The sequence below is a fragment of the Cornus florida genome, unplaced genomic scaffold (assembly GCF_030987335.1).
Source record: "Cornus florida cultivar Cherokee Brave unplaced genomic scaffold, ASM3098733v1 CherokeeBrave_3.0.0_Hap2_Chr08, whole genome shotgun sequence".
In the NCBI taxonomy this organism is placed as follows: Eukaryota; Viridiplantae; Streptophyta; class Magnoliopsida; order Cornales; family Cornaceae; genus Cornus; species Cornus florida.
Genome location: NW_026775578.1, coordinates 75,334,350 through 75,478,528, shown reverse-complemented (window position 1 = coordinate 75,478,528; position 144,179 = coordinate 75,334,350). Strand labels below are relative to the sequence as shown.

The following is a 144,179-nucleotide window of genomic DNA, read 5'->3' as shown; positions in this document are numbered from 1 at the left end:
GCCGGAGATGAATTCGAGTCCTCTTTGGCTAAAATCGGCTGGAGGTGATGAGTATGATGTAATCTGAAGGAGAAAAGAGAGATTGAAGAGAAAAATCTTGGCTGAATGGCTAAAAACTTTGCCGGCGGCTATGGAGGTTCGGCGGCAAATTCACCGCTTAGGTTTTACTCCCCGAGACTGAGAAATGGAGAAGGTGGTGGTGTGTGGTTAAGAGAATGAGAGAGATGTTGAGGGAGATTGAGAAAAGGAGAGTGATTCGGGAAGAGAGATGAGAGAAATGGGGGCTAGGGAATAGGGAGGAGGAAAAGAAAAATAAAAGGAAAAGAAAAGAAAAAGAAAAGAAAAATAAGGAAGAAAGAAGAAAAAGAAAAAGAAAAGGAAAAATAAAATAAAACTTGGGAAGCTGAACAGCCAAAGGGATTTTCGAAAAATTTCAAATGACGCATTTTCGATTGATCGAATAAGTTCGATCAATCGAACCCTAAACTTCGATCGATCCAAAATGGATTTCGATCGATTGAACTTAACCTTAATCGATCGAAATGGAAATTGAAAGGTCCTCATCCTAGGTGATTCGGTCGATCGAAGTGGGACTTCAATCAATCGAACTTGAGTTTGATCGATCGAAATCTCCCTGGCAGTACTCAAAATGCAGAAAATGGCTCTTAAGCTAGATTTTTCAATGCAACTCATATCTAGACGACCCAGAAACATATAAAAATAGAAATGAGGGAGGAATAGGGTTATCAAACCCTACGAAAATGCACTAGTCTTTAACGTTTCTAGCAAGACGTTGGGCTCTTTTAGCCCGGATTAAAAATCTTATGATGCATCCCGACTTTGACAGGGTGAATGACATTTTGAATCCCACCCAACAAATTGTTCTCTAAAGAACTTGTTGGATTTGATTCAAAGGAGATTGATGGTCCTTTGTCAATGTAACTTTTAGGTTTCCATGCCCTTTCAAATTTTATTTTTAAAACAACATCCTTTGAAATCAAATTTAAAGATAGACATTTTAAAATTCCATTTTCAAGCAAAGACTCAACTTTTTCAAATTCATTGTCAAGACATTTTTCCACAACACACACATCTTCATGCTTATCCATTGAATTCAAGGTTGGATTGAATATATCCAACTTCACCTTCATATACCCAAATAAAATTTTCATTATCCCTGTCCTACAATTTATGTTGGCATTAGCGGTTGCCAAGAATGAATGGCCAAGGATAACGGGAATTTGACTCTTGGGATTTGGGACCGGTTCCGTGTCAATGACAATGAAATCAACCGAGAAGAAGAATTTATCAATTTTAATCAATACATCCTCAATAATACCCCAGGGCTTTTTGATGGATCGGTCGGCAAGTTGTAAAACTACCGACGCCAGTTTTAAATCTCCTAAGCCCAATTGAACATACACCGAATATGGAAGAAGGTTAACACTTGCTCCTAAATCAAGAAGAGCCCAGTTAATGACATGGTCACCAATGATACAAGAAGTAGTAGGTGAACCGAGGTCCTTAAATTTTGGAATAGTGTTGTGTTGCAAAATGGAGCTTACTTGTTCGGTCAAGACCACTTTCTTTGGTGCTTGGCTTTTGTTCTTTCTCTTTTGGGTGCAAAGGTTCTTCAAGAATTTGGCATAAGCCGGAATTTGTTTAATTGCATCCAAGAGGGGAAGATTAATCTTCACTTGCCTAAATACTTCAATGATTTCATTGACTTTGGTCTTTTGCTTTTCAAGAGAATTTGAACCTTTTAAGACATCCGGAAATGGAGCCTGTGGCTCAAAACTTTTTCAAAGTCCTTTTTAGAATCACTTTCAACATAAGAATTTTTCAAATCATTGTTTAAATCATTTTTCACAATTTTCTCAATAAGATGATCATGTACATGCAATGAAGGAGGAATAAAATGTGAAACGGAACGGGTGTCAACTTTTGGTTGCACCGGTTCACTCACTTTATTTTGGACACCAACTTGATTATCAACAATTTTTCCACTTCTCAAGGTTGTCACCGCATTAACATGTTCAATTGTGTGACCTTCCGATGAGGAATTGGTCTCCACAACAAATTATTGCTTTGGTGGGGTATTTAAAGGTATTTTCCCTTTTCCTCTAGCTTTCAAAGTACTAGCTATTTGCACAACTTGGGTTTCTAGTTTAGCAATGGATTGGGATTGAGAATGAAGCAATTGAGTGTTTGCCTCTAAAGTACCTAAAGCAGTCAAAACTTTTTCGGCAAAAGTAGGTTTCCTAGAATTTCCTTGAGAGTAAGAAGATTGATTAGGAAAATGGGAGTTTGAGAATTGGTTTCCATGTGATGATTGAAAAGATGATCTATAACCTTGGGAACCTTGTCTTTGCATTGGAGGTGGAACATACTTTCCTTGAAAACCACCTTGGGGAAAGTTTGAGCCTTCCCCTTCCCCTTGGCTTTTCCAAGAGAAGTTTGGATGGTTCATCCACCTGGGATTGTAATGTATGCCATAGGGATTATTCCCTTGGTGAACAAAAGTGGCATTCACTGGTTCATGGTGCTCACTTTGCATATGTCCATGGGGATAATTGGAAGTAGAATGTAAGACACTAGAACAAGTCATGCAAGCTTCATTAGATGGATGATGAACATGATTAAGGGAGGAAGACACTTGATTCACCGAATTTTGGTTGATCAAAAGTTGATCAAACCTTTGAGATAAAGACTTGACTTTGGCGGCTATGTCATTGGAATTGTCAACTTGATATAAGCCAACATTCTTCCTTCCACCTAAATTTTTACCATTTTTGGAAAAGAAGGATCAATGCATTGATTTCTCACTCATACTTTCATAAAGACGCCAAACATCATTTTCATGCTTATCAAGATAAGAACCACCCATAGATGCATCAACCATACCCTTGTGATTATCTGGCAAACTTTCAAAGAAGTATTGAACTAATTGCCTCTTAGGCATGTCATGATGTGGACACTTCCTAAGAAAGTCATTAAATTTTTCGCATGCCTCATGAAACAATTCCCCATCCCCTTGAAAAAAATTCACGAATGGAAGTTCTCATAGCATTGGTCTTTGAAACTGGATAGTACTTTTTCAAGAACTCTTGTTGCATTTCCGCCCAAGAAGTTATCGAAAAAGGCCTAAGATTGTTGAACCAATATTTTGCTTTGTCTTTAATGGTAAAAGGAAAGAGTTTTAATCTCAAAATATCTTTTGGCATGTTCGTGTATTTCACGGTGAAGCATACTTCAAGAAACTCATCCAAATGCTTGTAAGGTTCTTCACTTGGAAGTTGTGATACCCCCGGATCTCCGGATGCGGGTTGGCCAGGCCCACACCCGATTACGCGAGGATATTAAACCAACTATCAATTAACGAACACAGAATACAATTAAGAAAGCAGGAATAAATAAATTGCGGAAAAGAAACTACAATGATAATCCAAAAACTGAAACCTCAGAATAAAATTTTATTGATAAATAAAACTATTCTGTTACAACTGACCCTTCATGAATACAAATCGTTCTCCAAATTATACAACTCGAGAATCCATCTAGTGGACCCCTAAAATATCCCACTGAACTCAAATGACTGGAAAAAAACCAAAGCCTAAAACATGAAACAAAATCCTACAGCATCGGTGGAGTGAATGACTGTATCTGCTCAGCACGATCCAGCTCTAAGACTGGAACTAACGAACACCTGTAAAAATAAGAGTGGGTCAAGCCCACATGCAAATTCTTCTCTAACTGCAATCCAAACAGTGACCCGATACGCAGATACACCCTAGATATCTCAACAATAGCTATCTAGTCCATACATATATATATATATATATATATATATATATATATATATCCACACTAAGGGACATTCACTGAACTACAATAAGGGTCTCAACCTGAATAGAAGGTAACATGCGAAAACGCACCCAAAGGTGGGCATGAGTACCTAGACCTAACAGGGTACACCTCAACCTACTATAGCCAGCTACGCATCCACTGCATATACGCACCCTAACCGACGAATCTGAGACTCAAGCTCATCTCGTGGTACCATAACCATATATTTAAAATCCGTTCATATCCATCCATAAGAAATCCATTAAGTCGTTCAGCTTGTTTAGCCGCACAGACTTATATAAGAGATCCAGTAAGTCGTTCATCTTATTCAACTGTACAGACTTAAATATAAGGAGAATCATGTTTTTTATAATTCGTACCTTTATTCCAAAATAGGTAGGACTGAGTATTTTGAATCAGTCTGTCTCTAGTATGACACCGTCCCATACCGGTGTATACAATCCACAAAATCTATATAATTGTTAAAAAAGATAAAACTGTTTACCAATTAAAATCCATAAGGTAGGAATCAGCGTTTTGAGCTAAACCATACCTAGTATGCCACTGTCCCATACCGGTGCATACAATCCTCCATATCCATATAAATTACAACATATAAATACTAAGCACGTAATTTACAGTCCAAAACCAAATATCCATATCCTTGCAGAAAAGTGTTTTAAGTTTCAGCACTTTAAAATCCAAAACCATGTAAATTACAACGTATAAATACATGTTAGTAATTTACAATCCGAAACCATTCCAAACAATTGCAAAAGAATATTTATTATTTCAGCAATTTAAATCCAAGAGTTAAACCATGTGTTATTTAACGGTTCATCAACAAGCACCCAAAGCATGAATAAATTAGTTTTAATAAATCAACTATTCTATCATGCATTCAAATAAGATTTAAAATCATAATATTATTCAAGAATTTGCTAAAAATTAATTCTAGAAATTCAGTTCCTTTTATCCGTCAATAGCAAGCTAGGTTGCATACTTGTATATTGTTTTGTTGTTTAAGCACCCCGCCACAAACTATGCTACGAGTCCAATTTATTAATTAAAAGACTCCCTCATGCATCTAAAATTTAATTTAGAAACATATATAACACCTTAAATTGTCAAATTAAAATTAAACAATTTATTTCCATCCAGCCGTTAACCGTACGTAAAATTGTTAAATAGCGCACTGTTAATTCCATTATTACAACGAGGGTAATTTAAGCAATTTAAGATCTTAATTACATGTTAAATTAATTATTTAAACCCCCATTAAAGTTTTAGAATTTTTTCAAGAACCCCAAGTGCCCAAACAGTAACAAAAAGTTCGTAAAAACATTAACTGAATGTGCAAAATGAAGGGAGCCTGCTCTAATCCTAAAAGAGCAGGCTCTTTTAGAGGTAGAGTAGCCTCTTTTAAAGGTAAAGCCTGCTCTACTTCCTCTAGAGCAGGCTCTACTCATGGGAGAGGCGGCTCCTCCCTCCATGGAGCCATCTCTCTTCCCCTATGAGCCTCAGTTCAATTACTTCTCCGTTTCCAACCGTTCTGCTTCTTCTCCAGCCTTTTTCCACCATTCAATTGATTTCAAAAATTGATCCTAAAGGTATTATTAATACCAAAGAGCATCCCAATGATTTGAAAACAATAATTAAAATCAACTACAAAAATTAAAGTCGCTACCGAATTAATATGTGTTAAAAACAAACTAAAACTATTTTTCAACAACAATTCTACTGAACTTAGGAGCCTTATCAAATTTAATTAATTCAAGGTCTTAATAACACCCAAAATCAACCTTCTAATCCTTCTGTGAAACCCCAGAATCAACAGAAACATTCCCATGCTCCAAAGTAACAAACAGTTCGTAGAAAAGTTTACAGAACATTCACTATTGAAGAGAGCCTGCTCTAAGTTTTAAAGAGCAGGCTCTTTTGAGCCTGGAGCCAGCTCTATAGGTTTTAGAGACGGCACTTTAAGCGTGGGAGCCGGCTCCCACATCCATGGAGCCGGCTCTCACCTCCTTTGAAAGCCTCCGTCCCCGTTCTGCTCCGTTTCAGCCTATCTGCTCCACCTCCGGTCATTCCAGTTCCTCTGTTTCTCTTAAATACTGAACTTACTAGTCTTATAAATACCTAGTATCATTCCAATGGCCTATCTACAGTGGTTGGAAACAATTACAGAGGCTAAAATTGCAACTAACTTAACACACTTTAAGAACAGAATGCCGAAACGAAAGCATGCATAAATTTTGTTTTACAGAATTGATATCAACACCAACAGATCATTGATATAACATGTACTAAACATATAATTTCCAATTAATGTTCAATTAAACCCTAGAGACTATCTAGGTGCACAGAACACAAGCCAAAGGGAAGGAGAAAGAGAAGAACTTGCCTACAGTTTTGGTCTCAAAACTTTGTCGCCGTCTTCCTAATTTCTGGCAAACACTGACCACCTTCAAGCCTCCCATGGTTTTGTTTTAATCCACCATAACTCTCCCTTGGTCCTCTCTGATTTCATCCTTGACAATCCTTACAATGCTCTGTTCCTCTACCCTCTGTTTTTACAGAACAACTCTACGTGTATGCTATGTGATATATCGTAAGCCCTAAGCTTAAGCATAATGGTATATTTATAGGCTTAATACCAAAACCCTAATCCTTGTCATAATAGAGACAAAGCCCTAAACTTAATCCTAGTCGGCCCATAATAAAGCCTATGATTAAATTCTATGTCGGCTACACCAGATGACGTCCCAAAACTTGTACGTAAAAATAACTTAATATATTTAAAAACTCACGCAGTTTAATTCACATAAGAATTCCAATAAGTCAATAAATGCAAACAAACAATTTCAATTAAATCACTATAATGCAATTAATTCAATTAATGCAAATAATTCAAATAAATCAAATAATAACACAAATAAATAATTTGACACATGAGCACTTAGCCACAAAATAAATAAATAAAATAAAATAAAAATGCACATAAAATAACATTTAAATTCTAATTTTTATCCCTTTTAAATTAGGGGTATTACAGAAGTCGATGATAATTAGGAAGCAGTTGAATAGTTTGCGGTTTAATTTCATAATGATGTGCTCTAAATGGGGGCAATTAATTGCATGTAGGTGCATTATATTCATTTGGCACATAATGATCACGCAAAGCAAGAGGAGGATTCACAACCGGTGGTGCTACATAAGCACCTTGATTGCCTTGAATAATGGGAGGTTGTGGAGCAAAAATTGGCCAAAGCATTCCCAATGGAACTTGGCCTAGTTGTTGTAGTAGAATGAAAGGTCTTGGCATGCCTAATGGTACTTGAATATTGTCATGATGCACATTAGGGTGGAGGATGCCTTGTTGGTCTATGTGACCAAGGTCCTCCACATGGTCCTCTTTGATGTCTTCCATTGATGAAATAGAATGACTAGAATTACCTCTTCCCTTAGAATTATGAACAATGGATTCAAGATTCAAATTAAGTGGGACAAGAGTATGATTTAATGACCTATGACCATGCATGCACAAACAAAATAAAAATAAGCAACAAACAAATAGCAATCACTTCTCCTCCGCAACAAATCAACAATCAACAATCCTCCACATACGATGATCCCATACTTCCATGTTTTAAACAATATGCAAGAAAAATTAAATTACCTCCACGTGGGCTCACGATTTATCTAAGAGATTAAAGACTTGCCTCCACGCGAGCTCACGATTTAACTAGAGATTGAGTTAGAAAAACTCACAAAGGGTCCTTAAGCAACTTCAAATTATTTTTTCAATTTTTTTTTTCTTTGCCTTGCTTTGCTTTGCAATGTTTTTATTTTTGAGCTTTTTATGCTCTTGCTTAGCATTGCTTGGCTTACTTGCTTCTTTTGCTTTTCAATTTCCCTTTGCTTTACTCTCTTAGCTCAATTCACCTAGCCAATCAAGAACAAACACAATAAGTAACCAAAATAAAATAAAAATAAAAACAAGATCAAAAGAGTACTAATTCCTAATTAACTTCCAAATATAACGGTGCCAATCCCCGGCAACGGCGCCAAAACTTAGTGGTGCTTTTAAGCTGTGTACACCTAAAGTTAAGAAAGTGTGCAATGTGATATGGCCAAGTTTAAATTTAGAAAATGCCACTACCACTTCCAACTAAAAATATAGCTAGAGTGAGAAGGGATCGTCCCAAGGGAAAGAAGGTATATTTGTGATGGAAACTAATGTCATATTAGCAAGTCGAATGATCAAAGATGGTTGGTGATTGTTTAATTAAACTACAAAGCAATTAAGACTAATGCAAGTAAATAGCAATCTAGAAAGTAGGGAAAAGATATAATAGAGAGGTCTTGGGGCTTTGCTGCTCTTCCTCCATTTGCTGATGCCGTAGGAGATATTGTTGCCTACGTGCCGCTCTCCTTTCCTTCCTAGTTCCTTGCATATTCTGTCCGTTTCTAGCGTTAACCATTTGTTAACACGAAAAGACAGACATCAGTACCAATTCTATACGAACCGTAAGGAATACAATAAATCCTAAACTTAAGCTCTAATCAAGAGAAAACGCTACGCGGAAGACTTAGTACGAAACATCCTAGAGACACTTGAACCTTGAGTACTCTGATACCAACTGTGATACCCCTCGGATCCGAGACACGGGTTAATCAGGCCCAGGCCCAAACCCGAGGGATATCAAACAATTAATATGTTATAACGAACACAGATTACTAAATGAAATAAGAATTAAAATTTAAGAATTGAAAGAAAACTAAAAGATAATCCTTAATAATTTAAATACTTAAAATTCGATAATTCAAAACTCCATAAGTTAAACAACTCGGGAATCCATCTCCAGTGGACCCTTAATAAAATCCCAAACTGAATGAAAGTAAAGCTGAAGATAAAATCCAAATCTATTATCTGGAAAGACGTCCTACATCATCGATAGAGTGGAAAATCGTCTCTACTCAGCATGAACAAGCTCAAGCCTGGAACTGACGTACACCTGAAAAAGAGGAGTGGATCAGGCCCACGAACAAGTTCTATCCTACTACAATCCAAACAGAGACCGATACGCATTTACATACTAAATAGTTCAACAATAACTAATAATCCACACATAAATATATCCACACTAATGGACTCTCGCTAGACCATGAAGAGGGTCTCAACCTGAATAGAAGGCATCACACAAAATGCACCTGAGTGGGCATGAGTACCTAAACCTAAACAGGGTATACCTCAACCCTCACGGCCAGCTACGCATCCTATTGCATATATGCACCCTAACCGTTAACGTTGAGACTCAAGCTTACATCGCGGTATCATAAAACTATATTTAAACTCCGTTCCTAACCATCTACAATAAATCCAGTAAGTCATTCGGCGTATTCAACCCCACCGACTCATAAACATAAGGAGGATTTTATTTAATAACCTGTACCCTTATTCCAAAATAGGTAGGACTTAGCAATTTGAGCTAATCCAAACCTAGTATGACACCGTCCCATACCGGTGCATACAATCTCATCCATCCAATAGTTGATAAAGTATTTACAATTAAATAACAATATCAATAATTCCATACCAAGCATACTAGAATATATTAGGAACCATTCTTAAATAATACCAATAAATAATTAGCATTGAAAATATAAATATTAGTATCAACTACTCCATACTAAGCATATCAAAGCAAATTATCAAACATGCTTAATTAAACTAACAATCGATAAAATACTGACCATCCAAATGTCAATACCAAGAATTCCAGACTAAGCATGTTAGAGCAGATTAACAAACATGCTTAATTAAACCAATACAGAAACCATAACTTGATCACACAGGACTGTATCTGTATTATAACTCTATTCCCAGTTTCCATATAATTAACAGAGCCTAAATAAATATTGTCTTATTCAATTCCATGGCATGTAACATAAATATAAGTAAATTATCATACTCATAATTTTCTGCTCAACAGATTAATGCACCGCATTTTAGAAATTTAATCACCAATTTATCTTAAAAAAATATAGATTCCTAGCAACTATTTCTATTCTTTGAATATGAAATTAGCAGTGAACAACTCTCACAGAAACTTTTAAAATAATTAAGAAATAAACTATCCAAAATCCAACAGGTCTACCAAGCACATACAAATTCCATACAGTTTCAACGGTCAAACTCAGTGTCTAAATCTATGTTCTTCTGTTCCTTTAGACTTTAATCTTTCTCTGGACAGTCTCTAAACATCCACTACAATATCTATTCTTCTCAGAATAATTTAGAAAATCAACCACCAAAAACCTTCCTTACTGAAAACTGAAAAGAAAAGAAACAAAACGTGAAAAACTGAAGGAACCAAAAATGGAGCAGGCTCCAAAAAAACTTGGAGCAGCCTCCAAGTGCCTTGGAACCGCCTCTAAAGGCCTTGGAGCCGCCTCCAATCCAAAAAGAGCCGGCTCTCTCCCTCTTCTTCTCCGTGTTCTCTTTTCCGGCAACGTCTACTCCTCCGACACTTCAGTACTTTGTTTCCCAGACTTTATAACTTAATTCTAGTATATTCCAACCCTTGGTTAAGTCCTCAATACACTACTAACATGGATTAAACAAAGAACTATGCAAGAAAGTTTACAATTTAACCAGTTAAACAAGTATAACGCGTGCTGCTACAATTTAAATTTTAAAGATGTAAACAGACAACGTTTTTGTTTTAAAACATGTAACTCAATCCTGGAACTATTTACGTATGCAAAGAACATGAAGCCTAAGGGAGAGAGTTAAGGATAAAACTTGCCTTTAAGACTTTTGTTCAAAATTTCTACGTCGTCTTCAAAGGTTCCCGGCAATTCCTACTAAAAAGTTCCTTTGTTCCTCCTCTGCCTCCACAAACGTGTATAAGTTTATTTTTCTTTTCCTAAAACCCTAAACAGAGGTAACCTATATATTTATAGAGTTGTACCAAACCCTAAATTAATTCCAAGCCCCAAGCTAAATCCTAATCTGCCCAAAGATACTTAATTAAAAACCTACGTCGGCTACAACCGTGACTTCTAAAAACAAAACCCAAATTAAAAATAATTAAATCAAGACAGTAAACAATTAAATGAAAACAAGTCATAATAAATTTACTAACTACAAATAATGCTAGCAAATCAAATAATAAGACATCGAAACACGCCATGAAACTTAAACACCAATTTAAACAAGTAACAAGTATGTAAAATAAACAATTAAATAAATTAAAATTCAATTAAAAGAATAAACTAAATACCAGGACTATTCTTTTGAAATTAGAGGTATTACATAGGTCTTCTGGCCCATCTGGAGTAAAATACGACTTGAAAAGGAATAATCCCGTAACTTGAAATCTAATCTGTCATGGAAAGCTTGAGCTTTCGGAAGTAGAGCTTGAGCTTTAAGATTCGGGCTCGAGCTTTAGGAACAAGGCTCGAGCTTCATTGGATTAATGCTCGAGCTTCAAAAAATGGTGCTCGATCTTCACTTTGACACTTAGCCAAATTTCTTCAACTATTTTCTGAAGCGTCTTTTCTTTCAACACTTAGAATATTTTTGGGATTCATCTCTTTTAACATTGTTCGATCCTAGCTTCATGGGCTCGAGCACTAGATACTGAGCTTGAGCTTTGAATAATGGTGCTCGATCCTTAAGGTCTGGCACGAGGCCCTGGGAGCTTGGTTCTTCTATTAAATCAACTCTTTAAATTCTAACGCCTTCTGCTAGAGCTTAAGGGTCAAGGCTCGAGCACCCTAAGGTAAGGCTCGAGCATCCTTGGTTAGGGCTCGAGCTCTGAAAGTACAAAGCTCGAGCTTTAATGCCTTGTTGATTTTTCTTCTTTTTTCTTGCAGGGCTTGAGCCTCAAATCTTGGGCTCGAGCTTTGGTTCTTGAATTCTTCCAAACTTAACCATTTAAGCTCTCAGCTTGCTATGAATGATCGGCAACAACTCTGTAAGCTTTGATTTCATCATAAAGTCTCGGTTTTAATCATTTCTCTGGGAAAGTACCTATAAACACACATTAAACATAAATCAGCCTAATTAATAGAAGTATCACTTTAGACCTTAACATACGTATATTTAGAGGCTCGAATATACAATATTCAGCACTTATCACACTTTCAAAGTTATATATTGCTAGTCTCTTAGCAATACAGAACTAAAAAATCGCTTTCGTGGGAATCACAGTTGCATTTAGCCTATGCAACAAGCCTTTAAACCCCTAGGTTACCCCTAGTGGACGAGTTGTAATCTCGTGAGAGTTTCCACTGATAGTACCCACAAAGATCTCAAACAGTGCCTTAATTACACAACAAGCTCATTCAAGCCTGTTTTCAAATCATATTATCCCTGCAATTCCTTAATCAGTCAAATATAACAAGTACAACCAATCATATAATCAGAAAAACTTTCAACTTCCAATTTCAATTTAGCAGCCATGGTCCCCATTTGTCAATTTAATCATTCATTCAACAATTTTAATCTCCAAAACACTTTAATAATGAACTTGAAATTAAACGTGTGGCTTACTATCCATGCTTGCATTTATTCCTTGCTATTCCTCAATTCACAGGTAAACTTTTCAAATTCTAGCTCCCAAGGCATTATTATTTTTTCTACAGGAATGCATTTTTTAAAAAAGGATACTGTGCAATATTCAGCTCTTTTAAGCTTTCTAAATCACTCATGTAACAAACTTTCAGCCAATGACTCCCAGACCAGATGGTCTTAGGGCATTAAGTGATAAAGAACCCCTCCGGACTTAATTGTTTAAGTAATCTAGGTAACCTAAACCCCTTATGAAATAAGCTTTCAGCCAACGACTCCTAGACCAGATGGTCTTAAGGCATTAGGTGTCAGAACACACCCCTAAGGACTTAATTGCTCAAGCAATCTAGGTACAGACTTGAACTTGACCCTTTTTTACTTATTTTCTTCACTTTTTTTTTTCTTTCTTTCATTCACATTGATGAAGAATTTTTTCTTTTATTGCATTGCATACATACCAACTTTCTTTTTTCTTTTATTCTATTTTCTTTATGCCTTGGTTATTAAAATTATTAAATCTTCTTACTCATCTCAATCTAACTCAAAACAAAACAAGACTTCTAGTTTTTACCCTATAGAATTCATGCAAGTGTGAATATGTGCAGAGTATAGCATCTCAGATATCAATTTTATTAAACAATAATCATCCTAACAGAGTGGACCATAGGCCACCAACTGATTTCAAAAAAATTTAAGAATCCTTTTTCACAATATTTTGGCATACAAACCATTTCTAACTAATATTAGATTGCAAATAGAGTATATGACAATCAACAGACTCGAACTCATGCTTATAACATCAAAAATCATGACCTTGTGTTATCAAAATTTTAAATTCCCAAGTACCTTACTCCCAAACTTAGTATGCACATTGTCCTCAATGTGTGAGAACAAAAGAGAGTGAGAAAGATATTACCATACAAGCAGACCAGCAAAGATAGATCAAAATGAAGCACAGAAGGGTAAAAATAGAGAATTCACCCCCAAACTTAATCTGTAGTATCTGGCAAAATCAACAAACTCCAATATACATCAGAGTATCAAGTATATGGAGTAATAACAGAGAAATAACATATGGAACTCATGACACAAGTATAAGACAGGCAAAAAGCACATATATATATATGATCAATATTAATAAAATATTTTTTAAAGAACAGACTTAGGGCAAAAATACAGCATAAAGAAATAAATATATCAAAAATATTGCCCTAGTCAATAAAAGTGGTTGTTTATCAAAAGAAAATATATAAAAGCCCTAGACAGCTAATCTATATGAGGTGGAGGAACATTAGTAGAAGTAGAAGGGGCAAACGGAGTGCAGCATAATAGCTCCTCCAGAATGCTCTGCTACGCAGTTAGCATCTATCTCAGCACCATTTGTTCATCTTGCAGCTCGGCCACCTGGGCTGTAAAGCTCTAATCTCAGCCTAAGAAGAACTCTCAGGCTATACTGTAGGAGCTGGCCTCCTCCTCGGTAGGGCCTAGCCATCAGAGGTATTTATCTCATCTTCTGTGGCCTCGTAATCATCTGGCAGTCTTACAGGAACTGTTATATAACCCTCGTCGCCAAACTCCACTGAACTGCGGCAATGTGTCGGTATATGTGTCCATACCATATTCCATTCCTTAATTCCAAAAATAGGAGATTCATCACAAGACTCCTCTTTCTTATCTACCACAAAACCCTGTAGCTTTAATAGCCTAGTAATCATATATGGAATAGGTAGCTTATGGGTAGGAACATTCTTATGTGGTCCAATCTCTGACCAAAACTCCAGTAGTTGGCAGAAAATCATCCTCAGTATTTTGAATATTCTTATGCCCAAGAGGATAGACATTAGCAAAGATAATATAATCCAGAATCCATAACCTTTTTATAATCTTAGCCTTGGTAGTACTGCTCCTCTTCCTCCTGGCAAATCTACCTTCACACAACTTTTGAATCAAATTCTTTGCAATTGGTACCCTAGGGAAAAGTGTAAAAGTAGGACAACTATGCCTCTCATCTACCACCTCAGGAAATGTATGATAACATTTTAAAGCTACAGCAATAGTACAAGGATTAATAATCAACTCATGCCCATCAATCATAATCCTAAGCTCCCAAGGGTCATCCTCACTATAAATAAGATTGAGATAAAACAAACGAACAAAATGAGGATAAGCAATCTTAGTAACAGGGACCGTAAGATGCAGAAGATGCTTATAACTGAAAGACTTCTAGCCCATCTAATGCAAGGATCAGTGATGAACACCAGATAATCAAAGGTCATCTCATAAGAAATTGGAATTGACTTCCAAGCATTTAACAAAACATCTTTAGTCACCCTAGCATGCTTAGAATGAGTAGGACGAACCATCTCTACTTTCAATTAATATTACCCTCCAAGAAAATCCCTAAAATTAGAAAAATTCTCCAATTTCTGTAATCTGGAAACTGAGGCTTGAGCTTAACCTTCTAGGGCTCGAGCTTCAACCAATGCTCGAGCTTTAAGTTGCAAAGCTCGAGCTCTACCTGGAACTGCACCAAAACAAATCCCAGAAATCAATACACAAATCAACTGAATAGCCTTTTTAGACAACTATTGTATGTAGATGATGTATAAAGATCCAAATAATCACTCATCCAAGAAGAAACTCATATGCTCGTACTCCAGATCTATAAATTGCATCAACTAAGGAAGAAGCAATGGAAAGAAGATGATTAAAAAGGTTTTTACCTGAATAGTGCCTGGAAATCTGGAAGGAGAATGTCAAATATCATGGGGAATCAGTATGGAGAGAAAATTGGGAGAGAAACTTTTTAAAAGAGATGTATGATATAATAAAAGAAGGAGAACTTAGGTTTTTAAAGACTTTCAGAACCCAAGGCTTGAGCTTTAGAATCTGAGAGCTCGAGCCTGCCGCCAAAAACCTTAATTTTAGCTATGATGGAGAGCTCGAGCTTAGCATAGGCAAGTTCGACCTTTTGATAGCCAATGCTCGAGCTTTAAAACAAATTTTTGGATTTTTTTCTATTTTTTCAATTTTTATTTTCTTTTTCGTATTTAAACCAAACCTAACCTAACCTAATAATAAAATAACAATAAAAAATAACTAAAACCTAAAAATTAAAGCAAAAATAAAAATAAAAAATATGAATAAAAAATAAATAATAATAAACTACGGTACAACATACAAATGCTAAGTTTAACGTCGATAACTCGACGAAAACTGACCTCTCTAGTCTAAGTAAATAGGATCATGAAGTTCTACTACCTCCACTGTGCCTCTCTGCACACTACCCTCAATGTAGGGTTTAAGTCTCTGTCCATTGACTTTGGACAATTGTCCAGTCTTGCAATCCTGTATCTCTATTGCACCATAGGGTGTAACAGAAATAACCATGTATGGACCTTCCTAATATGACTTCAGCTTTCCAGGAAAAAGTTTCAGCCGTGTATTAAACAACCAAACCTTCTTCCTAGGCTCAAAAGTCTTACGTAAGATATGCTTGTCATGAAATGCCTTAGTCTTGGATTTATATACGTTAGCACTCTCATAAGCATTATTACGTAATTCTTCGAGCTCTGTTAGTTGAAGCTTCCTGTTAGAACCAGCAGAGTTCATACCAAAATTGAGCTTTTTTATGGCCCAGAAAGCTCTATGTTCTAACTCTACAGGAAGATGGCATCCTTTACCATAGACGAGACGGTAAGGTGACTTACCAATCGGAGTCTTAAAAGCTGTACGGTAAGCCCATAAAGCATCATTTAGTCTAAAAGACCAATCTTTACGATCTAGCTTAACCGTTTTTTCAAGAATTCTCTTAATCTCACAATTGGATATTTTAACTTAGCCACTTATTTGGGAATGATAGGGAGTAACAACTTTATGAGTGATGGAGTATTTTTGTACCAAAGTACGAAAATACCTATTATAGAAGTGAGCACCCCCATTACTAATAATAGCTCGTGGCATACCAAACTAACAAAAAATGTTCGTTTGAATGAACTCAACCATGACTGTGTGATCGGCAATTTTAGTAACCGCTACTTCAACCCATTTAGACACATAATCAACAGTCACAAGAATATATTCATTATGATTTAACTGAACAAAAGGACCCATGAAATAAATACCCTATATATCAAAAACCTCAATGACTAAGATTGGAGTTAAGAGCATCATGTTTCTTCTGGAAATTGATCCTAACTGCTGACATCGAAGGCATAACCTACAAACAAGTATGCATCTCGAAAGAGTGAAGGCCAAAAGAAACCATACTGAAGAATTTTAGCTGCAGTTTTCTTTGCACTGAAATGACCTCCATAAGCTAAACTGTGACAGAAGGTCAGAATACTATGAAACTCACTCTCAGGAACACATCTATGAATGATTTGATCAGCACAATACTTAAAGAGCTGGGGATCTTCCCAATAGTACATCTTAATCTAAGAGAATAATCGATCTTTTTCCTACTTTGACCAAGACAAAGGAATTTTGCCTATTGTGAGGTAATTCACAATATCAGCAAACCAAGGCAAATCTGTATAAGAAACCCCAAACAGCTATTCATCCAGAAAGGAATCACAAACTGGAAGTGAAGTTGAGGTATCCTTAATCAGAATTCTAGAAAGATGGTTAGTTACCACATTCTCTGACCCTTTCTTATCCTGGATTTTGTAATCAAACTCTTGAAGCAAGAGGATCCATCAAATCAAACAGGGTTCGGTTTCCTTTTTGGAAAGAAGATGTCTCAAAACAGAATGATCAGAATAGACTACTACTTTGGAACCCAATAGATAAGATTTAAATTTGTCCAAAGCAAAAACAATTGCAAGCAACTCTTTTTCAGTAGTGGTATAATTTAATTGTGCTTCTAAAAGAGTTTTGCTCGCATAGTAGATAACATGAGGAAGTTTACCTACTTGTTGTCCAAAGACAATACCCATAATATAATCAGATGCATCACACATAAGCTCAAATGGAAGAGCCCAATCTGGAGGATTCATGATAAGAGCTGAAGAAAGAATAGAACAAAGCTTATGGAAAGCTACTAGGCATGATTCATCAAAGATAAAAGGAGTATCCTTTGCAAGTAGATTACACAAAGGCCGAGAAATTTTACTGAAAGCTTTAATGAAACGTCGATAAAACCCGGCGTGCAAAAGAAATGATCGTACTCCCATTATAGAGGTAGAATAAGGCAATTTAGAGATCAAATCTACTTTGGCTCTATAAACTTCAATACCTCTCTCTAAAATGATATGTCCTAAGACTATCCCCTTTTGAACCATAAAATGGCTCTTCTCCCAACTAAGAATAAGATTTGTTTCCCTACAATGTTGAAGTACTAGGGACAGATGGTGGAGACAGTTTTCGAATGTGGACCCGAAAACAAAGAAGTCACCCATAAAAACCTCAAGAAACTTTTCAACTATGTCCGAAAAGATAGACATCATACACCTCTGGAATGTTGCTGGCGCATTACACAATCCGAAAGGCATCTGTCTATATTCAAAAGTACCGAATGGACAAGTGAAAGTAGTTTTCTCTTGATCCTTAGGATTAATGGCCACTTGATTATAGCTGGAATATCTGTCTAAAAAGCAATAATAGCTCTGGCCAGCCAATCGCCCTAGAATCTGATCAATGAATCGAAGAGGAAAATGATCTTTTCTAGTAGTGGAGTTGAGTTTTCAGTAATCAATACACACACGTCATCCAGTGGTGGTATGTTGTGGAAATAATTTTCCCTCAGAATTCTCAACTACTGTAATACCTCTCTTTTTAGGTACTACCTGAGTAGAACTCACCCACTTGCTATCTGAGATGGGGTAGATTATTCCCGCATTTAGCAACTTCACAACTTCCTTTAAAACCACCTCCTTTATATTATGAGTCAATCTTCGTTGGACTTCCCGAGATGTTCGAGAATCCTCCTCCTAATGAATCTGATGTATGTAAATTGTCGGACTAATTCTTTCAAATCAGCCACACTCCACCCAATAGCCTCTTTATTTTGCTCAAGAACTTTTAGGAGACTACTTTCTTGGGAACTTGTAAGATTGGAAGCAATGATTACCGAGAGGGTGTCATTTAAACCCAAGAAAGCATACTTGAGCTTGTCCGAAAGTAGCTTAAGCTCAAGCTTAGGTGGAGACTCTAAGGAAGGAATAGGCGGAGTACTAGAAAGTGGAGGAAGAGGCTCAAGTCTAGATTTTCATGGGGGAAAATCTGTGATAGGAGTGGAGTTGAGCAATGAATTCACTTCAGCTATTGAAAATTCGATATCGAAGTCTTCATAATTGAAGTGATTCAGACAAGCTTCTAGAGGATCCTTAGATAAAATAGTTGGGAGTGATTCCTCAACCAACTCATCAATAACATCAAGGAAGAAGCATTTACTGTCATCGTGGGGATGATAAATAACATTGAAGATGTTCAGCTTGACTTTCATATTTTCAAAAGATAAATCCATGGCTCCAGTCCTACAGTTAATGCAAGCATTCGTTGTGGCTAGAAAAGGACCCCCACGAATGACTGGAATATACTTTTTGGAATCGTGGACCGGTTCTATATCAAGAACTAAGAAATCGACGGGAAAATAGAACTTGTCCACTTTTATGAGTACATCTTCAACAATACCTCATGGTTGTCTGACAGAACGGTCAGCAAGCTGTATAAGAACCGATGTATGTTTTAATTCTCCCAAACCTAACTTCTCATACACCGAGTAAGGAATAAGATTCATACCTGCTCCAAGATCAAGAAGTGCTCGTTCTATCATATTGTTTCCAATGATGCAAGAAATTATAAGAGCACCAGGATCTTTAACCTTTAGAGGAATGTTATTCTTAAGAATAGCACTGACTTGCTCGGTGAGACAAATTTTCTTAGGAACTTGGCTTTTAGACTTTCTCTTAAAAGTGCACAAGTCTTTTAAAAATTTGGAGTAGGTCAGAATTTGGTTTATAGTATCAAGCAGAGGAAGATTGATTTTGACTTGTTTAAAGACCTCCATCATATCTTGAATCTTCTCCCTTTGTTTACTAAAGTGGGAGGGTTCCTTGAGACGTTCAGGATAAGGTGCTCTTGGCTCATAAGTTGTCTCAAGGTTAGAAGCAAATGAAAAAGTGACTCCACCTTCAACTCCTGTGGCGGATTGTGGAATAAAACTTGAGGAAACATCCCTGGGATGTGAATTATGAATGATAGGAACAATGGGAACCCTAAGCCTTTCTTTTTCTTCCTGCCCTTTTTCAACTTGATTATCAACCACTTTACCACTCCTCAATGTAGTGATAGCCTGAACTTGCTCATGATGAATACCTGAGGAATTGGTTTCATCAATATGTAAGTTTGCCCTTTCGGGTTGGCTACTGGCTGACTGGGCAATTTTTCATCCTTTATTTGAGATAGAGTACTTGTTATTTGCCCAACTTATGCCTCTAGCTTTACTATGGCCTGAGAATAAGAATTAAGAAGTTGGGTATTAGCTTTAAGATCAACAAGAGCATTAAGTACTTGATCCTCAAAAGCAGAATTTCTAGGAGGATATAGAAGATTAGGAGTTTGAGTAGGTTGATTCCTGAACTGAGGTGGATGGTAAATACCAAATTGATCGAAAGAATTATTTTGTGGCATAGGATTGGATGAATTTTGGTATTGTCCCTGTGATTAAGGAACAATGGTTCCTTGACTTTGATTATACCATGATAGATTATGATGATCTCTCCAACCCGGATTATATGTAGAAGCATATAGATTATAAGCTGGTCTGAAGAATGCAGCATTCACTTACTCCTGTGGGATCTCAAATGATTATCCTATCATACAGCAAGTGTCAGCAAAATGGGAAGGATTAGCACTGATTGAACAAACTTCCTTTAGCATGGAAGTTTGTGGATTAGCAACAAGAGCAAAGCCAGATGATAAGATTTGATCAAACCTACAGTTTAATACTTCTATTTGAGCGGCTAACTTACTAGATTTGTCTACCTCATAGAGTTTTTCAACCTTATGCATTCCAAGTGAAGACCTAGACCTAGAGGAAGAAGCATGTTGCACATAATTTTTACTTAGGGCCTCAAATAGTTCCCAAGCGTCAATCGGACTCTTACGCAGAAAAGCTCCATTACTAGATGCATCAACCATGTTTCTGTAAGAAATTGAAAGACTATCATAGAAAATCTGTATTAAGTGCCATTTAGCAATATCATGGTGTAGACACTTTCTTAGAAGATCATTATATCTTTCCTATGAATCTTGGAGCTGTTCTCCCGGGATTTAGGAAAATGCAATGATTTCTCTTCTCATTTGACAGGTTTTACCCATTATGTAGTACTTTTTAAGAACTCTTGTTCCAATATATCCCATTTAGATATGGAATTTGTTGGAAGAGACTGCAACCAAGTTCTTGTTTTGTCCTTAAGAGAGAATTGGAAAAGTCGCATCCTGAATGAATCATTGGTAAGAGTGGTCAACTTGGTAGTTGAATAGAATTCCAAAAATACATCCAAGTGCGTATAAGGATCCTCTGTTGTAAACCCATGGAAGGTAGGAAGCATTTGGATCATAGCAGGCTTGATCTCAAAATAGGTTGCATCAGTATCCGGAAATACAAAGCATGAAGGGGAAGTATATGTGGTTGGAATAAAATGATCCCTCAATTGTGGTTGTGGAGGAACAGGAGGAACTCGTTCCCCATTACCATTGCCATTACCCGATGCATCACGCTGATCAGTCATGTTATCAGAGGAACTTCTTATTAAATTTAAATATTCTTTAAGTTTTCTTAATTGACTAAGAGTTCTCTCTATTTCAGGATCATACACTAAAGGTTTTAACTGAGTATGGTGAGTTAACATGCACTAAATCCACTAATCTTAATAGTAACAAAAAAAAAATTCCAAGTAAAAGAAAACAGTAAAAACTCACAAAAGGTTTAATAAACAGAAGCTTTTTATCCCTTAAGCGTCTTTGTTCTCACTGCCAATTACCTGCACCTGAAAAGAAAAGAATTAAGGTAAGATATCATAAAGTCCGAAGACTGGTAAACTAAAAGTAGAACTAATTAAAAACTAAACTAATAACAAATCTCCCCGGCAATGGTGCCAAAAATTATTGTGTGTCAGTTACTTCAATTATAAATTAACCACTCGCAATAGTACGAATCTTTATAGGATAGCACTATAGAGAGGATGTCGAACCACAGGGAGATGAGTTATTATGTTCTGCTTTTAACTAATCTTTATTGGTTTACAGGTAACTGGTTGAATTGATTGATTGGTTGTCACGATTATAAACTAAAATTAAACTAGAGTAATCAGAGAGAGAAAGGTCTTAGGGCTTTAACTTCCCCAAAACCTTCATACTATGGTTAACTATTTTAACTCTGGGGATTTAATCAAATTATATTTTAAATCAATTGAACTCAATAACATTCATTCAATTCCGGTTTTAAAGAAAGATGTTTTATAAAATGCAGTTAACTATAACCTATATGCGGTTAGCATGGACTATCCTACCTACTTCTAACTACTTTAACTAATTTGTAAACAATCCATATTTCCCAAGCATAGCCTATGAAAACATTCTTTTATAAAAACGTTGGAATACCATTACATGACCTCCATTCTTATGTCCAGCAGGGCTCCGCTAGATACCGTCCAACAAGAATAGGTTGAGAATAGAAAACGAATAGTTATATCTAAGACAAGGTAATAACGATTCGAAAACTATTTAAAACATTAAATCCAATTGAGTTGTCTTAATTTCTCATAGTCATGTAATAAAAATATAATATACACTAAAAATATCCCAGAGTTAAAACAATCAAACTATAGTATTAGATTGGGATACATCAGTGCCCTAAAAGAGGAATTAGCTACTCAGGACGATGCCGAATATCATCTGTGTTGTAGTCGTCTCCATCATCACGGACGGCATTTCTCTTCTCAGGATCTTCACCTTCTAAGGTTATGGAAACCCTAAAAGCCACCACCACCGTATCAGCCTTCTAAATAATATGAGAAAAAGGAACTTGGAACCTCTTCTATCAAGGCCTGTGCCTTCGTTTATAGAAGAAAGTAAAGGTTTGGTGTGCTTTTAGGTCTTCTGGCCCATCTGGAGTAAAATACGACTTGAAAAAGAATAATCCCGTAACTTGAAATCTAATTTGTCATAGAAAGCTCGAGCTTTAAGAAGTAGAGCTCTAGTTTTAATGTAATGACCCGGTCATTTTCTTCCTTTCCTTTTTCCTCAAATGTTGCGGATAAATTTTTTCCGTTGTCTTTTTCTATTCTATGTTTGGTTTTTCATCACTTAGTGTCTTCTTGAGTGCTCGAAAATGGTTTCTGAGACTCTTTCCTTTGGATTGACAACTTCCTTTAAGGACCGAGTCATTTTCACATTTTTCGTTTTTTGACACTATTCACTTTTCGTCTTTTTCCCTATTTTGTCTTTTCCCCGTTTGTCACTTTTTGGCACAACCTCACTTTCCATGCTTAGAGTTGGTTTTTGACTTCACGTATCTTCATTCTAAGTGGTTTCCATGAAATACGTATCTTTACTTTTGCAGTAAAGTACTATGGTTACTCCCGGTGTCCATAGGGGTATGGATGCATAGTTTTTCAGAATCTTTTTCTTTTTTTGGGGTGTTTTTCATAAATATCTTTTGAAGATATTTTATTTCAGGGATTTTTAAGAAAATATTTTTGGAAGATATTTTCATTCTGGGTCATTAGTGCAGTTTTCACTTTTTGGAGGGGCCATTGTGCAATTAATGAAAGTTATTGCAAAAATGCCTCTTTTTGAGCCTGGATCCTCATACAGGATTCATTTTCACATTTCGTAGAGTTGTGTGCTCTTAGAATTTCCTTCTGGTCGTTTTTCTCCAGTTTCAGGGTTTCTGGCCCCGGTTGCCGCCGAACTTATTCGGGTATATCTCTCTGCTCGGGACTCGATTTTTTACGCCATTTTATTCGTTATTCATATTTTCTCATTTTGGTTCTTTTTTGTTCATGAAGTTTTGCCGTTTGAGCTCGTCTGCTCAAATTCCACTTTTCTAGACCCGGCGGGGCACTTTTAGGGTTTTCCTATAAATAGGGGGTTATAAAATTAAAAAGTCATCTTCCCCTCTCTTCATGCACAACCAGAAGCTTCTATGGCAGCCTAAGGGGGGCTGCCATCCTTCTTCTCTCAATTAAACCTTCTTCCCTTTGTTAAAAAGTCATAGTGCCTTTGTGTTTTGTGTTTGTCTTGACTATACGCATCTTTCCCCATTATTAGAACCTGTTTTTGGCCAATTTTTGAGTTTGGGTTTGAGGTCAAGTTAGGATTTTGGTAGGTCCTCTTTGGAGTTTAATGTTCACGACGTTGTCTGTAATACCCCTAATTTTGAAAATGATAGTCTCGGTAGTTTATTTTACGGTTTTATTGTAATTTTTGCATTCTTATGTGTTTTTTGGCTGTTTGCTTGGTTGTTTTAAATTATGGTTATAATTAATTATTTTAAATTGCAGTATTTGTTTTATTTTAAATTGCAGTATTTGTTTTATTTAATTATTTGATTTAATTGTTCTTTACTAGCAGTTATTGTTTTTTAGTTGAATTTATTAGTAACTGGTTTAATTAAGTATTAATTGATTTATTGTAATTTTTTAATTATGTAAAATAAGTTAAATGAGTTTTTTCTAAAATACGTTAATTAACTAGGGTTCTCTAAGAAGTCAGTATGTGTAGCCGACATAGATTAACTTGGGTTTTGTTTTATGGGTCGACTCGGATGTAATTGGGGTTCTATCTCTAATCATACAGGGAATAGGATTTTATTTAAGTCTATATATAGAGAGAGCAACACGTCTGCTAGGGTTAGAGAAAAACTCTATTCACGTACCTAGCATATTGAGAGAAAATAGAGTAAGGTTGTGAGGAAAAATAGAGAGTTTACAGTCGGGGTTTCGGCTGAGGATTAAGGGGCGGACGTAGAAGAAGGGAAGGTTGAGCAATAGGAGATTGACAGTGGAATGAACGTTGTCGGAAAGTTTTGGAAGACAGCGACAAAGTTTTGAGTCCAAAACTGCAAAGGCAAGTTCTTTTCTTCCTCTTTCCTGTTGGCTTGTGTTCTGTGCACCTAGACAGTCTCTAGGGTTTAATTGATTATTAACTGAAACTTACATGTTTATTATGTGTTATATTGATGGTCTGTATATGTTGAAATCAACTCTGTTATAGTTCGTGCATGCTTGGTTCAGTTTTGTTTCTTTAAGCATGTTAAGTCTGTAATAATTCTTAGGCCTGATCACGGTTCGGATCGGTTCGGTTTGGGGATAAAGATCAAGCCGAACCGGTCTCCACGGATTAGCAAAAATTGAAACCAAACCGATCCGTGGGAGCCTTCAATCCAAACCAAACCGATCCGTAAAGTAACGGATAGGATTGATTCGGTTTATGCGGATTGGACTGTGTCAATCTTGTTCATTTTTTTTAAAAAAAAATATGAATACAAAATCAATAAGAGTCCATGGCAGCAAGGAAACCTTAAATGAAAAAAAAAAAAAAAAAAAAAAAAAAAAAAAAAAAAAGAAAAAAACACAAAGAATCAAAATTTCAGAAAAAGCAAAACACTTCCTCAATTCGAGATAGAGTTTCATATGAGTCTATTTTCCAATGAAAAACTTTAACTTTACATCTTAGGAAGGGTTAGGGCAATGGATTCCCTATCTTGACAAAGGAAAATAAATTGAAGGTCTACTAGCACTGGCCTGAATCGCACTCCAGCGACCTGAGAGATCGGCGGCGTTCACCGAACAGATACAAGAACCCTCTATGATGGCATACACAGTAGAGCCTGAAGCCACACAATTACAGTTCAGCCACGGATGGCCGTCAGTGGCGTCGTCTTCCAGAATAAGAAGATCCATCACTGTGTTATAGTGATTAACAGAAAATATTGATGTTATTTACAAAAAATGTTTAGAGAAGAGGAGAATAAGAAGATCTATACAAAAAATTTGTGAACTCACCAGAAAAGAGGTAGATCCACTCGAAGAGGTCACCGTTGCTTCGAATCTAGTGAACAATGGATTGAGAGGTGATGGATTGAGAAGCGAGAGATTGTGAGGTGAAGAGTGAACAAAAACAGAGGTGAAGGGTGAATATTGTAACAGAGGTGAAGATAAGATAGTCTAGAGAAGAGGGTGAAGAGAGAAGAAGGTGGAGAGAAGAGGCGAGAGAGGCGCGGCTGTGATAACTACTAAGATGCCAGATAAGAGTAATGACTTATTTGGGAGCTAGGGTTAGAATAATGAATAAAAAAAATAAAAATAAAAAAAGAAATACGGTAATAAGGATACTTATATTCAATATTGTGTGTATGTATATATATATATATAATATATTATTCACGGTTCGGTTCGGATTGACTAACGGTTTGGCAACGGTTCGGTTTAGATCGGTTAACGGTTCGGATCGGTTTTTATAGGGGCCAATCCGTTAACCAAACCGCAAATACCGGATTAAAAATTTTCCAAACCATCACCGAACCATGAGATCTGAAAACCGAACCGAAGCACACGGATCAGATTGGTTCGGACCGGATTGACGGATTATTTGCTCACTCCTAGCAATTCTAACCTTTGTAATTGATTCCATCTACTGTAAACAAACCATTAGGATGCTACTGGGTATTAATAGGACTCTTAAGTTCAGTATTAAAGAGAAACAAAGGAGTTGGAATGGCCAGAGTTGGAGCAGACGAGCTGAAACGGACTGAAACTAGAATGGAGGCTCTCAGAGGAGCATAAAGCCGGCTTCATGGAAGTGGGATCCGGCTCCCACACTCTTAGAGCCAACTCCAAGGTGTATGGAGCCGGCTCCAAGCACCCAAAAGCCTGCTCCCAAAGTTATGGAGCAGGTGATGGTAAATATATATGCTTCACGTGACATTTAAGATATAACTAACCCTATACTAATATGATATGAGATATTTGTAATATGCTAAAAATAATTAATTAAATATTCAACTAGATATTTAATTAAACATGCAAATTAAAATAATAATAATAAATAAAGAACCTGGACCGAGGCTAGTATTGGATACTATGTCCTTAAGACAGATTCGCCCCACTATGGTGCTAATGGACTCAGTGGCGTCTATCTTCCAGGATACAACGGTCTACATCCACCAGTAGCAGCACTACAAACTCGTTGATACGGCGAACCTTCTCCGTGTAATACTCTCTCTGACTCAAAAATGCATCTATACTATATAAATGCTGAATTGGATGCAATCCGAATCAAATGGTTCGGACCAATCTTAATATGGCTTGATGAAATTGGATTAGGGTCGAAGTGGTTCGGACCACTTAACCTATGGTTTGAACCCACTTGGGTTGGGTTCAAGTCTAGAGAGGGAGATAGATGAAAATGAAAAAAAAAAAAATGAACCACTTGCAAATGCTCCAAAGGGGGGTATTTATAGAAACAGAAATGCCTTTTCAGATTGGGTGTATCTTTTCATTATTGGACACAACCATTGCAATAGATTACAATGGTTCACATAGTGTCTGTTCACCACTAGACACATCTATTCCAATAGGTTGTAATGGTTCACATGGTGTCTGTTCACCAATAGACACATCCATTCCAATAGGTTGCAATGTGTCTTTTCGAGTGGGTGCAACCATGGGTTATGATGCTTCGGAAAAAGGTGTAACCCTTTGAAAAAACTAAAAAGTGGTTTTTTAATTTAAAAGGTGTAACCCTTTAGAAAAACTAAAATATGGTTTTTTTATTTAAAAGATGTAACCTTTTAGAAAAACTAAAAAGTAGTTTTTTTAATTCAAAAAACCAACCACCCAAAAAACCCACCCATTTGTGAAACCCATTAAATAAGCCCAGCCTAAAATTAAACCTAATCCAAAATTCCAAAAAAGAATAATCTGGACTTTACAATTAGGCCCAAGACCAAGCCCAAATCCTAAACTCAGCTTATTTAAATTTCAATTTGTTTCAACATTTTTTTCATGTGGGACAAACACTTCCCACATTTTGCATACCCATTTAAGTTTATCAAAACACCACACTTTGGAGCTAATTTCTCATTCACCCGGAAATGGATTTGAGAAAGTAAATATACCACGTTCATCTCCTTACGGAGAGAAATGCGCTCTTCTAGAGATCCGCAAAAAATTATTAGAGGAATCTATTCCAAATCTCATCCAAAGTTTATGTTTTTAACGCCCCTATTTCCAACAATCCCCCACATGAATGGAAATTTGCGTAAAATGTAAAAGATGATCATGCAGACACTAGATAGAGTATAATCGGAAAGTTACTGCATCAAGATAGGTAGCTTTTGGCTTTGAACCTTCCCTAGTGTATTGCTATCGGATTTACTTGCTAACCAGTGAACGCAATGTCTTGAACTGTTCAACCGTTTGTGTAAACCAAGACAATAACAAACACACAGTACCTTTCCTCACAAAGTTGGTTCTTATTGTTGTGTTCATTTTGGCCCTAAACAACTCCTGGTATTCAATGAGTGCTCCATAAAACTTAGCCTTTATAGTTTTCATAGAAGCGGCCCCACTTCACACTCATATAGGTGACTTCTTATTAAGAGTATCCTACCATACCCCACTTGAATTTTTAAGGTATAAGAGTCATTAAAAGCGTAGCTTATCCTAATCCTCGCTGTAGGTAGCACTGTCTCATCATAGAAATGGGCAGCAGATTTATATCTTCCCAGTGCTTCTGGTGAGTCACTCAGAATTTCTGTTGTCCCTTTGAACCTAGATCGTGGGATCTCTAGTCAACTAGGTTGGGTTTCTATTAAGGTGACTCGTTAGCTTTTGGCTTTTAATCCCATTCCCCTCGATGATCTGTACAATTGCTCTCTAGTACAACCCTCAATTTTATATGTGGCCACAAGGTTGTGTTTAGAAATATTACACTCTGCAGAGATTTCTCCAAGTGAGAGCAACTGTATACTTTGTGCCCTCAAATTATTTTCTTTAGTGGCACAGGTGTAGACTTACTTTGAAATATCCTCTAGGTGAAGTCTATTGACTTTCCTATTTGATTTATTCAAAGTTTCTAACTTTGAGTTATATTAAGAACATACAACTACACCTTTAATATAAAAGACATATCCACTTTTGGATTTGAAGTCTTTAATATCCAGATTTTATCACTGTTACACCTCCAATTTAGTTAGATACCTCGATCTATGTAATATTGAATTTAGGGTGTATCTCAACTACCCAATTTATTGTGTTTCAGTGATCCGATCCTGGATTAAAAATGTGTAATTAAACACAGTTATTAAGATGCCTTGTAATCTTAACCAATGATATACTTTCACTAATATTTATATTTGAAATTCACATCTACAAAAGTTAGCTAGGCTTTTGTTATCATAACTAGTATTATCTCAATCTCATTCTATTGAGAATATACTATGTTATCAGATGTTAAATCTTTCATATAGAATATACTAATTAGTATATCACTAATTTTTGTAAGGCATACAATGACTTATACATTACATTTATGTCATTGTCTTGGTACCAGCTTTAATCCACTCAAGGGCTTATAAGCTTGCACACTTTACTCTTCAATTAGAACAAATAACTCAGCTCTTCCGCAGGAAAAAGAACTCTTCTAGTTGTTCCATAATATTTTTCTCATAGGAAACAACATGCATTATTCTTATAATACTATAAATGATTTTTGGTTCTATCCAAAATCTCTTAGGATTAAGAACCCTACATTTATAAGTATTTCTTATCTGGTGAGGTAACTCATAGCAAATTTCATCTATGGACAATATCCCCCCACAACTTTGGGATAATCTTGAAATTTTATATATGATATATTTCTTATGATTTTCCAACTTTTGAAATACCATATATTATATATTTCACCTCATCTACCTTTCCAAGGTTCTATATTCGCTTCTCAACAAGCATGCATAACAGTCTCTAGTGCATATATATTCACTTTATCTCTAGCTTATTCTTATAAAATGTCATTGACGTTACTGTGAATTAATGCTAAAGATATTAATTACAATGGGCTCTAATTAATATTTGCTTTTACATCTTTTATATTTATAAATTGAGTTATTCATGTTTAGGTTCATGTTAAGTCAGTCATATTAACATGTTATAACCTTTCATGTGTCACACATCACATAACTCAATCATTTAAGTAAATAATTATCTTATTATTTAAGCTTTGGATACAATCACCACAGAGTGAGCACTCACTTCTCAACTATCATTACTAGTTAAAAGTGAGTTCTTAACTATCATTACTAGCTTAGATTAAGTACACTCTTCTTATATCTCACTACTAGGTTATGATGAGCACCCACTTTTCAGCTATTACCACTAGCTTGAAGTTAAGTTTGTTTAGCTATCAATTCTAGTAGTTCATAACTTTAGTACACACTTATCTAAGTAATCTACCTTGCAGTAGAGTAATTTATTTTGAAGAATTGATCGGTTGATCAACTAACATCAACCTTCGCAATAGCACGAATCATTGTAAAATAGGGCTATTGATCGGGTAAGTCGAACCACTGGGACTACGCTAATCTATGGCAACCTAAGTGTCTAGAGTCATTTTAGAGTGATAAGGGGTGTTCATAGAGGGTTTGTTTTGTTTGTCACTAAACTACAAATTCAGAATGCATAAAACAATAAATTGAAGGAGATTAAAAGAGAAGATATAGAGAAGGAAGTCTAGGGAAGTGAGTTCACTCCAAACCTCTACACTAGCTAATTATATGATTGATTTGGGGAATTAATGTAGAAATGACCTTGATATATAATAATACATGACTACTATAATATCTTTAAGAAATTCAATTAATTAAAGAGTAAGAACAACCTATCAAAGCTTCACATGGTTGAGTTACCTAAACTAAGATGCAACCCTAGACATGCTCACTAAGCTAGAGATTGTCAAACAATTAATCAATTGGTGGAAGCACATGATATCAAGTCACAAGATTAACTCATCAAAAGAAATTCTTAAGCTATGGATTAACAAACTACTCAAAACCATGCCATTAAAACCGTTCCATAATCTTAGTTCCATTGTCACTATGAAACTATAAGCCATACAACTATGATATTAAATAATCTAAGACAAGAGTATGTAAATCAACATAGTCATTCAAACATTCAAAATCTTCATTACAATTTGTAACATGCTCTAGACCATGGAACTAGCCAAATATACATTTCATTCCCCAAAATAAATCAAAAACTAGACATGCTTACAAGGTAGAGCTTCATCACCTCCCTAGATGGAGGTTTAGTTACCCATTAATGCACTAGAGGAAGGAGGAAGCAAAGCCTTGACCTCCATTTTCGAGCTCCCCTCTTCTAGCTCCAAGAACACACCTTTTTTGCTCTCTTCTCTCTCCTCTATCTTCCCAAAATGAAGCTTAATGTATTGTGTGGCTTCCCTCTCTTATCTTCTAGAGATAAGGCTCAAAAAAATCCCCACCAACCAACATCTCCAACCAACCATTAAAGAGGGAAATTAGAATTGAGGAACCCAAGATGCAAGTGGCTGAAAATGGGCCATTTCCGGATGCAATTCTGCCCTAATTTCGAGCACTCGAAATAAGGGCTCGAGCACTCGAAATTGGGGCAGAATGCTCCATTCTTGCCTTGCTCCGCCCAGACCTACTTCGGTTAAATAGCCATAACTTTGCGCTTCGAACTCCGAATGACGAACCGTTTAAAGATTTGGAGATCTGATTCAGAGCTTTAAAAACTTCATGTTTTGATGAAGACCCAAATCTCAAGTCTGGTTGGTTGAAAATGGGGAGAAAGGCAGTACTTCAGTGCTGCCAGGTAGTTCTGCGCACCTCTGGTAACAAGGCCATAACTCTCTACTCCGAGCTCCGAATGATGAACCGTTTGAAGATTTAGAAAGCTAATTCAGAGCTCTAAATCTTTCATGTTATGATGGAAGTCCAGTTCTCGAGATTTCTGGGTCAAAATGGTAAGCAAAGTCCTGACTCCACTGCTGATCTCGTGAAGCAATCTGTCCTAATTTCGAGCACTCGAAATAAGGCCTCGAGCACTCGAAAATTGGCCAGAATGCCCTATGCTTGGTTTGCTCCGCCCGGACCTACTTTGGTAAAACGGCTATAACTTTGCGCTCTGAACTCCAAATGATGAACCATTTGAAGATTTGGAAAGCTAATTCAGAGCTCTAAAAACTTCATGTTTTGGTGGAGATCCAATTCTAAAGGATGGTTGGTCGAAAATGAAGACCAAGGCAGAATTTCATTGCTACCAGGCAGTTCTGCGCACCTCTGGTAACAAGGCCATAACTCTCTACTCCGAGCTCCGAATGATGAACCGCTTGAAGATTTGGAAAGCTAATTCAGAGATCTAAATATGCCATTTTATAATGGAAGTTCAGTTCTCGAGTTTGCAAGGTCAAAATGGTGAACAAAGTTCGGGCTTCACTGCTGCCAGAATTTCAGAATTGGCACCTTTGATGTTCAAAACTCCACAAAGCATCCTTCTTGCTTCTTTTTGGCCAATGGACCTGAAAATGTGCAAAAACATACAATTGGAGATAATCTATATAAAATACACAAATAAAGAACTTAACTAATGCAATTTAGGGCGCTTGAATATCACTTATCAAGAATATTCTTCAAAAACTACTACTTTACAAGTAGTATTATTCCCTCCTACATGAGTAGATATGATGAATAGCTCAAATAGCATATGGCTAAAATAGTTACTCATCACCCTCGTGTTTTTTACTACCAAGTTGAGAGCTAGAACTAACTAACAGATTTTCCATCTTCCTCTTAGGTTCTGTGCACCTCATTAATCATTTTAGCTTATAGCTAAGCTACCTTGTTTGCAACTCAGTAACATTTTAGCTTTCAGCTAAATTGTACATTAGAGCTAACTAGTTTGATTTAGCTTGTCTCAGTGTACTAGCTTAGTGTATCCATAACATTTTTCATTAAACTCTTTAGAGTTATCAGAAAATCTTTTCTTATTTAGCCCATTCACAGCTATACGTGTCTTAGACACTAGTATAGATCTTTCTCCCTTGACTATTAGAAGAATTGACATACTTGGACTAATCAATTTTTGTCTGTTGTATTAAATACACAAACCAGTCATGAACTCATACAAAATTAATAATATCACACATTAAATAAGCTATATTGTAAAATTAAATTACTACGTACACTAAGTAATTCAACTACATATCTCAATATTATAATCTCAAATAATAAACTTTTGTAAAAATAATATTGAACTTGCAGAACAATATAGTTTCATATTATATCACATGATTAATTATATCACATAATTAATTTAAGAAAAAAAATTTGTGGCTCATTCTCCAATAAACAAACTAGAAAATTAGGACCAAAAGATGTAGACGTTCTAGCCTACAAGAAAATGATATGCACTGATGTTATAACCTATCAAAGGTTTTATGTAACGATCCACTCCATCACATAGTATAGTATTGTCTACTTTGGGATCAAGCCTGCACGATTTTGTTATTGAGTTTTATCTTAAAAGGCCTTGTACCAATTGGAGATAACACCACTACATAAAATCACTTTACCTTTCCCTTACGTAGGTGGTGTGGAACTGTGCACCTGTAACTTGCTCAATGTGATAACATGTCAGTGCCTCTTGCACCCGCCCACGGCACACCCACCCACAAGGTTGCCACTTTATAGGTCTCACTTTAACTTTCATAAGAGAAAGTACAACCTTAGTTAGACACCCCTACATTTTAAAGAATTTATTGAAAGGTTTTCGACTTTTCCATAATTCATATGGTGTCACATTCGTTTTCTTTAGAGGTATTTTATTGAGTAAAATAATTTGCAGCAAGCAGAACTTCCCTCTACAAATTCTGAGTTAAACCAGAACTTATCAATATAGCATTCATCATTTCTTCGTGAATGATACCATATTCTAAACAAATATCAGCACATGATGTTTTGTATTCACAAATTCTCAACCTCACTTTTGTAATGTTTAAACATTTATAAGGTTTATCTTTGCTTCGTAGCAAATATACATAACAGTATTTTGTGCAACTATTGAAAAAAGTAACGAAGTACCTTTTTTCACCTCTAGTTGGCACATGTTTAAGGTAATGTCATATACTTCATAATATCATATTACAAAATGAAAATAATTCAACCAATATTGAATTATATATATATAAATAATTCAATAGTCTACTTATATAACATGCTTCAATTTTATATAATATTGAACACATCAATATTTACCATATTATCATATAATAATGTATAAAACATTATTTTATTATATCTCAACTATTAGTATGATATCTACTTATTTATATCTTAAATAGAAGCATACAATAAAATCTACCCAAGGAACGAGTCTGTCTTAAGATTGATGGTAAATATATATGCTTCACGTGACATTTAAGATATAACTAACCCTATACTAATTTGATATGAGATATTTGTAATATGCTAAAAATAATTAATTAAATATTCAACTAGATATTTAATTAAACATGCAAATTAAAACAATAAAATAATAATAAAAAATAAAGAACCTGGACCGAGGCTAGTATTGGATACTATGTCCTTAAGACAGATTCGCCTCGCTATGGTGCTAACGGACTCAGTGGCGTCTATCTCCCAGGATACAACGGTCTACATCCACCAGTAGCAGCACTGCAAACTCGTGGATATGGCAAACATTCTCCGTGTAATACTCTCTCTGACTCAAAACTGCATCTATACTATATAAATGCTGAATTGGATGCAATCCAAATCAAATGGTTCGGACCAATCTTAATATGGTTCGATGAAATTGGATTAGGATCGAAGTGGTTCGAACCACTTAACCTATGGTTTGAACCCACTTGGGTTGGGTTCAAGTCTAGAGAGGGAGATAGAAGAAAATGAAAAAAAAAAAAAAAAAAAATGAACCACTTGCAAATGATCCAAAGGGGGGTATTTATAGAAACAGAAATGCCTTTTCGGATTGGGTGTATCTCTTCATTATTGGACACAACCATTGCAATAGGTTGCAATGGTTCACATGGTGTCTGTTCACCACTAGACACATCTATTCCAATAGGTTGTAATGGTTCACATGGTGTCTGTTCACCAATAGACACATCCATTCCAATAGGTTGCAATGTGTCTTTTCGAGTGGGTGCAACCATGGGTTATGATGGTTCGGAAAAAGGTGTAACCCTTTGAAAAAACTAAAAAGTGGTTTTTTAATTTAAAAGGTGTAACCCTTTAGAAAAACTAAAATATGGTTTTTTTATTTAAAAGGTGTAACCTTTTAGAAAAACTAAAAAGTAGTTTTTTTAATTCAAAAAACCAACCACCCAAAAAAACCCACCCATTTGTGAAACCCATTAAATAAACCCAGCCTAAAATTAGGCCCAATCCAAAATTCCAAAAAAGAATAATCTGGACTTTACAATTAGGCCCAAATCCTAAACTCAACTTATTTAAATTTCAATTTGTTTCAACATTTTTTTCATGTGGGACAAACACTTCCCACATTTTGCATATCCATTTAAGCTTATCAAAACACCACACTTTGGAGCTAATTTCTCATTCACCCGGAAACGGATTTGAGAAAGTAAATATACCACGTTCATCTCCTTATGGAGAGAAATGCGCTTGTCTAGAGATCCGTAAAAAATTATTAGCGGAATCTATTCCAAATCTTATCCAAAGTTTATGTTTTAATGCCCCAGTTTCCAACAGCAGGCTCTCTCAATTTTTGCCTTTTCTGAATTGTTTTAACGCACTGTTTTGAGACTGTTGGGGGTTGGAACTGTACTGATTAATTCTAGGACTTCACAAAGGGGTTAATTAGTAAATCTTGGGTGTTATTAAGGCCTCTAATTGATTAAAGTTTACCTCTAAATTAATGGGACGAACAATATAAAATTAATTCATTTTTTATGCTGTTAACGGATGGAAAGGAATTAATTATTTGGCTTAATTTTAGCAAATTAATGGGATATAGTATGATTATAAAAACTCATTTTAAATTCATGATACGGTCATTTATGTATTAGTTGTGATCTATGCATGCTCTGGGTGCTAATTGTTGAAATATTAAACCTTTTCTACAATTACATGGATTAACGCTTTGATTTTAGTTGCTGAAATATTAAATACTCTTCTGCAATTATTTGGATAATGGTTTTGGACTATAAATTTCTAAACTAATATTTATGTGTTGTAATTTACATGGATATTGAGGTTAGTATGCACCGGTATGGGACGGTGGCATACTAGAGATGGTTTAGCTCAAAACGCTAAGACCTAACCTATCGAATTAAAGGAATGGATTGTAAAATATTGAATCCTAAATTGTGTTTAAGTCAGATCAACTGACTAAGTTGAATGACTTCCTAGATTAGTTGGTTGTAGTTAAGTCATATCAACTGAACAAGTTGAGTGACTAACTGGATTGTATATTATATGTCAGCTCAATGAATAATTGAATGACATACTCTGGTTTTGGACGGACTTTAGATATATGGTTGTGGAACCACGAGATGAGCTTGAGTCTCAGGCTCATTGGTTAGGTTGCGTATATACAATGGATGCGTAGCTAGCTATGGTAGGTTGAGGTGTACCCTGTTAGGTTTAGGTACTCATACCCAACTTTAGGTGCGTTTTCGCATGTTGCCTTCTATTCAGGTTGAGACTCTATTGTAGTCCAGTGAATGTCCCTTAGTGTGGATATATATACTTATGGACTAGATAGATATTGTGAGGTATCTGGGGTGCATCTGTGTATCGGGTCATTGTATGGATTGCAGTTAGATTAGAACTTGTTCATGGGCTTAACCCACTCTTTTATTCTTTTCAGGTACAGGACAGTTCCAGCCTTAGAGCTTGATCGTGCTTGTTGAGGACAGTCCCTCACTCATCTGCTTATGTAGGATTTCTCTCATTATTCTAGTTTGATTTATTTTCAGTTATTTAGTTCAGTTGGGATGTTTATTTAGGGGTCCACTAGATGGATTCCCAAGTTGTAATCTTGGAGGTTTTGGAGAATTGGAGTATTATTATTTAGTATCTTTTGGAGGATTTTATATTTCATAATTCTTTCAGTTTTGTTATTTAAATTCTTACATCTTTATATTCTGTGTTCGTTTTAAAATACTTTAATTGTTTGATATTCCCTCGAGTTTGGGCCTGGCCTGATCAATCTGTGTCTCGGATCTAAGGGGTATCACATGGTCCCCAACAAAACCCCGAAGTATTATCGGATTTGGAGCCGTTTCATTTTTGTGGCTTTTGAGATTTTCATCTCAAATTGAGGTAGGGGATGTCTTAGGCTTTTATTTATGTTGTATTGATGATTTTATAAGCTTATACCACTTGTATGCATATTTTGTATTAATCCTAGAATTTAATTTAATTATTTTCCTTGTATAGGATTTAATTATCAATGCTGTGTATAACTTAGAATTAAACTATAGCATACTAGTAAATTTGGCCTTGGTATGGTTGTTGACATATATTAAATTTGAGTCATTTGAATAAGAATTGTAACTTTTATTTAATATTTTTCTTTTGTAAAAGATTAATTCCCATGGCCGTACCTTGTATGAAATTAACTTGTGATAGGCTATTAAATTAAGTCTTGGCATGCTCTTTAACATACTTTAATTTTGGAGCATTTGGATGAGTATGAAAATTTATAGATTTTAATTAAATGAATTAATTAAAATCGGTTTAAGGGTTCCATTGGCTTAATTGAGTTTTAAACTTGATATTTGAAATGACTAGGACTTGTTTACTAGTATATATTAATTTAGGACCATTTGAAGTTGCTTTAGAAGTTAGAGATTTAATTATCATGATTTAATTAAATTCTACTTTGTTATTCCATTGGCTTAATTAAAATTTTGAATGGATGTATGTAATGGCCATGCAATGTTGTTTAACATGTGTTAATTGGGGATCATTTGATTGAGATTTGAAACTTAAAGAAATTAATTAGTTTATTTAATTAATTTTCGTTTCTATAGCATTAATGATTTAATCATGTGTTTTACATTGGTTATATGTTTAAATCATGATTTTAAACTTGTATTAGATTCATGAGTTTATGATTTCAATGTTAAGATATATTGTTATAGCATGTAACGAATCGCACACTGAAGATTCGACATTTGTCATGCCTTAGTAGTTGTGGACTTAGAGCATGTATTATATGTATTTCCAAATTCGGTTGTGCATGGTAGATAGTTGATTATCTTGTATATACATGTTGATATATACGTTGTTGCATAACTTGTTGATTTTAGAAACTTGGGGATGTCGTTGTTTGACTACGGCTAGGACATGGTTCTAGTACGGGGGATTGTCCCTTTACAGTCTAATGCGCACATAAGGAGGTTACCTATAGGCTAGTAACCCTAAAGTAACTATGGTATCGGTCTGATCCGGCGTGATGTCCAAGTATCCACTTTGTTTGATTTCGCATTTCATTTCAAGTTGATAACTAGATGATATCGTAACTTATTGTTCTTTAATTGGTTTCCCATTTTGAGTTTCAAGATGTTAACTTAGAGAAATCATGTTTTATGCGTTGTATTGGAAGTTCCAATGTTAGTTAAATTGCATCGATATTGTGATTTGTGTTTTGATGTTCAAATGTAACTTAGGAACGATCCTATAGATTTATTTAGAACATAGACGTTAGGTGGCACGATCCATTTTAGTTGTTTTCGTGTTTTAGATTTTAAGTTGAGGACTTTGAGAATCTATATCTTGTTGCTTTGTATAACATGATTCTATATTGTTTAAATTGCATGAATGATGTGATTTATGCTAGAAATGATCTAAGGTAGCTTAGGATGCTCCCTAAGTCTCATCTTAACATAGACGTTAGGTGGCATGAGCCCCTTTAACATGTTTCACCTTAAAGTGATAATTTTGTAAAATGCCAGGTCGATGCATGCTCATTTCCTACGAGAAGCTTTATGTTACTCACCCCAAAGTTACTAGAGATTTGTTTCAAGTACGAAGGCTTGGTTCGTGATGCTCATCATTCCTTGGATGACTTGTACCTTTTAAATTTCCATTTCGTGCAAATGTTAGCATGAAATGTCATTTTGTAGCTTATATGTCAAAACTTGTATCCTTAATTTCATATATGTAATGTGTACATAAGTACACCTTTTACGATATATTTGACATACATGAGATGAGGCCGGAGTCCAATGACATTTATTTTGTATCCTATGTAATTTTTTGTCTTCATGAAATATTATGAAAATATCGAAAAATGTTGAGTTATTGTTTCACCATGGTTGCATCAGGTGTGGAAATTCCATTTTCATTCTTTCATAGGATCTCATTAATCATGTTTGAAGTGTGGCCAAGGGCCAAACGATAATTTGAATCATTTGTTAATTTTGGTTTTCAAATTTCCCATTTCGTGTTCATTTTCACCTTTTTGGCCGTTGGAGGATCGAATTTTGTATCGGCGGTATTTTTAAGCCATGTACCATTGTAGCACGTCCAATAGGTAAGTTACGTTTGCGTGCATAATCATTTTCAAGAAAAACCTCATCCTTGGTGATTTGAGCCTCCTATGGACTCATTTTGCATTTTTATTGCATATTATGATTTTAGGGCATTTTGAGATTTTTCTTTGAGAAATAAATTATAGTCTTCACATGGTCACCTAGAAAATGTGATTTTAGGGGGGGTTTCTTCTTTGTGTTTTTCCAGAAAATGTCATCTTGGTACCGGAAATCCCTCGCAAAGTTCAGCTTTCAGTTTTGTATTTTAGCAGCTTTCTAACCCTCATGACCAGATTTCATGGAGGGACATTTTGGGCATTTTACAGCAAGTTTTTTTCATTTTCTCTGACATAACCAAGTAGCAAATATGATTTCAGGAGGGGTTTCTCTTTCGTATTTTTCCAGAAAAATTCGTTTGATAGCCCGTTTCTGCTCTCAAATCAGGACAATTACTGTAGCATCTTTTTGCCCTCTTGTGCAGTTCTAATCTAGGGGCATTCTGGGAATTTTGCATTATGTCTTTTTCATTTCTTTTCACGTAGTTGGGTAGAAAACTCGATTTTAGGGGGGGGTTTCTTCTTTGTATTTTTTCAGAAAAATTCGTTTCGGACCTCGTTTCGGCTCTCAGTTCTAGCTGAATTGTTTTCTTTCCCAGCATGTTATGGTGCTTGTCGGTGTGCTCGTGGGGTGCTCGTCTCGACGTCGTGACGTCAAAACTCGATTTTAAGGGGGGGGGGGGTTTATTCTTTGTGTTTTTCCACAAAAATTCATTTTGGACCTCATTTCGGCTCTCAGTTCTGGCTGAATTGTTTTCTTTCCTAGCATGTCATGGTGCTTGTTGGTGTGCTGTGGGGTGCTAATCTCGACGTCGTGACGTCGACTTTTGTTTTGGCTCGTTCTCCTTCGTCTGGACTCCAAATCGAGTGAACTTTTTCTTAAAATTGACTAATTTTTCGCTGTCTTTCCAACGGTGTGCTCGGTTACACCCGAATCTTCCTGAAGAATTACCAGTTTACCCTTTTTTGCCTTAAGTGCTTGTTTTTCTTCGTCATGTCGTTTCTCCTTCGTCCAGACTCCGAATCATACGATTCTTGAGTCCATCTTGATTAGTTTTTTGTTGTCTTTCCAGCGGTATACTCGGTGGCACCCGAATCCATTATTTTAGAAAATTACCATTTTACCCCTGGGGACTTATTTGTCATATTTTTGAGCTTTTACTTCCGCATCAGTTCTCATTGAGTTCCACGACCTCATGGAAGGTCACTTTGACTTCTTAGATTCTTGTTTTTTGTTTTAGCTTCCGCATTCGGATCCGTTATCGGGTTAATCTTTGGTTCATCATAAGACGCACTGACTTGAAAAACTAGGGCCGTCACATTTAAGGTTCTGGCTCGAGCTTCATTAGATTAATGCTCGAGCTTCAAGGAATGGTGCTCGATCTTCACTTTGACACTTAGCTAAATTTCTTCAACTATTTTTCGAAGCGTCTTTTTCTTCAACACTTAGAATATTTTTGGGATTCATCTCTTTTAACATTGCTCGATCCAAGCTTTATGGGCTCGAGCACTAGATACTGAGCTCGAGCTTTAGGTACTCACAGCTCAAGCTTTGAATGATGGTGCTCAATCCTTGAGGTTTGGTACGAGGCTTTGGGAGCTTGGTTCTTCCATCAAATCAACTCTTTAAATTCCGACGCCTTGTGCTCGAGCTTGAGGGTTAAGGCTCAAGCACGCTGAGGTAATGCTCGAGCATCCTTGGTTAGGGCTCGAGCTCTGAAGGTACAAGGCTCGAGCTTCAATGCTTTGTTGAGTTTTCTTCTTTTTTCTTGCAAGGCTCGAGCCTCAGATCTTGGGCTCAAGCTTTGGTTCTTGAATTCTTCCAAACTTCACCATTTAAGCTCTCGGCTTGCTCTGAATGACCGGCAACGACTCTGTAAGCTTTGATATCATCATAAAGTCCCGGTTTTAACCGTTTCTCTGGGAAAGTACCTATAAACACACATTAAATATAAATCAGTCTAACTATGGATAGAAGTATCACTTTAGGCCTTAACATACGTATATTTAGGGGGTCGAATATGCAATATTCAGTGCTCATCAAATGCCACCGTCTCATACCTGTGCATTAAATCATACAATCCAATCAATGACGTATAAATATAAAGTTGTACATCAAATAATCCAGAATATCATGATTTATATCATATATTCAAATATTGCATTTAATCTAAGCAATAAAAAACAGTTCTAAGTAGTGTGCATTTAATTACAGAATAAGAAATTAACATGCACATCAAATAAACTGATTAAATCTCCACAACATGGTTAAACTATTTTATTCCAGTATTTAATTAAACCAGTTTAACACCACATATACAGTCCATTAATTAACTCTTAAGTTAATTACATTCAAAATTTAGCATACAGTTGATTATTATGCATTCTAGTTATTGTTGAGTCAATTTAAAATCCTTTAAATCACAACTACAGACCCGATTAACCCTAGGCACGAACCCCATGCCTAAAACCCACACTGAACCAAACATTCGACTGGTTCAATAACCGGTCGACGTGTTTCCTCTAGGTGTCGACCGGTTTCAGCAAACCGGTCAATCGAATCACCAAGGCGTCGACCGGTTCTTCCAATCCAGTTGATGTTTTTCCTTAGGCGTCGACCAGTTCATGCAAACTGGTCGACGTATGCCCTAAACCGGTCGACGTGAACTGCAACAGTTCATCTTCTACAGTTCCAATGACTATGTCTTCCTTTGTTAGGGGTCCTAAAGGCTACTGGTTTAAGTCTCCATCGTCCCCACACATTATTCTAGTCCTTTATGCATAATCTCAACAAGTTATAATTAAGAATCATGCAATATAATTCAACAAAATTCAAACATATACACATAGAATTGCATATTGTAATTTAACTTTTTAACATGTATACGTGGTTGATTTTTATGATTTAAAGTTCCTGGAATTTTCCTAGGCATGCATAGAACACAGATCAAAGGGAGAGAGATAGAAATAAAACTCGCCTTTGAGATTTCGAATTAAAATCTCAACTTTGTCTTCCTAGATTTTTCGGCAACCATTGACTGCTTTCTACTCCTCTATTGCCCTTGGTTCAACTCACGAACAACACCCCTTTTTCCTCTCCTTGGTTCGGCCTTGGTTCTTGACCAAATCCTTTCCTTCCTCCTTTCTCCGTTCACTCACAAACTCTCTGTTCTTTCTCTCTGCCTCCATTGTTATGTGAATAGGGTTCTAAAACCTTTGGCAGACACAACCTTATATATATATATATATTAAAAGCTAACCCTAATCCCAATCAAATACTAAGTCGGCTATCTTAAGGGAAAAGAAAAGAATTAAAACTACAAAATATATATAAGATTTATTCATATTACGCTACCTCTAACGTGATATTGATATATATAAATAAACATTATAAATATTGATATATATACCAAAATATCGACTTTAGTTAAAATAATATTAACTATCAGTAATAACTAATAAATATTATAACTATATATATATACATATATACGTATATATATGTATATATATATATGTATAACAAGCCATGGGTTAAATCTGTACCCATTAAGCCTCTTATCCAAGTAGTCCATGTGGATCAAATGGATGGTCCATTCCTATCATCCAAAACCATTAAAATAAAATAGAATTAAATAAAAACAACCATTTAATTCTTAACAAATAAATTACAAGTAAGCACTTAACATTTAACCAATTTAAAACACATCATTTAGTACTCAATTTAATCTAAGCAAATATTGCAAATAAACATACAAACAATTTAAATCATTTAAACAAATAAACGATTAACCATATAAACAAATAAATCAAATAAAATGCAATTAAAACAATGAAATAAAATACTGAGACTTTCCTTTTAAAATTAGGGATATTACAAAAGACTTTGGCACGCCCCTAAATAATAATAATAATAAGCCACGCACTCCTCCATTGGTTTTTTAAAACTAAACATCGATGCCTCCTTCATTACGGAGAAAAAGGAAAGTAGAGGGCTCATGGTTCTCAGAGGCTGTGAAGGTGTTTTGTTGAAAATTGCTTCAGTTTCTTTCTCTCATGCCCCTTCAGCTTTTGTGGCCGAATGTATAATTCTTAGATAAGTTTTTAAAGCTTGTTTGGAGTGTAATTTTCAGAACACCATTATTAAAGAAGACTGTAAATAAGTCATGCTTTCTTAATTCTTCCGAGGAAGCCTTGGTTAGAATTTTGGATGTTTTCAAGTTCTTTCTGGGCGATAATCAAAATTTCACCTTGAACTGGATTCATTTAGAGGGAAATCATTCAGCTATTGCTCCTTGTTCAATTGGTCATCTTCTGATTTGGAATTCGTTTGCACAAAATGTTTTGAAGGCTCTGTTGTTAGATGCCTCTTTAGCTCTTTAGCTCTGTTTTCTCTTTAATGTCAAAAAAACTATATTATAAATATAAATATAATTCGGGAGCTCACCCCTCTTGAGCGCCTTTTATCAATTATTACTTAACAAAAAAAAAAAAAAAAAAGAGAGGGTAAATTGCATCGACACCCCCTAAGGTTTTGGTCAACGTTACTCAGCGGACTGTCAATGACTTTTTTTATATTGACATCCGTTGAGATTTCAAAAATGTGCATTGACACCCTCTCTAGACCTCTTAAATCATATAAAATTATTTTTTAATCCTTTAACTTGTCAATAACTCAATTTAAATAATAAAATTACAAATTTAACATCCTAACTAAATTTAATGGACCAAACTAACCTTTTCATCTCTTCTATACATATAGATATCGTTCATATTTAACAATACTTATACCGCCATAACCACCACCACAACATAAAAATAAAAATAAAATTAATTTTTTTTAAATAGCCAGATAATTGTACAACACCACCACCATACCCAAACACAACAATAGAAGAAAAAAAAATTGAAAACAACCATGACCAACCCATACTTATACGTCCAAAACGTTATCAAAACCACCACCACACCAAGACAACACTACCAATACAACCAGATGCTACCAAACCCACAACCACCACCATAATAGAAAAATAAAATTTTGGAAAAACCCTGATAACCAAGACACCACCATAACCACCACAAACACACCCAAACAACACCACAACAACCACTACCATAGTAGAAAAAAAAATTAAAAACATCCCAGACCCACCACAAGAAGCAGAAAAAAAAAAAAAATACAGCTATGTCCAACCCAGACACCACTACCACAATAGAACGGAAAAAAATAAAAATAAAAACAGTGATGGCTGTTTTTATCTCACCATTCCCACCAATTCTTTTCTCTCCCATCATACCCACTTTCCTTCCCTCACTCATTTCAATCACAAATCTAACACCACCACAACCACCACACCGCAACATTTTTTAACCAAATTTTGCGAATTAACTTGCCCTAGTCGCTATCTCCTCCACCGCCAGTTAAGTTTCCCTTTATTAGCCACGGGTAGCCGGTAGCTCCTTGACCGATAAGAAGAATGACGAGGGGTGCAATTTATTAAAAAAAATAAATAACGTAGTAAGAAAGAGGGGAATGAGAGAAATTGGGAAGAAAGAGAGGGAGTGTCGGTGACTAAGTATTAAAATGAACCAAAAAAAAAAAAAAAAAATTTAAAGATTAGGGTAGAGAAAGAGGCTTAATGATAAGGGTAATTTCGTAAATTAATTGAGTTGATATTTTGTAAATTAATTGAATTAAATAATCAGGAGCAAATATGACATTTGAAACCACATGGGGTGTCATTGTTTAAAAAGGGGTTGACCCGCATTTGAGTGACATTGACTGAAACCTCGGGAGATGTCAATGCAATTTCCTCGAAATACAAAAATATCATTCATGGGCAAAACGGTAAATTCACTTCCTATTGTGGCCAGGTCCTGTAATGTTGATGAAACCATAGGGTATGATATATATATATATATATATATATCGTATATAGTGTATCATCAAGTTCAGTCTTCTCTCCACACAGCAAGCTTACAAAAGGGCATCAATGGCGCCCAAAGCCGTCTGTTTATCCTCTCTCTCCTGTCTCTCTCCACTCTTTCTCTCCCACCAATTCACAAACCCCAACCTTAATTTTCTCACTCTCCACCCTTCAAAAGCCACCGTCATCATTTGTAAATCCATGCAATCTCACACCCGCAACATAACACCAATCTCTGCAACCCATTCCTCAGCCTCCGAGCCTGAACTCGAAGGATCAGGAGCAGCCGCCCCGACTCGAGGGGAGATCTTCCTCGAACGCCAACAATCCATGGCGGCTTCAGCTATGGTGCTCGCGTTTAGTAGGAAGAAGAAGAAGAAAAGAGAGAAACTAAGTGGGTCTCTGAAGGTCTCCGCAGTAGCTCATAGCTGTTATGGTTGTGGAGCTCCGTTACAGACGTTGGAAGCGGATGCTCCGGGTTATGTGGATCCTGATACCTACGAACTGGTATGAACTCTTTCCGAGCTCAGAAACCAAATTTGTCTGTGTCTATGCATGCCAATGAGTATAATGGGGGTGCTAGTTTTTTTATGCCGTGTGTGAATCGATTAATTTAAAGAATTATAGATTGAGTGAAAATGGCAATGCATACTAATTTTTGTGAAAATTTGGTTATGGGTGAATTGAACTGTTGGAAATTGAGCTTGGTTTTGTTATCCAACTGGTGGGTTACTGAGAAATTTGAGCTTTGGAACTTTGAATAGGTTGGATATATGATTTTTGCATTAAATTGTGCGAAATGCCAGTGCTTTTTAAATGTTGTAATCTGCTGGTGAGGGATTTAGAATTGAATTTGTTTAACATGATTTGCTATGCGAACTCCCAGAATTAGATTGAGTGATATAGAAGGCAACACATAATTCGAATTGAGTTATTTTTCATGAATTAGTGTGAGAAATCTGTTTGAAGATTGAGTGAAATGACAATGTTACCAATATGTGTATGTATTTCTATTTATTTATTTTATTTCCTTTAATTGTAGAAAAAGAAACACCGTCAACTTAGAAGAGTACTTTGTGGAAGATGCCGACTATTGTCTCATGGGCACATGATTACTGCTGTTGGTGGAAATGGAGGTTACTCTGGTGGGAAGCAGTTTGTTTCAGCCGAAGCACTTCGGGAGAAGCTATCTCACTTGCGCCATGAGAAAGCTTTGATTGTTAAATTGGTAAATGCTAACTTATAATTCATATGAATTCAAGAAATTATTGTAATGATTTCGAGGATGTGAAGATGAGCCTCTGCAACTGTATTTGCTATGTAACTAGAATATTGAAATATGCATTAGCTTTTGTTTGTTTCAGTAGACTAGCTTGTGAAAATCTGCATATTTGTAAGAGTGGCATTCTAATAGGCAAGTGGTCTAGTTTTAGAAAAGTTGTCTCGCTGCGGTCTTTTGTGACCTTGAGATATCACTTGTAAATCTGTGAATTTGTGAACCATACTTGAATGTGGCAGTCCAGGGGAATCTTACTCAATAGTTCTTTCAGTTCTTATTGTCCATGTATATCTCATGTTTCTCACGACAAACATCTTTTAAGGAAGAGAATGTAAAAGAAGTCATTTCTTTAGAGATATCTGATAATGTTGGAATGATTTTAAACAAAGAAAAGAGTGAACTGGGTTATGGAGATGGTAAAGTTTGGGGAAACCTTATCTTCCATTAAGGAAGAACGTATGTGACAAATCTTCCATGAACTTAACTGGTACGGGGTGGGCCACACTAGATGAGTGGCGCACTGAAAGTGAAAACCAAGAAAGCCATTAAGCAAACATGTTCAGGAATTTCAATAAATGATATTAGTATCTTAGTTCATATGTTCATCACCTGTTTCTCTAATATTTAAGCCTTTAATAAAGGCAATGGTTTGTTTATCATGATATTGAAGCCTCTTTTGCTCAGCAAACTGATGCACGAACTGTTATATTCGTTTGCGTGTGTGTGTGTGTTTTTTTTGGTGAATTAAATTAACCTATTTGTTGTTAATCTTGAGGCTGCTTTAATCCCAAATGATTCTGAGTCAAAACATATTTTTAGCTTTTTGTGGAAGCTGTGGCTTTTTTTTTTTTTGATAGATAATGGAAGCTGTGGCTTTTTATCTGCAAGTATTGTTAGATCTCTGCTTTGCAATAAATCCTCAAATATTAAGGGCTTTTGAAATCACAATTGTATTTTTGAAACTTGTTATATATTCATAATCAAGTCCTATATACAAAATTTAAGGAGCGGGCTTGTCTTATCTGGTATGGGGTTTGGATTATTCTGCACTTTGTCAAGGGCTTTTGTTTAAGAGGGGGTTATTGTATTATGGCAACAAAGTCAATGAAGATCTTACAAGGAGCAAAACTTTCTGGCTACTGTTGCTTCTAGGTGAGACTTACCTTAGCCCTTGGAATGTGGATGTCTCCTTTTACATTAGATACGTTGTTGGGGATGGGTTCGTGATTCACTTCTGGGAAGATTTGTTATCGAGGGATGTGGGGGGTTGGGTGTTTGGGGAGAGTAATCTGTTCAGTTTCCTTTTCCAAATACCCTGCCTTTTGTGTGTGTTGATTTTTCTTCACTGGAACTCATTTTGACAATTTCAGTTCTTAGAAATTCAAGTTTTCAGGAAAAAAAAGGCCTACCTGTTTGAAATTGATGACCTCATTTCCCTTATCCCTTTTTATCATCTCAAAGATGTTTACTTCCTGATGTAGTCTGGATTCTTGACGTGGAGTTTCAAGAATGCTGTGTCCTTTACTTCAAAATCATACTTCGGTAATGTGTCTAAAAATCTTTCCATTTTCTTCCAGGGAGATATGATATGGAAGACTAAAGATTCATATAAAGTTAAGGCTTTGCTGTTTTGGTGTGGTTAGGGATTGCAATGGTTTAATACTAATGGCAATTTGCATATTACAAGTCTCTAAATGTTTTTAATGTGTTATAATAGTCATTTTTTTATGCAATGCCCCTTCTCTGATGCTTGTGTTAGAGGTTTCTTCGGTCAGCAAGGATGTGTTAGGTTTCTCCACAGAGGTATGGTTTTCTTTAAAGATTCCATTTAGATTGGTTGAGGAAGGAAGATATAGGAAAATTCTTTGAAATCATGCATGTTACTTTGGTTTAGAGGAATGTTAGACTTCTTTTGGTACGTAAATTTCTCAATGGAACTATGGAAGAGTAGAGTAGGGGTTGTTATTGACTTCTCTGAGTTGTTATTAATAAATAGTTCAACATAGTGCTTTGATTGTGGTTACGAGTTAGGTTGCAATGTCTTAATACTGGTTGCATGACAAAGCAATTACTTGTTTGATGTAGAATAGAATGTCCAGTCCTTGTGTATCTAGAATTGTTGAAGTGAGATTAGTATCGTAGCATTCAATGAGCATCTTGCATTTCATAAAAATTAAGGGTAATTGTTAGCAGATATGGTAGCCACGATTTATGGAATAACTTACCGTATTAGTAGAGATTTGATTATGCTATAGAATATGCTGTGATTTGATTTAGATTTGATTTTATTTCCTTTATTATAATATGAGCATGTGCTCTTTTTTATCTATAAATACTAGAGTTGTGAATGAGTGATTCATCTCATTCAAGCCTTTATACAATTATCTCCTTTTTCTTCTTTTTATATTTATTCTTACTATCAGAGCCAACACCTTTCCACACCTTTCAGCAGCCTTGATACTTGTGTGACAACCATCTTAGGTTGTCTGTGACATCGTGTGACGTTGCCTACACATGTTTTTCTGTATTGCTGTTTTGTGATCGAAAATAGGTATTTTTAAGTTTTACAATTTCTTTTTTATTCTTCTGGGGTTGGGTAAGTTGGGATCGTTGGTCTCCAACACCTATAAGGGCTTGGGTAAAATTTTTTTAGTTTACAGAGAGGTTCTAGATATTAAGTCCGGCTATATGTAAGCGGGCAACGCTCCTTAAAAAAGTCTGTATTTGGACCTTTCGGGAATGGTCTGAGGAGGTATTGTTATTGTTTATGGTCTGAGGAGACCTTTTGATTTGTTAACAAAATTAGTGGTGTTTTTGGAGTTGTTTATTGTCGTGTGAAAGATTATGACAGATTTAGGGTCCTCGACTGTTAATTCTTTTGGCTCAAGTTCTGTTGGTGGTGGTTTCATTTTTCCCACCAACTCATCAAAAAATCCAGGACTTCAAATCACCACAGTGAAATTGAATGGCTCCAACTATTTGATTTGGGCATAGTCTGCGAAGATGTTAATTGGTGGCAAAGGTAAGATTGGCTATATTACTGGTTTTGAGAAAGAGCTGGCTGACTCAGAGAAGACGTATCCACAGTGATTTGCAGATAATGCTATGGTTATGTCTTGGCTAGTCAATTCAATGCAGCCAAACATAGCCGTTCATTATATGTTTATGAAGACTGTTAACTTATCAAAAAAAAAAAAAAAAAAGTTTATGAAGACTGCTAAACAGATTTGGGATTCAGTTTAACGCACTTATTCTTAGAGGTAGAATAATGCACGGATTTTCAGTTGGGGCAAGACATCCCCATGATTTCTCAGGTGATTTGATAGTTTCAAGTTACATCGCCAAGCTTCGTGCTATTTGGGAGGAGATGTCATAATATGATTCCTTCCACTCTTGGAAGGATCCAGATGATGCAGTTTTATATGCAGGGATTATGGAGAAGAATCGAGTGTTTCAGTTTCTTGCCGGGTTTAACGACGAGTTTGAGTATGCCCGTGTTCATTTATTGCGCTTATCTTCATTCCCCACTCTTGAGGATGCATACTCCTGTTTTGTCAGATGAGAGCCGTCGGACTTATCCATTAGGTGTTGCTTATGTTGATCATTCTGCTATGGTAGTTTGGGTTTCCAACCTTTTAGGAACTGCACCATTTCAGTCAGTTTAGAGTTCTACCACCGGTCCTCTTTTGGGACGACAATGTGGGAGATGTGATCGTTGTGGAAAACTTAGTCACATTAAATCTCGTTGTTATGTACTACATGGACGCCCATCGCAACAGAAACAACAATTTCGATCCTTTGCACATTCTGTTACACAACCAGTTTCGTTGTCAACTCCTGACAACTCTGCCTATACATCTTCTGCCATAGTTAGCTTGACTAAAGCTGATTTGGGCAAGTTCAAACAATTCTTCAATCAAATGAAGGCATCATCTCATCCAACCTCCACTTATGCCCACTCTGGTACTATTGCATCTGCACATAGCGTATCTACATCTTCGACACCATGGATCATTGATTCTGGTACTTTAAACAATATGACTGGTATGCCCTCATTTTTCCAATCTTACAGTATCTGGTCACAAAATATGCCTTGCGAATGGCTCTCCATCTTCCATTGCTGGGAATGGTCAGTTACTCATTCATTAACTTTGTCAGATACACTTCATGTTCCATAGTTGACTACAAATCTTATTTCTGTTAGTAGCGTTACTAAACAATTAAATTGTAGTGTAACGCTTTTTCCCTCTCATTGTATTTTTGAGGATCTGGTATTGAAACGGACGATTTGCATTGGGCATGAAGTGGATGGCCTATACCTGTTGGATGCTCCTTTGTCACCTCAAACACATTCGGTTTCATTATCTAATTATGTTTTATCTAATAAAGCTCAGCTTATGCTTTGGCACATGGGTTTAGGGCATATTTCTTTCGGTTATTTAAAACATTTGTTTCCTTCCTTATTTTATAACGTGGCAAACTTAGATTTATCTTGTGAGACGTGTCACCTGGCTAAACATGTTCGTTCCAAGTATCCTGTTAGTAGTAATAAATCTGTTTTAATACCTTTTGATCTTGTTCATTCAGATGTGTGGGGTCCTTGCCCAGTTACTTCTAGCCTTGGATTTCGATATTTTGTGTTGTTCATTGATGATCATAGTCGTGTTACATGGGTTTATCTTATGAAAACCAAAAATGAGGTGTACACCATTTTAAAAAATTTCATAACAATGGTTCAGACTCAATATGGTCGTACCATTAAAAAATTCAGATCTGACCAGGGTATGGAGTACACTTATAGGGAGGTACAGCGGTTATGTACAAAATTGGGATTGAGCATTAGATGTCTAATGTTAAAACCCCTCAACAGTTAACACAATGGCCGTTCGGAGAGAAAGAGCCACATCCTTGACCTAGCCAGAGCAATCTGCATTGGCATGAATGTTCCCCATTCATTTTGAGGAGATGCAGTTCTTACAGTTGTGTACATCATTAATAGAACTCCTTCTAGGGTTCTTAACTTTGCAGCACCACTCTCAATCTTACAACCCAATTCATTTCTTTTTTTGATTCCTCTGCGAGTCTTCGGGTGTGTGTGCTTTGTTCAGCAGTTCGAGCAGACTCGTACAATGCTTGACCCCAAGGCTTTGAAGTGTGTGTTTTTGGGTTATTCTCACTCTCAAAAAGGTTATAGGTGTTACCATCCTCCAGTCATCGGCAGTTTATATCCATGGATGTTTCTTTCTTTGAGCATACACCATACTATAGTGGTTCAGTTGGTTCTCAAAGTGAATGGTTCCCATTGAATACAATTGATGATCACATTTTTCCGTGTTCAACTCATTTACCTTTACCTATTTCGTCTTCTATAATTCCTTCTCGTGATACCCCTCCAGCACGGGGAATTGTTCCTGTTCCACAAGTTTATAGTCGGAGACAACAGGTACAAGGTTCTACTCCCACGATCTGACTGTCTTGTTCCTTCGGCACCAGCTTCGCCTTCTCAAGCTATTGTTTCGCTTGATGATCGCCCCATTGCTCTTCGGAAGGGTAAACTTTCTTGTACGTACCCTATTTCTAATTTTGTTTCTGATTGTGCTCTCCCACCCTCCTATCGGAGTTTTCTTGTTTCTGTTGCCTCGGTTCCTCTTCCTTCTAGTGTTGCAGATGCACTAGCACAACCTCTATGGCGTGATGCTATGACAGAAGAACTACAAGCACTTGAGAAAAATCATACTTGGGACATGGTTCCGCTTCCTATTGGACGAAAGGGTGTGGGTTGTCGTTGGGTTTTTACCGTTAAGCATAATCCAGATGGGTCAGTTGCCTGTTACAAGGCCTGGTTGGTTGCCAAGGGTTATGCTCAGACTTATGGCATAGATTATCAAGAAACTTTTGCCCCTATTGCCAAGATGAATATCATCCATGTATTATTTTCCGTTGCTACGACTCGATCTTGGCCTCTATTTCAATTAGATGTCAAGAAAGCCTTTCTAAATGGTTATTTGCAGGAGGAGGTGTATATGGTTCCCCCTTTGGGCTTTCGTTCTCCTTCTCATTCCGGTATGGTCTATTGTCTTCGTCGCTCAGCAGTCTCCTCGAGCTTGGTCTGATCGCTTTGGCACTGTCATGCTCAAGTTTGGTTTCCATCAGAGTGCAGCTGATCACACCTTGTTCTTACGTCATTCAGGTGGTAAGACAGTTGCTCTTATTGTATATGTTGATGATATTGTTCTTACCGGAGATGATACTGTTGGAATTATTGAGGTTAAAAGTTGTCTTGGCCGTCAGTTTGAGATTAAGGATCTTGGTCCCCTTCGGTACTTCTTGGGCATTGAGGTGGCTCGCTGCAAGTTTGGTATTTTCATCTCTCAACGCAAGTATGTTATTGATTTGCTCTCTGTTTCTGGTCAGTTTGGCGCTCGTCCTGTTGGTGTTTCGATTGAGCAGAATCATCGGTTGGTTGATTCTGAGGGGGAGTTGTCGTTGGATGTTGGTCAGTATCAACGACTCGTTTGGAAACTCATCTATTTATCTATGACTTGACCTGACATTGCTTATGTCGTGAGTGTTGTGAGTCAATTCATGCTCTCTCCTCGTTCCCCTCACCTTGATGCATAGTTGTCAAAGGCGCCAAAGGCGTGCGCCTGAGGCGCAAGGCGCCTCCAGGCGCCATCTCATCGCCTGTATTGACTTAAGGCGCATGGTTGAAAGAAGGCGTACGCCTTTTGTACACAGGCGCGAGGCTACAGGCGCGCTAAACGCGCGCTTGCTTGAAAATGTATTTTTAAATGGTTTTGTTTGTTTATTGTTTATGTATTGTTTATATCATTATCATATTATTTTATTAGTTACTAGTTAAAAGAAAAGCTACAAGTTGCAACATAAAAAAAAAAAAAGAGAAGCAAAAAGGAAAGGAAAGAAGACAGACTGATAGACGCAGCGAGACGAGTGACGACTTGGACTCCGACTCTCGGTCTCGGATCTGCATCATCTGCCGGATCTAAGGTTAGTTCTTCTTCTCTTCTTCTTCTCTCCTCTTAGACTCCTTCTCTTCTCGGATCTGCCAGATCGATGACCGGTCTCAGATTTTTTTTTCTTCTTCTTTTCTTCTCTCGGCTCTCTCGGCCGAGTCTTTGGCAGATTTATTTTTATTTTTATTTTTCTTCTTTTTTTATTTTATTTTTTATTTTTTTATTTTTCTTTTCTTCTCTGGAGTCTGGACTCTGGACTCACTGTGACGACTGTTGATCACTATTTTTCCATTCTAAGTTTCTAACTGTCTAACATGTTAATATGTTGTTCACTTCATATTGTATTTTTGTCGGATGGACCACCATCATATTGTCTATGATCAAGTTTTCACCAAGTAATTACTTGTCTTACAACACAAGTGTTGTTATTACATGTATAAAAAGTAAAAAAATAAAAAGAAATCCAATTTTGTAGTTTTCTTTTCTTTATTATTTGCCATCCATAATTTTCTAAGTACTGATGATATTCTTTTGGTTTTGAAACATACTAAATGAGTCATGCTTGGATGGTTCTTTCTTTCCATTTTGTTTCAATCAATGTTGATGGATTTTGGTGAGAATTAAGCTTATGAAACATGGGGAATTCTTAACAAACTTCGAACAAAAATAAATTGGCTGATCCTGGGCTCCCGATTATAAGACACCCATCTCACGAACCCTACTGCAAATTATCATTGATTTTTTTTGTATTTGAGAGTTTTGTATGTTTAATTTAGACCCATAATTGATCCTTTGATTCGGAAATCAGCCACCAATAATCTTTTGAATTGAAGATTAACCAAAAAAAATGAGATTGATTTGATTTGAAAATATATCACATCCTTGGGTAGGTTTTGTTTGTTTTTTTTTTCAACGTGCGCCTTGCTTTAGTCGGGCGCGCGCCTCGCCTTGCGCCTTTCGCCTCAGGCTCCCGGAGTCATTAGCGCTTTTGTGCGCCTTGAGCGTTTAACAACTATGCCTTGATGCAGCTATTCGGATCCTTCGCTACTTAAAAGGGTGTCCGGGCCGTGGTATTTTGTTTGCCCATCATGGTCACTTACGTGTTGAGGCTTGGACAAATGCTAATTATGCAGGATCAACTTCAGATAGGAGGTAAACTTCGGGTTATTGTACCATTATTGGTGGTAACTTGGTTATTTGGCGCAATAAGAAGCAGGATGTTGTCTCTCGATTTAGTGCAGAGGCATAGGGCTATGGCTCTTGGGGTATGTGAGTTGCTATGGCTGAAAACCTTGATGACAGACTTGTGCCTTCCAGTGTCGCTTCCATTCTCACTTTGCTATGACAACAAGTCTGCCATTAACATAGCAGCAAATCCTGTTTAGCATGACAGGACTAAGCATATAGAGGTGGGCTGTCACTTCTTTCGTAAGAAGATCATCTCTGGTCAAATTTGCACTCCATTTGTCACAAGTTCCCAGCAGCTTGCAGACGTTCTTACAAAGGGCGTCAACAAGATTGTGTTTGAGAATGAATTGTCCAAGTTGGGCGCTTCAGATATCCACGCACCAACTTGAGGGGGAGTGTTAGCAGATATGATAGCCACGATTTATGGAATGACTTACCGTATTAGTAGAAATTTGACTATTCTATAGAATATGCCATATGCTATAGAATATGCTGTGATTAGATTTAGGTTTGATTTTATTTCCTTTCTTGTAATATGAGCATGTGCTCTTTTTTTATCTATAAATACTAGAGCTGTGAATGAGTAATTCATCTCATTCAAGCCTTTACACAATTCTCTCATTTTTCTTCTTTTTATGTTTCTTCTGTAATAATCCTTCCTTATGAATGGAGGCTTCCGTTAAGAGGGGAATTTATATGTTAACCTTGATTTTAGCTTTTGAGCCTTGAGATGCTTGTAGAATTTGTGCAGGCTTAAAACTTTCAAGTTGGGAAGCTGGTTAAACCATTGAGGTTTGGATCCTATTTTTTGTTTGTAAGGCTTGAGTGAAGCTCATTATTTGGGTTTGTTTGAGTGCTTAAAGACGGCAATATTTATTGTGCATTTTGTGGGAATATTTTTGAATAATATCTTTTATTTATTTATTTTTAATTTTTATTTTTTATGAGTAAGATTTCAATTTTTTTTTGAATAATATCCTAATGTGCAATATGTGATCATGATCAAATTTGGATTAGTTCGAACAATTATTCTTTCCTTTATATGTTTATACTACTAATTCCCATAGGAAGTTGTGATTTGAATTGGTGGTGTTCCTGCATAGATTTGTGATGGAGCACTGAGTGCTCCAAAAGTTTAAGTTGTTTCGAAATAAGGCAAACACTGATATCAAGTTCTCACACCTTTCCTCATATCTGATCCCGGGGACGCAAGACCTCCCAAAACTGAGACTCCGGTATCAGATTAGAGTCCTACTTAGAAGCTTAAGCTATTAAGGAATGGGCTCAACAATGTGTATCAAGCTCTCAAAATTTGCCATAAGTTTTGATAATCCGTTTCAAGTTTGTATTATATAGCTATGCATGCATTATATTTTATATCACAAAATTTGTTGCATCTCTACGCTACATCCAACTGCTATGTTCAAGATTAAAATGGGAGAAAGGCAACTTGAAGTTCATAGAATGGGGTTTTAGCCATATGGCCTGAGTTGCAGTGGGGGTAGGCAACTTGAAGTCCATATAATGGGGTTTTTCTTTGTATTCTTGATTCAGATGAGCTCGTTGTTGCAAAATGGTTATCAATGTCCTATATGAGTCACCAATCACAAGAAGAAATTCTCAAGGCCGTTTTATATTTACCATGCCGTTTAATAATTCAATTAAATATAGGAATGTAGCTGTTCTTCTCGAGCAGTTTTCTTCTATATTTCATTTTGGTTGTTTTTCTATCTTTTTGTATACACTCTGTTACCTTTTGCTTTCTCGATTGTAGGTTGACATAGTGGACTTCAGTGGCAGTTTTTTGGTTCGTGTGCGTGATCTTGTTGGTGCAAATCCAATTATATTAGTTGTGACTAAGGTAATAATTAGTATTTAAGTACTTATAAAAAAACATAATTAGCATTTAAGTAAAATTTCTAAATTTTATAGTTTGATTCTGTGGGTTTTCTAATTTAGCTGCAAATATAATTTGTACTTTCCTTTTTTGATTCAAGATTGATCTCCTTCCTAAAGGGACTGATCTTAATTGTGTTGGCGATTGGGTTGTGGAGGCTACCACCAAAAAGAAGCTCAAGTAAGTTTTGGACTGTTCTCGCTTGCTTTTCGCTGGTTGTATGTTACAGTGATATGCGATCAGTAGGATTTTTCAGAAACTAATCCAGATATATATTTTTTAAACCTTCGCTAGAAGGATTGTAGGTGATCTGAACTAAACGTAATAGCTTGGATTTGTATCTCACAATGTTACTGTTTTACTCTGTGGAACAAGTTTATTACTTTTAAATTGCATGCATAGGGATCTCCATATCAGGTTTTTGGTTTTATAAAATTAAGTTGGCCAGGTAACAAATTCGAGACTTAGAAATTAAAGTGGGACACATGGTTAAATTGGAAACAATAATGATTAGGGGATGGCCTTGAGGATTTCCAATAGTAAATTTCTCATAATCTCATCATGGACTTCTGATTCGAGATTGGAATTGCAACAATTAAATATATGGGACAGCTAATAAATATATTTTTTTTGATAAGTAATAATGAAATAAAAAAGCGTTCAAAAGGGGAACGCGTCCCTTAAACAATAGTGGAACCGGGGTTAAGGCCCCAAAGAATCCAAGAAAGTAATTAAATCATTAGAAGAGAAGCAAAAACTCCTCTTCACATAATTGAAGAGAGAACGAATAATAATAAGTTTCAACGTCGCCGTAGACGACTCCTTCCCTTCGAACATTCTGTTATTTCTTTCATACGCGATGTGGAATAACTCTCCAATAATCGCGTACATCTCTTCTCACACAACATCCTCTCCAAGCCTGAATCAGCTCTTTAGAAGAACGTGGCATTACCCAACGCATGCCAAACAACCCAAGAATAAGATTCCAACAGTCGTACGCCACAGGGCAATGCATGAGGATATGATCAATTGACTCACCGACTTACTTGCATAGGTAGCACCAATTGACAAAACAATTCCCTCTTTTCCTCAAATTATCAATCGTCAATATCTTACCCCAAACAGCGGTCTATACAAAAAAATGCTACCTTAGTTGGAGCCATAGAACGCCAAATGGTCTTCCATGGAAAGTAAGGCGATCAAAATTAGATAGACAAAGGAATAAAGATCGCACTTCAAAGCGACCATGGGAAGAGGGAATCCATGTAAGATCGTCACTTCCTCTGCCAACTCCTTCCTGCCAATACAATTGATCCAGGAAGACACAAACCTCGTTCAATTCCCAATCCTAAAAGGGACGTCGAAAGTGCACATTCCACGTAATCCCACTGCTATCAAGTCAATAAAAGTTAGCTACGTAGGCGTGCCTATCAACTGCAATACTATATAGTCTGGGAAATGTATGAGCTAATGGGTGATCACCACACCAAATATCTTCCCAAAAACGAACACATTTGCCATCACGCACGTTGAATCTAATATGAGAAGAGAAGACGTCCCATCCCTTCCGAATGGATTTCCACATGCCAACTTCTCCCGTAAGGGTAACTGGACTTGTAGACCAGCCACCAATCTCTTCCCCAAACCGACATGAGACTAACCTTCACCAAGGACGATGTCTTTCCCTCCCAAATCTCCGTAACCATTTGCCCAAGAGAGCATGGTTAAAAGGAACCAGTCTTCTGATACCAAGACCCCCTAACTTTATAGGCTTGCAAACTTGCTCCCATCTGACAAGGTGATACTTAAATTCTTCTCCTCTTCCGCCCCAAAGGAAGTCCCTTTGAATTTTTTCAATCCTATCAGCAACGGAGCATGGGATTTGGAACATGGATAAAAAATATATGGGTAGGCTTGATAAAGTGCTCTTTATAAGAGTTACTTTACCCCCCTTAGACAAGTATTGCTTCTTCTAACCTGCTAATCTCTTCGCACACTTGTCAATCGCAGGGTCCCAACTGCCCACTCTCCTGGAAGAAACCCCTAGAGGCAAACCCAAATAAGGAATGGGAAAAGAACTCACCCTACAACCAAGAACTGCAGCTAAAGAAGAAATATCTTGAACATTCCCTACCGGGACAAGCACGCTCTTTGCCACGTTAACCTTCAACTCGGAAATTGCTGAAAACAAGCTAGGATACACCTCAAATATCTAAGTTGAGACGCATCAGCGTCGCAAAAAACCAGGGTGTCGTCCACAAAGAGTAAATGAGAAATCTCCACCTGATGGACTAAATCTCGTCCCACCTTGAAGCCCTTAACAAGACCAAGATCCTCAACCCTTAGCATAAGTCTGTTTAAGCCCTCCATAACAATAAGAAAAAGGAAAGACGACAAAGAATCTCCTTGTCTTAAACCCCGAGAACACCCAAAAGAAACCTGCGGGAGATCCATTCACAAGAACTGAGAACTTAACTGATGAGAGGTAAGTCTCAATCCATTTCCTCCATCTACTTCCAAACCCCATTCTTTGCAGCAAATAAAGAAGGAAATTCTAGTTCATATGATCATATGCTTTCTCAATATCAAGTTTGCATAAAACTCCAGGAACGCCACTACACGACCTAGAATCCACACATTCTCCTGCAATAAGAACATAATCAAGAATTTGCCGGTCTCCAACAAAAGCATTTTGGGAATCTAAAATAATCCCATCCATTACTTCCCTCATCGTCAGAGCAAGCACCTTAGCCATGAGCTTGTAAATACAACCCACTAAGCTAATTGGTTTAAAATCCTTAATATCAGAGGCGCCTCCCTTCTTAGGGATAACTTAATATCAGAGGCGCCTCCCTTCTTAGGGATAAGGGCAATAAATGAGGCATTTAGCGACTTTTCAAAGACGCTAGTAACATGAAACTCCTGAAATTTACCCATAACCTCGTTTTTCACTACCGCCCAACTTTCCAAGAGAAAACGCATGGTAAACCCATCAGGTCCTGGAGCTTTGTCCCCATTACAACTAGATAAGGATTTTAGAACTTCGTCTTCAGTAAAAGGAATCTCAAGCCCGTCTCTATTCAACTCAGAATTGGACTCAAAATGGAGACCATCAAGTTTGGGTCTCCAAGCAAGCGGCTCAGTGTAAAGCTTCTGATAAAAAGAGACAATCCCATTACGTACCTCTTCCTCCATCCACAACTCCGCCCCTTCCACCCAGATTCGACCTATGTGATTACTCCTTCTGTTAGCATTAGCTAGCCTGTGAAAAAATTTTGTTTTACAATTTCCCTCTTTTAGCCAAAGAGCCCGGGATTTTTGTTGCCACAAAATCTCCTCCATACTAGCATCTCAGCAAAAGCAGCCTGACAGGAAGCTCTCCTAGAGCGTAGAGAGTCCACATCCCCACCCGCCTTCTCAAGACGATTAATTTCGGAAAATTCAGCAAGGACTCTATTCTTCCTCCATTCAAGATTCCCAAAAACATCCTTATTCCACTTTTTAAGATCGAATTTGAGAGCTTTTAACTTCTTTGTTAACGTTAAACTGGGCGAACCTATAACAATAACTCCCTCCCACCAAGAACGAATATTCCTTTGGAAGCCTTCCACTCTCAGCCACGTATTCTCAAATCGAAACGGGGATTTTCGAAAACACAAACCCCCACAATCCAGAACCAAAGGAACATGATTAGAGGTAATCCTTGCTAAAACCGCCTGAACGACATCCGAGAATTTCTCTTCCCATTCTCTAGAAATCAAAAATCGATCTAGTCTTGAAAGAGTGACTGGATCCCTGCCATTTGACCAGGTAAAGGCTGCACCTTCCATTGGTAAATCAATAAGAAGATGCTCGTCAATAAAGTCAGAAAACTGATCCATTTCTGAAGACCTCCTTCCCCCTGTACACCTCTCTATCGAAGATTTGACAGAGTTAAAATCCCCACCCAGACACCAGGAGAGAGACCACAATTCTTGAACATGGCAAAGCTCCTCCCAGAAAATAGGTTGATCATCATCAACAACCGGTCTATAGACCCCAGAAAATCCCATCTGAAGTTATCCTCTTCCGTCTTAAACTCGCAGGACACAGAAAATCTCCCCATCCACACGTCCATTCTAGACAACCATCTGCTATCCCACATAACTAAGGTTCCGCCCGAAGTACCTATAGCATTCAAGGCCTCCCATTCCACAAACCTTCCTCCCCACAAACTCCTAACCACCCCATCAGAAATGGAAGCCAACTTGGTTTCTTGCAGACAAACAACCTGGGCCCCCCACTTCCTTAAAGCCACCTTTACCACCCTCCTCTTGTTCGAGTCGTTAAGACCTCGGACATTTCAAGTAATAATTCGTAGCTTCATTAAAAACCAGATAAAGTTATCTCCCCCCCTCCCTTCCTTATACTCTTACTTCTGGTCCTTCTCCTCTCCTTCACCACCCCTCTTCCCTTCATAATTAACGCAAGAGATAAGATTTTTGACCTCCTGTGCCCCTTTCTAGGACGATAAAGGCCTGGTGTTCATAACCTCATTAGTTACTGCCACCTCTCTTCCTTCCACAATTGCTTGAAGAATGGATAATGGCTGGTCATTATTTCCCTCTGATGCGACACCCAACAACTCACTGGTGACTCCTATATTTTCGACAACCCAATCCTTTCCCATATCGGGTGCCATTCCGGACGAACCAGGTCGCATAACAGCCAATGGTTTCACATCTGAACAATCATTCTCAAACCAAGGGGCGAGCTCTTTAGAACAAACCTGCTGGATTGAACTCAAATCATCAATCACCTCATCTTCAATATCTCTGCCATTCTCAAACATCAAGTCTGAATATGTACCGAAGTCACCCATTCCATTACGCGTGAAACTAACAGACTCGTTCACCTCAGCCCCTGCAAAAGGCAAGCAGTTAATGCCTTGCAAGGCTACACGCAGACGTAGCTCTTTTAGTAGGGATGAAGCCTCATCACTGGATAACTGAAAATGGAGATCACTTCCCACATAGATCGTAACCCCCTCAGGCTTGTCCTTAACTGCACAGTCCACTGGATCAACATGCCCTGAAATAGCAGACCTGTAGGTAGTCTTCCTTTCCATATTTGAGCCAACCTCAGCTTCAGGTGTCGAAGGCATAACTGAAAGCTCACTGCACTTCTCCATTGCCAACTCAACCTCACTCCTTAGCACCCCAGAAGAAGGAATAGAAGAAGAAGAGGGAGCGTAGGGAGGACCCTGAGATGATAGGCTGAAGACATACCTGAATCAGTTCGTACCCACTTTTGTTTATCTTTACGAAACCACCTACGACTCTGGCGTCCTTGTTGAGAGCCCTTAGTTGAACTGAAGCTTCTATCATGTGGTAGAACAGAACCTGAAGGAAGAGACGCTGCAGGAAAACAACACGTATTGTGTCGAAAAGTCCTCTAGTCCGTGTTCAACCCATTGGCGCTTAACTGCATCCACCTTCTCTTCTCCGTCGAAGACCACTCTCTGCTGTGACGACGACGCTGTGGAATAAAGTCTGAAGAAGCAGCGTGACTGGGCTTAGCCAAATGCTTTGGGCTGGGCATGTCATTTAAAAAAGAAATGGATAAATGGTTACTGGGCCCCAAGAAACAATTCTCTTAAGCCCCTTAGAAGTCTGTGGCCCATTATATGTTAACCCATTTTCTGGCCCATTCTCCAAAGACAACCCAAAATTCAAATCAGGCCCAAACTTAGGCCCATCAGAGGCTTTGAAAGGCTTTTGTTATGCCACGTGTCCTTCTACGTGGTTGGTGGCCAGCTGGGCGATCAAACCGAAGATTTGATGGGCACTGTTTAGGGGCGTTATGTGCACTGCTCGGAAGTCTGCTTTCCCCAGTCGCGGCAAGCGTGTGAGAGGACACTTGTCTTTGTCCTTGAGAACTCAGGTGGATTTGCAACTTCCGGCGACGTGTACCTTTGTTCGTTTCGTCAACATGAGATGGGTTGTTTCGCGTGCACATAAATCATCCCATCATAATTAATTGACACATAGTTCAAACTCTTGATTTTTGGTCTATGTTCTTGGTTGTTTTTGGTGTGGATTGGGTTGTTTCGCGGTCCACGGTGGATATGTTAGAGGCTTGGAAAGGGTGTACAATGGAGAGCCGAGTCAGTGATGCTTGAAGGGCCACTCCCCTTCGTTTATGGTGGGGTTTGTGGCATGAGAGGAATAGGAGATCCTTTGAGGGCGAAGAGTCCCCCATTTGTTCTCTTGTATTCATATACTGTCTACTCTCTCTTTTTTTTGGGGTGAATGGGCGAAATTGCATATCTATGGATGTTCTTTTGGATTTTGTAGATAGCTTGAAATTATAGTGCCCCCATGGGCACCTTTTGTTCTTTGGGAGCGCTCCCCTCTTGAGTGCCTTTAATGAAATTTTACTTATAAAAAAAAAAATTAATTGTAAATGTCAAATTACAATCATTGGCTTTGCATGGCACACACAACCCCTAACACTCTGCACCATAGCCTAGGGTTATGTTCCTATATTTCTCATGAATCATTATGTATGAGACTTGGCAATTTAATTTGGTATTTTGGTGCTTTTAATTGCAATGTTCACTCTTATCATGCTTCTTTTTGTACTTGGTGCTTAGTTTGTTTCTTAATTTTCCGTTCTTTATTTGCAATATAAAAATTTATATTTGAAGTCTTTTCATCCAGTTCAGACCCTATTATTTCTGTTTTCCCTTGTTTCTTTGACACAATTTATGATTTTCATATCTTCATCACAAATAAAAAAACATTTAATTCTAACACAGACAATGTTTAATGCAGTGTGTTAAGTGTCCACTTAACAAGTTCAAAGTCTTTGGTTGGAATTGCTGGGTTTGTGTCAGAAATTCAGAAGGAGAAAAAGGTTTGTCCCACCCACCCACCCACTTTTTTTGTTATATAGGAGTCTACCGCCCAAACAAAATAAAGAAAATGAATAGCACGAGGATGAGCTATGCTCATGATATCTGCTTGAAGACATATTCTCCTTTAGTGAATAACTTTATTTATTTATTTTTTGGCTAAGTAATATTGTAGATAATTCAAAGTATAAGAGATGCATACTCTCCTCTATGTACATGAATCTTAACGCCAAACCATGAAGAAAACGAAAGAGAATTTCTAGATAAAATGGAATCAGGGGGATTGGATTTCCAAGTAACCGGTTGTGGTAGTTCTATCAACATTTGGGGAGGAACTCAATCTAAGTCTAACACAATCCTCCTTGATATCCTTCTGAGTGGAGGTAGCATCCATGTTAGAGTTTGTGACGCGACTAACAGAAAGTGTATTAGTAGCAAAGATAGGAACATGTAAAACAGAAGAGTGTGATATAGATGGATGATGACAAATTACTAGAAAAGTTTGGGACATGTAAAATAGTAGAGTGTGATATAGACGGAGAACAATAAATAAAACCTTTTTAAGAGAGATGACAAAGAGCCATCAGCTACTTTGACCTTTCTAAGGAGCATGTAAAGTAGGAAGAAGGCAAACTCGAAGAACCTATCATCTGATCTGTGGCCGCATAGTATATAATCCACGGTTGGAAGAGAAGATGCCAAAAGCACTGGCAGATATAGTTGTGACCTGTCCTCCACGGTCTCTTTGGCTTAGGAGTTGGCTTGTGTGGCCAACCTCTAGGTCTAGAGTTCTAGTATTGGTGGAGAAGAAGAGAGGAAAGATATAGTTGTGTGAGCAAAATTGGACACAGTAGGAGTAGAAGCCTTATCAAAAGTATGAAGTTTACGCATGACACGGTAGTGAAAGTAGCAGCATCAGTACTACTTAGATGAGAGCTGTCCTATGCTGTTTCAGACATATGAGCATGTGATTTCACTTTACTAGACTGCCCTCCACCTCGTCGTCGATTGGGATGATCATGATGCTTCCAACAGTTGTCCCTAATATGCCTCGTCTTACCACCAAAGTCACACTTGAGTAAATCTTTCTCTGGATTACTACTTCTGGTTTCAACTCAAGTCGGTCCTGATTTCTGAGGAATAGTTGCTAGAGCAATCATGGCATTCCTCCTACTCTCTTCCTGCTGAACACAAGAATATGTCTGCCTCAAGGAAGGAATTGGGTCCCTACCAAGAACCTGAATACAAATCATGTCACACTCCATGTTATGACCTGCTAGGAAATCATAAACTCGTTCCTTTTCCATGAATTTATGAAACTTTGCACTATCTCTTGCACAATCTGCCTAAAAATCCTGATAGTAATCTAACTCCCGCGACAAACTGTTAAGCTCTATATAGTTTGAGCAATAGTTATATTCCCCTGCTTGCTTGGCCTTGTGAACCATTTGTCTAAGTTCATGTTACCTGTGCATCCTTACCCATCTGAGAGTAGGTCTGACTCACAGCAATCTGTATATCACATGCTGAGTTAACTTAAAGGTTGCCACGTCTAATATGTGGTTGCATTGAGTTGAGTAACCAAGACATCACCAGTGAATTCTCTGCAATCCATTGATTGAAGGGTGGATTGGATGACCTTGGCTTCTTACTCACTCCTGTCAAGTTGACCAATTTAAATAGTCTTGTCCAACTTCACTGGACTAATTTTCTGTAAAGGGTTGTCTCTGAGGGTACGCATACAACTAAACGCTTCTCCCTTACTACTGGTAGACTCTGACCTGTGTACATAATGAATGGAGAACTACCCACAGAGTATAGAAGACCCAAAGCCAATTTTCTCACCAAAATCAAAATATTCAACTTGAATAAAGATGACCCAAGGAACTGTGCCATATTTTGATGAAAAACAGGAAGAACAATACCAGAAAAGGTGATGAACAACCCCGGGACGGTACCGGCTGCCCCCTTTTGCGACATAAACCTCCAAAATGCGACAAAGTTCAACCATAAATTCCAGATGGCTTTTGTGGCGCAACCTAGGGGCGTGATTCGGAGCATTGCAATTAGCCAAATAGTCCCCAGAGGAAGGAAAAAAAAAAAACACAGCCCCTGTTTTTCCAGAAATCATTCGAAAATTCAAAAACCACACCAAAAGGCTTCAAAAATTTTCGGAGAAAATACCGTGATGATCAGCATGAAGAGACAAGTTGAATCGTGTGGGTCTCGACTAATAAATCTGTACAGGCGCTGATTTTAGCACGATGCCAGTGTGCCGACGCTGATGTTAGCACACTTCTTACTGGTTCTAAGCTGCAACAATAGTTAAAACACTTCGATCGTACACTCTGATTCCAAGTTGGAATTCTGTAATAGAGGAGAGAAGATGTAAAATGGGTTGAGAATGAGTATATTTCCCTTGTCTCTACGCTCTTATTTGTATTACTTAAATTATTGATAATTACATTAAAGGCTGTACTGTAGAACATATTATTCTAACAGTTCCATACGTGTTTAGAGATGGCAGTTTGATTCCTAGAGATTAGATCCTTCACACCTAGTCCCCCCCCTAAACTTTAGGCTAATATTCAAACCAAGTGACCTAAGCAGCTTCTCGATTCTGCAAAGAAGTCCCTTTCAATAGAAACCTACTCAAAATTTGTTGAACACAATATATAGTTTGTTTTGGAAGCATAAACAAGGAGGCCCAATAAATCTTTATGGAAAAGAGAAAAACATTTATGAGTTGAATAGTCCCTGCAAAAGATTGATATTTGTCTGGCGATGTTTCTCTTCAAAAAAGCTCTAAAGTCAGCCATCTTCAATATAGTAGAAATTAGAGGCACTGCAGGTGTTCCACAGAAAATTTCCTTTTTTGAACTCCTATTTCTGCAATAATATTGGACTTTCTCATGATCCTCAACCCCAGAATTATAAATGTGGCTCTTCTCCTGGTTAGGCGGTAAACCTTAAAGCTCATAAAACACTTGAAGGCTACTCTTTTTTTATTTTTTTTTTATTTTTTTTTTTTGTCTAGTTGGGACTCACACACACTGCCTCCACTGAGGTTCGAACCCCTAACCTCCCTTTGGGAAGTAGGAGCCTTGTACCGCTAGGCCACATGCCTGTTGGTACTTGAAGGCTACTCTTAACAGAGAGGATGAGGTCCGTAGAACCTACAGAGTAGACAAATAAATCATCTGCAGAACACAAGTGATTTAAGCTCATTATTAATGGTATTCAGTTTTCGAGCCTGATTTGTTTCTGTATTAACCCACTCAATCTCTCCATGGCCACCACAAAAAGATATGGGGCAAAGGATCGCCTTGTCTAATGCCTTTATTGCTTTTAAAGTAGCTATTCAACTCTCCTTAACAATGACTGAAAATAAAGCAGTAGAGATACACAAATTTATCCAATTTATGAAAACAAAGGGAAATCCCATAGCAGCTAACGCTTCCTGAGAAGTATAGGAATGTAACCCTTAGCTTTGATGTAGAGTTGATATTGCTCAATTTTAACTAACAATAACTGATTTTTATATTTAGAACGCAGCAATATAAATCAGTTAACACATAGAGAGAAGAGACAAATAAACCAGACAACCACACAAGAATAAAAGAGATTTGTTTAGATGGAAACTCCAACGGGAAAAAGAACAGGACGTAGTTCAGGATGATTATATTCCCTATAAGAGAGAGATGTTACAAACCAGACTCTAATCTAAAATTCCCTTAGTCCCTCCACACTCAAACTTATGCAAGATCAGACCTAGACCATCCAGCTGCTGATCTATTGATAGACTCATTCGTCATGCATTTTGCTTCTCCATGGACTTTTGATCTCCAGTGACTAGTGACGTCTGTTTGTCTTTTGTTTGTGTGAGTTGGTTTTTGTGATAATTTGGGTACCACAAGTTGACGATCAACACTACGAATAATACCAAGTAAAAGTAAAATAAAGAAAAAATTGGAGGGCCTCTTTACAATCTTCTCTCTTTGTATCCTTCCCTTTCCATTCACAATCTTATCCCAACTCTCCTCTTCTCCAAACACACACGACTGATCATTTTTTCAATAAATATGTGCACACATGAGCTAATTGTGGGCTGGAGCTTGGTGTTGCAAAGGCAAGTAATCTGGTCCATTCTATATATATATATATATATATATATATATATATATATATATATATATATATCTATATATATATATATTACACACGTGTATATATATTGTTAATGTAATAATCTGATCAATTCACGGATGTCTTATATTATATTTGTTGTTTTGAAGCTTAAATCTTGTTGTGTATGAGTTTTAGAGAGAAAAAGTTGTTAAAAAGAGGCCCAGTTTGCTTATAAATTCACGATCGACTCTCCCGAATCAGCTATCTGACTCGGGCGAGTCACCTCCTATTCTCCTAATTCTTGCTGATTCTATCCTGATTTGAGTGGAGTCTCACCAGTCACATGCGTTCTTCATTCTTACCTCTAAATCGGGTTGAATCTGACTTGCTAGGGCCCGAAACCAAGGGGACTTGGCCAAGTCTCAGCGAACCAGGATGTTAATGCTACTAATTTGATTCCACAAATAGTTATTTAAGCACTAAATTGACCATCCATACAGTGTACTTGGTATGGACGAGTTAAAAAAGCTTCAATAGTGGTACTCTATGTTTAAACACTATCTCTTGGATGATTTACCGCCCTTTTAATCAATAGATCACATAATGCAGTCAAAATCATGACAGCAAGATGGAAATTTTTATGATATGAGATTTTCCCTAGTTATAAGGGGTACAATTTTACTTATAAAAAAAAGGGGGTACAATTAGATATATATTTTTTACCCTACCTTTTAATGGGATGCACATCATTAAAATTCTTATGTCCGACTTGTAACTGTGATCCTTCATACGTTCTCATAGTTTCAACAATACTGCATGCCATAAATGGCTTGTCCTTACTCAGTGGTCGTCCTTTGGCCTGCTCGCCCAACCTGATTCAAATACCTAAGCCCAAGCCAAGCTTGGTAGGTCTAGCGTGGCCGGATAAGCCGCATGGGCTGACCAGGCCTAGCGGGTGTTGGTTACTATACAATGGTTAGGACTTGAACCCACAACTTTCGTTTGGAGAGGTTGAGTACAAATTGCTCAAGGCAAGATTTCAATTGTTAAAAAAAGTGCATAGAAGTTATATATATATATATATATATATATTCATTTTACAAGACATATTATTTGATTATAACTTGGGTGCACAATTAAATATAAGTTATATATAGTATGTTATATTTAGATAGACAAGTTATGTAAATTATAAAACTAATATATATGTGTAAACTCATATGCATAGCTTTTAACAATCAAACTCTTGGTTTGAGTGGTTTGTACCACCTCCCCGAATGGGAGGTTGTGATTTTGAGTCCCAGTGGAAACAATTGTGTTGGCATATAAAAAACAGCCGAAAACAATCTGGGCCAGGCTCAAGGGTCTCTGGGGCCGACAGCCTGGACCCTAGGCCCAAGGCCACCCTTTAGGGGATACGGGCGAGTCTGGCTGGCCAGCATGGCAGGCTGGGGATGGAACTAGTCCCGTGGGCTCTGGCTGGTGCCCGGTCAGGTTGCGGGCCATTTGGTGACACCTGTCCTTACTCCAGTTCTGCTCCCTCTCCATCTCCCCCTTAAAACAAAAAATAAAAAATATTAACAGAAAAGAAAAGTGTGGTTCCAAAATATTGACCTAATCATGTCTATTTTATTAAACACTGTACTCTGATTCTTGCTTGTTATTCTACTGAAGTTCTTGATGCTGACTTTTGTTATACAGGGACGGGACGTGTACATTCTGGTCAGTAACTTCCTGACTTGGAAACTTGGAATTTGATATGCAGAGTAAAGTCAACAAATAGTTATACTTGCTATTAATTTGATTGACTGAGTTGTCATGTTATTGTAGTATCTATTGATTGCCATCTCATGAGGCTAAAAACCAAGTTAGGAGATAGGACAATGAACTTTTTAGGAGATATCTTCTTGTATTTGACTTCACATTAGTTATGAGGAAACTCTAATCTCCCAGTCGTATTTTCCTTCTTAGTTTTCCCCACTTAGTTTCTTTTAATAAGACAAAAAACATCAAGGATTATGTATTTAATTTATATGGAATCAAGAGTTTTCAGAAGTAGAATGTAAAAAAATGACCATGATAAAGCTAGAGCTGAACTAGTTCCCAATTGGACTGCTCAGTATCCAGAAAATGTTAACGTCTAGTGTTCCACAAGATCAAATCAAGAATATAAATAGAGTTTTTATAAAATAAAGAATTTTGTGAAAGAATATTGAAAAGAAAAGTATGTTTGTGGCTGTCCTCTGGGGGATTTGGCAAGAAAGAAATGCTAGATTACATGGTACATCCCACAAATGGCTAGACAACTGCTCTTTGAAGTTCTTGATGTCCAAAATGCTTCTTTTCATGAACTACAAGTATAGGACCGATGTACTCTACTTAAGTTTGTATTGGAAATGGGCATTTTCATTAATGGAAGGCCTATATTCCAGGGTTTCATTTTGTTATCTCTGAGGGTATGCCCTCTGTGCTTCTGTACTTTATTCTTTCCATCTTAATGCTAAAACTCACCAATTATGGAGAAAAAAAAAAAAAAAAAAAAATATTGAAAAGATAAATGTCGTAACAAATTAGAAAAAAAAATGTCATAACAAATCAAAAGCTTAACTAGTTCCCACAAGTGAAAAATTCTGTTTATTTTAATGACAATAGTGCTCTTCTTATCTATAGGCTAAAAGGAAATTGCTATCCCAGCTAGAACTAAGTACCTATTCACATCTACCCATGTCATTATTTAAGCCTACCTCTGTTGTACCGCATTTAAGTCAAGGTGGCTTACCACTTACCATCTACCCATTCCTATCCTCATACCAGAGTGATACCTATTCCTGGTTACATTAGGACATTCTTGATTTTGGTGATATTAGTATTTCATACCGATTTGTGGGCTAAAAGAAAACCACTATTCTAACTAGAAGTATTTCATTACATTCTATTTCAATATATACACTTACTCTTATCGCACCACATTTTAAGTCATGTAGTGTACCACAGTTCTGTTCCTCCACAGACTGGAAAGATCCACCATTCGTGGTTAGGTTGGCTTCTATTAGAACAAAGTAGAGTGAAAGAAGCAAGGCCCACTGTATCTCGAACAAAATCAAACTTTAGAATCAAGTATCTACTTTTACCTTCTTAAATCTCACAATTTGAATTTCAAGATTTATTGAATTATACTCTAATAAGAAGCTAATTAGTTATATTCTTTTAAAACTTTAATTGAATTAAGTATTCATTCTTGGAATTCCGACGATTACTAACATGTTATTCATTTTCTTTTTCGGACAGGTAATAGTAGTTACATTGATATTCTAATCCCAAGTCTTACATATTGGTCTCATCTTGTAGCCTTTTATTATTATGAGCAGTGAATTTTTTTTTTCCCCTTAAAAAAAATCTCTGCAGGAAGTCACAACAAAGTTCTCTAAGCAGAAATAAGGGCATACTTTGTAGAATCCAATTACTGTATGCCATTTAATTTTTGCTGTTATATTTAGCTCCACCTTGCAGTCACTCGTGTGCATCTGGGGACGATGAAGCATGAGAATTGGGTTCCCGAGTCCATATACTTGAATCTAAAATTCGTGATTCAACCATCCATATACTTGATTATGAAGCGAACTTATTAACCTTGAATATCCATTCTGCATGCCTATTTTTTTTTTCATGGGTAAATTTGGAAAATTTTATAGCTATAAAACATATAGTACAGAACATCTTCAAGGGCATCCCCTTGGGACAGCATGGACATTGCTAGCAGCAATAGTCCTGGTAATAGTAGAACAGGCTAGCATAAAACAGCAAATAAAAGAAAATACAGCAGTCAACTAGCATCAATGACAATGGGAGATGAAGTCTCCCATGGACATGTCAGCAAGCAACAGGACCTCCCACCACACACCTCTAGCAATGTCATCACACATTCTGCATGCCTTTCTTCATCTTCTAGGCTTCTAGCTAAAGTCATGTATATTTATGATGTTATCAGAAATAAATTTGAGCAGATTTATTCATGAACGGCTTCATGGTTTAGAATCTTGTGATGGTTATGCTTGTGGAACTGAACATGTTTCATTCTTTTTCTATGAGTAAGTTATGAGTCGGGGAGAGAAACCTCTATTTAAACATTTTCAAGTTCTCAATGTACATACATTATTTTTTAACCTCACCATCTGGTTGCATATGGCATGGTAATCTGGGGCCACATTTTATGGGTTTTCCAGCAAGTACTTCATTTCATTGATGTCGTTACTATTTTTTACATGTATGTCAGCAACTGTTCTCAGATTTTTACATGAGTAAAAAAATCGAAATATGTATCACAGGGAAAATGGTGCCAATATTTGTGTAGTTGAATTCCCAAAAAAAAAAGAAAAAAGAAAAAAGAATTTAATGTTTAATTAATCAATCTGAATGGATTTCTTTTTTTGAGTCTTTTTCAAGTATGTCCATGACACCTTACATGAAATGCTTAGTATATGAGCCACTGATGCTTATATGATTTGGTGTAGTCAAAGATATGCAGTTTCTTACTTCTCTGTGAAGTTTGTTATGGCTTTTCTTTTTCTTTTTTCTTTGTCTGCATATTTAGTCGGACAAAATAAAAATAAAGGGAGGGTTTGTATGATTGGTGCTTTTTCTTGTGTTTTTAATTCATTAACTGGTTCTTGGTCCTTAGAATTTTGATTTCTATAGTTGCCCAGTTTTGATTTCGTCTTCTTCTTCTTCTTTTTTCCTGATAGAAATGATTTTGTCAATTTAGTTTATCTAAATTTATTGAGATTAATATATTACAGATGCAAATATGAATGTCAAACTCCATTATCTTACAGGGCTCAGCTAATGTTGGAAAATCCGCATTTATCAATGCTTTATTGAGTAAGTATATCTGATTTTATGTGTTTGCTTAGGTTACATTAACTGTTTTGATCAAACAAGTTAATATCTTGTGGATTTATTAGTCATTTATTTTGATAGTAAGTATAAGGTTTTTTTTTTTTAATGGTTAACATGATACTAGTTTCAATAATGTGCCTGTTAATTGAGGGTGCTGGGAGGGGTGTCCTGGACATAGACTTGCATTAATTGGCTGATCTTATACTCCAATCTGTATTCCCATGGTTGGCAAACCAAGCTTTTACCACTGCACCAAGCAATGACCCTTATACCAGTTTCATTCCTGCCAAACAGAAGGCCTTTGGCCTGATGGTTATTCAGTGAGAACTGCCTAGTCAGATTTGATATTTTATAGGTTCGGCAGCATTTTGTTTTTGTTTTTTGTTTTTTGTTTTAACTGTTTGTACATTATTCTTGTTGCTGCTTTCAAATATATTTGCAGTAATCATTCCTTTCCTCCTGGTTACATTTTTGTCCATGTTCTAATTTTCAGAAGACGATTGTCTTGCCTCATTTATATATTTTTAAAACCAGAGATGATGTCGTATAAAGACCCAGTTGCTGCAGCAGCACGAAAATATAAACCAATACAATCTGCTGTTCCTGGAACCACCTTGGGTCCAATTCAGATTGATGCTTTCCAAGGAGGTGGGGTATGTAATTTCTATTTTTGTGCTATTAGGAGCCAACTCCTTTGTCATCAAAGAAGTATGTTCACGTTCTTGGTACTGTTGTTATCATGTTGGCATGGCGGGAATGCAGCTAAACATGTGGAAGGAATGACATATAACCTGAAAAGACTTAAGAGTTAGAAAAAGAAGAGAAAATTCTCTAGAATTTTATAAATGAAGTAATAGTATTCCCATTTTTCCACTAATGCTGTTTTAGGCTCTATTAATGTTACACACAAGTAATAACCTTTTATTATCCTCCTAATTGATATAGGAACTTACGAAGACTCAAATCGGACTTCTAAGCCCAAAACATTTTAAGAATAAGATGACAAAACTTTGAGACCATTTAAAGAGAATATTTTGATAGTAAAATAAAAGATCTTTCCTGGTCACAAGTAATAACCTTCTATTATTCTCCATGATTCTTGTCCTATATTTTTCTTACCAATTCTGCTATATTTCTGCTTTATATTGTCACTGGTTTTTGTAAATGTATCTTCTTATCATTTCTCTTGTGAGTGACTTGTTAATTTTGGTTGCTTAGGGCATCAACTTTATCACCTTCTTATCTACTTCTAATGTTTACTGGATAAGTCTTTTCTTTGTTTTCTACATTTCAATATTAGTGAATTGGAAGGTTAATATATAAAATAATTCTTTGAAACCTAAAACAGATTTAACATTCTTTCTTCACTGTCATTCAGAAATTATACGACACGCCAGGTGTCCATCTCCACCATAGGCAAGCTGCAGTGGTTCATTCAGAAGATCTTCCTGCCTTGGCTCCCCAAAGTCGGCTCAGGGGCCAATCATTCCCAGTATGTATTTTTATTTCTCCAGTATTCCTTTGGGATATCACTGTCAACATCTGCTATTTAGTTATAATTGTCTTTATTTTTTACTATGCAAAAGTATAATTCTCAGATAGCCTTGGACAAGTTGACGGCAGACAGAATTGAATCCAATGGCCTTATTGGTTTTACAATATTTTGGGGAGGTCTTGTCCGAATTGATGTCATAAAGGTTTTTAACCTTATAATCTCATTTTATTTGGTAGTCAGACCAGTTATTGGTGCTTTTCATTTTTTTGTTTTCAATGTCCGCTCAATTTTTGGTGTTTCTAGGTTCTCCCACAGACATGCTTGACATTCTATGGACCCAGGGCACTGCAGATTCATATGGTTCCTACAGATAAAGCAGATGAATTTTACCAGGTAATTTTGAATTATGTTTCCATAGATTGGTAGGCGCTTTTGTTTTTTTGTTTTTGTTGTTGTATTGCTCGAATTTGGGCCAAATAAAACAGAATTAATAGAAAGAAAATTAAATTGTTTTTTAATATGTAATTATCTTTTAGTATAGAGAAGCTTCTTTTGTTCATCGTGATTTGTATCAAACAACCAATGTTGTTTTCCAACCAAAACAAATTTTCATTGTCGCCTTCTAGAATACTTTTCAATTTTTGGCGAAATAACCCCTTGGAATATGATTAAATTCAAGTTAGAGCCAATGGATATCTGCAGTGGCGGAGTCAGGAAATCAAGTCAGTGGGGGCAACCATTAACAATAATATATAAACAAAATTTGAACCAAAATAATCTTGAAGTGGCCTTTTTTGTTTGGACTGCAGTTTGGGACAAGATCTTGATGCTTGATAACCTGAGGAGGAGGAGACAGGTTACTGTCAATTATTGTTGCATGTGTAAGAGGGATGGAGAGTCTGTGGATCACCTCCTCTTGCATTGCCCTGTGGCTCACGACTGTTGGAGTCTTATTTTTGGTTTGTTTGGCATCCAGTGGGTTGTGCCTCAGTGTTTGAGGAGATTGATTGACGCTTGGAGAGGTTGTTTCATGAGATCCCACGCCTGCTATTTTTGGAGGGTGGCTCCCTTCTGCGTTTGGTGGTGCGCGTTTGGAAGGAGCGGAATAGAAGATCTTTTGACTGGGACGAATCTTCCATTGGGGCTTTGAAATTTTTTGTTGGGTGATGGGGGGAAATTGTAAGTCTATAGAGGAGATTGTTGATTTTTTGGGTTCTTTGGGTCAATAGGACCTCCTTCTTTGGCTTTTGCCTTTGTGTAGCTTTCAGGATGCATTCCTCTTTTGAACGCTTTCTAATACATTTTTACTAATCAAAAAAATAAATAATGAGTAGCAAATGAGGGGTTTTTTTCCTTTCTGAATTTTGATTTTAAAAAATTTTCTGGAACCAGCAGAGGAGAAAAGACATGTCTTTTCTGAATTTTAAAAAGTTGTTGGAGAAATGAGTTAGAAAATGAGGAATATTTTTTACTATTGAAAGTTTTTCTTACGGTCTTTTGTGAACTTTAGGAGTTCAATCGGGGACACTCTTATAATTATCAAAATTTGTATATAGAAAATACAAATAACAGAAAATTCAATAGCAAAGGAGGAGTCTTTTCTGAATTTTGATTCTTAAACATGTGTCTTTTCTGAATTTTGATTCTTGAACAGGGATCTTATTTACTTTTGCGAGTTTTTTTAAGGTATTTTATGAATTTTTTAAAAATTCAGTGGGGGGCACTTTTAGAATTATTGAAATTTATGTATAGAAAATGCAAATTCAGTGGGGGCACTTTTAGGTCTCAATATGGCTCCGCCACTGGATATCTTTCAGCTCCATACCGTTGTTACAAAAGGTTTCATTAGCACCCATGTGTCACTTTCTTAAAGGTTCATTGACATCTCCATATGGTAGCGCGAGTTGTTGAAATATCTTTGTATGAATAGTAGATAAGCTGGAGCAGTAGAAACTGCTGCTTCCAACTACGGGGGAGACCTAAAACCGGTATTGATATTTCGAAGGGAGAGTAACTGTCCTTACCATTATCTTGGTATCTTGAATTCACTCTTTGCTAGCGGTATAACAATATCTGGGTTCTGATGACAATATAGCAACCATGATATGCATAATTTGGAGCAAGGTCTGAAATTTCATTAAAGGACAATCACCAAATATATGGTGCCATGGGGTGTTAATACAAGCCATATGAAGAGAAGACGTCCAACAAGATATGGTTTTTGTCGATATCTTCGTATTTCCTACATGCATGGTTTAGAGAGTGCAGGTTTCTAGGTCCATTGGAAATGGTACTGGACAAGACTTGCCTACTCACCGGTGAGTAGATCATTCATACTGACCGCTGATATTGTCCAATCAAAATTGCACAAATAATCTCTAATTACAAAATCAGGAAAGTGATAAATAAGGAAATTAGAGAGGGTGATTGAATTATTCTAAAAAATGTTATTGTCGTTATTTATCACTTTTCTGATTTTGTAATTACGAATTATTTGTGTATTTGTGATTGGACCACATTAATGGTCAGTATGAATGACCTACTCACCGGTGAGTAGGCAAGTCTTGTCCAATGGCAATCACTATAAAAGTGGTGTCATTGAGAATCAAAAACATCTTTGACTATCATTGTCTGCAACACATATTAAACATATAAATTTCTAACCAGATGTGATGTAGGGCCAAAACGCTTTGATACCAAATTGACGTAGGACCAAAAAGAAAACAGGTGATGAGAAAATATAAGAGATGAGAATAGAAGAAGAGGGTGAGAGGAGAGACGAAGAGAGTGAGAAGGCAGATTGAAAAGATAGGCTAGGTAAACTGAGGGGTTGAGAAGAGCCAGAATAATGAAGAAGAACAAAGGCATGGAAAAATCTAAACAATACGATAATCAATATTCCAAAGGCTAATGAGTTCTGTTATATGTGGCCTTTTATAGAAAAACCCTAAAATAAAACAATATACTTAATAAATACTATAATATCTATTGAAATATCTTTATTATTATTATTATTATTATTATTATTATTATTATTATTTTTATTAGCTGTTTTTAGCCTTTTATTAGGTGTTTTATGTAAGATCCCCGTAATCATTGGATTGCGTAGATAAGATCCCCGTAATCATTGGATCGCTTAGATAACTTCCCTATAATCATAGGATCGCTTAGATAACTTCCCTATAATCATAGGATCGCGTAGACTTTGGCATCTTTCCTGTTTTTCTTTGATTTGGTTTACTTTTTCTTGTACCATATTCTTGTATATAAATATAGCTCTTGGCTCTCAGTTTGAGTAAGCTGAAACCCAAAACTTCTTCTTTTTGGTATCAGGGCAAAACAAAAACCTTCGCCTCCCCATCTTCCTCCCCAACGCCACCACCTTCTCTCTACCTCTCTCCATTTTCCTCACCTCCGGCGCACCTCTATCTCCTTCCAGCCCTTGCACCGGACCCCTCGGGTAACCCTCTGTTTTGACTCCTTTTTAGGAGAATTCCCTTAGGTTTTTTATGACCTAAGGGCCCTTCTGGTGTTTTTTTTTTTCTTTGTGTGCTGCTAGTGTTTGTTTGACAGCATATTTGGAGGAAAGCGCCGATTTTTCCGGCTTTGTTTTTCTCTTTCCTCCTGCTTTGACGTGTGGACCAGCTTTACTTTGGTACTATGACTCATTCTAAGCCAAACGAACACTTTATCCTCGGTCCAGCATACTTTATCTTCGGCACATCATACTCCGGCGCAGCGGGTTACTAGTGTGCTCTTAAATGGGCGCAACTTCGTATCTTGGTCCTGTTCTCTTAAACTTTATATTGGTGGGAAAGGGAAAACTGATTGATTTTTGTGTCTAGTCAAGGAACTGGAAAAGATGGATATTAAATATATTGCATGGAACATGGTGGACAGGTGCACCATTCTGGGTTGGATCTTCAACTCGATGGAGGAACGTATCTATATATGTTCATGTTTCACACTTCCGCTTTTCGTCTGTGGCAAGCCCTTAACAAGATGTATGCCCACTCTCGCAATGACGCTTGTATCTTTGAACTTTATCAGGAGGTTGCTCATGCATCTTAGGAGACACTCGAGCTGTCACTATCAGAGTATTTCGGGTATCTCTAGTCTAGGTGGGAAGAATTAGCACAGTATAAACCTCTTTCCGATTTCTCTGAAGAAGCTGCAACTCTTTTGATCAAGAGACTGGACCGCCAGCATACCTACCACTTTTTGATGGGTTTAAGATCCGAGTATGATGCCCTTAGAACTCAGATCATAAACACCTCTCCTACCTGATTTATATAATTCTTTCGCTACTGTTGACGATGAGGAGTATAGACGTTAGATCTCTCAGCCAGTGGCTTTACTAGAGACTCTTGTTGATTAGATGGCTCTTGCTTCTAATTCTAGACTTTCAGAGGAAAAAGTTATTTGTCAATATTGTGGAGCCACAGGTCATGTAAAGGATCGCTGCTTTAAGCTTCATCCCGAGCTAAAACAGAAATTTTCTCACAATCGTCCTTCTAGCCGTGGTCACACTGCCGCAGTAGTCGATACTATTGGTGGGTGTACTACTCCACATATTGTTCCTCTTGCTTCAACTCCTTCCAGACTAGCTTTCAGCCATTTCAATGATGTAATTCTATCCATGGAGTTTGTTAGATGTCATTCTAACCATACATGTTTTATCCACCGTTCCTTCACTGGTGAATGTTTAATTCTTCTTGTCTATGTTGATGATATCATCATTACTGGCAATGACATCCCTAGGATTGCTCAAGTAAAGCTTCAATTGGCTAAAGCTTTTGATGTGAAAGACCTTGGGCAACTCAGATATTTCTTGGGAATTGAGGTTGCTAGATCTAAACAAGGTATCTCTTTATCGCAAAGGAAGTATGTCTTGGATCTTCTTCGAGACACGGGTATGCTTGGGTGTAAATCTGCTTCCACACCTATGGATCCTAATATGAAGATCTCGGTTGAATCTGGAGATCTCCTTTCTGATCCCTCGCAGTATCAGCGTTTGGTAGGAAGATTGATTGATCTTATCAACACCCGTCTTGATTTGGCTTTTGTGGTTAGTGTTGTAAGCCAGTTATGGATGTGTTGTATCATATTCTTCAATATCTTAAGTCCTGTCTTGAACTTGGATTATTCTATTCTTCTAGCAGGCAGGTTGGGTTATCCTGTTTCAGTGATGTAGACTATGCTGGGACTGACAGGCGTTCTACATCTGGCTTTTGTACTTTCTACAGAGATCATCTTATATCCTGAAAAAGTAAGAAGCAAGCTGTAGTTTTGAGATCTTCAGCAGAGGCTGAGTATAGACTATAGAAGTGGACATTCATTTTATCAGAGAGAAGCTAGAGCTAAGTTTAAAACAGTCCTCAGCCTTGTTTTGTGATAATAAGTTAGCCATTATGCTTGTTTCAGATTTTGTTATTCACGAGAGGACTAAACATATAGACTATAGAGGTGGACATTCATTTTATCAGGGAGAAGGTTCGTTCGGGAATTATCAAGCCATGTTTTGTCCGGTCCTTTAATCAGTCGGCTGATGTGTTCACCAAATCCGTTAGTCCATCTTTGCTTCATTCCTCGATTACCAAGCTGGGCTTGATTGATATCTTCACTCTAGCTTGAGGGGGAGTGTTGAAATATCTTTATTATTATTATTATTATTATTATTAGCTGTTTTTAGCCTTTTATTAGGTGTTTTATATAAGATCCCTATAATCATGGGATCACGAAGATGAGATCCCTATAATCATGGGATCACGTAGATTTTGGCATCTTTCCTGTTTTTCTTTGATTTGGTGTCCTTTTTCTTGTTCCATATTCTTGTATATAAATATAACTCTTGGCTCTCAATTTGAGTAAGCCAAAACCCGAAACTTTTTTTTTTTTATTTTTTTTTTATATCCAGTAAGCACTAAAAATGAAAATACTACAATATCCCTAACTAAAATGTCCCTACGATTTTGAACGATCCTCTAGCAATCCTACCTTGACCTTGGTTGATATTATCCAAGTCTGTTAGTGTCAGGATCATGTGCTGGATCGATTTAGGGTCTATAGGATCAGATTGAGGATCATAAGTTCCCGCAAAATTAATTAGAAAAACACTATAGCATTTCAGAAAAATAGAAACATTATCACGAACACATGTAACATGCATTTATACACAAGTTCACGCAAGTAAATTTGATAATGTAGCTCATAAGGTAGAATCCTAATGACATGCCATTTCCATATAAGTTTTTTATGGGAAGGACGAGGTTTAGATCCTTTCATTCTGATTTATTTTTATTTTTATGAAATGTATGCTTTATGATACCAAAGTTACTATTTTATGACACACCAAGAAAATTTTGTAACACAACCAACTAAAAATCAATTCCACATGGGACTGTATTTTGTTGCCTCTCTTGCTGTTGACAAAAAAAAATAAAAAATCAATTTCACACATGCCTTGACAACCAATATTTCTGATAAACTGTTTAAAATCAATCCATTTTACAAATATTTCTGATTTTTTTTGTATATTTGAATGATCCTTAGTGATCCTATGACATGATCCTGAGCAATCCTACGATTTTGAACAATCCGCTGGTCATCCTACCTTGACCTTATCTCTTTTATCAATAATTTTACCATGACCTTCTCTCTGTAGTTTTTCATATGATCCAGATTGATTTGATTACCATGATTCTGATAATCATGACATTATGGCAACAATGACATGCATACTCTTAGAGGGTGCATGTTTGAAGCTTCATGTGCAATGACAATAACCATGGAATGGCATCACTGGGGGGTGAAAAAACTCCTTTTCATAGTTAAGCTCATCATCATAAAAGGAATTGTCATGATCCTCCTTAGAGTCCTGTAAACTGCTTGAAGGAACAAAAATATGCCCAGCCGCCAACAAACATCTAGGCCAGCTGTCTTATTGACTTGTTTGTTGTTTATGTTGCATTGACATAGGCAATGGTTTTGGGATTGTTGAAATGTATGGTTTGGTTTCAGCAAGCAGCGAATTCTGAAAAATTAGATTAATGTAATGACGTTATATGTCAAAATGATATCAAATTTATTAGATCAAACATTACTATCATATGAATTACATCATTTATATATATGTATATGTGTTTATGTATGAGCTCATATATGCGTGTGTATGTTTTACACATGTATATTACTATTGTGAGGGGCTTTCGTGATCGTAACAATCGTATTTTTTTACTAACGAACTTTGATGTTAGTAGCAAACACTGTTTATACGATATGGTATATCTTCATTCATGATGTGCAAATGACAAAAAGGACTTTTGGAGGGTCACTTTGGAATCTGATGTGGCTACTTAACTCATTTAGGAGTATCTAGTAACACAGCTTGTGCTTGTATTGGTCTTGTGTTTTTTCCGTCATCCACACGTGTTTATCTGAACTTTGCTCCTTTTCTGACCTTCTTTCTTCCATTTCAGTAAATATCTTCACATCCTTTCAGATCTACGAGTGCCAAGATTTATCACAATTAAGCTGAATATTTTTATTTTTGTTTATTTATTTGTTATTTATTATTATTATTTCTGTTTTTTGTAGGGAATGAAATTATTGAATACGAAATCATATTGTTCATTTAAAATTATTGAAATATAAAGCAGTATTTAGTTATTACTTCCATGGTGTTTGCAATGTTGTATGTGAAGTTTAAAATTTTTATGCGAAGATAATGAGAGACATTCAAACTCTATAACTACTGCAAGCAAATTTCTTTCATCTCTGTTGAAGTTCCTTTGCATGGTCTCTTCAGAACTGTGCATCCACAAATTTTCTCATCCTTCCATTGGATGACATAGTTTTACCTTATTTTTGCAGAAAGAACTTGGAGTTTTATTGACACCTCCAAATGGGAAACAAAGAGCAGAAAACTGGATGGGACTTGAAACAGAACGCCTACTGCAGATAAAGTGTGAAGATGCAGAGAGGTGTGGTTAACATTTTATATGGTTATGTTTTTGGTGGTTGTTGAGGTTGCTAATTTTCAGTGTTCCTTTTATTTTTTTATTTTTTTATTTTTTTTTAAGAACAATAGTTGCTTCTTTATAGGCAAGGAGGGAATTATTGTTCATATTAGCATGTTTAACATTTTTTATCTTCTTTGCTTGAGCAGGCCTGCTTGTGATGTTGCCATATCCGGTCTTGGATGGATCGAAATTGAACCAAGAAGCAGATTGTCCGGAACTTCAGGTTTGAATACAGATGCAACTGCCCAAGAGCTAGTCTTGGCTGTCCATGTCCCCAAGCCTGTTGAGATTTTTGTTCGGCCTCCATTGCCAGTGGGCAAGGCCGGAGGGGAGTGGTACCAGTATCGAGAGTTGACGGAGAAGGAACAGGAAGTAAGACCAAAGTGGTACTTTTGATAGAGAATTTTTGTGTATAATTAATCAAATTGCAACGTATAGGCATATGTAACTAAACAAAAACTGTAATTCTATATACCATTGGTTATTTATGAAGGAGGATAGCACAATCTGCAATGATTCTATTTAGTAAATTTCGTGCAATTGTGCATATTTTGAGGGCGTTAAAAAATTATTCATTTCCATGTTCATTCTAGTTTATTTATTTATTTTTGAATGGGGATCTTATGGTAAGTAGTTTAAATCCAGGATACTATGGATGATTGGAATTGAAACTTATGTAATGGAGAAACTCCCAAAGATAAATTGTGAATCTATGGGATAGCTAATTTGTCTTGTGGCTTTTGATGCAAGTGGAACACTATTAGCATCATTGCATCATTACTGCAATTAGTTAATATAATATGTAAAATTACAATTATATAATGTTTGACTATATAGAATTGGAATCCAAATTGAGATTGGTGAAATTGGAAAAAAATTGTTTAACTTTCCAAGATAGTTATTATTATTATTATTATTATTATTTTTAATTCCACTAATTTAAATTTCATAAGGTTACGTCTTTGGAGACATGGAATTGAAATCTTGGAATTAAAATTAGTGGAATTGGAGAAAAGAACTTAGAAAATTGAACTAAATTTTTTTTCAATTTCAACCCATTTCAATTCCAAAGAAACACAGCTTAATTCTAATTTTATGCTGTCCAATATAGTCTCCAAAGTGTAATTGAAAATTATAAAAAATAAGGAAAGTGTCACCTCTTGCTCTCATTTCGGTTCAGAGCCTCAAACAAAAGAACACCCTTTCCTGGGATTAACCTCCTTTTTCTCTCTCTCTCTCTCTCTCTCTTTCATGTCCTTCTCTCTCTAAAAACCAACTCAAGAAAAACATATTAAGGTAACACTCACTGAACATGGCAGATTATGCTGCAACAATCTCTCACTCCCAAGCTCAATTCTTCTCCACCACGTTATTTCTTTCTTTCTTTTGAGAAAACCTATTGTATATATATATGTGTGTGTATTGTATTACAGTATATTTCTAACTTCAAATTTCACAAAATCTAATTTCATGTTAATTGCCGATTTTAGAAAATGCCATTATGAATCGCTGGGGTAAAATTGGTTGTTTCTATTTTTGATTTAACTTGATATAAACTTTGATATATCGATTGAAAAATTTCTTTAAAAAATTTATCATATCACTCCATTTCAATTTGTTTACCATCTAAAATTATCATAATAGTATCACTTGAAAATCACATACAAACGTTGTTGCATTATTTTGCCGACTAAAACAATCTTGTAATTCGTAATGACGAAATTGCTCTTCTCACGCTACAATTTTAGTAAATAAAATATTAATATACTAATAAAGACATTATTGTTATTTCGCAACAACTTAATAGTTTCGTCACAAAAAGGGGTCAATATAATAATTTTTGCTAATCTAGGGGGCTGTTTGATAATTGAGCCCAATTTAGAATCTGATTGCATTAGGAAAGGTGGGTCGGTTTTATGTCTATACACAGAGAAGGTGTCCCGACCAGCTTCAGGGGACCTGTTTATTATATCTATAGAGAGAGAAAGAGAGGAGCTGAAAGATGATGAAAAGAAGTGTCATTGGATCCTCAAATTTTAGAAATGGTGGTGCTCTCTCTCTCCAGAAAGTTATCGGTAACTCTACAACTTCTCTTAAGCATTATTGTGTTAGTTTCTTCATTGATTATCCATTTGCTATTGATAATTTAAGGGCTTCGTTTCATTCCCAAACTGGCAAAGATCAAAACCCTCAAAGTTTGAGTAGTCAAACCCATTTCATGAAGTCTCTGGGAAATCAAAATGGGTTTGATTTCACTAACCTTGACGATGCACTTGCATTGTTTGATAAAATGTCTCAAATGCGACCTCTTCCTTCAATTGTGCATTTCACTCGATTGTTAGGGGCCATTGTGAGAAAGAAAAATTACACCACTGCGATTTCTTTGCTTAAGCAAATGGAGTCCTCAGGAATAGCTGAGCCAGACGCTTATACTCTGGGCATCTTGATGAATTGTTACTGTCACTTGAATCGGGTGGATTTGGGTTTCTCTGTTCTGGGGAGAACTTTGAAGCTTGGTTATGAAGTGGACAGTGTGATGCTCAACACTTTGATGAAGGGACTCTGTAGGGAGGATAAAATAGGTCAGGCAGTAAAGTTGTTTAATGACATGGGGGCAAAAGGATTTCGACCTAATACGGTTACTTGTGGAATGATTATAAATGGGTTGTGCAAATCAGGGAACACCAGCGCAGCTATTGAGTTGGTTAAGAAGATGGAAGAGAGAAATTGGGAAACCAATGTCATTGTTTATAGCATGATCATTGACAGTCTTTGCAAGGACAGATTGGTAGCTGACGCCTTTGACTTCTTTTCGGAAATGATCAGTAAAGGCATTTCACCAGATGTTGTCACTTACAACAACTTAATCCTTGGCCTATGCAATTCAAACCAGTGGAAAGAGGCTACCAAATTGTTGAATGAAATGGTGAAAAAAAAAATCAAACCGAATGTAGTAACCTTCAGTATATTGGTGGATGCAATTTGTAAGGAAGGGACGGTTGCAGAAGCAGTAGAAATAGTTGAAGGGATGATTCAAAGAGGTGAGGAACCTGATATAGTCACTTACAATTCATTGATGGATGGATATTGTTTGCAAAGCAAAATTCATGAGGCAAAGAAGATATTTGATTTGATGGTTGGTACCTGATGTTTGGAGCTATAACATCTTGATTACTGGGTATTGTAAGAAGCAAAGAATGGATGACGCTGTCAGACTTTTTCACGAAATTTCCCGGATGGGATTGGTTCCTAATACTGTTACTTACACCACTCTTATTGGTGGTTTCTGCCATGCAGGAAAACCTCTAGTTGCGCAACAACTTCTGAATGAGATGCGAACCTGTGGGCAACATCCTAATATTGTGACATACTCTGCTTTGTTAAATGGATTGTGTAAGAACCAATGTCTGGCTGAGGCAATGGCCTTGTTTCAAGACATGGAAGAAAGTGGACTACATCCTAATATTGTGGTTTACAGCATCCTCATGTATGTGCAAAGCTGGAAGCATTAAAGATGCAAGGGAACTCTTTTATAGTCTTCCTTCCAAAAGGTTGCAACCTAATGTTCGCACATATAGTTTTATGATAAGTGGACTTTGTAAGGAAGGGTTGTTAACTGAAACAAACATGCTACTCAAGAAAATGGACGAGTGTGGTTGCTCACCAGATGGTTGCGCTTACATCATAATTGTGCAGGGATTTCTTCGAAACAATGAGACGTTAAGGGCAATGCAACTTCTTCAAGAAATGGTTGAGAAAGGATTCTCTACCGATGCATGTACTATGACCCTTATTGAATTAATCAAATAATAGTGGAGATGCTCAATAAGTTTCTGTGTTTTGTATTGGGTTTTGTGATGTTAGGTGGAAGTTTAATATTTTCTTGGCATTGCAGTGTGCTGTATGTATGGCCTATTGATGCTTACATCAGTGTCTTCTTTATGTTTATTTTTTGGGTGAAATCCATGAGAAGTACGAAGGAGAGAATCTGAGTTGCAACCTATCTTAGTGTTAAACAACCTTTTTTTTTTTTTTTTTTGATAATACATCCAGGCTCTATGATTCGTTTATGGCAAGTCGATTTTGTAATTTTTGTATTTTTATTATTTTGCCGCAAAGATTTTGTAAAATAATAGCAGGTTTGAATACCTCAGTCTAAAAAATAAAAGAACTGGTACATGTGTAAATTCTCTATTTTGAAATTTGAAGATGGACTACTTTACTAGTGCCATCTTCTGAATGGAGAGGTTGGATTATAATAAAAAATGAAATTAGCAAAATTGTTATAAATTTTATTTAAAGCACTGAATTTTGGAGTTTTGGGAAAGAAGTGATACAAACTCTTGAGCCTGTGTTCTTCGTTTTGTTGTTGTGGTAATAACATATGGAGTCTCAACATTTTTGAATCCTGAGTATAAGTTTTTATGTTAGGAAATTTGATTCTTACAGGAGAAAAAAACATGTAATATTCTGTAATAAAACTTTATTAGAGAGATCCAACGTTAAATTGAGAGTGATGTTAGGGATTAATGTAGTTAGAGTTATTAAAGAAGAATATGAAAACATACAATTTAATTTACTTCATGATCTGGGATAAAACAGAATGAAAACATATGATTTATATAACAAATCCAAAATAATTTAAAAAAGGCTTGATTGTTATTGTAAGTTAAACTTTACACCATCAAAGCATCAACTTTGTTCATGCCTAAAACAATGACGATGTTGGATACATCTCATCCACTTAAGTTTTGTAATATTTTTTTTTTTTTTTTTTTTCACAACAGTCCCCCCATATTCAGAAAAGGAAAAACAATTAATCTACATATAAAAATTGTCTCTCTTATTTTTAATTTTTTTTACAGTTATTGGGTAGTTATCTATGCACATTGAAGACATACAATTATTTGTTGGTGGTGATAAATTTATCGTTATTAGTTAGTTTTCTTATGCATTGGCGCACAATTATATTAGTTGTAGAATTTGAAAACATAGTGTGGAAATTCAGCACTATTATAATTTTTTTGCATGTGTAAAACTTAAAGGGCCTCGCATTTGATAGTTTAACTAGGGCCTCTCAAAATTTTGAGAATCACAGGGTTGCCCTGCACCTTAGCTTCAATAACCTACAAAATGAAAGCTCATTCTCAGGTCGAAGAAATTGTCGATGAAGGGAAAGGCTTTGATTTGTGTATAAGTATATATAATTCAATCGAATCAGACATCCGATTAAGTGTTAATCGGATATGGATTCATCAAATGAAAATTCATCGAATTATCGGATCGGATCGAATCGTCTTATATGCTTATCGGATTCAGATCGGATCAACTGTGATTCGATCAGTATCCGATCTGTTGACAAGTCTACTAACATATGTGCGTACATACATAGATATCAACACAAAGCACAGTACACCCAAATAGAGAGAAGGGTTCATTTTGGCAATTTTTTTTATATTTATTTATTAGAAAACATGTCTTGTGAAGAAGATGAACAACGTATATATTTGTGTATATAGACAGAAGTGTATAAGGGTATGTTTGGGTGTAAGAGTCATTTAAAGAAGTGTTTAGATGTAATGGTTACAATAAGGCTAGTTTGGTTAGATGGAAATAAGCAAGAAAAGAAAAGAAATGAAAAAGAAAAGAAAAGTTATTTTCTAGCAAGCATTTGGTTACCACGGAAGTTATTCTAGAACATTGTACGAAAAATATTAATTTGTTAGTTTGGATAGCATGAAAATAAAAAGAAAGTGATTGTGCATATTAAAATTACCCGATTTTAAATACTAAAAAAATAAATGAATTTGTTTTCGATCGATGATGTCTATTTTTAGCAAAGATTTAGTAAAATGATAAATTATTAAATTTAATAATATAATTATTTATATTCATTTTTATTGTTTAAATTAAAATAATACTTCAAAACTTCTTAGGTAGAAATAAAATTAACTAAAATATAAAATAATAAAAAATTGGGCTCATAGACTTTCAACCAAAGAATACAAAAAGAGCCAAATGTATGTTATTCGTTGTATATATAATAGAGGTATATATATATACTGCAATCCATATATTTGGAACAAAAAAAATCGTTATTGGAAGAGAACATGTAAATTGTTAGAGAAATTGCTTCTTTAAAACTCAGTTATAGAAAAAGAAGTTGGTTATTTTACATGATTAAGTTATTGGATAAAATAGAAACTTAAAATAAAAAGAAACAGTTTTCACGAGAAAATATTATTTTCGTGTGTTTTGTGTAAGAAAAGTCTTGGAAAAAAATAATCTAATGCGGGAAATTATATTTAATATTACGATTCTTTTTCCATCTATCCAAACTCTAAAAAAGTTATAAAAAATTCACTTTCCTTTCTTTTCTAATTAATTCTGCTTGACCAAACAGAGCCTAAATATAATTAATTGATTGATTTTCACAATATAAGAGATTATTGACGTCATTTTAAGCAAATTGAGCAAAAAAGATGTCAAAGACCAATTGAGCAGATCAAGAATCCGAGTGTATCCACATATATAGATGTATTTATTTGGTTCAGCTATTGGCGACTGGTTGTTATGCACCACTTTCATTCTTCCTTTCTTTGCTTATTGTCGACGAATAACCAAACTATCGAAATAGGGTTTGGTAATTTTTTATGCACCACTTGGGGGTAAAAATGAGTATACTATTAGAAGTGGTGCACCACAAATATGCACCATATCTACTTGAGCTTCTGATTTCTTCTCCACCAATTTCATTCTTCCTTTCTTTTGAGAAAATCCAATATACATGCATGTATATACTATTTTGATGAATGCATGTAAACTACTTGAGAAAATTAACTTCATCGATTTCTAACTTTAGATTTCACAAAATCTAGTTTCATGCTAATTTTTGGCCGGTTTTACCAAATGCCATTATGAATCGTTGGTGTAAAGTGGGCTGTTTTTATTTTTGATCGACTTGATCTTACTTTGATAGATTGATTGGACAATTTCTTATCAAATTCAGTGTAAGAAGCATATATAGGTCTTTCTAATCACAATAGTATTCAAATATAATTCAACTAACAATAAGAGCCCTTTTCGGATTACTGTTGGAATAAAAAAGAGTTTTTATTACTTAGAGTTGTCAAAAAATTATTGTCATTAACAAGCATGTTAGGTGTTTGATGACACAATATAATAATATTTTTACTTTTCACAATTAAATTATTTTAAATTTATTTGGTAATAATTTTTTTTTAAACACTTCTATTGCTAATTTTACAATAATATCCTTTAATATCATGTTACCATATTTAATAATAGCAATTTTATTAAGGAAGGAGTGTAATTGTCTTTATGAAAAAATTGTTTAATGAAAAAAAGTTACTTAAAATATTTAACTTCTACATTGCAATTTTAAAAGTTCCAAATTCTATCTTAATTCAAATAGTGTACTGAACTAAATTTGGTAATCATTTAAAACACTTATAATGGTTACCAAACACATTTAAACGCAAATTTTCAAAATAAAAGCGCTTTTAAACAATACAGAAGCAATCCCAAACGGACTCTAATGATGCAATTTTTATTCAAATAGAATATATTGAATTATATTTGAATATTATTTTAGAAGAAAACAGTACATGCAATTTTTATTCATTGCAATATATGTGTGCCCTGCCTTTGGTAATCTATGTTAGGGATGTTCATTTGATGTGTCAATCCGTGAAACCGATGCATTCAGATTGGATTGGTTTTTTTAGCATCACGGTTCGGTCATGAATTGATAAACACGTAATCTGCAATCCACGAATTGGTTAACGGATTGGGGTCTTAAAAAGTTGATCGGTTCCGTTCCTATTTATATATCTTATATATATTTAATTGTATATATATGAAATCAAATTGCACAATTTATTTATATATATAATTTGATAAAGGGTTAAGTGCAAAAAAAACCCCTAATATATGGGGTTTGTGTAGAACTAATCCTACTTTTTTAAAATGTGCATATTAGTCCATAAAATTCAAAAAAAATAAGCAAATAAACCATTTTGATCACTTTTTGACAAAAAGTAAATATGAAAATCCTATTTTACCCTTTTAATTTCCATTTTGCCCCTCACCAATTTTTACTCTTCTGTTGGATGACATCTTACCCATTTCGTCGCCCCTCTCTCCCCCACCTTCTCTCTCTCTCTCTCTCTCTCTCTCTCTCCATCTCCATATTTATTATTTGTTTCCAAAAACTGATAATATAATAAAACATGATAATATAATATAATTTGATAATATAATAAAAAACTGATAATAAAAAAATATAATAATCTGATATTATATAAAAAAATATAATAAAACTGATAATATAAAAATACATATAAAATATAATAAACAATAATATAATAAAAATATAATAAATTGATAATATAATAAAACTTATAATATAATAAAAGCGGATAATATAATAAAATCTGATAATATAATAAAAAATTGATAATAAAAAAATATAATAATCTGATAATATATAAAAAAAATATAATAAAACTGATAATATAAAAAAAATATAAAATATAATAAACTGATAATATAATAAAATTATAATAAAAATATAAAACTGATAATATGATAAAAAATATAATAAAACTGATAATATAATAAAAAAAAATATAATAAAAATTGATAATATAATATCATAAAAAACTGATAATAAAAAATATAATAATCTGACGATATATAAAAAATTTAATAAAACTGATAATATAAAAATATATATATATATATATATATAAAATAGAATAAACTGATAATATAATAAAAATATAATAATCAGATAATATAATAAAAATATAATAATCTTGAGGGCATTATCGTCATTTTGCATGGCCTGGATTAATTTATTCCACTAAAGTAAAAGTATTATCATCATTTTAAATATCCAGGAATTTTATACCATACATGATTTTTTTTACACTAAATAGATAGTAGAGGAGTTTTTTAAGTTCAGACTAATGAGACTGAGATAGTATTTGAAACAATGGTTAATTTTGGCATTTTATTTAGCTGGCTTTCGACCTGCTGCACCGTAGAGTCGTAGACTAAGCGACGTCCGGACAGAATCAATCAACATTTCACGTACATGGGACGTAAAGAGGGCAGCTGTTAATGTAGAGAGAGAGAGAGTGTGAGAGGGGAGCTGAAAGATGATGAAAAGAAATGTCATTGGATCCTCAAATTTTAGAAATGGTGGTGCTCTCTCTCTCCAGAAAGTTGTCGGTAACTCTACAACTTCTCTTAAGCATTATTGTTTTGTTTCTTCATTGATTATCCATTTGCTACTGATAATTTAAGGGCTTCGTTTCATTCCCAAACTGGCAAAGTTCAAAACCCTCCCAGTATGAGTAGTCAAACCCAGTTCATGAATTCTCTGAGAAATCAAAATCGATTTGATTTCACTAACCTTGGCGATGCACTTGCATTGTTTGATAAAATGTCTCAAATGCGAACTCTTCCTTCAATTGTGCATTTCAATCGATTGTTAGGGGCCATTATGAGAATGAAACATTACACCACTGCGATTTCTTTGCTTAAGCAAACGGAGTCCTCAGGAATAGCTGAGCCAGACGCTTATACTCTGGGCATCTTGATGAATTGTTACTGTCACTTGAATCGGGTGGATTTGGGTTTCTCTGTTCTGGGGAGAACTTTGAAGCTTGGTATGAAGTGGATAGTGTGATGCTCAGCACTTTGATGGGGGGACTCTGTAGTGAGGATGAAATAGGTCAGGCAGTAGAGTTGTTTAATGATACGGGGGTAAAAGGATTTGGGTTAATTCCACCTACATCCCCTGAAGTTTGTCAATATTTCACACACACCCTCTTTAAGTTTCATAATTCCACCTACCTCCCTTGAGGTTTTGATTTATGTAACAAATTACCCCACGCCTTTAGGCAATTGATGGTGTTAGCATGAACAAATTGGTATAAGGTCAATTTTACCCTTCCAATACTTGAAATGACATTTTTAACCTCATTAGCCGATGCAAATTTACAAAATTACCCTTAACTTATAAACTAAAAAGGATAACTATGCCTTCATATCACCGAACCCAGAACACCCCCATTCACCAATCGTTTCAACTTTGTAAGTCGCCAGAATTGAGCCCACAGTATTAATCCTTGCACCAACAGATGGTGACCAAACAAGTCTGAACAATGTGCAAAGATGACTAGGCGATGCAAAACGGGAATTGCAGCCATATAATTTACCAACAAGGACCGACGACGAAGCTGTTTTTACTGGCGAGAAACGGCGAGATTGAATTGACAGGTGATGAAGCGATTAAACGGCGGTGAAGAGGATGACAGACATGCTTCAATGAAGGACGCTGATGAGATTGTTTGGTGGAATGAAATTACCGGCATGAAGCGGGCTGTGACAAGGATGGTGAAACTTGCAGTTTTAACAATGGTGATGAACTTACAGAGCTAGGCCGGATTCTTCTATAGAGCTTTGGCGTGTCTATGGCCGTTTTAAATTGGGTTTCACCGAGGTGGGTTGAGGAATGGCTGCTCGCCGGACTGAATTGGGTTTGGTCAAACATAGTTCGTTCTAGCTTTGAGCTTGACTAAATCGCAGAACTGGGTTTGGTATGACTGAATCGCTGTTAGCCGGTCTGAAAAAGGAGGAACCTTAGTTCAGTCCAAACACCAGACTTCAACGCAGTCAAATCTACGGCTGTGTAGTCACCATCAAATCTACCTTCGTAACGCTGGATAAGAACGAGGTAAGATGGGTTAAAAATGACGATGGCGAAGTTCACAGCTACCTCGACCCAGTTCAGTCCGGTGATCCCAAGTCCGATAAAGCTCAGTTCAGTCTGGCGAAGCTTCGCGGTTTGTTCACTACATGTTGGTGGTCTCGCCTATGCTATTTTGGCACCTTAACCAAAGCACGTTTGAACTGAGGTTCACCTCTACTGCTCGCCGGACTAGACTGAAGCTTGTTGGAGTCAAACCTGTGTGTAATGTATATGTGTGTCTATGTGTCTGTCTGTATATATGTGTATGTGTGTATATGTGTCTTCGTATATGTACGTGGTGGGTGGTCAGTCGTGGTGGTGGTGGGTTGAGGTGGAGAAACGATGAGATCGGTTTTGTAACTCGCCGGAGATCGCTTCACCCAGTTCAGTCTGGCGATCCTACTTCGGTGAAAAGCTCGGAACGGAGGCTGTGATAAAAACTAGCGAACTGTCCTTGCAATTGAACGGCGAGTAGTAAGGACTGAAGGTTGAACGACGGTGTACCCTTGCAGTTAAACGGCGACTATCCTTGCAATTGCAGGGTGGGCAGTAAGGAGAACGGCTCGGCTGTGATAAGAGCCACCTTTTTTCTGTGGTGGCTATCGGTGGCATAGTTTCTTCGTCGCCGGCAATAATAAAGAAAAAAAAAGAAAAGAAAGATATATATAGTGTGTCTATATATGCGTCTGTGAGTAGAGAGAGACATAAAAGGTATTAGAGTCTTTTCCTTTTAAGTTAATAATTTTAACTTAAAAGGTATTAGAAGGTAAAACAGTAAAATCACACATTTCCATTAGTAAACTAAACTTCTGTTACTGACAAGGGGTGTAGGTGGCATTATGAAACGTAGAACAGGTGTGTGTGGAATATTGGCAAAGTTTAGGGGGTGTAGGTGGAATTAACCTAAGGGATTTCGACCTGATTCCGTTACTTGTGGAAAGATTATAAATGAGTTGTGCAAAACAGGGAACACCATCGCAGCTATTGAGTTGGTTAAGAAGATGGAAGAGAGAAATTAGGAAACCAATGTCATTGTTATAGCATGATCATTGACAGTCTTTGTAAGGACAGATTGGTAGCTGAGGCCTTTGACTTCTTTTCGAATATGATCCGTAAAGGCATTTCACCGAATGTTTTCACTTACAACTCCTTAATCATTGGTCTGTGCAATTCAAACCAGTGGAAAAAGGCTACAAGACTAGTGAATGAAATGGTGAACCGAAACATCAAACCGGATGTACAAACCTTCACTATAATTGTGGATGTACTTTGTAAGGAAGGGAAGCTTGCAGAAGCAATATAAATAGTTGAAGTGATGATCCAAAAAGGTGAGGAGCTTAATACAGTCATTTACAATTCATTGATGGACGGATATTGTTTGCAAAGCAAAATTCATGAGGCAAAGAAAATATTTGATTTGATGGTTGGTAGGGGTAGTTTACCTGATGGTTGGAGCTATAGCATATTGATTAATGGATATTGTAAGAAACAAAGAATGGATGATGCTGTCAGACTTTTTTCACGAAATTTCCCGATTGGGATTGGTTCCTAATACTATTACTTACACCACTCTTATTGGTGGTTTCTACCATGCAGGAAAACCTCTAGTTGCGCAACAACTTCTAAATGAGATGCGAACCTATGGCCAACATTCTGATGTTATGACATACCGTACTTTGCTAGATGGATTTGTTAGGAAATGTGCTAGTTTTAAAAACTTTTTGAGGGATTTTGATTCATAAATCTTGATTCATCACATAGAGACAAGTTTTATACAAAAATAAAATATGATGTATCATTCAATTAATAGATTAAATACTTACATCAAAGGTCTGAGTAAACCTTTAAATCTTTCCTCTAAAGTGAATATTCTCACTTATTGTAGATCCCTTAGCAAGATGCCTTCTCCTTGGATCTCTATCTTCTTGGTAATTATTTTGCCTTTAAGAATCACTCATAAGCCTCTATGAATAACCTTGGAAAATTAGGCTTGTGGGAGCCTCCATTAGATGAGAACACTAACTCTAATTTTCTAGAGAGAGAAAATATATTCCTTTTTCCTTCTTCCAAAAAATCACCTCTAAAATATACATAAACCATGTATATATATAGGCAATATAAAGATAAAGAAAAGGAAACAATAAATCCTTCTTAATCTCTAATTCACATGTCTCAAATCTAATAAGATTCCAATATCAAGTTGGGCTATGAGTGAGAATCCTTTGGGCTTATTATTTTATTGACTACAATGAATTAATAATTGGCCCGGTCCATGGACCCAATTCAATTAATTCATAAATTAATTTCTACTCCACTAAAAGAAATTAATTGAACTCCAATTAATAATAAATAACTTCTAAGTCAATGTTGCATTTTGACCCCTCTATGCATAATTAGTTATCGGATAAATAAAGCTATCAATTCGACTACTTAATTAATATATTTATTTTGGTACCATTGATTATTTCTGGCTCGATCACAATAAAACATTTATTTGACAAAAAAATAATAATTTAAATAAACAAATATATAATAAATCATTTTGTCTAAAAACACACGAAGGCCTTTGAATTTACTTTGTGATCAACCATAATTAATACAAAATAAATATAAGTAGCAATGATGCAAATATTAAAAATATAACCCTCTAACTATTAATTACATAACTACCCAGAGTGTCGGTCTAAGGATCCCGAAGTATCCGCCGAACAAATCAAAGTAATTATTAATTAATAAAAGAGTCTATACTTCTCTCATGCTTAAGAATCAAATGCCATGACAATGATAGGGAGCAATTGCATACGACGGCTCTCGTAATTTATGTCAACCTAACGCGGATCCAGTTCAAGTCTTAATTAATTATGAGTCCATCCATAATTACCGACTATGAACAATTTATGATTACTATTTATATTCATGTATTGGTCGCCATCACATACATATATAAATATCTCTTGTAATAAAGTGGACACTATCAATTCTATAATGAATCGAAACATAATACATTGAATTCACCAATTGTATAAAGCATAAATATTTCAGAAACGTCAGGAACATATGTCACTATAATCCAAATAGGAATTTGTTATGCCAGGGCATATAAATCCCAACAGCTCTCACTTGCCCTCATAGCCAATTCAGATTGCATCTAACTCCAATGTTATCCAGGTGACGATCAAAGCTATTGATCATAACACCTTTGTTAATGGATCAACAAAGTTGTGTTCCAACGCAATGTTATAGCCATGAATACATTTTCTTGCTAGATAATATCATGTAGAACATGATACTTTCCTCTCAGTATACCTTGTTCCTCTATGGAACCTTGGGCAATTGGTTTGGACTACTTCTACACTATTGTCGCAATATATCTTGATAGACAGACTAGTATGCTCCACAACCTCTAAATCAGTGAGATCAACCCAAAAAGCTTTCTTTGCCCTGTAGGTTCGAGTCAGCAGTTAACATCTGCTTAACAATCTACTAACTGATTTCCCTTCCATTGAGTGAACATACACTAAGTTATGAACCTTATAATATCTATAACTGATTTAAAATCAGAACTAGCATACCTGACTGGAACCACATCATCACATCCATAAATAAGTATGAGATCATTGGTTCTCCTAAGGTACTTAATGATATTTTTCATAACAGACCAGTTATCAAGTCTATGATTGGACTAATATCTTCTGACTACCCCTACAATGTAGCAGATGTCCTGTTTGGTATAGACTATGGCATATATGAGACTCCCATATGCCAAAGCATATAGTTCCAGTCTCATTTGCTCAATCTCCTTCTGCTAGTCTTGGAAAACTACTTACTAGAGAGAGCAATCCATATCAATCAAGCAAGAACTCATTCTTTGAGTTATGCATACCAAACCTGGTCAAAACTTTATCAATGTAGGATTATTAAGATAAGCCTATTTTCCTTTTAACCTGATCTTGTAAAAGCTTGATCCTAGGAATATAGCTTACATCTTTAAAATCCTCCATTTCTAAATAATTGAACAACTACCTCTTTACTAATGACAAAACTTTCCATATCATTCTAAATGAGTAGGATGTCATCAATATATATAGAATTAGAAAAATAATGACATTCCCTTGTACACTCATGATTTATTCACTAAGAAATCTTCTAGTATCCTTTTGTAAATTAACTTGCCTTCCATAGGTATCACCCTACTAGAAAGTTCTACAAGATCCCAGATTTTATTAGAATACATAGATTCTAACTCTGATTTCATAGCAACTTGCTAAAATGATCTATATCCATATCGGTTCATGCTTCCGTGTAGCTTACTGGGTCCAACTCATGTTTAACAGGGATATCTGTAAAGGTCTCACCTAAAAACATGATTCTGTCAGATTGGATGATAATCCTCCCACTGCATCAATGTACCAATGTAGGAATCTGTGTACTAGATGATACTGACGCATCAATAGGGAATTCATATATTATTCTCAATCTCTATAATAAGTGTGTTCACATGTGGTGCATCTGGTACTCATACCATATTCTCTAACATTATGTTACTAACACTATGTTTTGACAATAACATATATTACAACCCTTTTTCATCTGCATCCAAATTGGGCTAGTAGTGCATTAAAAGCTTTCATTCTTGATAAAGGTAGATAAAAACCCCTTTTCCCTAAGTAGCCGGGATTCTAGCCTCATCAAGCACTGAACTTCTCGCGCCGAAAGGTGGAGGGCTCAAACTCTAGGTTAATAATTGAATACACACACACAAAAAAAAAAAAAAAAAAAAAAAAAAAAAAAAGTGAGAACTTTTCCCAAAAGGTGAGAAGTAGGAAATGATTAAATGGAGGTTGTTTTGATTTGTAACCTAGTTGATTTGAGCTTGTAAGTTCGTAGGGGTGTTTGAATGCCTAATGCCCTAAAACCGTCTGGTTTGGGAGTCATTGACCTCACGCTCGACCTCATGAATCGCTAGAAAGCTTAATAGATCAACACATTGCACCATGCTTCCATCTTTGATCCTATTTAAAAAAAAAAGATAAAAAAAAAAATGATAAGTGAAAAGAATAAGCGCACCTAGATCAATAAGCTTTAATAAAAGGTCCACTTTTTGTCTTAATGATCGGTACTAGATTTGTGTGCTAGTTTGAGGGTAAGGATGTGATTAATTCTTTAGTTTGCTAAGATAACAACATATTTGATGCTGGTCCACTCAAAAAGGATTCTACAGTTGTTTTAATTTGCATGATCATTTTCTTGATGTGTAGAGGACCATACTTACTTGCTTGATGTTGAGATTTTGGGAGATTGCTTAGAAGTGTTTGAAACATTGCATACTTGAGGTAGTTTTCTCCCAATGCTTGTTTGTAATATTGGTGTCTCTTTTGAAAGAATGAGCTTAATGTTTGTGGGTATCATTTCTGGAAACCCTCACGAGACTTCACTCGTCCACTAGGGGTAACCTAGGGGTTTAAAAGGCTTGTTGCATATGCTAAGTGCAATCGTGTTCCCTACGAAAGTGGCGTTATCCATTTATTGTTTTCTAGTTCATAGTTGTTTAGTTATTCATTTCATTCCTTTACTTTGTAGTTCATTGCTAGGGACTAGCAATATTTAAGTTTGGGGGTGTGATGAGCGCTGAAAAGTGCATATTTAAACCCCTTAAGCTTAGGCATTCTAGCACTTTTATCTATCTTACTTTACCATTTTAGATTGATTTCGTATTATTTCCATTTTCAGGCACTTATCCTGAAAATAAGCTAACTCAGCCAAATAAAAGCAGAAATGAAGCAATTCTGTGATGAATCAAAGAAAGGAGCCAAGTGGAAGCAAAAGGAAGAAAAAAGGTGGAAATCAACATCTTCGATCGATCTTAGATCAAGGTTCGATCAATCCAACATGATCGATCTCAGCACTTCAAGATGGATTAGAGCCATGATGACATTTTCAGAGATCTCAAAAGTTTGATCGATCCAACGTCATTCTTCGATCGATCGAACTACCTTGTCCTTATCCAAATGATTGATCTTATCTAGTTGTACTACCCTACCAATCACTTTTGTCCTTTTCCCAAAAATATCTTCAAAATATCTCATATTTGTTTTTATCCAAAAAGCGCCGCCATTGAGGATCGATCCAACATCAGTTCGATAGATCTCAGCCATGTTCGATCGATCTAAGTCCAAGGTTCGATCGATCGAACTTCCTCCAGTGCGAAAAAGTTAAATTTCCAGCTCACAAAAAGTTATCCTTTATCCAATCATTGGGGAATATTTGCTGTACGACCCCATCTTATTTTGGGTGTCATTTGACCTACCTATATAAGGATAAGGATTACTTTTTACATCATATCACATCATATCATATCATACCTTGTAGAACTCTTGGAGAGTAAGCTTAGAGGAGGAGGAGGCTAGAGACACCACTGGAGACTCTTCATCAACCAAGGAGCAAATCTCTACCATGGAGTTAGCCTTTGAGGGTTGGAGAAGCACTACCATGAGTTGCTAGACATCCTCTTGGGGTTTGAGTTAGCCCCAAGCATGCTTTCTACATCTTAATTTTGTGTATTATTGAGGGATTAGTGTTGTAATACATGTTTTGGCACTTATATATATATAGATCTTATTTATTCAATGATTTATGTGGTTTAATGCTTCCAATTGATCATTTCATTCTATCCATATGTCTATGTATGCTAGAATAGATGTTCATGTGTTTGTCTCTATTTCTTATATTATTGATGCATGTCTATGTGTATTAATGTCATAGATTTAGAGATTGTCAAAATATAGTGTTTAATGGAATGCTCTTGTAATATATGAATTCCCCGGCAACGGCACCAAAAACTGGTGGTGTACTGCCGCACCACACCACAAGCTTAGAGAGTGTGTATTAAGGTGAGGGCCAAGTTTTACATTTATAAAAGCCATTACTACCTTTACTAAAAATATAGTTAGGGTGAGTAGGGATCGTCCCAAGGGATTGGAGTCGAATTTGGTAGTTGAATCACTATTAGGGTTAGTAGGTCGAGTGATCAAATAAATAGTTGGTTGGTTGATTAAACTAGAGAGTAAATTAAACTAAATAATTGAATGCAATAAAGAGTAAGTAAAAGAGAGATCTTGGGGTTTAGAGGTCACCACCAAACAATACTTTTCTACACCCTTAACAAGTGACTAATGAGGGAAGTGTGTGTTGCAATATTGATGTGTGTGTGTGTTTGGTTGATTCAATTAGTAAAGGTGACCAATTAAGTATATATTGTCTAACTAATATGTGAAAAGCATAATCTATCTAAAAATTAAGTATATATTGTCTAAATAGCATGTGAAAAGCACAATATATCTAGCAAGTCATTAATCCTTTCTTTAAGCTTACAAGCCAAATACACCACAAGGTTAGAGACATATGCTACTTGCATTCAAAAGTATGGAATATCAAACAATAAGCATGGATTGTCCTCCCATCTAACAACTATGCTACCACTACACTACAATTAAGCTAATGACATGAAATTAAACTAATTAAGCTAAGGGAGAGGCACAATCCATTAAGAAATGAGCATGAACCATCTAGAATATTACAAGAGCATTCCATTAAGCACTATGTTTTGACAATCTCTAAATCTATGGCATTAATACACATAAACATACATCAATAACATAAGAAATAGAGATAAACACATGAACATCTATTTTAGCATACATAGACATATGGATAGAATGAAATAATCAATTGGAAGCATTAATTACAACACTAATCCCTCAATAATACACAAAATCAAGATGTAGAAAGCATGCTTGGGGCTAACTCTAGCCCCAAGAGGATGTCTAGCCACTCATGGTAGTGCTTCTCCAACCCTCAAGGGCTAACTCTATGGTAGAGATTTGCTCCTTGGTTGATGAAGAGTCTCCAATGGTGTCTCTAGCCTCCTCCTCCTCTAAGCTTGCTCTCTAAGAGTTTTGTAAGGTATGATATGATATGATGTGATATGATGTAAAAAGTAATCCTTATCCTTATATAGGTAGGTCAAATGACACCCAAAATAAGCTAGGGGTCGTACAACAAATATTCCCCAATGATTGGATAAAGGACAACTTTTTGTGAGCTGGAAATTTAACTTTTTCGCACTGCAAGAAGTTCGATCGATCGAACCTTGGACTTAGATTGATCGAACATGGCTGAGATCTATCGAACTGAAGTTGGATCGATCCTCAATGGCGGCACTTTTTGGATAAAAACAAATATGAGATATTTTAAAGATATTTTTGGAAAAAGGACAAAAGTGGTTAGTAGGGTGGTACAACTAGATAAAATCAATCATTTGGATAAAGATAAGATAGTTCGATCAGTCGAAGAATGATGTTGGATCGATCAAACTTTTGAGATCTCTGAAAATGTTATCATGGCTCTAATCCATCTTGAAGTGCTGAGATCGATCATGTTGGATCGATCGAATTTGATCTGAGATCGATCGAAGATGTTGATTTCCACATTTTTCTTCATTTTGCTTCCACTTGGCTCTTTTTTTTGATTCATCCCAGAATTACTTCATTTCTGCTCTTATTTGGCTGAGTTAGCTTATTTTCGGGATAAGTGCCTGAAAATGAAAATAATACGAAATCAATTTAAAACGGTAAAGTAAGATAGATAAATGTGCTAGAATGCCGAAGCTTAAGGGGTTTAAATACGCACTTTTCAGCGCTCATCACACCCCCAAGCTTAAATATTGCTAGTCCCTAGTAATGAACTACAAAGTAAAGGAATGAAATGAATAACCAAACAACTATGAACTAGAAAACAATAAATGGATAACGCCACTTTCGTAGGGAACACGATTGCACTTAGCATATGCAACAAGCCTTTTAAACCCCTAGGTTACCCCTAGTGGACGAGTGAAGTCTCGTGAGGGTTTCCAGAAATAATACGCACAAACATTAAGCTCATTCTTTCAAAAGAGACACCAATATTGCAAACAAGCATCGGAAGAAAACTACCTCAAGTATGCAATGTTTTAAACATTTCTAAGCAATCTCCCAAAATCTCAACATCAAGCAAGCAAGTATGGTCCTCCACACATCAAGAAAATGATCATGCAAATCAAAACAACTCTAGAATCCTTTTTGAGTGGATCGGCATCAAATATGTTGCTATCTTATCCAACTAAAGAATTAATTACATCCTTACCCTCAAACTAGCACACAAATCTAGTACCGATCATCAAAACAAAAAGTGGACCTTTTATTAAAGCTTATTGATCTAGGTGTGCTTATTCTTTTCACTCATCCTTTTTTTATTTTTTTTATTTTTTTTTATAGGATTAAAGATGGAAACATGGTGCAATGTGTTGATCTATTAAGCTTTCTAACAATTCATGAGGTCGAGCGTTAGGTCAATGACTCCCAAACTAGACGGCTTTAGGGTATTAGGCGTTCAAACACCCCTACGAACTTATAAGCTCAAATCAACTAGGTTACAAATCAAGACAACCTCTATCTAATCATTTCCCACTTCTCACCTTTTGGAAGAAGTCCTCACTTCTTCTTCTTCTTCTTTTTTTTTTTTTTTTTGTATTAAATTATTATCCTAGAGTTTGGGCCCTCCACCTTTCGGCGCGAAAAATTCAGTGCTTGATGAGGCTAGAATCCTGGCTACTTAGTGAAAATGGGTTGTTATCCACCTTTATCAAGAATGAAAGTTTTCAATGCACTACTAGCCCAATTGGGATATAACCAATTCAATAATCAACAAAGCATGTACCCCACAAATGAATGCTAGTGTGTGCCTATGCTAGTGTAGAATCGTAGAATGAATCTCAAAACAATCACAAAATCAAGATGATGTGGACCACAAGTGCAAGCAAGATATCAATCTTTCGAAAATTTTACTCCTAAATGACATCCATAAGGCATACAAGGAATATTGGACTCTCAAGTCAAACAATATTTAAATTTTAAGCAATATAATCATCAAAAGATCAAAATCATAGCTAGTTATGGACCAATCATAGAAAATCTCTCAAATACACAAGTCATGCTCAAAATTTGAAGTTTAAAGCTAACACTGTAAAGTACACCATTACCCCTAAACTTAAACGGCACAATGTCCTCAATGTGCAAAGAGAACAAAAGGAAAGAGTGTATCGGTGCAATTAAGGCAAAGAATGACTGGGACTGAAGTATCCAATGTGGGTGGTATGAACCCCCCAAACTTGGGATTAACTGTGGTCATGAAATTTGGTACTCGAATAAATTAATCAGATAACAAAAAGGGATAATCAGTGCATAGTGGACATGCAAGTGTAAATGAACTAAAGCAGTGAGAAAGGTATAAGGGTGGTCCTGAAAATTATGTAGCATTCTTTCACTGAAGTCATTGTGATGTACCTGATGGAGTCAAACATACAAAGATAAGAATATAATAGATGACATCCATAGCAAAAACATATATAAAGAAAATAAAGTATAGAGTACATCAAAAGAGCAATGCCGACATATCCGGCTGCAGATAATATACAGTGACAAAAATGAAGTATAGATTATAAAGGTGTAATATGAAAAGATAGAAGAACTGGGAATCTCAGGTGGACGAGGCAAGACGGGCAGGGCGAGCTCCGTGGATATCGCGAGATAAGTCTCGGAGTGCAGTCATGACATCCGTGCGGAATGTAGCAAAATCAGCTCGGTGGGCTACAGCATTGGCTCGAATGGCAACAGTATCAGCTCGGATAGTAACCACTGCATCCTCAAGAGCCTGAAGACGCTCTCCAAAGTCGTGGGTCTGACTAGGAGCCTCAGGTATGAATGAATCAGAAGAAAGATCCTGAGTCTGCTCCTCCTCGTGTACTGGCGACCCAGCTGGAGAATGCTGCTCTGCGTCATCTGCAGGTTGCTCTAAATCGATGTCTATGTGCTCGGCAGATGGACCTATTAGTACATCGTCCGCTGCGGGATCTGCTGCTGCTGCCTCTGCCTCCTCAGCCTCGAGCTCCTCTACAGCCACTACAGCGTGGTCCTGCATTATGATGATAATAGCATTGTAGCTCTTGTTCCAGTCCTTTTTCAAGAAGTGACAGGAACCTCTCTTAGGGTGCTCCTGAGGATGAAAAGGATAGCGCTGATCGATCAGTATCTGGGTGATGAGGTGGCCGAATGGGAGAGACTTAGCCCTTCCGAGCTTCTCCTTGCTGATATACTCATCGAAGAGCTTCCTCATCACGCTCCAGATGAGCGCGGGGATAGATACCCAGTGGCCTGTATAAAATACGTAGAGGGTTGTCAAATAGTCTCCTCGCCGCTGAATCTTGTGCCCGGCCATATATATGTTCCGAAAGAGAACGGAATCAAAGAACCATATGTCATCTGGAAGAAAGGTGCGGGTGGCAAAAGTCTCGCCATCGGCATGGTGACCTGTCAAAAAAACTGCCATTTTGGCATAAAAAGGCCTGTATAGCCTCGGATATAGCTCCTGTAGCTCCGGGTGCATCGGTGTGGACAATGGCATGATCGGGCTAGCGTGTCCACAGTAATAGTAATCTGATGGCCATCTATAGTAGTGACCAGCTCTGCCGTGGTATGCGGGGATGGTCGGAGGTTCTGGAAGAGCATCCGTACTAGCCGCGGGTAGACTGGCTTAGTAACTAGGACAAGAATAGCTGCAAGGCCCCTCTGGATAATATCATGGTAAGCTGCTCTGGTCAGCACCGATTTGGAGAAAAAATCTGTGTCGAACACTAACTCATGGTCCACTATCATGTGCACATATCTAGACGCGAGCCTGTCACGCTCTCGAGCTGGCTGAGCTGGCTGGCGTGGTGGAGATGGTAATGGTGAATGCTCAGCCTCAACATGTGATGGAGATGGTGATGGTGTAAACGCAGGCTAAGCCGCAGAAGTAGATAAAATAGATCATCCTTAGCCTCATGAGTAGGTGACTGAGGTGGAGTAGGCTGTATTGGCTCCTCCTGTGCATGAGAGGGCTTTGCTGGCTCCTCTATCCTAGGTCTGATATGTCTCTGAGGCCCGTGTTGCCTCTTGGCAACAGTCTTGCGCTTATTCATGGCCTAAAAAATAATTTAAAAACTTGCAAGGGGAGTCAGTGCCAGAATAAAGAATTGAAAGCACAAAATAAAAACATGCATGTCAAATAAGATAGACAAAACATATAGATGACATGAATCTGTGCAAGTGACAGGATATGAAGCATGCTAAACAATGTAAGTATGAATTGTATCCAATGTGGAATATCACAGGAATTGGGCATATATGAGATAACATGAATATAATACATGATGAATGAAGTGTGTATATGAGATCTGTGAAGTTCGATCGATCACAAAAAATGTGAGATCGATCTCAAAACTTCGATCGATTTGAGAAACTGAAAAACTAAGTTCGATCGATCTCTCAAGATTGATCTGAGATAGAAGTTCAATCGATCGAACTGTGCGAAGATGAAAACTAAAAAGTCACAGATCTATGACTTTAGAAGCACGGCTCTCAAAGAAATATTGAACTAATTGCCATTTGGGCATGTCATGATGTGGACACTTCCTAAGCAATTCATTAAAGCGTTCACATGCCTCATGAAACATTTCTCCATCCCCATGTGAAAATTCTCGAATTGAGGTTCTCATGGCATTGGTCTTAGAAACCAGATAGTACTTCTTTAAGAACTCTTGTTGCATTTCTGCCCAAGAAGTGATTGAAAAAGGCCTAAGATTATTAAACCAATACTTTGCCTTGTCTTTTAAGGTGAATGGAAAAACTTTGAGTCTTAAGACCTCTTCCGGCATGTTTGTATATTTTACGGTGGAACATACTTCTAGAAACTCATCCAAATGTTTGTAAGGTTCTTCACTTGGAAGTCCATGATAGTTAGGAAGCATTTGAATGGTTTGTGGCTTAATTTCATAGTGATGTGCTCTAAATGGTGGCAATTGAATGCATGTGGGTGCATTGTATTCATTAGGCACATAGTGATCTTTTAAAGTAAATGGCCTTGGCATTCCAAATGGAACTTGGCCTTGTTGTTGTTGTGGTTGGTGAATGAATGACCTAGGCATGTCTAATGGTGCTTAAATGTTCTCATGATGCACATTTAGATGAAGGATACCTTGTTGGTCTATGTGACCAAGGTCCTCTACATGCTCTTTATTATGGCCTTCCATTGATGTAATGGATCCGGTAGAACTAGAACTTCCTCTTCCCCTAGGATTTCTAACTACGGATTCAAGATGCAAATCAAGAGGGACAAGAGTTGGTCTTAGTGATCTACGACCATGCATGCACAATGTAAAAACGCATAAACACAATGAATGAACAAACACTTCGGCTTCACAACCATTCAATGAAACTTCCTCCACAAACACTTAACCTATACTCCTATGCTTTAACAACAATGATGCAAAGAACAATTAAGAATGCCTCCACGCGAGCTCACAATTTATCTAAGAAATGAAAAACAAGCCTCTACGTGGGCCGATGATTTAACTAAGAGATTGAGTAAGAAAAAGCTCACAAAGGTCCTTTAACACTTTAACTCCAAATTTATAGCTTAGCTTAGCAATTTTTTTAAATTTTTAGCATTTTTCCTTGCTTGCTTAGCTCCTTTGCTTGGTGGCTCATTTGCTTGCCTCCTAGCTTAATGCTCCTTGTCAAAGATGAACAAACGCAATAAGTAATCAAAAGAAAAATAAAAACAAAGTAAAGATACAATCAAAATAGTACTAATTCCTAATGAATTCCACAAATACGACGTTGCCTAATCCCCGACAACGACGCCAAAAACTGGTGGTGTATTGCCGCACCACACCACAAGCTTAGAGAGTGTCTATTAAGGTAAGGGCCAAGTTTTACATTTATAAAAGCCACTACTACCTTCACTAAAAATATAGTTAGGGTGAGTAGGGATCGTCCAAAGGGATTGGAGTCGAATTTGGTTGTGGAATCACTATTAGGGTTAGTAGGTCGAGTGATCAAACAAATAGTTGGTTGGTTGATTAAACTAGAGAACAAATGAAACTAAATAATTGAATGCAATAAAGAGTAAGTAAGAGAGAGATCTTGGGGTTTAGAGGTCACCACCAAACAATACTTTTCTACACCCTTAACAAGTGACTAATGAGGGAAATATGTGTTACAATATTGATGTGTGTGTGTGTTTGGTTGATTCAATTAGCACTGGTGACCAATTAAGTATATATTGTCTAACCAACATGTGAAAAGCACAATATATCTAAAAATTAAGTATATATTGTCTAAATAGCATATGAAAAGCACAATATATCTGGCAAGTCATTAATCCTTTCATTAAGCTCACAAGCCAAATACACCACAAGGTTAGAGACATATACTACTTGCATTCAAAAGTATGGAATATCAAACAACAAGTATGGATTGTCCTCCCATCTAACAACTATGCTACCATTACACTACAATTAAGCTAATGACATGAAATTAAACTAATTAAGCTAAGGGAGAGGCATAATCCATCAAGAAGTGAGCATGAACCATCTAGAAAATTACAAGAGCATTACATTAAGTACTATGTTTTGACAATCTCTAGATCTATGGCATTAATACACATAGACATGCATCAATAACATAAGAAATAGAGACAAACACATGAACATCTATTCTAACATACATAGACATATGGATAGAATGAAATGATCAATTGGAAGTATTAAACCACATAAATCATTGAATAAACAAGATCGATATATATATAAAACTGCCAAAATATGTATTACAACACTAATCCCTCAATAATACACAAAATCAAGATGTAGAAAGCATGCTTGGGGCTAACTCTAGCCCCAAGAGGATGTCTAGCCACTCATGGTAGTGCTTCTCCAACCCTCAAGGGCTAACTCAATGGTAGAGATTTGCTCCTTGGTTGATGAAGAGTCTCCAATGGTGTCTCTAGCCTCTTCCTCCTCTAAGCTTGCTGTCCAAGAGTTCTACAAGGTATGATATGATATAATATGATATGATGTAAAAAGTAATCCTTATCCTTATATAGGTAGGTCAAATGACACCCAAAATAAGCTGGGGTCGTACAGCAAATATTCCCCAATGATTGGATAAAGGACAACTTTTTGTGAGCTAGAAATTTAACTTTTTCGCGCTAGAGGAAGTTCGATCGATCGAACCTTGGACTTGGATCGATCGAACATGGCTGAGATCTATCGAACTGAAATTGGATCGATCCTCAATGGCGGCGCTTTTTGGATAAAAACAAATCTGAGATATTTTGAAGATATTTTTGGGAAAAGGACAAAAGTTGTTGGTAGGGTGGTACAACTAGATAAGATTAATCATTTGGATAAGGACAAGGTAGCTCGATTGATCGAAGAATGATGTTGGATTGATCGAACTTTTGAGATCTCTGAAAATGTCATCTTGGCTCTGATCCATCTTGAAGTGCTGAGATCGATCATGTTGGATCAATCGAACCTTGATCTGAGATCGATCGAAGATGTTGATTTTCACCTTTTTCTTCCTTTTGCTTCCACTTGTCTCCTTTCTTTGATTCATCCCAGAATTGCTTCAATTCTGCTCTTATTTGGCTGAGTTAGCTTATTTTCGGGATAAGTGCCTGAAAATGGAAATAATACGAAATTAATCTAAAACGGTAAAGTAAGATAGATAAAGGTGCTAGAATGCCTAAGCTTAAGAGGTTTAAATACGCACTTTTCAGCGCTTATCAATATATGATTCATAATATGATCCTCCTATAGATAAACAGTGAGTGTAAATAATTAACTTTTATCATTGAGATTATAAAATAATTCATCCTAGTGCCCTTAGAGTAGCTATCAAATTTATCATGCATATGATCTGTTTCCATCTTACTTGTCCATATCAAGCTCAAATGTGCAAGACTACCCCATATGTGCATGTGATTCAAACTAAGATTAAGTCAAAAACACAGCTCAAACGGTATCCTTGAGACAAACTAAGATGAAATGCAATTCATAATGCGCTTCGATATCATTAACGCTAAACTCTTAAATGAAAGAGATAATGTAGCATAACTGATCATAGATCTAACCATGTTAAGCAGCATTCTGTTATTCCTATTTGACACCTAAATTCATTTAGCGTCGATTGTGGAAAACCTGGTACGCAACACCCTCATTGACCATATAGTCTTTGCACTAAGAAGTACTCATATACATGATTAGATCGAAATGTTTTGTTAAGTTTACCTAATCTGTGCTCCACATCAGTCTTGACACTTTCGGAATAGACAAAAAATTTTAGACTTGTGTCGCATCAGATAAATTTATCCAAAACATGAGTAATCTTGCATGGATGTTCAAAAGACCATGCGTGTCTGTGTGTACCGACCCCAATTGTTCTTTATGTCTATTTCATTTGGCTGATTAAACCCTTAGAGTTATCTATCATTCAAAATAGGATTCACAAGTTTGGTTTAGGCTCCCTTGCCTCACTAGGTTATAAACCTTCTTTGACCAATCTTTGAATCTCATTTTGACTGATAACAACCCAAAAATAGACACTAAAAATATAATGAGTCAAGAATGACAAATTTTCTCTTAACATTCAATCTAGAAGATGCAACATTAGTTTTTACATCTTGTAAATTTTATGAGCTTGTAGTTATAGTATATTAACCACCTTTCAATGCACCAGAAATAACCGCACATCTATTCAATTTGATAAAACTAGTTTTACAAAATAATAACACAGTTTTTATAAACCAAAAGTGAAACAAGAATTAGATTGTGTCTAACATCTATGCATAAAGATAGTTCTCTAATACTCATATCCTCATACTCTCTAATTTCAGATGTAATACTCCCACTGACTTAGCTACAACCTTGGCATCAAGTCAAAAGACAAATATATATCCATATCATTGAGGCTTCTGGATTCCTGAAATCCTTGCAATGAATTGCAAATATGTCTAGTGACTCCAGAATCTATCCATCAGAAATTAATAGATACAACCACGTAACATGGCTCAATGATTAAATATACATTTTCCTATACCACGTCATTGCTTAGACAGTTCGTCCTTTAGTGTCTTAGTTAGCGGCAAAAGAAACAGTTTCCTGCGCCTTCAACATACACGGCCTTATTCCCTTTAACCTTTTAGATACCCATGTTTTGTGCTAGCCTAGTCCTATTATCATCCTTCTTCTTTCCTTTACCCGTTCACTTGGGCCTAGAAGAAGATGGTATAGACTAGGTTAGATTGATATGAACGCCCATACTCTTGATTATTCCTTCATCTGTTACCAATTCTATAAGAATATCAGCGAGTGTGAACTCAAACTTGTCCCTTATTTAGTTCACTCTAAAAGAGTCGAACGAGTTTGATAATAAGGCAATAATTTTGTCAACTTCAAACTTACCACCTAAGTCAGCCCTTTTGACCTCCAGTTTAATTTTTAAATAATAAACAATCATTTTTCAAAATCCGATATCATACTGGAGTTCCTCAAGTTATCTTGATGGTATTTAAATTTGACACAGTACTTAGGCATATGCTCTATCTAATCTCACCAAAACATCTCATTGGCATTCAACATGATGCTTGAAGAAAATAAAATAATGCAAATGTTAGCTTTGGAGCATATTCGAGATAAACCTTAGAATATTGCACCAAGTCACATCATTTGCCTTATTTCATTTATTAAAAGCATTAATGTCAAATTCGGTATCTTAAAGTAAAAGGATTAGGTATAGGAGTAATATATACATTTGTACCCTTACGTTGTGAATAAAATATCTAAATTCCTTTTCCAGTCCGTATAATTGAGGTCTAATTACATTGAATATGTTAGCAAGCAGGAAAAATGGATTAGACATAATAAATCTGAATATAAATGCATTCATACAATATGCAAGGTAAATTATTAATATTATCATGCATATTTAAAATTAAAATGAGTTTGTCAACCACATAGTATAATAAATCTCAATAGAATAAGATTTTATTATCATTATTGGTGAACATTCCCTTTTAATTAATATGGGTCCCTCAACTCCGTAGCATAATAAATCATTCAATCAATGTGTCAATAACTTATCTTGATAAAGGAGTTCATTATTACTATTGTTGGGATTCATTTACTATTAGGTGAGCACTTCCATTAAAATAATAATATGTGGGTCCCTTAATCACTGCATGAAAAATCGGATAACCAATACGCCAATAACTTATTCGGTTGGCGAAATTCATTATTGCTATTGGCGGGCAAATCCCATCATTTCCATATCTCTTAAGACAATGCCTTGTCTATTATATGAAATGATTCCCGATTTTGTTTAGCCTTTCTAAAATCATCCAGTGTAAACCACTCCGTTGGGGAGCTAACACTATTGATTTTAGATTGAGTGTATAACGTTATTAAAGCTCTAATGAAAAATAAAATATTAAATATCTTGTCATTATAATCTAGACTCTTTAAATCATGCGTAGGGCCTTATTTTTAAAGATCTAATTACAATGAACATTTAATATTTTTTATTTTCATGAGACAACTATTCTTGTAATATTAAGACTCTTCAAATCATGTGTGGGGCCTTATTTTTGAAGATCTAATTACAATGGTTTTACTAACGAAGGCCATGGGGTAATGTACAAAAATCCCCGCTCCCACTCAATTTTTAATCATTCATAATTAGGATTTTCAATTTATTCAATTACATGATATAATGCATGGAAAACGCCTTGATCTTAATCCAATTAAATTTAGAAAATATTTGGACTTTTAAATGATTCACTAATATTTAATTTGAAGCACACTTTAAAAATAATTTACAAAAATAATTTTTCATTTCCCAATAAGTGCTCTCAAATTAATTAGCAATCAAATCCAATTAATTTTCATAATTTAATTAATATAAATTAAGTCATTTAATTAAATATCATGGATCCAATGCATGAATAATAATTAATAAACAATTATCTATTCCATGCATTACATACATCAATAAATGACAGATAAAACAAATAAAAATGGCCTATAGATTTAGCTTTTAACATTTAATTGCTCTAATAATTGCACGAGGGTCAATCAAAGACTTGTAAACACCTGCAGGGAGGTGGTACGCACCTGCGGAGGCAAAACAACACTTGGAACGCGCCCGGAGGACCCCACACGCGCTGGCACGCGCCTGAGGGATGCAGCACCCTATCTCCACGTGCTGGGGATAGCAACAGGCACGTGGCACCCGCCTTCACGCCCTACCACACACTGGAGGCAGCAACAGGCGCGTGGCACGCTCCTTAACGCGCTGCCACGCGTGTGGGAGGTTCAAGGCTTGTTTGGCGCGTGCTCCTCACTCGCCAGCAAGCTGATTCACCCTATTTGACTTGGCGCGTGCTCCTCACGTGCCAGATGTAGGATTGGTGTGCTGCATGGGATAAAACCTCAATGTTGACTTCTGATGCAACGATTGTGGATCTTGTTGTACTGAATAATGGTGCAACGCGAAGCATGGGATCAACTTTCATCCCTTCTAACGTTACCTTGCTGGCGACACTCCGGTCACCGGAAAATCGCCGATAATTCCAGAAAAATAATAAAAAATTTCCAGAAAATTAAATTAAGCCCAAAAAATTCCAAAAAAATTCCGAAAATTTCCAGAAAAATCCCAGAAAATTCCTAAAGCCTAATTTAACCCTGTTGGACCTTCTTGAAGCTTGATAGAATCCTTTGATAAATATTACATGGCTTTAAAAATATTTATAATTTGAAATATAATGAAAAAAATTAAATTATATCACTGAACTTTCAAACGGCTAAATCAAAGCCTTAATTACATTCATCCAAAGATAAAATTACATTCAAACAACCTGTAAGTTTCATCCATAACCCAAACACATATCATTATCCATTCACAATTATACATACATTATTATGTATCAATATATATATATATATACATATCAAAATTGGATCCATGAATGATGAATTTTGATAAAAACATGATCTCTAGTAATGAATCAAACCATGCTCCGATACCACTGTTGGGTAATGTGTTAGTTTTAAAAACTTTTTGAGAGATTTTGATTCATAGATCTTGATTCATCACATAGAGGCATGTTTTATGCAAAAATAAAATATGACGTATCATTCAATTAATAGATTGAATACTTACATCAAAGGTCTGAGTAAACCTTTAAATCTTTCCTCTAAAGTGAATGTTCTCACTTATTGTAGATACCTTAGCAAAATGCCTTCTCCTTGAATCTCTATTTTCTAGGTAATTGTTTTGCCTTTAGATGAGAACACTAACCCTAATTTTCTAGAGAGAGAAACTATATTCCTTTTTCCTTTTTCCAAAAAAATCACCCCTAAAATGTACATTGACCATGTATATATGGGCAATATAAAGATAAAGAAAAGGAAACAATAAATCCTTCTCAATTTCTAATTTACATGTCTCAAATCTAATAGGATTCCAATATCAAGTTGGGAGTGAGAATCCTTTGGGCTTATTATTTTATTGGCTACAATGAATTAATAATTGGTCTGGTCCATGGACCCAATTCAATTAATTCATAAATTAATTTCTACTCCACTAAAAGAAATTAATTGAACTCCAATTAATAATAAATAACCTTTAAGTCAATGCTGCACTTTGACCCCTCTATGCATAATTAGTTATCGGATAAATAAAGCCATCAATCCGACTACTTAATTAATATATTTATTTTGGTACCATTGATTATATCTGGCTCGATCACAATAAAACATTTGTTTGACAAAAAAATAATAATTTAAATAAACAAATATAAAATAAATCATTTTGTCTAAAAACACACGAAGGCCTTTGAATTTAATTTGTGATCAACCATAATCAATACAAAATAAATACAAGTAACAATGATGCAAATATTGAAAATATAACCCTCTAACTATTAATTACATAACTACCCAAATTGTCGGTCTAAGGATCCCGAAGTATCCGCCGAACAAATCAAAGTAATTATTAATTAATAAAAGAGTCTATACTTCTCTCATGCTTAAGAGTCAAATGCCATGACAATGATAGGGAGCAATTCCATACGACGGCTCTCGCAATTTATGTCAACCTAACACGGATCCAGTTCAAGTCTTAATTAATTATGAGTCCATCCATAATTATCGACTATGAACAATTTATGATTACTATTTCTATTCATGTATTGATCGCCATCACATACATATATAAATATCTCTTGTAATCAAGTGGACACTATCAATTCTATAATGAATCGAAACATAATACATTGAATTCACCAATTGTATAGAGTATAAATATTTTAGAAAACGTCAGGAACATTTGTCACTATAATCCAAATAGGAATTTGCTATGCCAGGGCATATAAATCTCAACAGGATTGTGTAAGAACCAATGCCTGACTGAGGCAATGGCCTTGTTTCGAGACATGGAAGAAAGTGGACTGCATCCTGATATTGTGGTTTACAACATCCTCATTGATGGTTTGTGCAGAGCTGGAAGCATTAAAGATGCAAGGGAACTCTTTTATAGTCTTCTTTCCAAAAGGTTGCAACCTGATGTTCGCACATATAGTATTGTGATCAATGGACTTTGTAAGGAATGGTTGTTAACTGAAGCAAACATGCTGCTCAAGAAAATGGAAGAGAGTGGTTGTTCAGCAGATGGTTGCGCTTACAACATAATTGTGCAGGGATTTCTTCGAAACAATGAGACGTTAAGGGCAATGCAACTTCTTCAAGAAATGGTTGAGAAAGGATTCTCTATCGATGCATGTATTATGACCCTTTTATTGAATTTATCAAATAATAGTGGATTGGATCAGTCAGTTTTGGAGATACTCAATAAGTTTCTGTGATCTGTATTGGGTTTTGTGATGTTAAGTGGAAGTTTAATATTTTGTTGGCATTACAGTGTGCTGTATGTATGGCCTATTGATGCTTGCATTAGTGTCTTCTTTATGTATTTTTTTTTGGTGAAATCTATGAGAAGTATGAAGGAGAGAACCTGAATTGCAACCTATCTTAGTGTTAAACTACTCTGGTTTCTTTTTTTATTTATTTATATTTTATTTTTACTTTATTTTTTATAATAAGTGAATGCCATATATCCAGGCTCTATGATTCTTTTTTGGCAAGTCGATTTTGTAATTTATGTATTTTTTATTTTTATTATTTTGACGCAAAGATTTTGTAAAATATTAGTAGGTTTGAATATGTCAGTCTAAAAAATAATAGAATTGGTACATGTGTAAATTCTCTATTTTGAAATTTGAAGATGGACTATTTTTACTAGTGCCATCTTTCGAATGGAGAGGGTTGGACTATAATAAAAAATGAAATTAGTAAAATTGTTATAAATGTTATTTAAAGCACTGAATTTTGGAGTTTTGGGAAAGAATTGACACAAACTCTTGAGCTTGTGTTCTTCATTTTGTTGTTGTGGTAAGAACTTTTCAACATTTTTGAATGAAATGGAATGAAAATGCATGATTCATATAGCAAATTCAAAATAATTTAAAAAGGCTTTGATTGTTTTTGAAAGTTAAACTTTACGCCATCAAAGCATTAACTTTGTTCATGCCTAAAACAATGACAATGTTGGATACATCTCATCCACTAAGTTTTGTAATTTTTTTTTTTTTTTTTTTTTTTTCACAACAGTCCCCCCATATTCAGAAAAGGAAAAACAATTAATCTACAAATAAAAGTTGTCTTTTTTTTTTTTTTTAGTTTAGTTATTAGGTAGTTATCTATGCACACTGCACAAATGCAGAATTATTAATTTATAGTTATTAGTTAGTTGTCTTATGCACAATGCACAGACGCACAATTATATTAGCCGTAGAATTTGAAAACATCGTGTGTAAATTTCGCACTATTATAATTTGTTGTGCGCATGTAAAACATAAAGGGCCTCGCATTTGATAGTTTGACTAGGGCTTCTCAAAATTTTGTGAATCTCAGGACCGGCACCTTAGCTTCAATGACCCACAAAATGAAAACTCACTTTCAGGTTGGAGAAATTGTCGATGAAGGGAAAGGGAGATCATTAATTGATCGGAACTCTCGCTTAGTGAGTATTTTGTTCTCGCATTTGATAGTTTGACTAGGGCTTCTCAAAATTTTGGGAATCTCAGGACCGGCACCTTAGCTTCAATAACCCACAAAATGAAAACTCTCTTTCAGGTTGGAGAAATTGTCGATGAGGGGAAAGGGAGATCGTTAATTAACCAGAACTCTCGCTTAGTGAGTATTTTGTTTGCTTATTCACCCATCTCTCCTTTTCCTTCTATTATTCTTTTTCTTCTTCTCCACTAGAATCCCTAATTTTGATGCCCTAATTTTCACTTTTGCACAACAAAGTTGTTTAAGATTTTTTTTTCTCTTCATCTTCTTCTTCTGCTTTCCCATCTTAGTCTCATTTTTCTCTCTTTATTAGTTCTTGAGAGAAGAGTACAAAAACAAGTTATTGTATCTCCACGGTAGAAAATTTGTAATCTTCTCTTCTGCCTTCAATTGAATTTTTAAAAATATTATAGTGATTAGTTTAGTGTTTAACTAAGAAAGAAAAAAAAAAAACATGGCATTAGATTCAGTTAGAGTGAGCATTTTTTTTGGCCCAATTGCTTGATTTGTATATAAGTATATATAATTCAATAGGATTAGACATCTGATTAAGTGTTAATCGGATATGGATTCATCAAATGAAAATTCGTCGGATTAGCGGATTGGATCGAATCGTCTTATATGCTTATCGAATTCGGATTTGATCAACCGTGATCTGGTCAATATCTGATCCATTGATTGACATATGTGTGTGTATACATAGATATCAACACAAAGCACAACACACCCAAATATCGAGAATGGCTCATTTTGGCCATTTTTTTTAATATTTATTTATTAGAAAACATGTCTTGTAAAGAAGATGAACAATGTATATATTTGTGTATATAGACAGAAGTGTACAAGGGTATGTTTGGGTGTAAGAGTCATTTAAAGAAGTGTTTAGATGTAATGGTTACAATAAGGGAAAATATAGTTTTTTCATGCTTATAAGGACATTACAGTCATTAAGTAATATATTGTGTGTCACGTGACCACACATGATCATTTTACCAGTGAGATCCAATCAACACATCGCAAGATGGGGCTATCTGCCACAGAAATGTGTAGTTCAGGGTTTCCTTTTTTCCTTTTTTTCCTTTTTTCTTTTTTTTTTTTTTTCTTTTTTTCTTTTTAATTTTTCCCAATTTTTTATTATATTATCATTGGAAGTTGCCCCATTGAAAAAAATACTGGCTTCGGTACTAGTGCATTAGTGTTGGTTGAGATATAGGTTGTTTTATTGGAGCATGCGTTTTTTTTTTTTTTTTTTTTTGACCCTGGCAAACAAAATAAGATTACAACACTTGAAGATTACAAGGCAAACAAGACAAGATTACTAAACATCATCAGGATTAACCACGACTAATGGGCTGAACCCACTAGAACCTGTTGGAGTGGCTTCCTTCCCACGCACCATAATGACCATCATTACAAACTTTGATAGGTGGACCCGCAACTCACACCACACAGCACGAGGCGACAAACGAGGACAACATAACACCGCACATCACCAAAACAGAGTGGATTGATAGATCGTCAGCGTGCTGCCATCCCCGTAAGCTCTATCATCGTGAACTCCATCTATAACATAGTTCCCCCACCAAGCATAGTTAGTAGGAACAAATATCCACATTGGATGTGTACTAACCTGGTAATTCAGTCCGGCAACGTCCGGCCATGACCCATAGTCAATGGCGGCCGGACTAAACACAACGCTGATCGGCGAAGGATAAAGGACCAACAAACAAGCTACAACATCATGGCCATGAATCAACAGAACATAATCCTTGAAACTTTAGATCTGATGAAGCATAAATATCACCTTTGCAAGATTAAATAACTTCGATGGCCATATTTGCCTAAAAGACATGGATGATTGGCTAGTAAACGCCACCGACACCAAGACAGCAAAGACAAATACGGCTTCGACGACTCTGCAACCATATATTCAACAATCGCCCTAAAAAAACATCGCCGAGTATTGCGATGACCAGAAAACCCAGCCATCAAACAGAAGCCTTCCCACCCATGGGAAGAGGAAAAGCAAGGCAAGCATAGAACCCTGTAAACAACAAACACCAGGAGGCACAATACAATAGATAGGAAAACAAAAAAAATAGGCACAATACTCGGATCAAAAGGGAAGAGCAGCAAGGATGGGGTCACAATCCGTTTAGTGCGCAAAATCCTCAACTTTACACCCCACAACTCCCTTTTACCTTTCCGGTCGAACAAATTAGAGGAGTAACGGAAATGAGAGTAGGAAGACTCCATCTCATAAAGAGCACCCAAGATCAGAAAAGATCAGAAGAGATATCAAGCACGAAAGCAGTGAAATTGACAAAGGACGAGAAAGGAGAAAAAAAAGAAGTGATAAAGATTAACAGAAAAAAGGAGAAATGATATCACTCTAACGAGCAGAGGTGTGATACCCCCGGATTTCCGGATGCGGGTTGGCCATGCCAACGCCCGAATACCCGATGATATAAAAAACAAATCGGTAATAATCGAACACAGAGTACAAAATAGATAAATAAGAATAATTAAATTTTTGAAAGAAAACTAAAATGATAAATCCTTTAATTGAAACCTCAGAATAAAATTTCATTAAAAAATAAATTATTCTGATACAATTAATCCTCCAATAATACAACTTGGGAATCCATACCGTGTGGACCCCTAGAAAATTTCAAAAGAATAATCAAAAGTAAACAACTGTTTACAATTAGATACTAAATCATAAAGGAAACTCCTAGGTAGATAAACCAGAAGAATGAAGTAGATGATCCCTGCTTAGCACGAACAATCCCTTCTCCTGACGAACACCTGAAAAATAATGGTGGGTCAGGTTCATAAACAAGTTCTACTCTACTACAGTCCAAGCAGAGATCCAATACATGTATACACCCTAGTCAATCCAATAATATCTAGTAGTCCATGCATATATATAGATACACACTAAAAGGAACCTCACTAGACTATAGGGTTGTCTCAACCTGAATAGTAGGCAACATGTAAAACGCACATATAGTGAGTATGAGTACCTAGACCTACCATGGTACATAACTACACTATATCTAGCTACACATTCGTGGCAATATACGCACCTTAACCATGATCTTGAGACTCAAGTTCATATCATGGTTCTATAATCATATATATAAAATTCATCCTATCCAATTATAATTAATCCTCTATAAGTCATTCAACTTGTTCAGTTGACCTGACTTAAATATAGGTAGGACTTAACATTTTTTTAGTTAATCCATCCCTTTACATAAAATAGGTAGGACTTAACTAATAAGTTAATCTGTCCCTAGAATGTCACCATCCCATACTGGTGCATTAAACCACACAATCCAATACATGATGCAATAGATAAAGCAGTACATCCAATAATCCAAAATAACATGATAAAAATCACATATATAATCCTTGCATATATTTAAGCAAAATAACAACTCTAAGTAGCATGCATTTAATCTTTACAATATAATAAATTAACATGCAGCTCAAATAGATTGTTTCAACCTCCAGGATGTAATTAAACTATTTAAATCCAATTAATTGATTAAATTAGTTTAATGCCAATATCCATCCATTTAAATTGCTAAAACAATATTAAGCAACTAAATCATCCATTAACAATATGCAAATTTACGTAAAACATCATATTGTTTAACTTATAGTGTATGTATGTAAATTATGCTTCATGTGATTTAAATATGTTAAATAATAATATTTTAAACCCTCATCATCATCCAAACCATCTTTGGAACCCTAAAACCTCAAAACAGTAGCCAAATTTCATATCCCGTTGAAGTCCCAGCCATAGAGCATGCTCCTTTCTAAAAGGAGCGGGCTCTATCCAAAAGGAGCAGACTCTGCCCATAGTGGAGCCGCCTCCATTCACAATGGAGCCACCTCCACTTAGAATGGAACCGCTTCCACTCCAAGTGGAGCTGCCTCTACTCTGAGTGGAGTTGCCTCTAATTCTACTACCCTCCATCTTCTTCGTCTCTGGCGAGTTTCAGACACTCTGTACTCCTCCGATAAGATTCCTAAACATCTGTTCGAGGTCTTAAATGATCCCAATAATTTTATAAATTCTATATGCATTATAAACACGAATTAAAACAAAGTTCCATGCAATTAATTTCAAGATTAATCAAGAACACATATAAACACATATACTATTTTTATTCAAATTAAGCATGCATATAAAATTGATTAATTATCTGATTAATCCTTGAAATTAACTAGGCATGTATAGAACACAAACCTAAGGGAAATAGTAAGAATAAGAACTTGCCTTTAAGGTTTCAGTTTGAAACCTTTAACCGTCTTCTTCCTAGGATTTCCGGCGATCTTTGGCTGTCGTTAAGACCCTGTGTTGCTCCTGGTTCACCCACGAGCAAGTCTTAATCCTTCCTTTGTTGGTTCAGCCTTCAATTCTGGCCAAAACCCTAGCTTCATCTCTCTCTATTTTCCTCTCTTTCTCTCTGCTATTGTGACGTGAATAGGGTTCTTGAAACCCTTTCACAGACTTATGCAATATATATATAAGCTAATATTAACCCTAATCCTATATGCAAACTAAGTTTGATACTAAAGAAAAACATAAAAGAAAAAGAAAAATAAATAACAATAATAATATATACTAACTATATACGTGATATAGAAATATATATATATATATATATATATATATAATATACAACGTATAATTATATATATAATACTGACTATATTTATTAATATTAACTATTTAGAATACTAGTAAATATAATATCCAAATATACATATAGACCCACATATATATGTATCACAATCCATGGTTAAATATCCGTACCGGCCCATTAACCTCTTTTCCAAGTAGTCCATGTGACCTATTGAGTTGGTCCATTACAATTATCCACATCCATTCTTTTTAAACAATAAAAATAACATAAAACAACTAATTCATTTAATCCTAACAAATAAAAATATAAACAAATACACATCATCAAATCAGGCACGTCAATTACTAAATTAATTACACTCCATTTAAACACATTTAAATCACAAAAATACACACCAACAATACACACAATCTAAATTAAATAACTAAGTCAATTAAACACATAACAAATAACCAAATAATCAAGTAATAAAATAAAAATGCAATTAAAATAATTAAATAAATACCGAGACTATCCTTTTAAAATTAAGGATATTACAAGAGGAACTCTTATGGGAAGGAGGACTCCTATAAAGAGGAAAAAGAGAGGGAGTATGCACATTGTTGACATATGCGTTGTTAGAAATTGTGAATGGAAATTGGTTCTGCCGTCGCACCGACGCTAAAAAGATGTTCAAAAGGTAGTGAATGTGCAATGTGGAAATGAACAATTGTATAACTATGAACTAGAAAGTAATAAATGGATAACGCCACTTTCGTAGGGAATACGATTACATTTAGCATATGTAACAAGCCTTTTAAACCCCTAGGTTACCCCTAGTGGACGAGTGAAGTTTCGTGAGGGTTTCCAGAAATGATACCCACAAACATTAAGCTCATTCTTTCAAAAGATGCACCAATATTGTAAACAAGCATTGGGAGAAAATTACCTTAAGTATGCAATTTTTCAAACATTTCCAAGCAATCTCCCAAAATTTCAATATCAAGCAAGCAAGTATGGTCCTCCACACATCAAGAAAATGATCATGCAAATCAAAACAACTCTAGAATCCTTTTTGAGTGGACCGGCATCAAATATGTTGCTATCTTAGCCAACTAAAGAAATGATCACATCCTTACCCTTAAACTAGCACACAAATCTAGTACCGATCATCAACACAAAGAGTGGACCTTTTATTAAAACTTTATTCATCTAGGTGCACTTATTCTTTTCACTCTATTTATTTATTTATTTATTTATTTTTCACTAATCCTAAGGATCAAAGATGGAAGCATAGTGCAATGTGTTGATCTATTAAGCTTTCTAGCGATTCATGAGGTCGAGCGTTAGGTCAATGACTCCCAAACCAGACGGCTTTAGGGCATTAGGCGTTCAAACACCCCTAAGGACTTACAAACTCAAATCAACTAGGTTACAAATCAAGACAACCTCCATCTAATCATTTCTCACTTCTCACCTTTTGGGAGAAGTCTTCACTTTTTTATTTGTTTTTGCAACAACTTGTTTTTTTTTTTTTTTAGCATTCAATTATTAACCTAGAGTTTGGGCCCTTCACCTTTCGGCACGAGAAAATCAGTGCTTGATGAGACTAGAATCCTGGCTACTCAATGAAAAGGGATTGTTATCCATCTTTATCAAGAATGAAAGCTTTCAATGCATTACTAGCCCAATTGGGATATTACCAATTCAATAATCAACAAACCATGTACCTCACAAATGAATGCTAGTGTGCACCTGTGCTAGTATAGAATTCTAGAGTGAATCTCAAAACAATCACAAAATCAAGATGATATGGACCACAAGTGAAAGCAAGATATCTTTCAAAAAATTTACTCCTAAATGGCATCCACAAGGCATACAAGGAGTATTGGACTCTCAAGTCAAACAATTTTTAAATTTTAAGCAACATAGTCCTCAAAAGATCAAAATTATAACTAGTTATGGACCAATCATAGAAAATTCCTCAAATACACAAGTCATGCATGATATCAATCTTTCAAAAAATTTACTCCTAAATGGCATCCCTAAGGCATATAAAGAGTATTGGACTCTTAAGTCAAGCAATTTTTAAATTTTAAGCAATATAGTCCTCAAAAGATTAAAATCATAACTAGTTATGGACCAATCATAGAAAATTTCTCAAATACACAAGTCAGGCTCAAAATTTTGAAGTTAAAGCAAATACTGCAATTAACACCATTACCCCCTGGTGGTGGTTTTGTTTCTCGTCGTCCTACACCATCAAGCTTAAGAGTGTGCATTAAGGCGAGGGCCAAGTTTTACATTTATTGAAACCACTACTACCTTCACTAAGAATATAGTTAGGGTGAGTAGGGATTGTCCCAAGGGATTGGAGTCGTACTTGGTTGTGGAATCACTATTAGGGTTAGTAGGTCAAGTGATTAAACAAATGGTTGGTTGGTTGATTAAACTAAAGAGCAAATTAAACTAAATAATTGAATGCAATAAGGAGTAAGAAAGAGAGAGAAATCTTGGGGTTTAGAGGTCACCACCAAGTAATGCTTTTCTACACCCTTAACTAGTGACTAATGAGGGAAATGTGTGTTGCAATATTGATGTGTGTGTGTGTTTGATTGATTTAATTAGTAAGAGTGACCAATTAAGCATACATTGTCTAATCAATATGTGAAAAGCACAACATATCTAGCAATTAAGTATATATTGTCTAAATAGCATGTGAAAAATACAACATATCTAGCAAGTCAATAAACCTTTCATTAAGCTCACAAGCCAAATACACCACAAGGTTAGAGACATATGCTACTTGCATTCAAAAGTATGGAACATCAAACAACAAGCATGGATTGTCCTCTCATCTAACAACTATGTTACCACTACACTACAATTAACTTAATGACATGAAATTAAACTAATTAAACTAAGGAAAATGCACAATCCATCAAGAAATGAGCATGGACCATCTAGAAAATGACAAGAGCATTATTTTAAGAACAATGTTTTGACAATCTCTAGATCTATAGCATTAATACATATAGACATGCATCAATAACACAAGAAATAGAGACAAACACATGAACATCTATTCTAGCATACATAGACATATGGACAGAATGAAATGATCAATTGAAAGCATTAAACCACATAAATCATTGAATAAACAAGAACTATATATATAAAAGTGCCAAAACATGTATTACAACACTAATCCCTCAATAATACACAAAATTAAGATGTAGAAAGCATGCTTGGGGCTAACTCTAACCCCAAGAGGATGTCTTGCCACTCATGGTAGTGCTTCTCCAACCCTCAAGGGCTAACTCCATGGTAGAGATTTGCTCCTTGGATGATGAAGAGTCACCAATGATGTCTCTAGCCTCTTCCTCCTCTAAGCTTGTTCTCCAAGAGATGATATGATATGGTATGATATGATATTAGCTCCCTTTTGTAAAAAGCAATCCTTATCCTTATATAGGTAGGTCAAATAACACCCAAAATGAGCTGGGGTCGTGCACACAATATTCCCCAATGATTGGATAAAGGACAACTTTCAATGAGCTAGAAATTTAACTTTTTCGCACTGAAGGAAATTCGATCGATCAAACCTTGGACTTGGATCGATCGAACATGGCTGAGATCCATCGAACTTAGGCTGGATCAATCTTCATTGGTTGCGCTTTTTGGATAAAGAACAATCTGAGATATTTTGAAGATATTTTTGGGAAAAGGACAAAAGTGGTTGGTAGGATGGTACAACTAGATAAGATCAATCATTTGGATAAGGACAAAATAGTTCGATCGATCGAAGAATGATGTTGGATCGATCGAACTTTTGAGATCTTTGAAAATATCATCATGGCTCTGATCCATCTCGAAGTGCTGAGATCGATTATGTTGGATCGATCGAACTTTGATCTGAGATCGATCGAAGATGTTGATTTCCACCTTTTTCTTCCTTTTGCTTCCACTTGGCTCCTTTCTTTGATTTATTTAAGAATTGCTTCATTTTTGCTCTTATTTGGTTGAGTTAGCTTATTTTCGGGATAAGTGCTTGAAAATGAAAATAATACGAAATCAATCTAAAACGGTAAAGTAAGATAGATAAAGGTACTAGAATGCTTAAGCTTAAGGGGTTTAAATACGTATTTTTCAGTGCTCATCACACCCCCAAACTTAAATATTGCTAGTCCCTAGCAATGAACTACGAAGTAAAGAAATAAAATGAACAACTATACAAGTATGAATCTAGAAAACAATAAATGGATAACGCCACTTTCGTAGGGAACACGATTGCACTTAGCACATGCAACAAGCCTTTTAAACCCCTAGGTTATCCCTAGTGGACGAGTGAAGTCTCATGAGGGTTTCCAGAAATTGTACCCATAAACATTAAGCTCATCTTTTCAAAAGAGGCACCAATATTGCAAACAAGCATTAGGAGAAAGGTACCTTAAGTATGCAATTTTTCAAACATTTCTAAGCAATCTCCTAAAATCTCAACATCAAGCAAGCAAATATGGTCCTCCACACATTAAGAAAATGATCATGCAAATTAAAACAATTCTAGAATCCTTTTGAGTGGACCGGCATCAAATATGTTGTTATTTAAGCCAACTAAAGAATTAATCACATTCTTACCCTTAAACTAGCACACAAATCTAGTACCGATCATCAAGACAAAAAGTGAACCTTTTATTAAAGCTTCATTGTTCTAGGTGTGCTTATTTTTTTATTTTATTATTATTATTATTTTTTGAATAGGATCAAAGATGGAAGCATGGTGCAATGTGTTGATCCATTAAGCTTTCTAGCGATTCATGAGGTCAAATGTTAAGTCAATGACTTCAAAACCAAACGGCTTTAGGGCATTAGGCGTTCAAATACCCCTACGGACTTAGAAGCTCAAATTAACTAGGCTACAAATCAAAACAACCTCCATCTAATCATTTCCCACTTCTCTCCTTTTGGGAAAAGTCCTCACTTTTTATTGCTTTTGCAACTTTTTTTTTTTTTGTATTCAATTATTAACCTAGAGTTTGAGCCCTCCACCTTTCAGCGCGAGAAGTTCAGTGCTTGATGAGGCTAGAATCCCGGCTACTTAGTGAAAAGGGGTTGTTATCCACCTTTATCAAGAATGAAAGCTTTCAATGCACTACTAGCCCAATTAAGATATGACCAATTCAATAATTAACAAAGCATGTACCCCACAAATGAATACTAGTGTGGCCGGTGTTAGTGTAGAATCCTAGAATAAATCTCAAAACAATCACAAAATCAAGATGATATAGACCACAAGTGCAAGCATGATATGAATCTTTCGAAAAATTTACTCCTAAATGGCATCCACAAGGCATACAAGAAGTATTGGACTCTCAAGTCAAGCAATTTTTAAATTTTAAGCAATATAGTCCTCGAAAGATCAAAATCATAACTAATCATGGATCTCAAATCTCAATCATACATTTAAAGTTCAATTTTAAGTAGAATGAAACAAGACACCTTACCCCCAAAATTAAACCACACATTGTCCTCAATGTGCAATGAGAACAATGGAGAAGATGGAAAGAGTATACCGTGGTGATAAAGACATGAAGCTCAGTAATGATCCACTTCAGAAGATGTCTCTCCCAAACTTGGAATCAAGAGCCTACTTGAATAACCACACTAGCAAACTCACATCAAATATCAAATGGGATAAGAATAATCAAGCATTCTAAGGCAATATATCACAAGATGAAAGAGAGATATGAGATCAAGCCCTACCAAAATCATAAAATATGCATGATTACACATAAGGGCACTATGGTGAAAAATATTATTATTATTTTATTTTATTTTTTTATTTTTAAACAAAATGAAATAAAATAAAATAAAATAAATATTTTTGGATTTTTAAAAATTAAAAAGTCAAACAGGGTCAAACCCAAGTCAAAATAGAGAATTGAAGAACTGAGATCGATCTGAACAAAATGTTCGATCGATCAGACAGAGGGCAAAAATATGCTGGTTTTTGGTTCAAAAATTTGGCCAAGTGTTGGAACTTGAAGATCGATTGAACATTGGAGTTGGATTGATCGAAGAACTTCCGATCGATCTTGAAATGTTTCAATCGATGAGACAGAGAGGTGAAATATGCAGGTTGATGCAGGCTCAAAATTTTTCTAAGTGTTGGATCATGAGATCAATCAAACTTTGAAGTTGGATCGATCGAAGGTCTCCTGATCGATCTAAGAATAAGTTCGAACGATGGGACAGAGAGGTGATTTGGATGCAGGTGGATACAGGTGGAAAAATTTTCTAAGTGTTGGATGCAGGTGGAAGTTCGATCGATCGAACTCTCAACTGAGATCGACCGAACTTATGCCAAATGCTTAATCACAACATAAAAATCATGCAACCCAAATCAGAGTTCCTATCAAGTATCTAGACTTCGCAAGAAATGAAATTTAAGATAGAAATAAGGAAGGAATAGGGTTTTGACACCCTATGAAATGTTTTTGCTAGTCTTTAACGTCTCTAGCAAGACATTGGGCTCTTTTAGCCCGGATCAAAGATCTTGTAATGCATCCCCTCCTTGTTGGGGTGATAGATGCTTTGAACTCCACCCAACAAATGGTTCTTTGAAGAACTTGTTAGATTAAGCTCAAACGAAACTTCTGATCCCTTGTCAATGCAATCTTCTATGTGTTCATTCACCGGGTCAACTAGATGTATAGCTTCCAAATGTCTTTGAAAGACTTGACCCTCGATGTAAGGTTTCAACCTCTGTCCATTAACCTTAAAAATATTTCCCTTCTTCAAATTTTTTATTTCAACCACCCCATGAGGTGCAACAGAGATGATTTCATAAGGACCCTCCCATTTGATTCTCAATTTTCTAGGGAAGAGTTTCAGTCTAGAGTTGAAAAGCCAGGCTTTTTGACCGGGTTCCAAAGACTTTTTCACAATATTCTTATCATGAAAGGCTTTGGTTCTTTCTTTGTAGAGTTTGGCATTATCATAAGCATTATGTCTCAATTCTTCTAACTCGCTCAATTGGAGTAACCTATTCTCTCTGGCTTTATCAAGGTCAAAATTGAGCTTTTTAACCGCCCACAAGGCTTTATGCTCTAACTCAACCGGAAGATGGCAAGGCTTTCCATATACAAGCCTATAAGGAGACATGCTAATAGGAGTCTTGTATGCCTTCCGATAATGCCACAAAACATCATTTAGCTTCCTTGACCAATCCTTCTAGGTGGTGTAAACCGTTTTCTCAAGAATATGTTTAATTTCTCGGTTAGACACTTCAACTTGCCCACTTGTTTAAGGATGGTAGGGAGTGGCTACCTTATGAGTGACGGAGTACTTAAGAAATAAGTGCCTCAAGAATTGGTTGCAAAAATGTTTTCCTCCATCACTTATTATAGCCCTTGGCATACCAAAACGAGCAAAGATATTGGATTTAATGAATTGAACGACTACAGAGTAGTCATTTGTTTTGGTAGCACATGCTTCCACCCACTTGGAAACATAATCAACGGCAAGAAGAATGTATTAAAAACTATAGGACATAGGAAATGGACCCATAAAATCAATGCCCCATATATCAAAGATCTCAACAACAAGTATATTGGTCAAGGGCATCATATCTCTTCTAGACATTGTCCCCATCTTTTGACATCTCTCACATGATTTGCAAAAATTGTAGGCATCTTTATGAATAGTGGGCTAAAAGAGCCCACTTTGAAGAACCTTCAAGACGGTCTTATTTGCACTAAAATGCTCACCACATGCAAGAGTGTGACAAAACACTAGGACGCTTGGAATTTCACTCTCCGGAAAGCATCTTCTCACAATTTGATCCGAACAACATCGGTATAAGACAGGGTCTTCCTAATAGTAATTCTGGATGTTGGCAAAGAAACGATTCTTTTCGTTCTTCGACCAAGAAGTTGGTAGCTTACCTACTGCCAAATAATTCACAATGTCGGCAAACCAAGGCATTTTTCCATTAGAAATTTGAAAGAGTTATTCATTCAGAAAAGAGTCATAGATTGGCAGACTAGGGAAAGGCTCTATCGATAACCTAGAAAGATGATCGGCAACCACATTTTCGGTGCCTTTCTTATCCTTGATTTCAAAATCGAATTCCTGAAGAAGCAAAATCTATCTAATTAGCCTAGGTTTTGTTACCCTTTTTGTCAATAGATGTCTCAAGGCGGCATGATAAGAATAAACAACAACCTTGGACCCTAAGAGATAGAAACGAAATTTATCAAGAGCATACACTACGGCAAGTAATTCTTTCTCGGTAATGGAGTAATTCAATTGAGCTCCCAAGAAAGTTTTACTTGCATAGTAGATGGCATAAGGAATCTTACCCACTTTTTGTCCCAAAACTGGCCCCATGGCATAATCAGAAGCATCACACAAGATTTCAAATGGCAATGACCAATTGAGAGGTTGCATGATAGGAGCAGATGATAATAACTCACGCAATTTATGAAAAGCGTTTAGGCATGCTTGGTCAAAGACAAAATGAGTTTCCTTGGCAAGAAGGTTGCACAAGGGTCCAGCAATTTTGTTAAAGTCTTTGATAAAATGGCAGTAAAAGCCAGCATGACCTGGAAAGAAGCGAACCTTTCTCACCGTTGAAGGTGGAGGCAATTCAAAAATAAGCTCGACCTTCGTTTTATCTACCTCTATTACTCTCCTTGAGATAATGTGACCCAAAACAAAACCCTCTTGAACCATGAAATGGCTCTTTTCCTAGCTAAGTACAAGGTTGGTTTCACGACATCTCTTAAGCACTAGATCTAAATTTTTGAAGCATGCATTAAATGAAGACCCAAAAATAGAAAAATCATTCATGAAAACCTTTAGATACTCTTCCACCATATCCGAGAAAATTTACATCATACACCTTTGGAATGTGGCGGGTGCATTGCACAAACCAAAAGGCATCCGTCTATAAGCAAATGTGCCAAATGGACATGTAAATGTGGTTTTCTCTTGGTCTAGTGGGTCGAGGGCTACTTAATTGTACCCCGAATAGCCATCAAGGAAGCAATAATATTGTTGCTGTGATACCCTCAAATTTCCGAATGCGGGTTGGCTAGGCCCACGCCCGAATACCCGAGGATATCAAAACAAATTGATAATAAACGAACATAGAGTATAAAAGAATAAAGAAGAATAAATAAAATGCTGACAAGAAACTAAAATGATAATCTAATAATAAACCTCAGAATATATTTCTATTGGTTAATAAACTCTTTTGATACAACTGATCCTCCAAAATACAACTCGGGAATCTATATTGTGTGGACCCCTAGAAAATCCAAATGAAACAAATGACAGCAATAACTGTCTAAATCAGGAAACTGAATCATAAAGGAACTCCTATGTAGCATCGGAAGAATGAGGTAGACTGATCCTCGCTTAGCACGAATAACCTCTACTCCTGACGAATACCTGAAAAATAATGGTGGGTTAGGCCCACAAACAAGTTCTACTCTACTATAGTCCAAGCAGAGATCCGATACACGTATACATCCTAATCAATCCAACAGTAACTAGTAGTCTGTATATATATATATACACACTAAAGGAACCTCACTAGACTATAGGGTTGTCTCAACCTGAATAGTAGGCAACATACAAAATGCACATATAGTGGGCATGAGTATCTAGACCTACTAGGGTACACAACTACACTATATCTAGCTACACATCTCTAGCGATATACGCGCCCTAACCACTGATCCTGAGACTCAAGCTCATATCATGACACCATACTTATATATATATAATCTAGTAACCATCCTATCCAGTATAAATTAATCCTCCATAAGTCATTTAACTTGTTCAGCTGACCTGACTTGAATATAAGTAGGACTTAACATTTTAGTTAATCCATTCCTTATATAATAAATTAATCCTCCATAAGTCATTCAACTTGTTCAGCTGATCTGACTTAACTATAAGTAGGACTTAACATTTTAGTTAATCCATTCCCTTATATAAAATAGGTAGGACTTAATTGATAAGTTAATCCGTCCCTAGAATGCCACCGTCCCATACCGGTGCATTAAACCACACAATCCAACAATTGATGTAAAAATTAAGGAAATACATCAAACATTCTAGAAATAACTATGATAATATGATATCAAGTTATCACATAATAGGAATGACTTATTATTTATTTAAGCTTCCTATATCATATGTCCTACACAAACTGAATCTTATACATGATGATATTTTATTATACCGTTAAATAAGCATTCTCCATATCCAATTCATCCTACACATTTAATCTCAATTGCTAAAATATTTTAAAAGATTAAATCCATTCGTTTGTTTAAAACATTCAAACAGCAAGCATCATTATGATTGAGTCTATTTAAATTTATTAAAACCCAAACATAGTCCCTATTTAATGTTCAGGAATCCTAGGCATGTTTCTACGTTCCATCATTCCACAGATATGAAAAATACATAATTTAAATATGTAAAAATTCACACAAGAAATCAAATCAAAATCATACATTTTATCAGTTCATAACACAAGAACATATATGAACTAAGTTCATAAAACCTATGTTCTAACCCAATTAAACATGCATAATTATTTAATTTTATGTGTTTAATAAATCCTGGAATTTCCGAGGCATGTACAGAAACACGAATCAAAGGGAAAGAGATAGAAGAAGAACTTGCCTTAAACTTTCGGATCGAAAGTTAAACTTCTTCTTCCTTAATCTTTTCTCTCCAGGGTTTTTTTTTTTTTCCTCATTCCCTCTCTAACTCTCTCTCTCTCTCTAGAATATATCACGTGAATATTTCTAACCCCCTTTTACAACCTATAGTTATATATTTATAGGCTAAATAAAATAACCCTAACCCTTTTCCCAATCCAAGTCAACTTAAAAAAAATAAATATTAAAATATTAAAAAGGTAAGTAAAATATGTAACGTATATAATTTATGTACATGTTTATTAAATAAACAAATTATACACATCCCATTATTTATTAATGGATTATCCAATAATACTTAAGTTACCATAATATTATAAAGTAACTTAAAACATAACACGTATCAAATCTATGTATATTTTTATTATTTAAATATAAAACATATACATCAGATTAAATATTGCTACCCAAGTTACCATAAAAGTAATTAATAAATTATTTTTCCTTTTATATATATTAAAAAGGTAAGTAAAATATGTTACGAATATAATTTATGTATATGTTTATTAAATAAATAAATTATACACATTCCATTATTTATTAATGAATTATCCAATAATACTTAAATTACCATAATATTATAAAGTAACTTAAAACATAACACGTATCAAATCTATATATATTTTTATTATTTAAATATAAAACATGTAGATCAGATTAAATATTACTACCTAAGTTACCAAAAAAGTAATTAATAAATTACTTTCATTTTTATATATATTAAAAAGGTAAGTAAAATATGTTACGTATATAATTTATGTATATGTTTATTAAATAAATAAATTATACACATTCTATTATTTATTAATGGTTTATCCAATAATACTTAAGTTACCATAATATTATAAGGTAACTTAAAACATAACACGTATCAAATCTATATATATTTTTATTATTTAAATATAAAACATATACATTAGATTAAATATTACTACCCAAGTTACCATAAAAGTAATTAATAAATTATTTTTCTTTTTTATATATGTATATAATATATATCTATATATATATACATACACAACTATCCATGCGTAATAATCCATACACATCCAACCTCTTATCCAAGTAGTCCATGTGACCCAATTGGTTGGCCCATTATTACTAACCATAACCACAAAAGAAAAATAAAATAAAATAATAAAAGAAAAGAAAAGAAAACATTTAACACATAGACAAATACAAATAATACATAGACACATAATCAAATAATCAAGTAATACCTAATTCAATTAAACACATAAGTAATTAGTCAAATAATCAATTAAATAGTTAACAATACAATTAAAACAAATAAATAAATACTGAGACTATCCTTTTAAAATTAGGGGTATTACAGTTGCCTAGCCAATCTCTCTAGAATTTGATCAATGAATGGCAAGGGAAAATGATCCTTTCTAGTGGCGGCATTCAATTTGTGGTAATCAATGCATACACGCCATGAATTGGTGGTACGCTTAGAGATTTCCTCACCCTTTGCATTCTCAACCATCGTAATCCCGGATTTTTTGGGAACTACTTGAGTTGGACTCACCTATTTGCTATCGGAGATTGGGTAAATGATTCCGGCATCTAAGAGTTTGATAATGTCCTTCTTAACTTCCTCCTTCATGTTTGGATTAAGTCTCCTTTGGGCATCCCTAAAGGGTTTTGCATCATCTTCTATAAGTATGCGATGCATACAAATAGAAGGGTCAATTCCCTTAAGATCCGCCACATTCCATCCTATGGCTTCCTTATTTTCTTTAAGCACACTTAAGAGAGCATCTTCTTGGTATTTTTCAAGACTTGAAGAAATGATTACCGGAAGAGTCACTTTCGGTTCTAAGAATGCATACTTGAGATTGGAAGGTAGAGTTTTAAGCTCAAGAATTGGTGGAGAGACTAAAGATGAGACCGGTGGAGTGCTAGAGAGTGGAGGAAGAGGTTCTATTGGAGTTTTCCAAGATGCAAAATCTAAGCTTGCAACAGATTCCATGAGATTGCTTACTTCATTCATTGATTTTTCATTATCAAATCCACAACTTCCATACATTTCAAGAAGACAAGAAACAAGAGGATTATCGAATAAAAGAGATGAAAGACTATCCTCAATTGGTTATTTCATTACCATCATTGGAATCGATTCCTCAACAACCTCATCTAACACATCAACAAGGCAACACTCATCTCCATCTATAGGATGTCGACTTGCATAGAAAACATTAAGTTTGATCATCATGTTACAAAAAGAAAGGTCCATAATCCCGGATCTATAATTAATTGTTGCATTTGTGGTGGCAAGGAATGGTCTTCCCAAGATGATTGGGATGTGGTTGGAGGGATTAGCAACCAGTTCGGTATCAAGAACTACAAAATCAACCAGAAAGTAGAATTTATCCACTTTGATAAGGATGTCCTCAACCATGCCCCTAGGTGTTTTGACAGATTTATCGGCCATTTGAAGCACTACCGAGGTTGGCTTCAATTCATTTAACCCTAATTGGACATATACGGAGTAAGGAATCAAATTAACACTTGCACCTAAGTCAAGAAGAGCTCTACGAATTTCATGGGTCCTAATTACATAAGAAATAGTCAGAGCACCGGGATCTTTGAACTTAAGTGGAGTGTTTTGTTGAAGAATGGAGCTCACTTGCTTCATGAGGAACACTTTTTTATGGCTTGTTCCCTTGCTTTTCCTCTTTTGTGTGCAAAGATCTTTCAAGAATTTTGCATAAGGTGGAATTTGCTTAATGGCATCCAAAAGAGGAAAATTGATATTGACTTGCTTAAAAACTTTCATCATGTCATGTGTTTTCCCTTCTTGCCTCCCATAAGGTGAAGTTTCTTTTAAAGCATAAGGGAATAGCTTTTGGCTCACAAGACTTTGTAATTTGGGAGGATGATGGAGAAAATTGAGAATTCTGGTTAGGAACATTTTCTTTCAAGGAAGTAGGAGTGGAATTGGGAATTGGATGGGTGACAACTTTAGGTTGCACCGAATCACTATCTTCCTTTGGTAGTCCAACCATATTGTCCACTTGCTTACCATTTCTGAAGGTGGTGATGGCTTGCGCTTGAGCTTGGGAAAAACACCCTGATGTAGGGTTTGCTTCCACACAAAATTGGGCTTTTGAATTCCTCTTGGGTTGACTAGGCAATTTCCCAATTTCTCTTACATTCAATGCATTAGCTATGGTCCCAATTTAGGATTCAAGCTATGATATGGAGCGAGAGTGGGAATACAACAAGTTGGTATCCTTCTCTAAGCTACCCAAGGCCATGAAAACCTTATCTTCAAATGTAGAATTACTAGAAAGTGCTTGAGGATAATAAAAGCCAACTTGGGAATCATACATTTGAGGATGTGGGAGGTCATTCATTCTTTGATGATGGAAAGAAGAAGAAGAAACAAACCCTTGAGAACCTCCATTTCTTTTATGAGGTGGAATGTATTTTCTTTGAAAATTTTTAGCTTGATAAGGGTTTAAGCTTTCATTCCACAATGGAATATATGCATTTGAATAGGGGTGAGCAAATGTAGCATTAACTTGTTTAAAGTGTTCATTAACAACATATCTATGGGGACAATCGAAAGTAATATGCAAAACACTTGAACATGTCATGCAAGGATCACAAAGATGAGTTGTATGATGAAAAGGAGATACATTAATAGCCGGTTTTTGATTCAACAAGAATTGATCAAGTTTTTGAGAAAGATTTTTAACTTCGGCTACAATTTCCCTTGAACTTTCAATTTGACACACTGTTACACTTTTCTCCTTTTTATTAAAACAATGATCAAGCCGAGAAGTGTAATATTTGTGCAAAGAGTTTTCACTCATTTTTTTCAAAAAGGTGCCAAATGTCATCTTCATGTTTTCCAAAATATGAACCTCCACATGAGGTATCAACTATGTCCTTTTGCATGTCGGATAGGCTTTCATAGAAGTATTGGACAACTTGCCATTTTGGAATACCATGATGTGGACACTTTCTTAGCAAGTCATTCAATCTCTCCCAAGCCTCATGCAATAACTCTCCTTCCTTTTGAGAAAATTCTCTAATTGAAGCGCACATTACATTGGTCAAACTTACGGGGTAAATTTTTTTAAAAAACTCATTTTGCATTTGTGCCCAAGATGTTATTAAATTTACCCCTAAAGTATTGAACCAATGCTTTGCTTTATTTTTAAGCGTGAAAGGGAAGAGAAGTAATTTAAGAACTTCCTCCGGGACATCCATGTACCTCACGGTGGAACATAGTTCAAGAAATTCATTAAGATGCCTATATGGTTCCTCTTCATCCAAGCCATAAAAGAGTGGACATATTTGATTGGTCTCGGACTTGATTTCATATTGATTAGCCTCAAAATTAGGCAACACAATGTAAGTAGGTGCATGGTATGCATGAAGATTATAATGATCACGAAGGACCATTGGAGGAATTGGAGGTTGAACTCCGGGGCTATGTTGATTAAGAGGTAGGTTTTGCATGAAACGTGTGTCTAAGCAGCCAAGATTACCCTCTAGATTTTCCATGTGAATGCCTAGAATGAATGATATGACAAGGTGTATACAAGACTACAAGTGACACACAAATAACAACAAAACAAGCAAGCACTCCTCCTTCGCAACAAATCAACAATCAACAAACTTCCTCCACATACAATGATCCCATACTCCCATACTCAAACAATATGCAAAGAACAATTAAGAAAGCCTCCACGCGAGCTCACGATTTATCTAAGAAATTAAAAACAAGCCTCCATGCGGGTTGACGATTTAACTAAGGGATTGAGTAAAAAAAAGCTTACAAAGGTCCTTTAACACTTCAACTCCAAATTTATAGCTTAGCTTAGCAATTTTTTTTTTAAATTTTTAGCATTTTTCCTTGCTTGCTTAACTCCTTTGTTTGGATGCTCCTTTGCTTGGATCTTAGCTCAATGCTCCTTATCAAAGATGAACAAACACAATAAGTAATCAAAAGAAAAATAAAAACAAAGTAAAAACACGGTCAAAAGAGTACTAATTCTTAATGAATTCCACAAATACGACGTTGCCTAATCCCCGGCAACGGCGCCAAAAACTGGTGGTGATTTTGTTTTTCGTCGTCCTACACCATCAAGCTTAAGAGTCTGCATTAAGGCGATGGCCAAGTTTTACATTTATAGAGGCCACTACTACCTTCACTAAAAATATAGTTAGGGTGAGTAGGGATCGTCCCAAGGGATTGGAGTCGTACTTGGTTGTGGAATCGCTATTAGGGTTAGTAGGTCGAGTGATCAAACAAATAGTTGGTTGGTTGATTAAACTAAAGAGCAAATTAAACTAAATAATTGAATGCAATAAGGAGTAAGAAAGAGAGAGAGAAATCTTGGGGTTTAGAGGTCACCACCAAGCAATGCTTTTCTACACCCTTAACTAGTGACTAATGAAGGAAATATGTGTTGCAATATTGATGTGTGTGTGTGTTTGGTTGATTCAATTAGCAAGGGTGACCAATTGAGCATACATTGTCTAATCAACATGTGAAAAGCACAACATATCTAGCAATTAAGTATATATTATCTAAATAGCATGTGAAAAACACAACATATCTAGCAAGTCATTAATCCTTTCATTAAGCTCACAAGCCAAATAGACCACAAGGTTAGAGACATATGCTACTTGCATTCAAAAGTATGGAACATCAAACAACAAGCATGGATTATCCTCTCATCTAACAACTATGCTACCACTACACTACAATTAACCTAATGACATGAAATTAAACTAATTAAACTAAGGGAGAGGCACAATCCATCAAGAAATGAGCATGGACCATCTAGAAAATGACAAGAGCATTCTTTTAAGCACAATGTTTTGACAATCTCTAGATCTATAGCATTAATACATATAGACATGCATCAATAACATAAGAAATAGAGACAAACACATGAACATCTATTCTAGCATACATAAACATATGGATAGAATAAAATAATCAATTGAAAGCATTAAACCATATAAATCATTGAATAAACAAGATCTATATATATAAAAGTGCCAAAACATGTATTACAACACTAATCCCTCAATAATTCACAAAATCAAGATGCAGAAAGAATGCTTGGGGCTAACTCTAGCCCCAAGAGGATGTCTAGCCACTCATGGTAGTGGTTCTCCAACCCTTAAGGGCTAACTCCATGGTAGAGATTTGCTCCTTGGATGATGAAGAGTCTCCAATGGTGTCTCTAGCCTCCTCCTCCTCTAAGCTTGCTCTCCAAGAGATGATATGATATGGTATGATATGCTATTAGCTCCCCTTTGTAAAAAGTAATCCTTATCCTTATATAGGTAGGTCAAATGACACCCAAAATGAGCAGGGGTCATGCACACAATATTCCCCAATGATTGGGTAAAGGACAACTTTTAATGAGCTGGAAATTTAACTTTTTCGCACTGGAGGAGGTTCGATCGATCGAACCTTGGACTTGGATCGATTGAACATGGCTGAGATCCATCGAACTTAGGCTGATCGATCTTCATTGGTGGCTCTTTTTAGATAAAGAAAAATCTAAGATATTTTGAAGATATTTTTGGGAAAAGGATAAAAGTGGTTGGTAGGGTGGTACAACTAGATAAGATCAATAATTTGGATAAGGACAAAATAGTTCGATCGATCGAAGAATGATAATGGATCAATCGAACTTTTAAGATCTCTAAAAATATCATTATGGCTCTGATCCATCTCGAAGTGCTGAGATTGATCTTGTTGGATCGATCGAACTTTGATCTGAGATCGATCGAAGATGTTGATTTCTACCTTTTCTTCATTTTGCTTCCACTTGGCTCATTTATTTGATTTATCTTAGAATTGCTTCATTTCTGCTCTTATTTGGCTGAGTTAGCTTATTTTCGGGATAAGTGCCTGAAAATGGAAATAATACGAAATCAATCTAAAACGGTAAAGTAAGATAGATGAATGTACTAGAATGCTTAAGCTTAAGGGGTTTAAATACGCACTTTTCAGCGCTCATCACCCCCCAAAACTTAAATGGCACAATGTCCTCAATGTGCGAAAGAGAAAAAAGGAAAGAGTATACCAGTGTAGCTATAGCAAATAATGATCGGGACACAAGTATCCAAAGTGGGTGGTATAACCCCCCTAGATTTGGGATTAACTGTGGTCCTGAAAAGATGGCACTGGATAAAAGTTCATTAGACAACAAAGGGGATAATAATAGTGCACAGTTGACATGCAAGTGTAACTAGGATAAGAAATTGAAGTAAAGAGAGAGAAAAAAAGTGGTCTTGAAAAATTTGGGCAGCACTCTCTCACTGAAGTCACTGGGATGTACCTAATAAATGGAGTCAATCACAAACAGATATATCAATATAAAATCCAGACATCCAAAAATATCATGCATAATATAGAAAATAGAAACAATATATATAGTACATCATAGGAATAGGGCCGACAGACTGGCCTAAAAAATATAATATAACAGTATCAAAATAGCAGTCTAATATCATAGATATGGATAAAAATGAAAGAGAAGTAGAGAGATCAGGCAGAAGATGTAGGGCGGGTAGGGTGTGATCCCCTGATATCTCTGGATATGCCCTGTAGCATAGCTAGAACGTTTGAGCGGAGAGATACCATATCTGTGTTGAGGGAGACGACGCCTACTCTGAGAGAGACAACCTAACCCTCTAATGTCTGGAAATGCTCTTCTAAGCCAGGTGTCTGAGTTGGAGCCTCAGGTATGACTGGATTATGAAACTACGGTATGTCCTGAGTTTGCTCCTAAGAATGAACTGGCAACCTTGCCGGAGAGTGATGCGGAAGCTCCTCTGCTGGCGGCTCTCGCTCTAAATTAATATCCATATGCTCATCAGCAACCACTGGTGGGTCTGCTGGATCGGCTGCTGCTGCCTGCTCCATCTCCTCTATTTCAAGCTCCTCGGCTGCTAAAACTGCCTCCTTGGGTAAACTCTTAATAAGAGCATTGTAGCTCTTATCCCAATCCTACTTACCAAAGTGGCAAGCTCCTGTCTTTGGACGCTCATCCATACAGATAGGATAGTGCTGATCTCTGAGGATCTGAGTGATCAGATGGCCAAATGGTAGAAAAGTAGCTCGCCTGGGCTTGGCCTTGCTAATGTAAGTGGAATATAACTTCATCATGACACTCCAGTAGAGTGCTGGCATAGAAACCTAGTGGCCGGTGTAGAATCCATATAAAGTAACTAGAAAATCAGACTGTCTCTGGATCTTATGGCCAGCCATAAATACGTTTCAGTATAGGACCAAATCGTAGAACCATAGCTCATCAGGCAGATAATTCCGACTGGCGAAAAGCTCGCCATCTGCATAGTGGCCTGTGAGTGCCACAGCTATGTCTGTGTAAGAAGGCCTCCTCTCCAAAATAGGATAATGAACATCGGAAGGGCAGACATAAGGACATCAGGATGATCTCGCTAGAATATCAACTGTGATCCAGATGGGGTAACCATCGATAGTGGTCTGCAGCTCTGATAAGTTACCCGAGGCCGGACAGAGATGCTGGTAGAATAACTGAACAAGTTGTGGATAAACTGGATAAGTGACTGGGGAATATAGCTGAAAGACCCCTCCGGTCAAGATCATCGTAAGTTGGCCGGGTCAGTATATATTGGGAGAAGAAAGAAATTTCGAACACCGACTCATGCGCCACCTTAAGGCGTGAGTATCTCCTGTTAGGTCTCTAGGGGACCAGGTCTGGCTGTACCGGTGGTGGTGAAGTAGATGGTACATGCTCAGCCTCAGCTGAAGAAGATGATGCAACAGCCGAAGACTGTAGTCTAGAGTCAGCGGATGGGGACTGAGCTGTATCTGCCTCTGACTGGTCCAGTATCTGCTCTGGCCCAGGCTCAGGAATGGGGTCCTGGACGTGAGATAGGCCTGCCTGGTTGTCTAATCTCCGCTTGACTCTGCGATGATAATGTCCACGGGCAACAGTCTTGACCCTAGCCATGGCCTGCAAAATAAAAGGAAAACTTGCAGAACAAGTCAGTAGCTGAATAAGGAAATAAGACATAACATATAGAAACATGTATGTCAAATAAGATAGATAAAATAGAATAAAAGACATGAATCTATGCAAGTGATGAGAAATAAATGACATTAAGTGACTCATGCTTAGACAGTATAAGTATGGAATGCATCCAATGTGGAAAACACAGGCATTGGGCGTGTATGAGATAGCATAAAACACAAGAGATGGTGTATGAAGTGTCTATTCAAATCTGTGAAGTTCGATCGATCACAAAAATGTGAGATCGATGCATTTTTGATCGATTTGGAATTGAGTTGGATTGAGTGAGATCGATGCATTTTTGATTGATTTGAGAAATACCGAGATCGATCGAACTCTACAACTGATGCAAACCGTCACAGATCTGTGACTTTGATGACACGGGGGCACCCAAACAAGTTTATGGGACCCACAACACAACAAATCAACAAACATGGTCACTTGATTAGGCCCGTGACCTCCAAAATCAAAAATCAAAACCAAAAATGTAAAACCGATATATACACATATATATACAGAGCTTCAAAGCTCCATCAGTGGCTATAATCATCATCCTCATCATAAATCTAACATAGAAAGCAGTGATGGTGTCAAAATAAAGCTTCAAAATCAAAAAGGGGTCTCGGATCTTACCTCAAACCGAGAAAGAAGATGAGATGCGAATGAAATCCAAGATCCGGGATGAGGGAGAGAGATTCAGGATGAGATGAATTCGCCGGAGGGTTCGCCGGAGATGGAAGAGAAGGTTTGCAGTGGCGATGGGCTCTAAGGTTTGAAGATCGATTTCTTTGAAATCGATTGAATGACCCTAGGTTCGATTTTTAAAAATATTTCCTTTTTAGTTCGATCGATCGAACTGAATCCTCAGATCAATCGAACTGGAATCAATCTCTCCTCTTAAATGACAAAATTATTTTTATAATTTTTGGATTTTTCTGAATTAAAAATAATTAAAAATTAAAACTATTTTTGAATTTTGGAAAATTAAAATTTAAAAATTAGAAATTAAAAATCAAAAATGTTTTTTGGATTTTGTTTGGAAAATGAATAAAATAAAAATAAATAGAAAATTGAAAATATTTAAGTTTTTCAAAAAAAATAAAATAAAAGAAACAAAAATATTTTTGTATTTTTGACAAATTTATTTATTTATTATTTTTTTTTCGAAACAAAAGTCAAAGTCAAAGTCCAAATAGTAAATCAAAGAACAAAGATCGATTTCTCCAAGATTGATCTCAGAAGTACTCCGATCGATCGAACATACAAAAATCTGTAGACATGTTCGAACGATGGGACAGAGAGATCTTTGGATGCAGGTTCAAAATTTTTCTAAGTGTTGAGACTACAGATCGATCCAAGATGAATTTGGATTGATCGAATAATTTACGATCGATCAGATAGAGAGCTAAAATTTGCAGGTTTTCTTCGAACGATTGAACAGAGAGATGATTGGATGCAGGTATGGAGTTCGATCGATCGAACCACTTTTGAAATCGATCGAACAGGAACAAAATGTCCATTTTCAACATAAAAGTGCTTGCAATCCTAATCACAGTTCCTAGCAATGTATATGAACCTAAAGCAAATATCTAGACTTCGCAAGAAATGAAATTTAAAATAGAAATGGGTGAAGAATAGGGTTGTGACACCCTACGAAATGTACTAGTCTTTAACGTCTCTAGCAAGACATTGGGCTCTTTTAGTCAGGATCAAACATCTTGTAGTGCATCCCCTCCTTAATGGGGTGATAAGTACTTTGAACTCCACCCAACAAATAGTTCCCTAGAGAACTTATTGGATTAGGCTCAAAGGAACTTGTTGGTCCTTTTTCAATGTGATCTTTGGGCTTCCATGCCCTTTCAAAACAAGATTTTGAAACAATTTTTTTCGAATTCAGGGTTGAAGATAACCCTTTTGAAATTTTGGTTTCAAGCAAAGACTTTATTCCTTCACATTTATTTGCATGACATTTCTCTACAACATTTACTTCTTCATGCTTGTTAAATGAATTCGGGGTTGGATTGAAGATATTTAACTTCACCTTCATGTGGCCAAATGAGATCTTCATTATCCCCATCTGACAATTAATGTTGGCATTCGCGGTTGCCAAGAAAGGACGGCCAAGGATAACGAGAATTTGGCTCTTAGGATTTGGGACCGGTTCCATGTCAATGACAACGAAATCAACGGGGAAGAAAAATTTATCAATCTTAATCAATACATCCTCAATTATACCCCTAGGCTTTTTGATGGATCGGTCAGCAAGTTGCAAAACCATCGACGTCAGTTTCAAGTATCCTAAGCCTAATTTGACATATACCGAGTATGGAAGAAGATTAACACTTGCTCCTAAGTCTAAGAGAGCCCGATTAATGACATGGTCACCAATGACACAAGATGTAGTAGGTGAACCAGGGTCTTTGAACTTTGGAAGAGTGTTATGTTGCAAAATAGAGCTCACTTGCTCGGTCAAAACCACTTTCTTAGGTGCTTGGCTTTTGTTCTTCCTCTTTTGGGTGCAAAGATCTTTTAAAAACTTGGCATAAGCTAGAATTTGCTTGATTGCATCCAAAAGTGGAAGGTTAACCTTCACTTGCCTAAACACATCAATGATTTCATTTGTCTTTGTCTTTTGCTTGTCAAGATAAATGGATCCTTTCAAGGCATCCGGAAATGGAGCTCTTGGCTCAAAAACTTTTTCAAAATCCTTCTTTGAAACATCATTAACACAAGAATTTTTCAAATCATTTTTCAAATCATGTTTTGATTCATCTTTCAAATCATTTTTTAACTCACTTTTCAAATCACTTTTTGACACTTTCTCATTTGAATGATCATGCATATGCAATGAAGGAGGAATAAAATGTGAAACGGGACGGGTGTCAACTTTGGGTTGCACCGGTTCACTCTCTTTATTGGACACACCTACTTGGTTGTCAATGATTCTCCCACTTCTCAAGGTTGTCACCACATTGACATACTCTATTATAGGACTTTTCGATGAGGAATGAGTCTCCACAACACATTGTTGCTTTGGTGGGGCATTCAAAGGCATTTTCCCTTTCTCTCTAGCATTTAAAGTACTAGATATTTGCCCTACTTGGGTTTCTAGCTTAGCAAGGGATTGAGAATGAGAATGAAGCAATTGAGTGTTCGCCTCTAGAGTGCCTAGAGCGGTCAAAACTTTCTCTTCAAAGGCGGGACTCCTAGAGTTTCCTTGAGAATAAGATGGTTGATTAGGACAATGGCAATTAGAAAATTGATTACCATGGGATTGAAATGATGATCTAAAACCTTGGGAACCTTGGCCTTGCATTGGAGGTGGAACATACTTCCCTTGAAAACCACCTTGGGGAGTGTTTGAGCCTTCCCTTTGGTTTTTCCAAGAAAAGTTCGGATGGTTCCTCCAACTTGGATTGTAATGATTGTCATAGGGATTATTCCCTTGGTTAGCAAAAATAGCATTGGCTTGCTTATGGTTGTCATTTTGCACATGTCCATGAGGACAATTAGAAGTAGAATGCAAGACACTTGAACAAGTCATACATGATTCATTAGATGCACGATGATGAACATGATTAGGGGTGGAAGGCATTTGATTCGCCGAGTTTTGGTTAATCAAGAATTGATCAAACCTTTGAGATAAGGATTTCATCTCGGCGGTTATATCATTGGAGTTGTCAACTTGATACAAGCCAACATTCTTCCTTCTTCCTAGATTTCTACCATTTTTAGAAGACAGAGATCTATGCATGGAATTTTCACTCATACTTTCATACAATTGCCACATATCATTTTCATGCTTGTCAAGATAAGAACCACCCATTGATGCATCAACCATACCCTTGTGATTATCCGGTAAACTTTCAAAGAAATGTTGAACTAGTTGCCACTTAGGTATGTCATGATGAGGGCATTTTCTAAGCAAATCATTAAACCTTTCCATACCTCATAAAACATTTCCCCATCCCCTTGAGAAAATTCTCTAATGGAAGTTCTCATGGCATTGGTTTTAGAAACTGGATAGTACTTTTTCAAGAACTCTTGTTGCATTTCCGCCCAAGAAGTTATCGAAAAAGGCTTAAGATTGTTGAACCAATATTTTG

The 144,179-nt window shown here is 36.1% G+C and overlaps 2 protein-coding genes and 2 pseudogenes across 4 annotated transcripts; all 4 read left to right on the top strand.

The window, feature by feature from the left end:
- Window positions 1–44,991: 44,991 nt before the first annotated feature.
- LOC132268140 (NO-associated protein 1, chloroplastic/mitochondrial) lies at window positions 44,992–82,287 on the top strand. Of its 3 annotated transcripts, none has more exons than XM_059768891.1 (13): window positions 44,992–45,491; window positions 46,027–46,212; window positions 56,200–56,286; window positions 56,423–56,502; window positions 63,138–63,219; window positions 69,047–69,067; window positions 72,178–72,223; window positions 72,776–72,894; window positions 73,620–73,733; window positions 73,840–73,938; window positions 74,040–74,129; window positions 81,609–81,718; window positions 81,904–82,287. In XM_059768891.1, exons 1-13 carry the CDS (start codon window positions 45,051–45,053, stop codon window positions 82,151–82,153), a joined length of 1,725 nt encoding a protein of 574 aa, XP_059624874.1. In that variant the 5' UTR covers window positions 44,992–45,050; the 3' UTR covers window positions 82,154–82,287. The 3 variants fall into 3 exon arrangements, with proteins under 3 accessions (XP_059624874.1, XP_059624872.1, XP_059624875.1); XM_059768889.1 differs by having other exon boundaries at window positions 73,828–73,938; XM_059768892.1 differs by lacking the exon at window positions 69,047–69,067 and having other exon boundaries at window positions 73,828–73,938.
- A 1,367-nt stretch (window positions 82,288–83,654) lies between these two features.
- Window positions 83,655–86,006, top strand: LOC132268139 (putative pentatricopeptide repeat-containing protein At1g12700, mitochondrial; annotated as a pseudogene).
- A 19,058-nt stretch (window positions 86,007–105,064) lies between these two features.
- LOC132272220 (small nucleolar RNA R71) lies at window positions 105,065–105,163 on the top strand (annotated as a pseudogene).
- Window positions 105,164–113,930: 8,767 nt separating this feature from the next.
- Window positions 113,931–114,377, top strand: LOC132270474 (pentatricopeptide repeat-containing protein At1g12620-like). The gene has a single exon (XM_059771654.1). It carries the CDS (start codon window positions 113,931–113,933, stop codon window positions 114,375–114,377), a length of 447 nt encoding a protein of 148 aa, XP_059627637.1.
- Window positions 114,378–144,179: the final 29,802 nt, after the last annotated feature.

What these genes read in the sequence shown, in the direction of transcription:
- LOC132268140 (XM_059768889.1), top strand. Translation starts at nt 45,051, where the DNA reads ATGGCGCCCAAAGCCGTCTGTTTATCCTCTCTCTCCTGTCTCTCTCCA. An exon ending in GACGGGACGTGTACATTCTG is followed by an intron (nt 69,068 to 72,177) that starts GTCAGTAACTTC and finishes ATTATCTTACAG; the next exon opens with GGCTCAGCTAATGTTGGAAA. An exon ending in ATTTATCAATGCTTTATTGA is followed by an intron (nt 72,224 to 72,775) that starts GTAAGTATATCT and finishes TTTTAAAACCAG; the next exon opens with AGATGATGTCGTATAAAGAC.
- LOC132270474 (XM_059771654.1), top strand. Translation starts at nt 113,931, where the DNA reads ATGGCCTTGTTTCGAGACATGGAAGAAAGTGGACTGCATCCTGATATT.